A 119,956-nucleotide genomic window follows, 5' to 3' on the forward strand; every position below is an offset into this window, starting at 1 on the left:
GCAAGTGGAACTAGAGCGATAGAAAGCAGTATTTCCGCTTGTTCAGGTTGAAAAGCTGAAAATCTTCAGCTTTAATAGCATACAAAAAATCAATGAAAATTGTTAAATATTCAAAACTAAAGTGGTGTAACTGACATCAAAATGCAGGAAGGTAAGGGTAGTATTATTATCACAACTTCACACAGGAAAGACCAATTATGGCTCGATGTAGTGTTGTAAACTCTGTGCCTATCAGCTAAACCATGTTTTTTATTTTTCCAGACATAATGCCAGATGTTTCCCAGATATTTGTGTAAGGTCTTCTAAATACCAGTTTTCAGACAGATGTTTAGGTAACTTTTGAATGATGATGTGTTATGATTTACATTACAACATTCAATGGGTCTCATTTGTCTTTCAAATTCACTGTAAATGGGACAGCTGAGAAAAACTTTACAGTCGTAGCTGAGTGTAGTTTGATGAACTGTAAATAAATGTAGAATAATTTGGAGCACTAGGCAGGTCTCCCCAACATCTGGGTACTTTGACACTGGTAAATTTCCAGATTTTATCGGTTAACAGATGTCAGTGAATCGCTGTCGGTAACCGTAGTCCTACTCCAGTCACTGTATATTGCAGTCTTGGTTTCTGCCCAACAAGAAGGCAAACTCTGTATTCCACATTAGAATCACCCAATTTTAACCTATGGCAGTAGCAGTTTTGCCTCACTTAAAATACCTTAACTGTAGGCAAACGTGCTTGACCTGAAGCTGAACGTTCCCCCTCATGCCCTTTTATTTTTCTGCCTGTGAAGAGCCGTTGGCAGCAGGTGTGTTCCTACTCCCCGGGGCAAGTGTCGGGGCTTTTTGTGTCTTTGGGTCCCAGCTTCGGGCTGAATTTCTCCTCAGATTGTCACGCAGCATCACCCTGGCCACGACGTTCCCTACAGCACCAGGAGAAAAGCACAGCTGCAAACCGAGGGGCTTCCGCTTCCCCGCCATTAACGACTCGCGTTTAATTGCCGATGAGGACGGCATCGAGCGTATCGCCCCTCAGCAGCCCGCCAAGCGCCTGAGGAGCCGAGCCCTCGGATCCTCCCTCGCTGAGGGGACGGCGAGGCGAGGCGCGGGCCGGCCGGCCGTGAGGCGCGGGGCCGGCGGCTCCCTCCCGGCGCCGCTCCGGCTTCATTCCCCCGCTGCGGAGCCGGGACCTTCCCGCCGGGCGCGGGGCGGCCGTTAACGGTCGCCCGCCCGGTTCGAACGCGGCGCCCCGCCCGCCGCCCATTATACTTTCGACCGGAGCGGCCGTTGAGGGCCCGGCCCCCCGCTTCCCACCCCACGCATGCGCGGCTCGGCGGCGCTGTGGCGAGCGGCGGGGCGCGGGCCCGGCGGTTCGGAGGCGGCCGCGGCCTTGCCGTGCGCCAGCCAGCCGGTTCCTCCGGCCGGAGAGCGGGGCAGCGAGAGGGCTCCGGCCGGGCGGGGAGCGGTGCGGGGCCGGGGCGCCCAGGTAGGCTGCGGGGGTGGGAGGGAGGGAGCGCGGGGCGGCCCCCGGCCCGCGCTCCGTGAGGCGCCGGGGCGCGCGCGGCCTCCTGAGGCGAAGCCGCCTGGCCCGCGGCCGCCCCTGACGGGAGGCATCCCCGTCCTCTGCCCGGCCGCCTCTTCTCTCGCCTCCAGGCGAGCTCCTGGCGTTAGCGCGGCTCCCCGTGTCCGGTTATTACTAATACAGGCGGGGTTCCCGGCGGTGCTGGGGCTGTGGGGGCGGCGGAGGGCCGGCAGCGGGCGGGAGCCCTGCGGGGGACAGGGCGGAGGAGAGGTTTGCTGAGCGGCGAGCGCTCGGAGCAGAAGTTGTGTCGGAATTAAAGAGGTGAGGGATGGAGAGTGAGTCCCGGAGTGCGAGCGGGGAAAGGAAAGTGCGGGGAAGTTGCTGGGTTTGAGCGTGGTGACTTGTTGTGGTAGCAGACAGGGAGCGGGTGGAGGGATGTACGGGGGGGGACTGGCAGGTCAGCCCTATGGGGCAGCTGGACAGACTGCTCAGCTGTTCGTCTCCTTTCAGGTTATTGAAAAAGCGTGAAAATCTGGGATGGTGGTGTAGGAACAGGGACTAGGGGCAGAACAGCCCTGGTTGAGAGCTGCTGTGGCTTGAGCGTGGGATGTTCATGGCGTGGGGTAGAGCAGTGCAGCTGAAACGGGCCGGGATAGAAAAGCTTGGGGTTTAGCTGTACTTGCTGGTGCTTGGCTTCTTGTTACAGCCAGCAGACGTGGCAGCGGTGTAGCAGGTTCCGTTCCTTGTGATGCATCAACAGGGACCGGAGCTGCACCTCAGCGTTCTGTTCTTCTTAAAAAAAGTTCCATCACCCTTTACCATGAAGGTGCCTTTTAAATAGAAAACACTGCCTGTAATGTCATTTAATCTCTTTTTTTTTTGCACAACATAAACTTGAGCTTCTATGCTAGTGCTACAGGAGGACTTCATGGACCACCATAGGACAGGGGGACAGCATTTCTGGCGCGGATTTAGTGAAGTGCAGCATGCTAGCGAAAGCCAAGTGTTTCAGTGCCCTTCAGGAGAGAGCAGATGTGGTTTTATTTCCTGGCAGAGGTGCGAAGGAGGAGCAGGGAGCCTGGCAGCACTGCCCCTTTTAACTCTTGGTGTAGGCTGTCGCAACCACCACAAATGCCAAACTCACCTTTTAAAATCCTCCAGAGTAGAATGGCGTGTAGCAGCTTGTTACAGCTGCCTTTTGCTATAAAGCTGTTAGTTATTTATCTGCCTACCCACTGATGTACGCCGTATTCCAGATGTGATTGTTTCTAAATGACACCTTGCATCATTAGCTGCGTGAGCAGTGTCCTGATCACTAGGTGAGGAATGTGGTGTTAACGAGGAATACACTCCATCCGTTGCTTTGATCTGCCTAACTGAAAGCTTTGTCGGATAAACTGTGGTACAGGTGTGCTGTATTACGTGTTTTCACCTCATCTACAGTATCACTAATTAGAAGAGAAGAAAATCACAGTCACTTAGTAGGCCTTCTGTTGCTGGAAGATTTCTGAAGCTCACCCTAATACTGACACAATTACACTACGGAATTTTTAAAACACTTTCTGGTTTGTAATTTGCTTATACCAAGTCACTCTTAGGATAGGTATGTGTATACACACACCCCCTTATTTGCTCCTGCAGTTGTTTGGAACTCTTTCCAGTGGTGCCCAGCGACAGGACAAGGGGCAATGGGCACAAACTGAAGCAGAGGAAGTTCCAGCTGAAGACGAGGAAGAACTTCTTCCCTCTGAGGGTGATGGAGCCCTGGCCCAGGCTGCCCAGGGAGGCTGTGGAGTCTCCTTCTCTGAAGATACTCAAGATCTGGCTGTATGCGGTGCTGTGCAGCCTGCTCTGGGTGACCCCCAGAGGGCCCTTCCAACCCTGAACATACTGTGATTCTGTGATTTATCTTCTCTGTGCAGGAAAGCATTTACCAGCTTCCTGCTACTTTTTTGTCCTGGAAAACTTTGCTTACCTGTTGGGTCTCCTGTATCTTTTTTCATTGGCATTCCCAGTCTCTGTGTTCTGATAGCCATATGCTGCTTTATTTCCACTGTTGTTCGTGTGTAGGCTATTTCCTCCGCTGCAGGATGAAACTGAATTTTGGGATTTCTCCTTTTTGCTTCCCTGGGACGCAGCTCCAGCCCGTGCCTGGAGCTGAAAGCCAAAGCTCCTGCCCTAGCACCGCCGGCCTGCTTTGCCAGAGCTGCTCGCTAGCAGGCAACTGCTGTCACTCTGAATTTCTCAGTTGCCTGGGAGACAGCGGGGCATGTTTCTGTGGAAGAGGGAATTTCAGTCCCTCTGGCTAGCGGCTGTGAGGGTTATGAAACGGCCCAGAAGCGAGCGCAGGCCTGCGGGCTGGCTGGCTGCTCACCGCTGGAACCTGTGCCAGCCTGGGGCAAGGCCCCTCGCTCTGCTGGGGGGGGGGGGGGTGTTTACTCCTGCAGCGTTGGAGGTGATTCATAATAGAGCTAAGAAAAATTTCGTAAAGTTGCTCCCTTGTTTTTATGGTAGCAAGCAACTACTTTGCAGTTAAAACAGTTTTTTTAAGATTAATTTTATCTTGCCCTTTATGTAGCTCAAATAAGCTAGACGTGTCCTTTATGAAGAAAATTTCCCTCTTGTATCAGTTCCTTTGAAGAGAACTACAGCCCTAGATTTAGGAAAAAATTGTGATTTTAAACATGGAGATTTTTTTTTTAAACTATATTTATTCCATATGTGTAAGAGAAAATAATGAATGAGAGTACCTACTAAGGATTCTTTCTTTTCTAACCATGAGTAAAAACTTCACTGACTTTTTTCTTTTGTTTAAGTGGAAGTGACATTCCCAAGATTCATAATAACTTTATATATATAGAAATAAAACCTTTAAATATATTTGCTGTGGGAATTAATTACCAAAAAATATTTTGCCTAGATGGTGGAGTAGATTTCTTGTTCAATTTCCCTTCATTATTGATGCATTTCTTTAGGTTCAGTGTCTGGAAGGTCACTTAAAAATGTGAAATTAGGAACACGTAGACCTAAGGAACCTAGTGTTGCCCCAGGGGCTGATTGGAAAAGCAGGAAAATAAAGGTCTGTGGCTCCCCAGTAAAAAGAGAAATGCCTCGTGGTCGTTCGGAAGAGCAGTGCAGAAGTAGATGTAGTGTCAAAGTGTTGTGAATGTCTTTTGCTAAATGTCTGTAGTCCTTGATATTAATTCTCTTTACAAGAATACACTAGTTAGTTATAAATGCTAACACTATCATTCTTCTGTTAAAGGGCAGTTCTTAAGAATTACATCTCTTTCTAGCAGATTTCCTTCTGAATGTTGTCAGGTCTCTTTTAAAAAGCAGAGTTCAAAGAAGTGAACCAACATTTTGTATTAATTAGCTGAAAAAATGATCTGAAGTGTGTTGGATAGATTTTTTTTTTTAATTTTTTTTTTTTTTTAAAGCTGAATTAATAAAAATTCGTTTTCAGTATAAAGTTGACTTAACATACAAATACCTGCTTGAATTGAACTGGATATTTTGGTGATAGTAGCCATTAGATTGTTTATTATTATTATTTTTCAATCTGGTTTTACAAGACAAGTGAGTCTGATCAGACTTGCAGAGTTGAACACTTTCACTTTTGGCTGTACCAGTCTGTCTTAATAAAGTGAGATAAGCCACGCTTATTTCTGTACACCCAGAATAGGTTTCTCTCTTCAGAGCTGCTTTAACTCTCAGAGAACCGGGGTCTGGTTATTTAGCTTCTGACTTCCATCAGTTTAGCTCTGTGCCTTTTGCAGGAACTGTACTGCTTAATTTATTTAAGCTGTTTATTTGTTGGTGACGAATTTAATCCGTAGTGGTTTTCACGATTCCAAATGCAATTTAAGGTTTTATTTTCAAAGGAGAGTGTAATTAACAATTCAGTTCCTTTTAAGTAGATTCACTTAAAAAGCAGTCAAACTTTGTTAATCTCAGTCTCAATGAGAAATGCTGATAGTTCAATGCAAAAATATGTTACTGCATTAAAAAGCCTAGGAGGGCACAGCTGAAGCAAATTGCCTCCTTAACTAATTAGCTGTGAAAGGGTTTATCTTCCCGCCCCAATCAGATAAACGTTCAGTAGCACTTGGGGCAGCTGCGTTAGCCCAGCTGCAGGTTATTGGTTTTGGATTTAGAGTTGGACCCTACATTGAGAGTCTTTGATAGTAAATGCTTGGACAATTTCTTTTTGCAGTGTAGCAAAGTCTAGAGAGTTGACTAGAACTGATGAAGGGACAGGAGAATGTGACACAAAGATAAGGGAAGTTCCTACTAATTTCCCCATTTTTTTAACAGAACGAAAAATAGAATTATGATTTATTATGAAAACTGGCATTAGAGTTGTTGTTATTTGTGACTTTACAGTGTGATTTCACTAAGCTGCTAAATCAAAACAAGGGAACATTCCAGAGGATGCAAAACGAAAGTTAATTTTTTAGTTTTGTGCTTAAAGTAACTCAAGAATACCACCAGGAGCCCAATTACCGTTAGTGGTATTGTATTTAAGGGCCACTGAGTTAGGCTCTCGTTTGTGCCAGAACCAGGAGATAGCTTTTAGTAAATTTGACTGCTTAATACTCTAAAGATTATTTATATTACAAAAGTAACATTTGAGAAAAGGCGGGGGGGGGAGTTTCTGTACTTGTTCTGTTTTTATGTTGAAAAGGTTACTCATAGTGGGAGAAAATTTTCGTAACTCTTAGATTATTTAGAAACTTTAGTTCTAACTTTTATCACTCTTTTCTGCTATTTCCCACCTCTAAAAAATATCTAGTAGCAGATTGCTACATTTTAAGGCAGAAGTTGGATAGGGGTGAACACTGACTAGTCACTTAGATCGTAAGTGCAGATCAAAATTTGCTGTAATCTTTGAACTCACTTTTGTTCTTTTGTCTTTTTTTTTCTGCTTGGCAATAACCTGCCAGTATAGGTTGGGTTACTGGTTGTTAAATGTCGTGTTGAGGCGCTTAGGTTAGTAACATGATTTTAAAGGAGTTGATTGCAAGAAGAGATTAAACCGTTTTTCCTTTTTGTTTTTCTCTGGCAGGAGATGCATCACTTTGAGGAAGAGCTAACGTGCTCCATTTGCTATAGCATATTCGAAGACCCCCGCGTCCTGCCCTGTTCCCATACGTTCTGTAGGAATTGTCTGGAAGGTGTTATTCAGCTCTCAAACAACTTTTCCATCTGGAGACCCCTGAGAGTTCCTCTGAAGTGTCCGAACTGTAGGAGCATTGTTGAGATCCCTGCCGCTGGGACCGAAGCGTTGCCTGTCAACTTTGCCTTGAAAGCGATTATTGAAAAATACCAACAGGAGGATCATTCTGATGTTGCAACCTGCAGCGAACATTACAGGCAACCGCTGAATGTTTACTGTCTTTTGGACAGAAAATTGGTGTGCGGCCATTGCCTGACGATAGGAAAACACAATGGTCATCCAATAGACGACCTTCAAAGTGCCTACAGAAAAGAAAAGGAGACTTCGGGAAAGCTTCTCGACCAGCTGACTGATAAACACTGGACTGATGTGTGTTTGCTTATTGAAAAGCTGAAAGAGCAGAAGTCCCGGTGTGAAAGCATTGTTCAGGACGATAAAAAAGTGGTAGTACAGTATTTTAAGAAACTTGGCGATACCTTGGAGCACAAAAAACAAGCTCTGCTGACGGCGCTGGATGAAATCAACACGCACATTGTGGAAGAATACGAGCCTCTCATCGAGAAGCTGAAAAAAATAAGGGAAGAGCAGCTGGAATTAATGTCACTGAATACAGCTATTCAGAAAGAAGAGTCCCCGCTTATTTTTCTTGAGAAGGTGGATGATATGCATCAACGGATAAAAACTTTGAAACAGAAGCAGCTGCCGGATGTGAAACCTGTGGAGATTCATCCGAGGATTGGGCACCTGATGAAAGAGGTGTGGTCGAAAACCGAAATCGGTCAGATCAACAAGATCCTCACCCCCAAAATAAAACTGATTCCAAAGAGGAAGGTATGCAGCCAAGGCAGCGGAAAGGAAGGAAGAGAATCTGAAGAACTCCTCCAGGCTGTGAATCCTTTAGCAGTCCTGCTTCTTTTTGTAATAATGGTGGTAACTGTGTTCTCATTTCACAAACCAGTGTTATCAGTTGTAATCGAAGCTACTCCCGCGTGTATCTCGGAATTCGTGCTCCTTGTTTGTCAAGATTTCTGCACCCGTTTGCAGAATATAGTGGATGTGCTGCGCCATACATTTAATTTACTGATGGAGCTTTTGGGGAGGATTGTTTCTCTCTGACTGTTTCATTGATTAGATTAAAAGTTAGTGTAGGAATCCATAGCATTTTTTTTTATTATTTCTGCCTAAAAGCTGGATTTTTAAAGCTCTGCGCTTTTCCTTTCTGTTTCCATATCCTTCCTTTTTCTGTATTGTGTAGACTTCCTCTTGGCTAACTCTTAGTTAACTGAGAAGATGTGCAACAGAAAAGGCTTCCTCTTCTGCTCACAGTGTGGTGGGTTGGTGGGTGTGCGTGGAAACTGGAAGCCAGTCACAGTGTCTGCCTGAGAAAGCTGTGACCAGCTTACAGATTGTGGTCTGCAGTCCTCCTTCAACGTCTGCTGTCTTTTGGGGAGGTTTTTTTTTTTGTAACATAATTTAAATTTTTTAATAAAAGCACTACAACATTAAAGACTAAAACACCACCTCCGGCTGCAAGCTGGCTAGCCCTGGACAGGTCAGTTGGTCACTGGCTCCCATGTAGGTAAAACTCCTAGTTTGTGCTTTACTGACTAAATGCATTTTAACTGGTACACTTGTGCTCTTCAGAGCATATATTCACGGCCCTGGGTTTCATTCTGTTAGTTCCTGGTTACTAGTGGATGCTGTGATTTCATTTTTCTTTTTTTTTAACCTGTGTGTAATAGCTTTGGGTCTTTCACAGGGTGCTCTCCACTTCACGGAGCAGTATCTGCAGGAATTCTGGTGAAACACTGCATACAGTTTTTTAGTGCCAGCTGTGCACAAATCGGTTGTTTATTTAGTCTGGCAGGGAGCTCTCCCTGCTTCATAAAATGAGCCCTGACTTTTTGCTAGATCATTTAATATGTAGTGACAATAGATGTGTACTGTAGTAAGTAGCAAAACTCCCACTGAAGTCAGTGGTGTCAGGATTTCAGATGTTGTCAAGAGCCCTTAAAACAACTTGACAATGAATGTAAATTTATACTCAGCTTTTCAGCACAAATTGTGACAGAGATCTTTACCTTGACGTAGGGAAACAGGATAGCGTTTTATTCTGCAATCACATGATCACAAACACTTCGCTACTTCTGGTGCGATGCTCCAGTCACAATCCCCAGTGAAAGCCATTTTTGGCCTTCAGCTATTGACAGTCCGATTACAGCAAGTCCTGGGGCAGCCGTGGAGAGCTGCAGTTACAACAGCAGAACACAGATGAGCTTATGATTCGCTAAAAAAACAAAGCGGAGTGTCTAATGCTGTGTCTGTATTTGACTTGATAAAAATAATAGCATATTCTAGCATAGCAGCATTCCTTGGCTGTTGTATATTTTTATAGAATATAAGTTGTTTAAACAGTGATGGAGTTCGGAGGCTAGCCTTCAGCTACTGGGTTTTTTAAACCCTGGTGCAAACGAGAACTTGTCCATTGCTACCAGCAGGCACTGGTGGGGTCCTGCGAAGTACCGTCTGCTGCTGGGCTGCAGCGAGAGCTGAGTGCGAGGGCAGTCCCAGAGGCCGTGCTCATACCTTCTGGAAGCCGAAATAAAGATCCCGGTAACACTGTCGATATCCTGATGTTGCTGTGTGGCTGAAGCACCGAGCCCAGCCGCACTGCTGCTGTGCTGCTCGGTGGGTTCGCGGGCTCGGGTTGGGCTGAGGCAGGAGCAGCAGCGCCTGGGCCTTAGGAGCGGTTTCTAGGGGTTGCACTGGATGTTTGCTGTCATCTTCCAGGGTTACCAAGGGAAATCCCATGAATACCACTGGTCAGGTTTTGGCGTGGGGTTTAGGTGTATCCTGGGATGGGACAACTGCTGTCGCATTGATTTCCCAGTAAAATTGGGAATTTGTTTTTGTCTTAAGCCCTGCTGGAAGGCTGTCGCTTGGCACTAAGTCTCGCAAAGCCTGAGACGAAATGTCTGGCCGCTACCACGTGAGGCTTCTTGTTTGATTTAACTTCCTTTTATTTTCCTGACTTTCAAAAACTTACAGAGTTTATAAAGCAATTTTATTTTTCAAGACTACAAGAATTTATAAAATACCTTTACTGCCGATTGTAACATTTAGTACTTGTACTTCTAATGCACTATATATTTTAATAAATTTGCATACAAATAAAATCTATTCTTACAGTAGGATTGGCTAACACCTTGATTTCCTTATTGCACAGAACCTTCCCTGTGATCCTAACCCATGCTGACACACGGGGCTGAGCTGGTGCGAGGAGACAGAGCAGCTGGGCTCCCCGCAGCAGGAATGCAGCAGTGCAGCGGTGCTGTCGAGCTGCTGCGTTTTCTCCCAAGTGCCCCGTTTTTTTGCAGCGTGAACTTGAGGAAGGCTCTCCGAGATGGCACGTCCCGAGGTGGGTCGACGCGGATCTCGCAGCGCTTCACGTTGCCCTCCACAGGCCGGTTTTACCGATTTCTGCGTCCGAGAGCGAGTGGGTGAATACTGGTGCCTGGCTGAGCTGGTGCGGTCACTGCCGGAGCCGCTCCCCGTTGTCCTCTTACCCCAGCGCTGTGGGGTGCTGCAGCCGAGGAGCTCCTTCAGCCCCGCCTGCTCCGTCAGCTGGGCGCTGTACGAGTCCCCTGCGCCGAGTTTCGTGTAACAGAGGGGGACACTTTTTCAAGAAATTAAAATCTTTTAACTTCATTTTAACGGAAGCCTGAGAGGGAGTTTGAACTCGTCAGGGTTTTGCACCCTGCCAAAACTAGGGTGGGTTTTTTTCTCATCTTTTGAACTCTCCCCTTCTGAAACCCTGATCTGGAAGTACAATTCTTACTGCTTTTTTTTAAAAAGGGAATTCTGGTTGAAAAAGATTGTGTTGGGACCCAGTGGGCGAAGAGACTGAAGTTTCCAGGCTACACCTCAGATTCCCAACATTTTTTATTGCCAGGTATCCAAGCAGCGCCCTGGGAAGGGCACAGGGTGCTGCGATGCCGAGGCGGCCTGACCGCGTAATTGGGATACGGCTCTTGCAGATGAACGTTGTGCTTTGGTCCCCCCCTTGCCTTCCCCGGCCCGTTCCCCAGTTGTGAGAGTTGGAAGTTGTGCTCACCCGTGGCCTGCTCGGGTTGGGCCGGTGCTGCTCTTCAGCAGGGCTGCCGCTGTCCCGCGGCCCCTCTCTGCCATGCGTTTATCCCAAAGCTGCGCTGCCAGGCTTTCCAGCTTCCCCTTGAGACGGGCAAACCACACCTGCGCAGCACTGCTGCCTAGAGCCGTGTTTTGCGTCCTGGGACCAGGCTTGTGCCTGCTGCTGAGCTGCCCAGACGTAGCACCGAGAGTGCTTCCCGGCAGTCACCGAGGCAGGGCACGGACACATCATTCCACGTACATTAATTTTCCCTTGTCACTATTGGATATAATGTTTAACATTACATTGAAAGCACTTTATAGCAAATTATTACAGCACCCCGCTTCAGTTTGCCAGGCCTGCTCCACGCTGAGGGTTGGGCCCTTCCGGAGAGGGCGAGGCGCTGGCTGGATTTGGGTCCCTCGCGCAGTTATCAGCTGGCTGTGTCACTGGCCACCTCGGGACTACCGCAGCGAGAGCAGGATGAGCGCACTCGGGCTTTGTAGAGCGTGCCAAGGGATGGCAACGTAAACACGGCCAGGCAGCAGGGAGCAGAGCGAGCTGGCAGGCCGGGGCTGCTCTTCACCAGCTGTTCTACCCCGGCCGCCGCCGTACAGAACAACGGCAGCGCGGTGAGTGAGGGTTTCTTCTTTTCCCCTTCGGGCAGCGTAACCACCGCCGGGCAGAGGCAGGTGTGGCTCAGGGAGCGGTACTAGCACGTGTGCCAGGTCCTGGCCTGCCTGCCTGCCGGAGTAAAGCAGTTGCAGTCCTTAAAATACAAAAAGAGCCAGGACTGAAACCCCAACCTGTGCCTGGAAGTGTTGACAGGCTGTGACAGCCAGGAGAGCGACAGGCGCAGGGTGCTGATGGACACAGCCCGGCCTCCTCCCTGGGAGCAGCTCAGCCTTTCGGGACACCAGGGTAGCGGCGAGCAGAGGGCAGTTATGGGGTAGCCTCCTCCCTGCGCCAGGGCAGAGCAAAGTAACCGAAGAGCGGCTTTCTAAAGGAAATTCCGTCACTACAAACCTCCGATTACCAGACCGGGCAGCATTATGTATGACAGCCTTATAATGCAGATTATTTTGTATACTGACTTTACTTACTGGAACTCCTATAATAAAATGTTACAGGCCACGCTGGTGATGTTTAAAAGCAATTTGCTCTCTTTAATACCCAGAGCAAAACCCAGGCATTCAAAGCCGAATGCAGAACCCCAGCACTGCCATAAAGCCGACCCGTACAGTATTACAATTAGATACATAATCTGAGAAATAGCTTTTTCTTCACTCTGTTCACATAATTAAGATCTATATAGACTGCGTAATTTAAAAATTAGTATTTATTGAGGCAGCTGTTTTTAACAAGCGCAAACAAATACCAAAAAAAATCTCAAATACAAAAGTCTATTAGATAAACTGCAGCAGCGAGAATGGAATTTTATCCCATCCTATTTCTGAGCTATACTGCACCCAGGAGCGCCGAGTTCCGCCAGTCCTTTAGCTGCAATAACTTTGGGGTTGGTGGCTACGCTTTTCGTGGTGTTGTGAGTCTTATAAATTCCAATTAGTCTGTCCGCGATCTCGAACATGTTGTTTCGCAGGGAGATGATGATGAATTGTGCATTTTTGGTTTGCTCCTGAAACAGAAGGTAGGTGTGTTAGCCCACAGTATTTCAAAAAGCTCTGTCCTTGTATGACCTCTGTTTTGAGGTTTTAGGAACGAAGGAATGCATCACTATGAGCAGTGCTGCCATTCCCGAATCCGCAGGTGAGGAGGGCTCAGCGCTCCTGCCGTCCAGCGCCCAGCACGCGCCCAGCTGGGCTGTCAGCACCGAGCACTGCAAGCTCCTGACGCAGCAGCTTCCCCCTTTTCTCTTTTACGTGACCTGGCCACGTGAGTTTGATTAAATATGAACATACGTGACTGCCTTCCAGAGTCGCAGCTCGCCACAGTTTTAACGTGAACTCCACAAGACTGACGCGAGGTGGCTGTTACTGAGGTACCTGAATTGTGATAGCGGGGGTTGCTTTAAGAATGAAACCAAACTTATTTCCACACATGGAGACCGGGGGGAAAGCAAGCCCTAACGAGGAAAGCCTTGATGATCACTAGTTTGCAACCCTGAGGCAGAATGACAATAAATAACAGAGTATCTAACTTTGGTGCTGCTTTAAAAAAAAAAAAACAAAAAACACCGACCTCCAAGCTTTATCCTTGAGAAGCCGCAGTATCCGTGTAAGCTCACCGGTGCCGTGAGCCCTGGGGGTTCTCCAGAGCCCTGAGCAGGAGGAGCAAAGCCCATGTACAACTCTGGCTCCGCTCCTGCTGCGGCGAGCTGGGACCCCACAGCTTGCTGGGCCAGGCCCCGAGAAGGGAGGAAGGCACAGGGGGAGAGGGGCAGCTTAACTGGGCAAAAAGGAAAGTAGAACTTCTGCGGGGAGAGGGCACGGCCTGGCAGCACCAAGGTGGGGCGGCTGCCGCCGCGCGGGAGAAATCCAGTAAGGGCTGACAGCTCGCTGCACAGGATTGCAAGGCTGGGTAAAATCCAGCCTGTGGCACGGGGAAGGCCTTCATCCCTGCTCAGAGATCCCGTAATATCCCAAAAGGGTGTGCTGACGTGGATGGCGATGTAGGCAGGCCACGGGGCAGTTTGTGGTGTGTCCCCCTTCAAAGGGTTTCCCTAATTGCAAGTGGCTGATCAGAATCTTTGGCACTTCCAGGGTGTCCCAACACTGGTGGTTATACTCTGGGCAGTGCTGGAAATTCCAAGTTTAAATTAGCAACCAGAACTGTAGCCATGTAGATGTTCGCTTGACTTAAATATGGCAACGACAGAAGCTTTAAAGGCACAAAACTAAAAACCCACGAATAAAGACACAGATCAAAGCAGCCTCCAGGAAACACCTCGTGTCAATGAACTGGGAGGACAAAACCAAGGAACCCCGGCTGCACCCAAGAACGAAATGATGAGCTTGGATACGTGAAGGCAGTACTAAGAGCTGAGGAAGTTCCTGTATCTCAGCTGACTATAGCTGATTATTTGGGGGAAAATACCTATATTTTGAAGAGGAAGCAGCAGCAGCAAGGACACGTGGAAATGTGGCACCTCTGGTGAACTCTAGCACTCTTTAGACAGCTTTTGAAACAATACAGTCAGGGTTTGGAGAGAAAACACTTGTAAATCCTCTATTAGTTGCTTCATTTCAGGAAAGCATCAAAACCTTAGCAGCTTAGAAAAAAATACGCAGAAAGCAACATTCTAAGCACCTTTCTGGAAATCTGCTTAGTATGTAGTTTCCACTTAATTATCTGAAAATAATCTGTCATTCCAGATATTTAAGTCTGGCCATAATCGTGTTACCACTTTGTCTTTTCTGGCAGAGGAGAAAGTATCTTAGAAAAATTATAGTATAGCAGTTACCATTAAATACTTACATATATGTAGAACGCTACAATGGACACATTTTTGAAGTCGAGCGCTGCATCAATCTCATCCATAAAATAAAGCGGTGTTGGCTTGTAATGATGAAGCGCAAAAACTAGAGCCAGCGAACTAAGAGTCTTCTCTCCTCCTGATAAATTAAATATCTTCTTCCAACTTTTCTTCGGAGGCCGAACACTGAAAGAAATTAGGGTTTCTAACTTATTTCTGTTCATGATGAACATAAATATGCCATGGTGAAAAGCAGGTCACGAGACAGCAGGGAGTTCTTGGAAGACGCAGACACAGAGATGCTCGACGGCAGCCCCGGGTGAGCCGCTCGATACCCTCAGTCCTCCACAGCCGAGGGAGCAAGCTGGGCTGCTGCTGTTCACCGGGGAGTAACTCCCGGGGTGCAGGCACAGCTACGCAGCCAGCTGCTGTTCGCCTGACCTCCAGCTGCTGTCACACCGTCTGTTCTCTGTGGGAACCACAACACTTAGGAACTGCGATTTAATTATCTGTCCAAAGCGCTATTCTACTCTTAAGTAATGAATATACTCTTAGGACCATTTATGACAGAACAATCTCCAGTTATCAATGTGACTGACACGATTCCCCAGGCAGAATGAAATGATTTGGGAATTAAGAAATCCTGAGACGTTGCTTCACCGACGTCGAAGCTTTCAAACTGCTGTTGGTTACTTATTTCTCCAGGAGAGACGAATCTCTGTTGTCTGATGCTAAGAAGTTGTGGCTTCTGTCGGTATCTTGCCAAGACTCACCAAGAGGGAGGCCTTGGCTAGTTGATAATCACTGAAAATTTACTTTAAAAGCAGGTTGAAAAAAAGGAGTGCAACAATTAAAGAATTACAGCAATAACACCAAATACGTTGACAAACCTAAACATGATTCCCTCGGAGAAGGGATCCAGACTGTCCACAAGTTCTAATTCAGCATCCCCTCCCAAAGTCAGCATCTGGTAGTTTTCCTTCAGTTTATTTGTTATTACGTTAAATCCTGCCATAAATTCATTTAGCCTTTGTTTCCTCAGGTCTTCAAAAGCTTGCCTGAAGTTGTCTCTCTCATTGGTAATGTCATCCAGTTCAGCCACACGCTTCAAGTAGAGCTCTTCCTGTAGAAAAATCCCAAAATACAGTTAAACAAGATGTCTCCTTTAGATTTTAAACCATTTTTAAACCATTTTTTCCTACTTAAAAAATAAATTGTTGACTGGTACAATATTACTGAAGCAAGTATTGTGAGGAGAAGACAATCCTAGTATTGTTGTGGATCTGTCTAGAGCGTCAAGACTTGTTGACTGCAAATGAACAGACTTTGGCAGGAGGAAGCAGTCTTCAGCTGCCACCTACGGCATGGAATCCAAGGGCGTACCTAAGCTCCCGATACGGCAGCTTTCACACTCGGCTAGATACGAGCGAACAAATATTCGGGACGCTAGCAACAAACAGCACAGCCTGCCGAGAAGAGAGGGGAAATTCAAGGGTTCCATTTCAGTTTCCAGCAGAAGGGAACTGAGGAAGAACAGGACCACCTTTCCCCGGGATGCCTACGGGCGAGATAACTCCTGGCACCCAGACAGGGTGCGTTTTTGCAGGCTTTTCAGGTGCAGGATCCGCTTGAGCAGTCACCCGAAGAAAGACGCACGACTGAAGGTTACCTGCCACGTGAATTCTGCTCAGACCCAGGCACTGGAAAACCACAAAGCTGTATAGATGATGCTCACCTGGGATGAGGGGTGTGCCGTACCACCGCAGTAACAGGCAGCACAACATCAGAAGATGAACCCTACTACTACACGGCAGTAATTACGCTTACCTTCTTCCTGTATTCTGCAATAGCACCCAGGTTGGGTTTCATTTCATGGCACTGGGCTTCCAGGAGAGCGATCCGATTAGTGATAACATCTGGGTCCTTGATAGCCTCAAGCTCTTCTTGACTCAGTACTGGAAGTTTTTCAAGTGGCTTATCTTCTATGGGGTGCAGTGACAGTTTTGATATCTAAAATTCAAAACCAGTTACTACAAATCTTTAAAGATCACATTAGTTATCGCAGGAACTTGTTTCTAAGATAAACGTCTGTATTAGTACACACTGACGCTTCCAGTCTCAAAACATTGAAAGAATCTTCACCTAACTCCCTTTAAAAATCAGATGCACAAAAAAGACACCAAATATCCTTTTACCCTATAATTCTCTTTCTGAAAGTTACACACATCATTCCTGCAAAGAAGATTTCTCTGGAACAGGAGCGGTAGATGGTAACGAGGAAATCGCCTCTACTGATGCCACAGAACTTTAACAACTCCATACTTGATACTTGGTGTGTTCAAGACTGAAAAGTTCCTGACAGCAGCTTGGCTTGCTGGGTGGCTGCCCCCGTTATCCTCCAGTTAACGAGGGTATAAAGGGCACCGTGCACTGCAAGATCACCTGCTGGTCTAGATGCCTGTGTCTAGTAAAGACTTAAATATGAAGTAGAAAGGACATACAATAAAAAGACGAACTGCAGGCACCTAACGGGCCTTTCCCCTGAGCACACACCTGATTTCCGCTGTTGCCATAACCCAGGAAAAACAAAGTAAGGCCAAGCCTCAGCCAGGACTCTGCACTCAGCCAACCTACGGGCCAAAACCAAGTCAGGATTCTGTGCAGAATTGCTTCCAGAAGAACTAAAAGCCCTTCCTGGAAGCTGAGCAGAGACGCTTTTGCAATGAACACACCGAATTTCAGACAACGCTTCGAACCGGCTTGCCCAACAGAACATGAGCAGTTAGAATGGACGCGACGGCAAGAAGCAAGGTCTGCGTAAAGCCGTCTGCGCGTCCGCCTGCGAGAGGGCTGCCAGTGGTCCTGCTCCTGGATACGGCTCCACGTCCAAGGAGGGAGGCGTTGGGGCACCTACAGTTAGCCACTCCGTGCTCCCACCAGCTCCAAGCTATTCGATGAGCTGGTTCAAGCAGCGATTTCTGAGGAGCAAAGTTTCTTCCTGGCCCCACAGAATTCCTGTTGGCCCAGTTATCTATAACTGGGGAAAGGCAGTTTGACGTACACCAAATGGACTACAAGTTTGGGGTGAAATGCTTTTTTTTGCCATTTTATAGAGAACAGCTCAGTGGGCACAGCACTGAATAAATACAGTTACACATAACTTGTGTCTTAGTTCTCAACGTCTCACTCCCCTTTGCTTCTCTCACCTGTGAGGGTGCCTACCCTTTTAGAACATTTTTTAGTACGTGTAGAGAGGATACCCATGCACAAAAAGTCTCCTCGTTGCCATTTATCATCTACTTATTTTTCCCTTGTTGCTCTTAATTACTTGTAGATAGCGTTAGGTCAGTTATAGTTATCCAGCCATTCTCTCAAATAAAAAAACCTGGAAAAGTTCAAAATGAAACCTTTTAACTCGTAACTCATCCATAACCTTGTATGCAAACCAGAAGGTAAAAGACTGAAAGGCCCTATTTTCTTAGAGCTGTTTTTTTTATAGCATAAACACCAATAAACTGTGAGCTGAATTTTCTCCCAAATTATCTGTTTTCTAATTAGATGTTAACATATTCATCTTTTGAGATCTTATAGTTCAAGTTTTAGGAACTAAACAATTTCCCTACCTCTTTTTGCCAGTATTTGATCTTTGACTGATGTGCAGAAATATGACTATCAATTTGTTCAATTTTCAGCTTAATATTAAGAGCTTCCTTTTGAAGTGCATGTTCATTTTCTTGAATAGTTTTAATCTCCTGGAGTAAACCGCGATGCTCCTCCTGAACTGCCGGCAACACTTCCTAAACGGAAATGACCAAAAAAAGTGCATTAATCAGTTGCCTACAAAAATGTTACCACCTTCTCAGGTTAGAGATTTCTTTTCCCTATATTATTCCCAGAGCTTAGTCTCCACAATTCGAAGTGCTCATGTAAGCAAATCCATATTCTTGTCTTTAGATTAACCAGGTCCCTGAATTCTTGAATGACCGAAAAATATGCTGTAGTTTACATTTTCATTCCAGAACTGGATTAAACGAGTCCTACACTCGGATGTTGTTAGCTAAAAGGCAGTTTTAGAAAAAGACAGTCCCAAAGAAACAGCTTTATTTGGAAGAATTTCAGTCGTCCAGGTTGTTTTCACTCTTTCTCGTACATAAATCTAGACGCGAAACTGAAGTCCCACATAACTGGAAAAAAAAAAAATCTAATTTGAGGCAAGTTTTAAACCCAATAATTTCTTTGGGGAAACTTGGTTTAAGTTTTTTCTGAGCTTCAGAAAATTGGGTCAAAATATACTTCCAGGTAAGTAAAAAAAAAAAAGAAAAAAAAAAAAAAAAAAAGGACACCATTCCCATTCCCTGACCATGGTGGAATGTCACTCTGCGGCTGCACAACAAAATTTGCATCAGAACAGAAGAGAACGATGAAACTATGACAGAATAAGGATATAACATCCTGATTCTACCTGCAGGCCAGACTGCTTACTAGAACCGTTTTAGCCTGTCTTTTTCCCCCCCTCAGCATCTGTATTTAAAGGTCAACTTTGATTAACGAATCAACAAAATTATTAATTTCATATGAATGCACCCAATATATTGCGGGATACAGAAAAGAACATTTTTTGCCATTTTATTCCCATGCGGATTTTTGGAGGATGAGTTGTAGAGTAATTGAGGAAAAAAAAGACACTTTATACCAGCATTATCAAGTCTGAGGTTTAAATGGCAAGGTAGCCGGTTGGGGCGTTTCTATTTGTTTGGTTTGTTTTTAAATAAACGAAGGCACTAGCAGCCAATGCGACCCCTTGCTAGGCCTGCCTGGAATGTCAAAGGCGAACAGACATCGGCCATTACGACAGCTCTGACACACTACTATTACCCAAAATGTATTTCTTCACCCTATATATATACTGAATGAACGTGACACTTACTTCGGCTTGCCTGCAGTCATTTACAACCTCGGCAGCTTTGTCTTCTAGCATAGTCAGCTCTTCCTTTAAGTCTTTAATTTCTTTCTCGTTCTCTTTAATTTCCTTCTCCGTGCGAAGAAGAGAGTCTTCAGATTTTTTCAGGTTTCTGAGTGGGTACAGAGACATTTGGATACCCCGTGTGAGTGCAAATATGATGTAAGATAATCCAGAAACACAATCTTACGTTAAAGATTGTTCAATAGCTATTGACAACCAAACAGGGAGCGCTGATTTATGCACTAACTCTCACACTCCTGAGATACCCAAGTAAAAAAAAGTTAAGTCTTCCATAAACATACAGCAGACAGACCTCATTAAATGACTTAAATTGTTCTTTCAGAGACAGTTTTGACATTTGTTCTGAGTATTCTTTAGGCATTCTTAAGCTAACATAAAAAAATATACATCACATTTATTTCCTAATGTGCCTCATACAGAATTAGTCCCTTCAGATCTGAACTGCTCTGCTGCATGGCTATCAATCGCTATTTTGATTCTTTATGCTGAAATATTGCATTTTAGTGATAGGCAAGTATCAGCAGAAAAGTACCAATTTAACGTGACTTTTAAACTGCCTATTAGAGACTATGAAATTTTACTTCCCTTTCCTCCTTGGCACAAGCAGCATTTAGTATTAGACATGCAGCTGAAAACTATGATTTTTGAGATCAAGGGATTTTTAGCTACGGAGCCCACTTAAAACAAGCAGATGTCCTGCAGGCAGTGATGCCAACAGGTACGGCTGTCTGAAGGCTGGCATGGCTCTCCTCGGTCACGCTTCACTACGCTTTCTAGGCCTCTGCTCCTCTGCCTGTAAAGCACGCTAATTAACAGCGATTATGGTTCTTAATTAAGAACCAGTCTCAGTGTGAGGTTAAATCAGTTTAGAGAGCAAGGTTACGACCTCCCTCCAGCTTCCCTCTAGCCATAAGGAGGTGAACCCCCTCTCCTCCAGCGCGACAACCTCCCCGGCACAGGTCGGGCACGGGCCGCGGCGACGTGCAGTCACTGCCTCACCTCCGCCGCGGAGCGCGCGGGCGGCCACTGTACCTGTCCGCCGTCTTGACCGCCACCTGGGCTTTGGTAACCGCCGAAGCGCATTCGTCTATTTCTTTGCTGATCTGATCGAGTTTGTCTTGCTGTGCTTTCAGCTTGTGATTGTTGATGTCGAGGATGAGGTTATGCAGTCGCTTCACTTCCTTTTCTATTTTACCGGCCACCTCAGCAACGCAGTCGTAATCTGTCGACACACAGAGCCGAGTTAAGGTCACCATGCTGTCCCTAGGAACACCGGGCTGCTGCAATACATCAAGATTTACCTGGTAAAACGCTCTGCTCTATTACTGTATTGACAAGGGTACGTATTTCTTTACATTGTGAAAAAATGTTGGGTTTGTTTTTACTGTGGCAAGAAGAAAAAAATACCACCCACATCTTTGTGACACTGTTATACTACTGAAGATTTTTTGGTGTAAACCACCAAAAATTTTAATTGGATTACTTAATATATATAGAGTACTTAAATACATGAGATGGTACGCAAGAAGCTATTCCAAGCTCATTCTTTGCATTTATTTCATGGGAAAATGCTCAAAAGTTAAACTGTAAGAAGTGGCAACTAACTGTTGCTCAGTGGTTGGTATTACTGCGTAGTTACTACACATGCTGAATAGTAAGATAGCCTACTCTGCCTTCAAGGGAGATTCAAGGTTTCCTTGCTTCCTAATAAGCTGAACAGCTTTCAGAATTCAAACAGCCTAGCACCTTCACTTTTGAAGGGCAAAACAAACAAAATCCCACACTAAGGTTGCTACAGACTGACAGTTTCCTTTTGGGGACGGAAGGGGTGAAGCACAGACTGGCAAGGTGGAAGGCAGTCACCTCCCGGGAGGAGAACACACGTTTGTGTCTCTCCATTATTTGGCAGAAATGTTAGAGAATATATTTATACCATTAAACCTCAGAGTGATGGAGAAAGCAAGGCATCCATACTCTTTTGATGCTACACTGTTCAAAAGAGACACAGAGGGAATCCACAGGAGTTAGGCGTTCTCTTTCCTAAAATGCTACAAAAGCAGAATTGTGGGGGAAGGGAATTATGTTTCACCACGCTCATATTATTCCCTGAGCAAGAAACACAAAGAAGCAGCCAAGGTTTGCTTTGCTAAGCTACCAATTTCTTCAGAGAAACTGTTAAACACTCAGGTGCTCAGAGGAAACATCCTTCACCAAAAGAACTGGGGTACAGCGTGCCCCCAGCAGAATACAGCGTCCTCCTCGCTTTGCAGACTCATGTAACAGTTCAGTTAGAGCACGGCAAAAGCCTTTACTTGGCTCTAGTATCATCACCCTCCACATTAAAAATTCTTATCCCTAATTAAACTACGTTTCCCTATGAATCTGTATGTAATGCAGCCACAGAAATCTAACCAAATAAAAAAAAAAACACACTAAAATTGATATTTACTTTAGATTGACTGAAACATGAACTCGAGCCATTCCAAACAGGGGTTTTACTCTCTCATCTCTAGCAGGACCTTTTATCCCCCCGAGGAGAAAAGAGCTTCCAAGCCAAGACACAGTACCACACTGGTAACCTGGGAGAACAAAGCCGTAGCCATCCTTTCCTGTACTAGTAAAAGAACATGACTATAATATTAATCTGTAATGCCCTCTCCACAAAACGTACCTTTTTTGTAACTATTAAGGATTTTTTCCAGTTCCTTCTGTTTGTTTTTGTCCGGAGCCGCAGCAATCACGTTTGCTTCAAGTTCCTTAATTTGGGTTTTTAGATGAATTTCTTGTTCAGACAAACTCTACAGAAAACACAACTGTGTTAGAATCCTGTACTCCCAAAAGCTCCGTGGCACTAACAAGGACTAGGTGAGGCTGAGAAGTCATCCCCTCGCATGTTCACGGAGAAGCCAGACACTGCCTCAACAATGACTTGGTCACCTGGATACTTGCTGTATACTTTTCTAAAGTATTTCGCATTTCCTGAATATCTTGGTGCAGTTTTCTTATGGCTTCTTCAAGTTCCATTTTCTCTTCTTCACACTGTACTGCTCTTTTAGAGTCCTGCTGCAGCTGAGATTCCATTTTATTGACCTACACAAAAAGGAGATAGCGTCGTTTGCCTACTGTCACCACTACGAAACAAAGCAAGATCTCATCCACGTGCCCGACGCTCCATGATCTCTTAACACACAAGAAGTAAGTGGAGTAAAAACTTGAAAGTTTGCTGTAGTTTTATTGTCTGACGGGTGCAGGTGTGAATGTACTTGTTCTCCCTGGGGTTGTCCACTGTGCTAGACAAGCACAGAGCCAAAACTCTTGAAAATGGAGAACTTAAGTTGCAGCTACTGATCTTTATCGCGTGCCACAGTATCTCTCATGGGCCAGACAGCACACAGGACATAAGCCTTTCTCTTGGAGAGAACAAACAATGAATAAATCTGAAGTGTGAAGACAGGCAATAACAAAGTCCCTTAATGAGCAAGATCTAAATATGAGCTGCCTTCTGTATTTCTTGACCCTTTACAAGTCTAGGGCAGTAACGCTTTGTCCAGGAGGTTAGCTCGTTAGTTCTCTACAAGCACAGCATTAGCTGAACAGGCTTGACCAAAAAGAGTTGTGCGTGTCAAGCTCTGCAGGATTTGCAGAATTTTATCTTTTCTTGGCCAATGCAATCCTTTTTTCCCAGCCAAGTGCAGGTGAAAATACAGAAGACAAATGAGAGAATATATACACAAATATATTTTCACCTCTCAGTGATAAAAACCAGAAAGTGCAGAGACATCAGCAACGACAGCAAAGGTGGTGACATGGTTATCTCCTCCAGCACAGAAATCAGATAGAGAGAACCCTCAAGTTGAGTTTGATTTTGGAGTTCTCCAATTTGAAAGTATTTTCACCTAAAAAATACTAACTACTGGTTTTGGGTCCTCAGTGGTAAGCAAATAGTCAACTCTTGCGTTGGCTTATAGCTCTCATGCCTGAAGAGCAGAAGTTTGTTCCCCTGCAGGGAGAGGACTGATGTCAGCAGCCGTGGTTTACTGGGCCGTGGCACAGAGGAGCTGGTCTGCTTGAAGAGCTATTAACGCTCCGATGTTTGATCTCCGTTAAGCTGATAGCAGATATTGGGCAAAAGACACAGGCTAAATAACACACACGGCGTAAGAAAATACAGACTAAAACCAAAAAGACTTCAGAAGAAACAGCAAGCTGTATCTGGATATTCCAAAACATTCTCGAAATACAAATTTAAAGGAAAGCTCTGCCGCTCCCTGACAGATCTTGCAAGGACATGAAATGAAGAAGCGAATCTGTCTGTTCTTGCTGCCGAGGTCTGTGCGTGTTGCTCTGCAGCTCAGCGGTTCCTTACGATCAGTATCTCCTGTGTTCTCATCCCTACCTTCAATTTCCAAGCTATCAAAGGCAGTACTGTGAGACTAAAAATTAAATAATAGGTATAGGATAGCTGGGCTGTGAACAAATGCACTGAAGAGCAATATAATCTATGCTAACCTCATGAGCTTTACCTTCATAAAGCATTGTTAATCTTTCATCAGGGGTTGTTTGTTAACTACTCGTGCTGATTTAAAAGGACACAGCACATGCTCGTATGAACTGCCAGAACATAAAGGAAGAAACTCTGCTTTCAATCAAAATTACATACTAACCTCTTCTTCCGAAACATCCGTTACGGCTGAGGAACCCATTCTGCCCTTCATTACTTTACCCCCACCACCAGTCATTGTTCCTAAAGTAAAAGGGACAAAAAGAAGTTAGCGAGCTAGTTGTGCTTAGATACTATCTGTGAAGGGCCTAAAATAGAACTGTAAGTTTGCACTTCAGTACCTGACTGCTCAATGACTTGTCCTTGCAGTGTTACCACCCTCCACCTTTTATCCTTCTGGAATGCTACTCTGGTAGCTTCTTCCAAGTTGTGGGCTACTAGGGTATCACGTAAGGCGAAGTAAAAAGCCAGGCGAACCTTCTCGTCATTGACGTTCACCAGATCAAACAACCGAGGAGTATTCTCAGGAGTCGGGATTTTTTGGGTTTTTTTCTCCCATACAGCCATCTACATCAAAAAAGTAAACAAATGAATGAGAGACTCCTGAGGATAACTGATGAGGTCATTTCACTTTCCTAAGGCATGGTAAGGCTTTAAACCAAATGCAATTGCACTGCAATTAAGAGAAAAGCTTCCTTCCCTGGGGTTCTCCACTTACTTCAGTATAATTAAAAACTCATTGATAACTCACTGTTCTCTTTCATATTTTTCATAGTTCACAGTTGCTAGATTACTTGGATTATTAAGTTTGCTAATTTGTTTAAAAAAAATCTAAATATAAAAATATAAGAGACACACCAAACTTGTACACATACAGGTATCTGCAAAGCCTTGTCATTCTCTGTAAGTAAACGTTATCATTTGCTAGTAGAACATTCTAAGGTACCAACAGCCTATTTAAATGTTTCATATTTTAGCTTTACCTGTATTAATGCATATACAGTGTAATATACTAATATATAATACATATTTGTACCCACGCATATGAATACATTATGCACATACAGTATTAACTCTGTGCACATTAGGGTACATTGACAATTTGCTCGGCCGAAGTGCTCGTACTTACTTTGTCCAGGGCGATAAATGTGGCAACTCCTATTCCTCCTGCCTTCAAGAAATTCACACACTGCTGTGCGGTATCAATCGTGTCAACGACAATGTTGTCCAGGGCACCGCAAGAGGATGAAATAGCAACGTCGTACTTTTCACTGATCGCTCCCAGGTCTCCCTAATAATTGAGGGGAGGAGGCAGAAGTAAGCTGATTAGCTTGGCATCAACATTTTCTCTTGGTATTAAGAAATAAATGACAAAACTTTACAAAGTGAAATGAGATAAAAACAAATTATAAAGCAATTTTCTGGGAAAGACCTTAAACCTTCATTATTTTACAAGTTGTAACACCACACCTGTCTTCTCCCGCACGCTACTATTCATGCGTTTCTAATGTACTTGTTTCCATCGGAGAAATTCATAAGCTTACAGCTTCAAAAGCCGTGCTTCTGGTAGAGCAACGTGGTAGCATCAATTTATTCTCTGTAGACAAACATTACATTTCATATGCCAGCATTTTAGCTAGGCAGTCTGGCCTAACGAGGTTAATTTAATGTGTTCTGCATATGGTTCCACCCTCGGTCAGCTGGGCAGGACCTAGCAAGTCATGGACTTCTGTGTGCCGTCCTTACTGATCTGAGAAATGGGTACAGGGGTATTCGCCATCTTTGAAACGTTCTTGGGTATCTGCAGGTAAGACCAGCGTGCACAGCCACCTGCGAGTTACCCAGGAACAGAGTAACCTCACGTCCTCTCCCTGGGGCAAGCGGTGACAGAGCATGAGACAACCTCTCGACAGTGGTCCGCTGCTTTTGAACTGTATCCTTTCCTAACGGATCAATGCACACACTTTTGAAAAGTGGATACACTAAAACTGAGTTTTCTGAAGCAGAGATACTTCTTGGACAAGCAGGTGGGAGAAAAAAAGAGAAAACTGCAGAATACAAAAATGGCACTTTTACTTTACATGTTTTCAGAACATTAAACGATCACTGCTTGGAAAGAATCGGTAGCACGGAACGTTTTGCTGTGACATAGCTTTCCTTGGTCTTCTGAAACAACAATATTGCTCTTCTTGATTTGACGTGTATGCAAGTATAACGAGAGCAAACAGCAGAGAGATCACCAGATTTCGTAAGTTTTGAAGAAAAAAAACCCCAAACGTGTACACTTTCACATGAAGTTACATACAAGATGCAAGATGGTTTTTTAAGTTTCACGGCAGCTCTACCAAGCATGCGGTTGCCAACCGATTCTGCCTTCTGCCGCACCAGAAGGTAAAACCACTGCTCCACTCCCCTTCTCCAGCATTTACGTTCCTCACGTTCAAAGGAGCCAGAATCCCTCCCTACAGCCGTAGCCTGACACAGGAGCACAGCACAGACAGGTTACGCGACACTGGTCGTGTGCTTGGCTCCAGAATATTCCTGCAGAGACTGCAGCTCACTGCTGTAGCTTAAAGATCAGCCCACCAAAAATATAAAGCTTTCGCAAAGCCTTTGCCTCTCCTTAGTGCTGCATAAAGGAATCTCAACCACCTTCTTTTTTTTAATTTACAGCAAGTTCACAGGATGAGCAACTCGGCTGTTCAAATGAACAGCACCAGAGAAGTGCGGGATTCTACCCTGTACTCAGTTACAGAAACACCACTCTGTTGCTATGAAGTTGAAGACTAAGAGTACAACAGCCTTTCCAAATTTACCAGTCTTCCGTATAGTCCAGGAATATTTCCAGATTTCTTCTGCTGAAGCAGAGCCTCAAGCACTCTTCCTCGATTGCGACTTAGCGCTAAAGCACTTTTGGCTTCTTCTACTTTTCGACGCAGATTTCGAACAAGATTCTTAGCACCCATTTCTTCTCTTGCCAGCTTCTCCAGCTCCTTCTCTTTCTAATGGTTAAAAGAAAGACATTATCTTAGCCTCACGGAAACTACCATATTTGGGGAGTTTTAGATTCACGACTGTGTAGGCAAAGAAACCAGCCACTGAAAAGCAGACCAGCAAACATTTACCAGAAGAAAGGCCGTAGTTGGATACACTTTGGCTGGTATTTAGCACACTTTGATGCAAATGTGACAGCTTATGAGATAGTGGGATTTCTGTTCTTTGGGGAATGAGAGAGGAGCAAGAAGTGAAATTCGAAGTAACACAGAAACATTAACCATTCATTTATTTTAACATGACTCATTATGATATTTAAACCGATTCCCTTGCAGGGATATATAGGATTTAATTGTCAGTGCTTAATGTTAACATTTGCTTAACCCAAAATAATTTGAAATTAAATGCTTACTTCACCGGTTAACTAAGCATTAGAATACAGTTTTTAAATGTTGTTTTTTTGGAGTCAGTATTTCATTTATTTTCACCACTATTATTTGTAAAGCAAAGAGTGGAACTTTGGTTTGTGCGTTGTGTTGTAACTCGAAGAAATTATATACAAAAGTCAAGTCTCACCTCTTTTAATTCCTCCTCAGCTTGGGGTAATTTCCTATTTATATCTTTGATAGCAGCTTTCCTCTCCTTAAGGCGTTCTGAAGTAGCCAGCAGAGCCTCCTTCGCCTCGTTTAGCTGAGACACCGCAGTATTATGACGGCTGAGATAGATATCAAGTTCCACCTGGGCTACATCCATCTTCGAACGTGCTTCATTCACTGTTTTACTCAACTCCATCAGCTCCTTCTCCTTGCCCTGCAAAGACGGACAGCATTACAACTAAAGCCAGGCAGCTGTGAGGTTCATTACATCAGTCACGCTGCATGAAAGAGAGAGAGGAGACAGGCATGCTCTTCTACTAGGCTCCTGTCAGCCGAAAACAGTTATGTTACCTAGAAGAACAAATATTTCTTAATTTATTAATATATGGAAACAAAATGAGGCATTTTTCATAATTATAAAGAACATCAGGGAATTCTCAGAGAGCATTTTCATACAAGCTTTGTATCATTTTCTCAACTTAAAGTTTCTATCATTAGCTCAACGTAGCGCTAAATTACAGATCAAATGGAGAAACTGTGTTTTCAAGTACAGACAATAATCCCCCCAAATTTACAGGATAAATTTCCAGCCTCCAGGTGCCTAGTGACTGGACAGCTAATATCAACAACAATTACCACCTGCTATAGCAGTTGTCTACTCATTCAAAGAGACACTAGAGCTGTGTGAAAGGCCTGGAACATAGCACTTCAAAATTTGCTTACTTATTTAAGCAACACATTGGCTTAAATATTTTGATGGGAGAAAATTCAAGTGTGTTCAAATAATGGAAGTGCAGAATTATTTAATATACATATATGAATTGTATACTTGATGACACATGATCACTACAAAAAGCAAATAACAAGAACAATTTCGCTCTGATTACAAATTAAAAATTAATCTCCCAGTTAGGTTCCATTACACTAACACATGAAACAGTGTATTTGTCATATAAAATCACATTTTACAACTGTTTTATGATCGCATCATTCGTAAGGGTAAAAGCTATACGTCAGTTAATACAGTAAGCGCACTAAGTCAAAACAGTTCAAACCTCTTTTTCTTCTAGAAGGCCTTGTGTTTCTTCCTTAAGGGTATCCATAATCTGCTTGAGTTTTTCTTCTTCCTTCTCTTTCTTCTTTTCAAGAAGCTCTTTCTTAGACGTTGCTTCGCTGATAGCTTTTTTGCTATTGAAAGGTATATTCTTCAGCTCCTCTACCTACACAAGGGAAAGACTTTTAACTTCCTCTCCCACTGAAACAAAACAATTTTGCCTTATCTTTCAACCCTGCCTTTGAAGTGCGACGGGGAAGTCAAAGGAAGCATCAGCCCTAACGAAGCTCACGAGTTCTCATAGGATAAGATACCTGGTGGCTCTAGCAGGAGGCCAGGATGTTGTTTGCAAGGCTCGTTCAGTTCCAGAGCCCATCAGAGAGAAGCAAGCCATAGCAGTACAAGAACACAGCCTCACACCCAGGAACTCCACTCTTTGAATCATAGTAAGGCTTAATTCTTAAGTACCTACTTTCAGCAGGTAAGTCTGGACCCAGAGAGTGATTTAAGATCTGTAACAGCTGGCAACAACCAACTTGCTAAAACAGATCCTTTAAATTAACTAAATTAACTAGGGAAACAGGAAAAGTAATGTCTGGAAAAGGCACACAGTATTCCTGTAATCTCAACAAACATGATAAAAAGAGGCTTTGCAAGCCCTAAGACCTCCCAACAGAGCTGAGAAGCGACAGGACGGCTTTTGGCTTTGCCTCGAGGCAGAAACAGCCTGGTCCTGCTGGCCGCAGTCTCCCGTAGCAAGATGTGCAATGAGCAGCGGTTGAAGGGAGAATAACGCACTACTTCAGTGAGAGATTTGCAGACAAAATCCCTAGCTGATTTAAGTGACAGAAAATATCTGATTAAAAAGAATTTAAACCACATTTTTCCATCTTCTTTGTTGCACAAAGTATAGTGGGTGTCCTTTGCTATTTGATCCCAGCTGCACAAAGCCGTTCTCCTCTAGAGCAGCCAATTACATCTATGAAGTTGCAGTCCACACTACCTTTTCTTTGTCCTTTTGAAGTTGCTTCTCCAGTTTTTTAGCCTTGCTTTTGGCATGTTTTAGATTTTCCCTTACTTTAACATCCTGCAAATCCAACTGAGTAAATTTTTCTTTGTTTTCCTCTATGAACTTTGTAATTTTCTCGAGTTTCCTAAAAGAAAAAAAGAAAGAATAACCTATTTCATGCCCTATAAAAATGTCAGTAGAGCTTAGCTTAATAAGTAAGCATCTAGAATTCAAACCAATACTACTTTTTTAAAAAAAAAAAAAAAAATCCCAACATCCAATACTTACTATATTTACAGTATTTTCCCCATGGAAGTGAAGTTTCATCAGAAAAACGTCAACCAACAAAGCAATATTAAACACCTTTTCAGAAATTGTATCTTTTCTTTGATAGAATTTAGAATTCACATCTCTCACAAATCACTTACTACGATCTCAGAGGATGAGAAGCTTAATACTGCAGTTGAGTTGGAGATCAGCACCCTGACAAATCAATTTTAGGGAAACAAGAGATTCATAAGGAAACCTGAGAAAAAAACCTAACATCTGTGTACCTAAGCATATGGTGGTTGCATATCTAAAAACCTGGAACAATCTCCCAATTATTTTTTGTATAGTCAATATTAAAAAAAGCATGTACTTTAAAATCCATCAAAAATCTGACGCTTTCTTATTGTATTACCCAGATTTCTCCAAGAGAAGCAACAAAACCAACCAAATCAAACAACTGAGATTTTTTTATTTACTTTTGTGCAAAAGATCATGTAATCCATGCCAGGGAATGTTTAGCTATACCATCAGCGACTCTCCTCGTCAGATAATTTAAGGTTTTGGTCGAAGAACTACTGAAAACCCCAGCTGTGCTCCCTTTGTTTGATCATCTTCCCACGCCACTGTTGTGTACTTCTGCTTGCTCAGGTGTTTCCCCCCCCCCCGCGATACGAATCCCACAGCTTTTTCTGAAAAAGCTGCTAACTCTAACATCACGTATGCCGAAGACAGAAAACACGGTGCTCTCAACTTACGAATCTATACCTGAGGTACTTACTTTTCAAGTTCCTTCAAAGCTTTATTCTTGGTTTTCATTTCATCTGCAAGTTTACTACTCTTCTCATTAACACCTTTGGTTTCTTCGTTAATTTTTTCTTTCTGTATTTCTATATCATTTATTCGTTTCTTTAGGTCATAGCTAGAGGAAAAAAAAAAAGTAAGCCCCCAAACTTCACTTTTTTCCATAAAGCTAACATTCGTAATGAATATATATTGCCAGTCTTCAGTGTAACAAAGTCATTATGCAAACTACTAAATCCTAATATCTGTTATTGAGTAACCTTGCCAATTTAATACAAAACAGCAAGGAAACCTAACAGTTTTGATACTTTAGATGAAAAATAGTCTTTAAATGATCTACTTCCTCAATTTAAGTATAAAGGTGTAAGGGACTAATCTGCCAGACTACTTTACTTTGCAAAAAGCTGGCAAATAGATTGTTGGGTTTGGGGTTTTTGTTATTGTTGTTGTCTTTTTTTTAAACATTTTATTGAAAATATTCTTTCACTATTTAAAATGTTTAACTTCATACTTTGCAACAAAAATCACTAGCCACATGCTATTCAACTAATTTTGAAGGCCTGATACTGCTATTAAGAAATGCAAAATAATTCTAATTACAGATATGGAAGCAGAGTTTACTACCACCTTAAAGCCAAATCACAAGTTTTGAGAAGTACTTACATATAGTATTGACAGATATGATTCTTTTCTTTAAACATTTTGTTCTCCAAACAAAGAAACTCAATGGCTTTATTCTTGTCCCCTTCCAAGGCATCCTTTTCTTTCTCCACCATTTTGACTCTGTTTAACTAGAGAAGACAGAGAGTCAGAGCTGACTTTACTGCTAGCACTACAGAACAAACCACGAGGAGAAAAACCCCAGACCCTTTGTAGCACGCGTGTCCTCTGGAGAGATGGTGTTCAACAATTAACTCTGCACGGCAGCTTTGTACTACAAGCTCTCTGAAATAACAGATCACCGCTTCCGCAGCGGAGACTGTCCTTTTAGGGCAATCCAAAAGGTAATTTAAAACTAAAAAGGGATCCTACGGATGCTAGGAACAGCTCAGGCAAATCAAGGAAAGCGCAGGTGAGAAATAAAGAGGAGTCGCATACAGACAGTCTGTATATGTTATTTTCTGTATTTCAACCTTTAGGCTGGCCCCTTTTAAGTTAATTCCTGCAACTACGGGTCTTGTTTTCCTTCCTAGCCTTTAAAAAAAGTCTGCAACATATTAGGATTTACCAAGGACACGTCAAGCAAAAAGAGCTTTGATATCATTTAGTACTTTTAGAACTCAATGCATGAATAAAATGCTATGAAAGCAAGTTCTGCTACAGAGCTCCAGTCACAACTAATTTTCTGTATTTTTAAGCTTCCTGATGCAGCTGTGGGCGCATGACTTCGCCAGCGCTCTGCCTCCCTCCTCTCTCCTTTCCTTCGCACACGAAAGGCTTCCCCGCTGCTTCTCCCGCTTGCTACGTGGCAACAGGAGTAAGGCAGCTAAAAAGCCCTATGTGGACATACTCAGATAATGATCATGTTTCTCTATTCAGTCTGCGGAGCATTTAGTGCGTGTGGGTATCATCAAGGAGCGTTCCGGGTTAAAACCCTGTGCTCCAGCTCAAGCATTCAAACCTTTGGGAATCGAAAGCCACCAGCGCTGAAAGTGTTTGCAGGACAACTGATGCTGACTGCCCGTTTCTGTTACCATCGAGAGAAGCAGAAGCCATAAAGGCAACTCCGAATTTCTCTGTACTTCTGCTCTTCTAGAGGAGTGCCAAATTCTAACCAAGTCTTTATGTTAACCGTTTTTCTAAAAAAAAAACAATAATGAAGCATTGGAAGTTTATATTTTTTATTTACAATTCAAACAAAACTTTCCAAGACTCACCTTTTCTCCTCGCTGTTCATTTAGACTCTCTACTCTGCGACACAGAGTTTGGATAGGCTCTTTTAGTCGCACAGATCCTATTAAGTCTTCTAAGTACTCGAGCATGCCTTCATCGTGTTCAGTCTGGCCTTTCGGTTTCATCATTGCGATTTGCTCAACTTCCCCCTTGGAAAAGAAAAGTTTGATGTTTCCTTTCTTCTTATGTTTTCTGTTTTGGGTTTTTTTCTGGGGGAAAATGTTAGTATTCTGAAAAAATACATCTTTGGAACGCAGGTATGGGACCATATTCTAGCATCATAAAAACAGAACAAAATCATGCAATAATCAAACCCGACTACTCAGAGTAGCAACATATTTGGGAATACAAAGATCAAAACAAATAGAAATTTCCTCCAAGGAGTGCATGATGGTGATGTGTGTAAAAACCAGCGTCTCTTCGGAAGCCAACATTCAGGTCTAAACACTGCTTCTGTTCTCTACAGATTCAAAATGTATTTCCCCGACCTAAAAAGAGAAGAGAATAAAGCATGCCCTCTGGCCATGTAGCACCCAATAGTCTCAAGGCAGCTTAATCGGGATTGAAATCCCTGAAGAGTTCTCTTTAGAAAGCAGAAGGTCCATAGAACTATGTCTGATGGATAAACTGGGCTTGTAATTCCCGTAACTGAGACTTCCTTGTTGCAAAAAGAAAAACGTTATTTAAGTACTAGGCTTCCTTCGTTTAATTTTCCTTTATGTACACCATTAACTCTAAACTATTAAGCTGAATAGTAACAATAATTTGTTGTTTGATTGTGGGGTTTTTTTAATAAGAATTAGGAAAGATTAAACCAAGACAATGACAAGGAATATTTATTTTACTGATGCTATCATTAGCCAACAAAATCCTTACTACCAATGTTTTATGCTTAGGACAGAGTAGCACAAAATCTTTCAAAACACAGATTATAGTTTGTAAATTACACAGGCGGGTATCAGAAAGTGAAGACATGAAATTGAATATACACATACGAAAGCAGTATCTGGAGCAAAAATGGATGTGATAGATGCTGCAAAAATTAAAGAAAGAGGACGCTGACTAAAAACTCTTCACCCTTCAAAAACCCAAATAGTTAGGGACATGATGAGACAACTGATTTGTAAAGCAGATAGCCAATACTGCACAGCACCAGTATTGGCTTTTGTGCCCGATTTTTAAGCGCATGAAGCAACAAGCTGGATTAAAGTCTTAAATTTAATTTTAGAACTGACAAGATTTAAAAACAAAATTTATATTCCGGTATCTGAGCTATGCATGTAAAAAAAGCGTAAGTCTATACCCAGAGTGAAAATATAGTCAAGAATTTAGCCGTTACTGTTGGCCACTTGTTGCACTCGAGCTGAGTGCTAAGGCTCTCCAAAAGCAGGGAGGAGGGAGAACTTCTCAAGAACATAGAGCAGGAGGGCGATTCGCGAGGCTGCTGGAGAGCCAGAGAGCACGGTCACGGCAGGATCTCTAGGCAGGGACTGTACACCGGGCCTGTGCCAGCTGCGAGCTGAGGGCAGGGCACTCCCGAACGCCCGCCCAGGAAGTTCTCAGCATTTTCTGCCCTGGCGGCTTCCTCCCACGTGCTCGGCATGCAGTGACACCGGGGGGTTCTGTGTCTTTCTGTCCATCAGTCAATACCATTTGGCTGAGCAGAAGGGAAATAGCAACGTTTTGCAAATTTTGCAAAATAAGAAATAGCGTTTACTAAGTCTTTCCTGCATGTAATTCCTTTGTTGGAGTAAAACACAGAGGCAGAGGTGGGTTTTTTTATTATTTAAAATTCTAGAAGTTAAATGCAGCTAAGCTTTTATTTTCTGGTGATTACTGTTCCTAAAAAGTGTCAGCGGGTTTGACAAGACAAAAAAAAACAAACCCAAACAAAACAACTCTGATTTTTATTACTTACACATATAAAAAAGCCAAACAACTAGCTTTCTAAGAACGGTAGTTGTATTATATACAATTCCAATCACACATTTGCTCCCTTCCCAGGAACGTATAATTTCTCTACCAAAACCCCCCAGCAAGACACTGCTCATGGGTAGGACACTGTGTCACCTAAATCTCTGTGGACTTATCACGAGTCTCTATTTTGTTTCTTCTTGCATTAAAGCATTTCCTCTGTTTACATCCAAGAAAAAACAATCACAGAAAAGATATTTAATTCAGGTTCTGAGCATCGATTCTAAGAATTTTCTACACCACATGTATATCCCTCAAGTTAGGTGCTGCTATAAAGCACAAAGCTACTCTGGATTTAACCCAAGCAGAGGAGTTATGGACAAGTAAGGAACGCAAGTCAACTTTTTAAACGAGCTGGCTAAGTATAATTAACCATCTCTAAGAACGAAATTAAGCATCTAAGAAAGATAATGTAAGGGCTCTCCATAGCTCACTAATGTAATGGAACATAACTACGATGTGTTTAATGATATACTAAATAACTAATGAAATTGAATCCAATTGTATCTAATTCTATAACCTCATAAATGAAGAAATCAGGGATTTGGTTGTCTACATGGTAAATAAATCCATCACCATGCAACCAGGCACTACTGGTGACTTCAGTTTAGGCAACATTTTGAAAAGCTGAAGCGAACCGAGTACTGTTGAGAAGATAACACAGAGCATCGAACTCATCAGGCTGGTTACTGCCCGTTGGTGTGCAATTCCTCTGCTTCACCGTAGACAAGTGATTCCAGAATTACACATTCCTCATCGTATATGGAGAGATGTAGACGGACTACCTACTTAAATTCTTGGATTATTTTCTTATCAAGGGTAAAAATGAAAACATTTAGAATAGATACATAATACCTGAATGAGTATTAAGTATTATTTAATATTTATATTATTTACCAAGTTAATATATAAATCTGTTTAGCCCACCCCTATAGTTAACATATTAAGAAATGAAAACGTTTCGAGCTATTTTAATGGATAAAGGAGTGACACCTGCTCTTCTTCCAAGTAGTCACGACAATGATTAACAGGGGAAAAACACATTCTACAACTCCGCATTCTGTTCAAACTTGATAGTCAATTTAACTGTTTCCTATCTTTTTAGCTGTGCTCATTACTCGACCTATTTGAAGTATGTAAAAAAATAAAGCCTTGCTCATTTATCTAGTGAAAGATCTTTCAAAATACGGACAGCATTTTTGAAAGTGAAACTAAGAAGGCAGCAGGCAGACATTTGTTGAAAAGAAAACATGCTTGGCCATGCTTAACATAGCTGCCACCCCTAAATTTAAAAAGTCTTAGAACAGAGCACCAGGATATCTTTAATTGTTTGCCTCAGATCTCTTCCTCTAGCTCACAGGCATTAGAGGAGTGGGAGCAATGTGCAGAAAAAACAAAAAAAAATTATTTATTTGAGAAGACCATCAAAATGAATGTCAACACGAAGACACTGGTGACGCTGGCAGACAGCTTAACAATGAAACATCCACAGAAGTTAAGTAATCACTCAATGAAAAAGCCTCAAATATCCACTGAGTATTTTGGGAAGGCTCTACATGGAGTGCAAGGACTCTAAATGAAATTACAAACCCAATTTCAGGTTCTGCGTTGTGCGTCAAGTCTTCTACATCAGACTGAAGTTACTGTGGGGATGCTGGCACATCGCTAGTAACAGAGGGAGTCAGCTCAAACACTGTATAACAAACATATGTCAAAAAAACGATTTCTACAGAACACCTCAGCTTAGTTACCAGAAAACAATTATTGGTACATTTTAATAGAGAACACAATTTTATCTGTGGAGAAATTTCTAAGCAATACAGTTAATGGACAGCTGTGGCAAATAATGAGAAACCTTCCTTAACAGCAGACTACAAAGTTATAAAAAAAAGGCACAAGCCATTCTCATTTGAAAGCCATTTCCTCTAGTGAAAACTATGAGAAATAACCTCAAGGAACTTGGAAGCTGGAGATTCCACCGTCCTTTGCAGAGCCAAACTCTTGAGGTGGTGCATTATTTCAGTGTCATGATGCTTAAGATACTTTCCAAATTTAAATTTCTATTGTGCCTAAGAGCAAAAACTTCAAAGCAAGTAAACTGTAAAAACCTTCAAAAACCAGTCAAAGAATTGCTCATCATAAAATCAACCATTGGAAATCCATGACTCGCCTGAGGAGACTATGAGAGGGTCAGCATAAGCACCGGGTGAAGAAGCAGAGCAAAAGACACTAGCCGTGAGTGCCTGGACTTCTTGTGCCCGACGTGTCCAAGTCCGTGAGGTGCCCGCAAAGCTGATAAACAGACAAAAGCAGCAACACCATCGGCATGATCTGTCACTATTTTCATGTCATGACGCTGCCAAGTCAAGGGTCTATCTATTCTGAGTTCTGGGCATTTCAGTAGAAGTCATAGTTGCGTCTTAGGAGTGTTTCAGAAACACTGTACGTTTAATGCCAGACCTCAGTTATAGACAGAATTCATCAAATTCAGTTTCCTGTATTGCATGTGCACTCTTCTGTATTTGTGTTAGACAAAAATTCTCCCTAGGACTAACACAGCTCCAGCAATGCGGGCAGCTTACTCCAACAGTCATGCTCTATTGCTGTATGCAGCTTCCGAGACCAAATTCGTGAAGGGCAGGAATTCCACTCCCGTGGAGCCCTCAAAAGGCAGGACAACAAAATGCCCAAACTCCATGACCTCATTTATGAGAACTACTACCTTCTCCAAAATTACATTTATTTCTTAAAACAGTTGATCTTCTCAGAACAGAAAGCTTTTAATCTGAGTTTATCCAATGTTTTCTGGCATATAAAGATTTGAATTTTAAACAAGGTTATCAAACTGCTTGATAAAGGAAAGTTCTGACCTACTCATGAAGCTGTCTTTCTGCAGCTCTTACCACTAGTCTTGACACAGGATGCTACTTTTCACTCCTGCAGACAACTCCTGGTTGTTGCCCTCGGCAGACGGCCGCGTGACGTTCCAGCAGCCTTCCTTTACGGCAAGAGCAGGGTCTGCGGACTGAGGCGCTAATTCAAAGCCAAGAAGCCCGAATGGCGTAATGTGCTAACCCCGAGACCGACATTATCCAGCCTCAGACAGTGGCCAGCTGTGGGCACTGGTAGTTCGTGCTGTGCACAACAGCAGTTCAGCCTGTGATAGTGCTGGAACCAGGGAGTTTCAGAATACAGCCTTCACGCTCCATTTTAAAATTCTGGTATGAAATGAGACAGGGCAAGCAAAAAGCCTTTGAAACTGAAAGATTACTGACAGCCACAACTCCCCGTGAAGACAGAAACAATGATTTCTTCTTCGGTTGTGAAAACTTGCCCGAACTATGACCAGTCATTTCTGGAGAACCTACAGAGAAAGCTGTTTGCTTACCAATTACTGCCACCTCTTCTCATCACGGAAAGTTTGAGAAAAACAACCTCTGAAGACAGTGTCTCGCAACACAATGAGTTTTGTCAACTAAACTGTTAATACAACATTTGCAGATCTACTTTGTTAGTGTTCCACAGAACCATTACAGCAGCAAGTAGGTTCGGATGGGTGTGCTCTTCACTGGATAAAGAACTGGCTGGATGGACGAGCGCAGAGAGTGGTGGTGAATGGAGTTCAATCCCATGGGCAGCCGGTCACGAGTGATGTCCACCAAGGCTCAGTTTTGGGTCCGGGCTTGGTTAACATCTTTATCAATGGTCTGGGTGAGGGGATTGAGTGCTCCCTCAGTAAGTCTGCAGATGACACCAAGTTGGGTGGGAGTGTTGGTCTGCTGGAGGGTAGGAAGGCTCTACAGAGGGATCTGGACAGATTGGATCAATGGGCCAAGGCCAACTGTATGAGGTTCAACAAGGCCAAATGCTGGGTCCTGCCCTTGGGTCACACCAACCCCACACAACGCTCCAGGCTTGGGGAGGAGTGGCTGGAAAGCTGCCTGGCAGAAAAGGACCTTGGGGTGTTGGTGGACAGCCGGCTGGACATGAGTCAGCAGTGTGCCCAGGTGGCCAAGAAGGCCAACGGCATCCTGGCTTGGATCAGGAATGGTGCGGCCAGCAGGAGTAGGGAGGTGATCATGCCCCTGTACTCGGCACTGGTGAGGCTGCACCTGGAGTGCTGTGTTCAGTTTGGGCCCCTCACTACAAGAAGGACATTGAGGGGCTGGAGCATGTCCAGAGAAGGGCAGCGAGGCTGGGGAGGGGTCTGGAGAACAAGTCTGCTGAGGAGCGGCTGAGGGAGCTGGGGTTGTTTAGTCTGGAGCAGAGGAGGCTGAGGGGGGAACCTTCTCACTCTCTACAGGTCCCTGAAGGGAGGTTGTAGTGAGGCGGGGGTTGGCCTCTGCTCCCAGGTAACCAGCGACAGGACGAGAGGCAATGGCCTCAAGTTGTGTCAGGGGAGGTTTACGTTTGGTATTAGGGAAAATGTCTTTACTGAAAGAGCGGTCAGAAATTGGAACAAGCTGCCCAGGGAGGTGGTGGAATCACCATCCCTGGAGGTGTTTAAAAAAACATGTAGATGTGGCACTTGGGGATATGGTTCAGCAGGCATGGGGGTGCTGGCTTGACTTCAGACGTTCAGAAGTCTTTTCCAACCTATGATTCCATGTAAAAAAAATTTCCAAGCTTTTGGGTTGTCCTTGATTTCTGGTGTCTTAAACTGCTGAAAACCTTGGGACAGATCAGCATGATCCTATACAATCCAGCAAACTGGACTAACTTTTGAGTGTTAAAACCCACGTATCAACACTTCTAAAGCACATTCAAACATATGTTGGAACAAAGGAATGGTGTAGCTTGAAATCCAGTAGAAGTAAGTGTACTGCACTCGGGGCGGGAAGTACTAGGTAATTGCGGTGTTTTTCAAGGGGAATTTTCTGTTGCGGTTGTTGTGTTCTGGTTTTTGGAGGGGTTTTTGGTAGTGTAGCTCTTCAACACAAGTCAAATTCAAAACTGGAATAATGTAACATCTGAGCTGAAATTTACATTCAGTTTTGCTCATGAGGAATAGCTTTAGAGAAAATACCGCCTAGAAGGTGCAATACTATATATTGGAAAAACCTTCCCTGTTTTTACACATGGCTGAGCAGCTCAGGCATTACCTTTGAGAGCAGTTTCCCCACTTCAGCTGCCAGAAGTGGAACACAAGAAATCTTCCGAACCCTTCATGGAACTTCAGCATGTTTTATTAATTGAACCTAGGCTTAAAAATCACACATTTTCTCGATGCTGATATATTAGACAAATCCTTTATACAAGTTTTCCTTTTGCTTACAGTTTCTCCACCTTTGAGGTGTTGGGCTAGAGGAAAGCCTTCTTACTTCAAGTTGTACAAAGGAAGCTTATTGCAAATAGGGAGCCCCTCTCCTGTAATACCCTGGGTATTTTCCCCTCATAACAAGTTTTAACATTTGGATTTACCCCGTCACACCTAGCTGTCAATCTCTCTAGCTGCAATTCTGCATCAATACGAGACAATAGCTTCATTTCAGAATTCTTCTGCTACCAGCACTTGGAGTAATGAAAAGTAAAATAAGCCTAGCTACTACAATCTGTCCAATTGCCAATTCCTGCCTTGTATCAGAAGTGTTACAGTATTTGGAGAAAAATCTGGCCGCTGGGGTTATGGTCAAAACAGGTAATATTGTTTCAGGATTACATTAAACTATTGCAAAATTTTACATATGACTGGCTATAATATTTGGTCATTTTAAGGCAATCGGCGCTTTTTAAAGTTCAGAACAATATCTTACTAGTTTCACTGTAATGCTGGCATACTTTTGATATCATACTAGCTTTTAAGGCTTTTTAGACACCCACGAAAGGAAGTTTTGTTAATGAGTCCAAAACCTCTCAGTGATGGATGGGTACCAGCAGGCTAAACTGTAATCCAGAGCGCACCACCCGTTACAGCACAATTACAATCACCTAACTTCTCAATACCGTCAATATGCATACCCAATTTGCTTACTAAATGAACTAAGTGAATTACAGTTTGCAACTTCATGGTATTACATAATTCTGTTTCATTTAAGTGATAACACAAATGCAGACAGCGGTCAGAACATCGTTCCATTTAACTCTGTCAAGCATCACAAGATTAACAGTCTCGTGATGTTTGCAACACTATTATTATATATGCATGTCTAAAAAAAGATTTAATGTAAACACATTAAATTTTAGATTAAAAGGGTTTAAGCATGAACGTTTGTTCCCAAAAAAGGGCTATTTGAGTTAAGAAAATCTATACCACTGAACTTCAAAGGAATAGGGCTTTCCTTATATGCAACAGAACTTGTACTTTAAGCACTGAACTGAAGCAAACAGTTGAGCTGTAGCCAGCAGATCCAGAATACTGACAAAACAGTACCTCCAGTTATAACAGCCACCGCTAAACTCAAGGTTTTGTGGAAGATTATAGTAGCCATAAGCAAAACCTGTTATTGTTTGCCCTGAAGAAAAATCAAGCCAAATTATAATCCAATTTAAATTCTTTTAACTTTTTAATATGGAAGGCTAGACAGAACTGACCTGGCATAAGGCAGACTTAATAAAAGAATAGTAAAATTTAGAACTTTTGATCTTATTTTATAGAACACAGCCATACTTCTATTTCCTTCAAAGGGTGATGCATTTCTTCCAGAGCAAGGGGAATGTGGACAATAGATTTTCAAAGTATTTCACCAGCCAGCCACAGGAGTAGAAAAGACAGCGCACACAACTTCTTAGCACCGTCAGCATAAGGAAGAGCAATGGCTTAGGCAGCCAGCAGAATGAAAGCAGTGGCACTAAGGATGTGCTTGAAGGAGAAACCACATTAAAACATTTAGAATGTTTACTATAACAGCTATTTTGCTACAGAGATTTAAAAGATAGAAAATACAAGACTAATTTTGGAAATCCCAATTACTGTTTTTCCTTCCTTGGTCTTCAATTGTTACCCACTTCCGAGCACTGGCATTAGAACTAGCACTATCACTAAGTTTCTACTAACAAGGTTCATGCTCTTTTCTTCCGCAGCTCCAATTCTGCATGTTGAACAGAACTTGTAACTGCTGCAAAAGCCAGCGGGGAGCAAAATCAGAGGAAAAGTAGTAATGAATATCAACACGTCATATTACTTGGTAAGTGCTAGCTTGGAAGTTGTATAATTCTCAGTTTCTGCATCTGACACCAGTTGCCTCAGATTTTTTCCCCCCCCCGGATATTTTGGGTAATCAGTTTCTTGATAATATCAAGGCACCCAAACTGCATTTTTAGCATATATAGGCCACAAGGCAGCAACATGAGATGAGTCTTTCCCTTTCCCTGTATACTACTTGCACTGATTGCAAGATTGCAACCCCTCTCCCATTTTTTGTTTTTCTTACATTGGACTAGCATGACAGCGCTCACAGTTGGCTTCCCCCCCCCCCCCACTTTATCAAAATGACAGCTCACATTTTTTAAGCAGAAGTATAATAAGGAATGACAACAATAAGTGCTAAATTTGCGTATCTTCAGTTTTCCACAAGGGCAATTTCAATTTTACTTTATTTTGACAGTGTGCCCATACTCCCCTCTTCATACAAGGTTTGACTATGAATTCTAATTCTACATAGATAGGCCTTAGAAGCTATGTACATAGGTAACAATATCCCTGTAACCTTATTCTTTATCTTCTCCTCCTTGAAATGTGACTGTAACACAGCTCTTGTAGTAAGCTCCAGGAGGGTTTTTCTTCTAGTTCCATGTTATTGCTGCTATTACTTAATGCTTGGAGTCATATCTCATTTCTACCCTTCAGTTTTACCAGATGGCAAATATATAGGAGTGTTAAGCTAGGTGGGAAATCAAGGAAGTAAAAAAAGTAATAAATGCACATACACAAATCCAGGAGGCCACTACTGTCCATAGATGAAGAAAAACTTAGAATTAGCCTGTTATACAATGTTCACTTGTTCACACGAAACTACTATTCTGCATTCTGGAAATAATTTAAAAGTAGCCTTTGTCAAGCTGTTCGCACATCTGTCTAATTTTAGAAGCTTTCTTCAGGACATTCTTGTATTTAATACAAGAATACAGACTGAGTGCAAATCTAGAGTCACTCTGGCATCTAACTCCGTTATTGTCAAACTCAGCCTACAATGTTTGACTTTGATCAATTAAAATATTATTGGTGCCTTCTAATTGAACTACTCTCAGTTACGCACTGCCCCTAGAAAAGTGCTATTCTCCACTTTCCAGTTTCTCTATTTTACTGAAGAAAGCTTAATAAACATTGGTTACAATGTTATGTTGCAATTTGTAAAACAAAAATCACAGGAATTGCCAGCGTAAGTTTTCTGATAACGTAAGAGAATTCATTCTGAAAGTGCACACAGACATAGTAGCATAGCTTCTGCTGCTCGGTACTCACTTCAGCATAAAGCATAATATTTAGACCGCCAGCAAAATTGATTCTGTGCTCTATGAATCAGTGTGAGGCTTCTATTTTTACACAGTATTTTATTCAAAGAATCCTTTTTACTTAATTACATTATCACCCATGTTTTAATTCTTCCTACCACTTCAGCTGAGCTGTCCTTGACCTTTCTAGATAAAACCTCTCTTCACCATCAATGTTGGCAGCACAGACCTCCATTTTTAATCCCAGTAGAGCTTTTCAGCCTGTGCTCCACTCGGTGCTTTAGCTCAGACGTTGGTGTGCCTCATTAGGAAAGCGGACCTCAACAATTGGGAACCTCTGGCTTATCTCAAAGCAAGTAGAAAATCTGCTCTCCCTCATTTCGTCTCCAGTACACTGAAAGAGTGATTCCTACATTACTTCCACAAAGCAGCAGGTGAAAAACTTGACTGAACTTCCTTTCTGGCAACACAATCTTGCCATAGGATAAGACTTAGTAAGTTACAAAATGCTGTTCCGATCAGTTAAATACATACAAAAGTCACTGTAGTTGTTTATACTTGCTTAAGATTACATAAGAATATTTTAATTAAGTCTACTAAATACATTTAAGGGAAATACTACTGCAATTAGTACAAAATTTGCTTAAAACAGTTTCATTATGTTTGAAAGAAAGTAGCTTCTAAAGTCAATTGAAATCAACTCTCAGAAGCCTGCTCCTATGAGACTCTTTCAGTACAAAATTAATTCAAAGTCTTGTGCAATGTATTGCCATTCCTACAACATTCATTTGCAAAGTTGCTGAATGGGAGTTACCTATGAAACCCCCCTTTGCTTTTAAAAAATATGTATCGACTATACTTCTCTTACCTTGAAAGACTGCAAAAGCCAATTTCAGCAGGCGTTAATGGTTGCTGTCCACGGCCAGTTTGCTCTGCTCTCCAGACATGCCCACCTTGCCATGTCCAAAACTGACATTCCTTCAAATGCGCCCCATTTATTTCATAATTCCTTAGAGGCAAACCAGCCAGGATAAAGAGGCTGAGATTTTTTTCTGGCCTCAAGGTTAACCTGCTCAGAGGAGTCACTATTGAGCAACAGCCAACATACTTACCTTTTGAGTTTTGCCCAGCCCGGTCAGAGCACAGAACCCACACAAGTTTTCTGTAGATATAAACTCCTGTTCCAAGTAAGTCTTTTCAGAAAAGCTAGGTCATTTTATTTGTTGTTCTTTACAGATACACAAGTTACTGAAGCTGAGGCATTAGGTGTGGCAGACAGAAAAATAGCAGCAAGATGTCAGATTTTACCACAGTACTTAGCATACTTTTTTTTTTTAAGTGACAAGATGCATTTTTTCCTGTTGCAGTTTCAGGCTGCGGCAAACTTGTAAAAAATGCACTGAACAGTTGTCTATTCTTAAAGTACTAAAAGCATATAGCAATTTATTAAAAGCATGAACTATGTAGTGTTAGAACTTAAGGATCACAAAAGTGACAAACTCCTCCTGTTAAGTGCTGGCAATACCCCACTGTAACTAAAACCATTTTTAAACAAGATTTTTTTCAACTAGCTAGGTCAGGCACAGAATCTGTAACGCTTCTAGAACTACTCAATTAGTCTTACATATTCTGCTTTTTCCACAGGTGTTTTGTTGTAAAGTTACTCACAGAAGTCATCAGTAGTTTGAGTTTAATATTTTCAGTATGGCATCAGCAGAACTACCTGTACCATGCCCTACCCTACTTTTATAAAATTCAGTCTAGCTTAAGCTTTCCAATTTTATCCTTCAAAGGCACCACAATCTGCCATGTCAGAAAAAGACTGCAAAATGGGGGGTGGTGAAGTGGGGAGAAACAAAAAAAAAAAATAAAGCAGTCCTCTAAAAAGCAAATATTTTCCAGTGAGTAATGCTAAATATGCTAGCAAGATATAATCAAGTATCTCAGGGTTTTGTTACTACATGTAGGATATGTTCTCTTACAACTTCTTTAGCACTAACTAGTGAATATTCTGTCACACACTAAAACCAGCATTTGATAATCCTTAATTAACATTTTTGCCCAAAATCTGTATCACAGGTGAAATATTTTAATTACAGCCTACTGACATAGTTAAAAATCAGAGAGATTTACAACTTACTTTAAATGAGAAATTACTGACTTGGTATCAAGTTAAACTTAGGGTAGCCTATATTACATTAGCTGTAACAAGAGAAAACAGAAAACTAAACAAACTTGTTACTTATCCCTCCAATTTTAAATAATAAAAATATTAGGGGGAAAAAGAGGGGCAACACTTGTGATAGTTCACAGCCCTAGCCTTCTGACATGGTCTCACTTACTATAGTAATATAATAACTATAGTAATATAGTAACTATAATTTTTAGCATTTGTGTTTTGAAGTGCTTCTCTCATGAAAAATATTGCTACATTTCCCAACTGGAAAGCACTCGACTTCGAATTGCCAAATCAGTAGATTTCACTTTAAAGAGGCACAAAACCTTATGTGCAAAGAGAAAGGACCTCGCCTCAGTCAGAAAGACTAAAGAAACACAGAAAATCTCAGTATAGTTTCCTCTGCTGTTCATAACCCACAAAGAGTCTAGTGGAATGAAAGAAAAAAGCGGTGGCAACCATTGCTTTATGTGTTAATATTGGTTATACCTCCCTCTTATTTCCCATTGTACAGATGGAAAGCATGAAACCCAAGCTTTTAGGAAAAAGTATGTTCTCCTCATTGGTAACTTCCTGGGAAACAATTAATGGGAGAAGAAAACAAATCACACTCCGGGTGGAAAAAAAATAAAATAAATTTAAAAGCTTAGCAATACTCCCTCCCAAATGTTCCCTTCCCCTCTTCCCAGTGATGAGAGGGCATGCTCTCCCAACACTAGGCTTTAAGTATCTTTGCACCAGAATTTCTACCTTTATCTTTGACTCTGCATTCTCTCCCTTTCAGAAATTTTGCTAAAACGATACTCAAGAACAACTATCTAGAAAAAAGGAGCGTATTTACTCCAGTTGTTTTTTTGGAAGTACTTCTCACTCCATCTTGAAACAGAAAATACAGGAATAGAGTGTTGGAGGGAATTATTAATTGGCATGGAGACTTCAAAACCGATATATCCTCTTTTTGTGGGTGTAACTGTAAAAAAGGACTGCACGAAAAGGCTTGGAGGAAGTGAAGCAAGCACAGCAACCTATCTATAAATTCTTTTTTTTTTTTTTTTTTTAGAGGGGAACTGGAAGCTCCTTTAACAAAAACAGGCCTAAAATAAACTCTGTTGAAAATTTTCAGATCTTGGGAGGCTCCCATTGTCACTAATTTTCTAGGCCACGCTCCTTCAGGGTAGATTTGGGACCTGTTACTAATAGTTGTGAAATAATTACAGGTAATCGCAGACACAGTTACCCAATTGAATTATCATTTAAATACATCCATCAACTACTGTAACTCAATTTACATTTTAAGCAATTATTTGGCACATAGCAAAATCCTCCATTATTATTTAAAAAAAATTAGTGTGATTCTCTTCAGCCTACCTTTTAAATAGCAAACAGAGGCCAGGAAGCCTTCTAATTTTAAGGTCAAACTTGAATATAAGTGATATTATATCGACCAATTCTCTTATTTTTACAGTATGGGTTGTAAAATGTAGCTTTTAAATCGTAGCTTGAATTGGCTATAAACCTGCCATTCTTTGAGTCCTCTACAGTAGTTAAACAACTGTAAACAAAAAGCACACTTCATGTGTTTTTTCTTGCACTCAATTTTTATGCACAGTTAATTTTTATATACATACTTCTCCAGTAAAACCATGTCTATATATGAGACCTGTAGGCAAGTTAACAGTAGAATCATTAAGATTTAAGTTAATACTGATGCACTAAGTATAAACAAGTCGCTGAATCTCTGCCACGCTTAAGCAGCACAATAATATTGGGGTTTAAGGTTTATTTTACTACACCAATATTTACGTGCTGCTAGGGCGGAACAAGTATGGCAACTCTTCAATTCATCCACATGTCAGGAACACAAATTTGTTAACAGAAAAATTTATATTAGTATCTTCAACTGTTTCTCTGCCTTAAATTTCTAAAGCAGCAAATAATGATTCGCATCTTTATTAGAGCATGCAAACCATGATGTGCTGCTAGAGTACTTTAAGGCCTCAAATACAAGACTTTAAGCCTGGACAGTATTTTTAATAACTATAACTGTAAAGATTAGCTTTACTTAAATTTGTTTTTATTCACACACCAACCTGTAAAATTAAGAACCTGTTATGGTCCAGATCAATTCCATGGCTTCGAAGAAGAATACCAACATCTTTGAATGTCTTTTTCTTTCCATTGATGTAGTAGACAGACGAATTATCTCTATAAGCAGTTCTACATACACAAAAATTGCTGTTAGGAATGACTTCGTAATCATCTCCTTCCTGTTTTGAGGAAAAACAAAGCCAGAAAAACGATTATTATATCACAGGTTTACCTCATATTTCACAATTAAGCACAGAAGTTTTGTCACGTTCAGGTTTTAAGTCCACTGCACTCTGGGGTCTAGCAGGAGTGGGAACTGTCTTAAAACTGCATCTCAAAAAAAAAAAAAAAAAAAAAAAAAAAAAAGAGGAAAAACACCCCAAAAAACTTTCAGAACCAGACAAAAAACAGCCCAAATTATTATTTAAACTGAATGGCCTTCATATCATGCCTTTCCCACCTCTAATACAAGTTATTGCTTTGAAAACACTTAATTTATTCTCTTTACCACTGCTTCAAACCAAAGCAAAAGGCCTCCTTCAACTTTAAAGTGGCTGTGCTATTCCACCCCTTAAATTTTAAATTAGGAAGTCTTGAATGACTTAAATACTGTTTACATTTTAAACTCCTCTTTTATAGTGCTAGGCAAAGGAATTACTTTTAGCTGACTAGTTCTAAAGAGAAACTGTAGAAGATAAAAAAGCAAAACATTAAAGATGTGACAAATACGACATCATCAGCTTCAAAAGCTATCTTGCACTTACCTACGAAGCAGCAACCAAAATAAAAGCTGGCAGTATACTTTAAAAAGTTAGAATTGATGCATGCTTCTTGTAAAGACTTAACCTGGCCTACCCCTTTCCCAGATTAACCCCCAAGACCATAATCAAATTGATATCTAGTATATACAGAAGTTTTTTAGATCATAAAGTTAGCTCCTAAATGTTAATACGAAGTCAAGTGAAAAAAGAGAATAAATTTCATAATTTATGAATCTGATTATTATAAATAAGGCCTAAGTTATGTGTGTCTGTATATCAAGTCAAATAGAAAAAAAACCTGTCTTTTAGAACAGTTCCTTCAAAGGCTTTATAGATATTGCCACTCTATTAACACAATTTTTGAAATTTCAGTGTACACTTCCCACTAGTTTGACTGACCTCAAACTCAGCAGTTGATATTTCAGCTGGAATGTGTACACAAAAATTAAATTAAAATGGAGAAATAAATTCCTTGCACTGTAATTGCAATAAATCAACAGAAATGTCCAGAAGTTTTTAACAATACATGAAGTGGCAGGCAAAATTATTTGATTTTTATTTGCCAACACTTTCTATTTCATTCAAACAAAATATCAGGTTCAAAAATATTTAGTGGTACAATGCGAGGTCCAGAAATTTTGATGAAAAATCTGTTTTAAAATTGCAGGCCTGCTTACTGTATATAAAGTGTAAACAAGAAAGTTTCAGATTCATTGTATATTTTTCTCAATTTAGATAACCTAAAATACTTTAAGTGACTTGAAAAGTTTTACTTCAATAAGTTTTGTTTCTTAATATATATGCTCAAACAATAAGTTTAGGAATATATAACATGTCTAAATGCAGACTTCAGAATTATTAGTGGCCTTATTAATTTCAGAAATAAGCTTTATTTACTTCAGGTAAAACAGATAACTCTAAAACGACTTCTCCTTAAAATGATTATTACATATCTCTAAGTAGTTTTAAAATCGACATGTACCAGATACTAATCTTTGAGAAAATAAAAAAAATAATCCCTACTAATATTTTAAGAACTGCACTACTCGATAGAGGAATTTTTAAAGCTGATTAACTTTGAATTGATGCTTTACATCCCAAAGGTAAACTAATCATGCCATGAAGTTTTCCTCAGCTCAAACTAAAATAACCAAATATTTAAAGTTTTCAAATCCTTAAAGAAAAAAAAAATTCTCCACTGTTCTGAGTATAAGCATACATACCTTGTCAATGATCTTTTGGAAGTGGACTTCCACAGAACAACTCTGGATGTCTGTATGTTCGTCAGAATTATGGATCAGCACAGAGAGTTTTTTGGATCTGATTTTTTGTGCTCGATACCCAAACACGAAAAGCATTGAATCAATGACATTGGATTTTCCACTGCCATTTGGCCCAATAATACATGAAAAACGCTGTATAATAGAAGGAAAAAAGTGATATTCAAAGGGAAATAGATCCTGGCCAGTGTACATCACCCACTTAATTTGTGAACAGTTTAAAACACAATTATTTCTAGTGCCTGAAACTGCAGACTATTTGATAGCTTAGTTTTACTGCCAAAGGTAAAGCAGTACAACTTATTTACGAAAAAAAACCCCACATCTCAACTCAGTTCAGCTTTCTAAATTTTAACTTGTGAACTCAAAGCGATACTGCACTTAGCAAGCACGTTCGCAAGGAAAGTTTCATGATTAGCCACGTAAGTCTCTTGTGGGCACTAAAACACATTCTCATTCTTCAAACACACCCCTACAAGTTCTGCAGTAAACGAAATACAGAGAAAAGTGTGCCCTTTTAAGGTTTACTGATAAATTAAAATTGTACAGTATCAGAAAGTGGCACTTAACTGTTTTCTCTGCTGTCCAATAATGAAAACTTAGAATATCACTATATAGGTAATTCTCAAACTTACACATTTTTCAGTCATTTTGAGGTAAGCTGACATGAAAATACAGGAAGGAATACTAACACACAGCGAAGTCTTACCTTCATTTAAAAAATGCTTATGGTAAAAGAAAGATACCTTATGAAAAGGTCCCAAAGTTTGCTCCCCTGCATAGGATTTGAAGTTGTGGTTTACAATATGAGTTATCATGAGACGAGGAGCACCAGCTTCATTGGTCATTGCAGGAGGTGGGGGAGGAGGGATGCTACCCAAAATCTCTTCTAAACTTCGGTTATCAAGCACCTCATTTGAGACTGCTAAAAACCATCCAAAATAAACAGAAAGGAAAAAAAAAAAAAGACTATAAGCTCTCAATGACAAGAGACATTTTAAAACGCTCAACTGGAAAAAGCAAACTTCATTTCTATGTGAACCAAACCTATACTTCTGCCTGCAATTCTTAAAATGAGCTAAGTGGAATTAAAATTCTTCATTCCACAAAGTGAATTATTAAAAAGAGATGCTTAAGACACCCCATCGATTCACTAGTTGGCTTGTTCTTTCATTATGTAATACTTATTCTAACACACTTTAATAGGCACTCTGCAGCTACAATAGCTACAGCCATCACAATAAGCCTACAAATCTGAAACAGGCAAAGGCTTTCTAATTAATAAGTGCAAAGCCACATTTCAATCGTGCTCACGAGTCACTCCGCAAGATTTGGGGATCACTGCACAATGCTCTGAAAGCTGTAATGACAGCACAACTACTCTGCAAAGGCAGGAAGTTTGTTACGAAAACAAACTGGCCTCCTGGATATCAGCTAGTTGTAAGCAAAGCAGCTTTTCAACAGTTACCAGCAACTTTTTTGTCAACTAGACAGTAGTTTTTGCCACCAATTTCAACATATTCATCTATTTGTCAAATACTTTGCTTTAATAATTGCACATCTGGCTACCTAAAAAGACACACACTGCTGGCTTTCCAGACATTTTCCGCAAAAAACTCAGGAAATTCAAGAAAATACACTGCTTCATGAAAAAGAAAGTCAAATCGTTTGAAGAGTTAAGTAAATAAACTTGACATTTATTCCAGTCCAAGAAATCCTATACCATTGGCTGCATACAAATTTGAAAAATCCTGCTGTTGTACCACAACCTTAAGCACAATGTTACACATCAGGAATACGAAAATAGGCTTTATTAGGCGAAAGTCTACAAATTGCTTTTGCATTTGTACTAAATCACTGGTCCAAACGCTTTAACTCTTTGCAAGCCCTCTTTACTATTTTAAAAGCTGTTCAAACTTGCCAGGAGTCAAGGCTTTCAATACTCCTTTCTAGAAGAGGAAAGAGCAAATCCTGCCTGGAACAGTTGATAAATTCAACTGAACGGCGTTGCTGAACAGGCACTATCACCACATTTCCACTCCGTCAGAACCACAGTGTTCAGACCTACCTTGCAGAGGTGCTTCGCCAAGCTGTCTGTCACCTCCGTTTTCCACCTCCATGTCACTGGTGGACTCCTCTAAGGGCTCTCTGCCTTTCCGACGGGCTGCTGTAGAGGTTTTGGTGCTCTTGCTTGGCATGCTCTCTGTTGGCTGTTTCCCTTCCATTCCAAGCAATCAAACTACCGAAGGGATCTATCTCCTTTGCTGACATAAACGAGAAAACCCCATGATCTAAGCATTGAACTACAATCCCCTAAGGAATATACCTACATGCTTGCCCAGATGTTTGACTCATTTAGAAACTCCAGACTAGAGGTATTTCGAAGACAAAAATCCAAATTTAAAACACAACCTAAAGCTTAGCCTAACAATATATTTTAAGATACATCACCCCCCAAAACAACGGACTGACCCCCATCTGTAGAAACTGCATGAATCTACCTACTGAAAACTCCTTCAGCCGAGTTCAGCGCCGTTACGATGCTCAGAGAAAGCAACCGTGATGCTGGGGGCAAAAGAGTTAAAGACACATTTGCAATAACAAACCGAGTAGCCATATGTGCTCTTCTGGAAGCACTCTTTACACACACCTTTCAGACCCGACACACATTTTACTTTCAGCAGCCTACGCTATGTATTGTATATAGGCAGATAAACAAAAGGACCTGCGTAATTATAGCAAAGACTTGACTCTTCAATAGTTTAAATCAACACACTCTTTTCGAAAAATCGAACACAACCACTACTGCCCGCATGCAACATTTAACAGAGAAAGCAAAACAAAATACCTTCATCTAAAGTTATCGGATCAAGAAGGAAAAATTACAAAAGTCCATCAGCTGGCACTTACGCAGAGGTCCCAAAAAGCACAAACAGAAAGCAACCGATGAGAAGAAAGACAACCGCAGAAGCAAAACTCTCTCCAAAAGAGTCTAAATCGCAGCAAGTGGCGAAGCTCGCTCGCAGAAAAACAGACATGAGAAAGTTTACTTCTCACCAGATAAAAAAAAACTGACGTGGTTAGAAAGTCATCTCGCAATTGGTGCCAATCATTTGACGTTGTCAGACCTACCCCCAGCCCCCACTCTCATGAGAGCCCTTCGTTTGGGACAATGGGGGAGGGGGGGTACGAGAGAAAGAACTCATTTTCAGGCAATTTCAGCCTGTGTCCCTGTTAAGAAGTGTTCCGCAATGGCCGTCTCGGACAATCACAGCCTCTCAAAGTACCAGATTTTTTTTTTTCCCCAAAAAACCAGCTCCACTCCAACAGAATTGTGCAATAGAGACCTATTTACCTTACCAACCCTTCCCCCAACCCCCCCCCCCCCCCCCCCGAGACTTCAACAGAACGAACGAGCGCGACCGCTCGACCTCCGCTTCTAAGTCGCGATAAACCCGCTGCCGCACGCCCGCTCACGAATGCAACGAGCCCGCGGCCGGCCCCTCCCCGAGCCGGCCCGGAGGTGTTTGCCGAGAGCATCCCCCGCCGAGCACCGCTTCTTTCACGGGGACGGCGAGGAAAGGGGGTCGGGGACGGGCAGCAAAGCTTCCTCACTCACAGCCGAGGAAAGCCGACAGCGACAACCCACGTCAGAGAAAAAAAAATTTGGGGGGCTTTCTTTTTTTTTAACCCATCGTTAATCTAAGGAGTCCCGACTGCACCCTCGCCACGGTCTTTCCAAGCCGTTACAGGCGGTTTTTTAACAATTTATCTCTCAGACTTCAAGCAGAAAAGCCGCAAGCAGAGCCAGTCACGGAGGGGTCTCTGCTTCGCTGCCACCGAGACGCGCCCCGGCACCTCCCCGTCCCCGGCGGGACCCAGCCCGCTCCCCGGCGGTCCTGAGGGCACAGCGGGGAGCCCCGGGCTTCCTCCCCCCGGCCCCTCTCCCCCATCCCGCCTCACCTACCGACACCGGCCGGGGACCGACCCGCCGGGACCCCTCGGGCAGGGCAACCCCCACCCGGAGAGAGGAGCTGTCGCCGCCTCTCCCTCCCTCGGGGCGAGGGGGAAAGGGGAAGGAGAGGGCGCGGGGCAGAGCCCGCCGCCCTCCCGCGCTCTCCCCCCTCAGCACCCTTCTGCCCGGCGAAGCGCCCTGAGGACGCCCCCGGGGCAACCCCTCCCCCCCCCCCCCCCGCCGCCGCCACCCCACCTCCACCCGCCCGCGGGCGAACCGCCGCCTCCGCCCGCCGAGCCGCCCCGGACCGGTACCTCCGAGCGCTGGCCGGCGTTCGGTCCCTGCGAGGCTGCGGCGGAGCGGGCGGCTCCGGCTCCTGCCGCGGCTCGGCCGCTTTCTACACTCGAAAATGGCGCCCAAACGGCGAACTCGAACCGAAATTCGTTAGAAAAGCGCGGGGCACGCTGGGAAGGGAGGGGGCCGGCCTCCCGCGGGTTTGAACGCGGGGAAGAAAGCCCCGCTCCCGCGCCATCTTGTTTTCAGTTACTGCGCGGACGGGCTGGGCGGCTGGGGGGGACGGGAAAAAAAGCAAAATAAAAAGCAAAAATCAAGCCCCTCGCTTCGGGGAGCGGCGTTTTCGGGGTGGAGGGGGGGAGAAGCCGGCGGGTGCGGGTGACAGCGGCCGCGCCGAGAGGATTTATTTTAATTTTAGAAGTAGGTCAGTGGGCGGCGCTTGGTTGCTGGGCAACGGGCGGCGAGGCGGCAGGGCCCGAGCGGCGGCTGTTGGTTTAAAAAAAGAAAAAAAATCAACAAAAAAACCCTAAAAAATAAAAATTAAAAAAAAAATGTGGGGATGCGACGGTTTTCAAGCGGTATTAATTAATTAATTAACGGGCGGTGCGGTGACGCCAGCGGGCCGTGTCACCTGGTCGGGGAGGGCCTGTGAGGTGGCGGTGGGACGAGGAGGAGGAGGAGGAAGAAGTCTCGCGGGAAGTCGCCATAGAGACGGAGCCGCTCGGCCGCGGGCAGCAGCCGCCTTGGCCCCGCTGCGGGGACCGGGAGGAAGGCGGGCTCAGCGCGGGAGGCGGCGGCGGAGGCAGCCGGTCCCCGCCGCTCTGCGCTCTCCCTCCCCGCTGCCGCCGCAGGTAAAGGCGGGCCGGGGTCGGGGGCGGCCGCCATCCCCCTCCCCTCGCCGGCGGGGGAGGCTGGCGGGGCTGACTCACCGCCGCGGTGGGCGAGGGGGGTCGGGACCGGTGACCCCCGGCTTGGCGGGGGAGGGAGAGCTCCGGGCGCTGAGGTGAGGGAGTCCCGGCTGCGGGCGGCCCTGAGGGAAGCCGGAGGCTTTGCGGGGAGAAGCGGGAGGTGGCACGGCGGGGGGGGCCTTTGCCGTCCGCGGTGCCAGGGGTTTGTCGAGGGGACGCGGGCGCGGCGGGAGGAGCTGTGGTTCCCTCACGGCGGGGAGCGAAAGCCGCCCCGCGGGCAGCCGGGCTGAGGAGCGGGCTCCGGCCCCGCCATATACGCCCGTTCGTTGCCCCGTCGCTCCCCCCGGGCTCTCCCTCAACCTCCCGCCGCCGTCCCCGATCGCGGAGCGGCTAAAGGAGGGAGGCGGGAGGCTGGGAGAGGGGGGGAGAAGCGAACCGAACCCGCCGTGCTGGAATAAACTCCTCGTTTTTTTTAAACTCGCCATCTTTCATTAAAGCTCCTGGTAGATGCTTTGAGCTGACCCGCTCGTTGCGGAGCTGTGTGTGGTGCGTGTGCTGTGGCGGGTGGGGATGGGTGCACCTGCTGGGCTGCGCGGCGTACGGACGAGCCTCCTGCCTTTCAGGTGCACAGAGAGTTTAAGCTGCTTTCAAAAACTGTAATGAAGTTCTGGTCTTGTCTTTGAAAGGAAAATAACAGAGAGGAACCTGATGGAGTTCAACAAGGGTAAGGGCAGGGTCCCGCAACTGGGGAGGAACAACCCCAGGCACCAGTACAGGCTGGGGCTGACCTGCTGGAGAGCAGCTCTGCAGAGAGGGACCTGGGAGTGCTGGTGGGTGACAAGGTGACCACGGGCCAGCAGTGTGCTCTGGCTGCCCATAAGGCCAATGGGATCCTGGGTGCATTAAGAGGACTGTGGGCAGCAGGTCAAGGGAGGTTCTTCTCCCCCTCTGCTCTGCCCTGGTGAGGCCCCATCTGCAGTGCTGTGTCCAGTGCTGGGCTCCCCAGTTCAAGAAAGATGAGGAGTTACTGGAGAGAGTCCAGCGCAGGGCTACGAGGATGATGAGGGGACTGGAGCATCTCTCCTGTGAGGAAAGGCTGAGGGAGCTGGGCTTGTTCAGCCTGGAGAAGAGAAGGCTGAGAGGGGACCTTAGAAATGCCTCTAAATATCTGCAGGGTAGGTGTCAGGAGGACAGGGCCAGACTCTTTCCAGTGGTGCCCAGCAACAGGACAAGGGGCAACAGGCACAAACTGAAGCAGAGGAAGCTCCAGCTGAACATGAGGAAGTTCTTCCCTCTGAGGGTGACCGAGCCCTGGCCCAGGCTGCCCAGGGAGGCTGTGGAGTCTCCTTCTCTGGAGATATTCCAGCCCCGCCTGGACACGGTGCTGTGCAGCCTGCTCTGGGTGACCCTGCTTTGGCAGGGGGTTGGGCTGGGTGACCCACAGAGGTCCTTCCAACCCCGAACATTCTGTGATTCTGTGATTCTGTGAATTCCATGTAGCAGGAGTAGGGAGGGAGCGCGAGCTGGAAGTTGCCGATAGCGATGTGCCTGCTGAAACGCCAAGTGAGAAATGAACAATTAAAAACTACCCAGCAGCAACGGGAAAGGTGCTTTTAGCGAGGTGTGGTGTGCCCAGGAAACAGAAGCGGGTCAGATCCGTGCATCCAAATGAAGGTGAGGTGTTCCGTTAAGCAGGAGAGGTGCTTATGCTGAAGTGGAGGATAAAACTTTAGTAGTATTTTACTCTGTGCTGTTTCTTTGCTGTATACAAATCTTGTGGTTTATGTCGGGGTATTTAGTTTTAGAATTTGTGGCACAGAGACCAGCCCGGCAAGTGATGAGCAGAAAGTGTTGCAGCGTGTGCTCAGCAGGTACATGCAGGTGCTGAAGAACGGCGTTGCCACCATACAGAAGTCAAGAACATGATTAAAAGGCTACTTTAAAAGTTTAGTACAAACTTAGCCCCCTTTTAAATGCCTTGATGATGAGACTCCCTATGCAGGTTTTGGGTAAGGGTAGGAGAAGGAAATTAGACATTCAAGAATGTATGAGAGATACAAATAATAGTAACTGTTGTGTGTTTACCAATTAATGTAAAGTAGGGTTGAAAATAACTTATTCTTTACACACAGAAAGTTATGTTTTAGGACTATTATTCTTTTAATGCTCCTTAAATTCTGTATAGTAACTGTTTGACATAGCCACTTTTCTGGTGAAAAAATTCCAAGAAGATCAGAAGGCCACGTTGTGCATCATCGTGCTCTGCTCAGAGTGTACCATCTGCTCCCACCCTCTTGCTCTCACTTCTTTCCATGCTGAAGGACAAAGAAGTTGTAACCTGGATCAGCGCCTCTGCCCTGTCCAGGCACAGACACCAAACGGCGTTTGCTGTCACCAGAGGGGAGTGGATGAGAGGGTGGGACCCCGTTGAACTGCTCGTGGAATTACTGTGTTGCAGTAGTGTCATGGACGCAGGGGTGGATGAAGGACTAGGACCTCATATCATTTGTCACGGCAGGATCATTTTCATAATACGGCTTTTTCCTCGAAATTTTCTCACAGTGCTCGTGCCAAGCATTAAGTTCCGTGAAAAGTTTGCCATTCCGGGTTTTCCCTTGCTACCTTCCTGGCTGTTTGTCAGCACAAGAGAACTTCAGTGTGTCAACCTGTAATGTTTCAGCAAAATGTTGCTAGCATCGCTTGTTCGTTAAATTGTCCAGTTGTTTATACTCAGCAATCAGATAAATATGGAGTTGGGTACTGTACAAACAGAGTTCCCTTAAAACTAAGGGCTGTTTTGGTGCTTGTTTTGCCACAGTACCGATGCAATATTACTTATTTCGAAACTTTTTATTTTGCTGTTAGTGTCTTCCTTTTTAATTTTCGCTGCTTATATATGTGTTTGTTTTATTACAGTTGTAACGTACCTACATATCTTTTTTTAATGCTGTATCTGGACAACTGAAATGAGACTGAAGACTTCACTTTTAAAGGAACCAAAACATATCCTTTGTCTCAGAATAAAATGTAGAAAAGCGTGTTATTAGACTTTTTTCCAGAAAGGATTTGTTTATCATAAGTGTCGTAGGATTTCTGTATCATAAGTGTCATAGTAAAATATTTGTAAATTGCAGGTGGCTTTTTTTTTCCCTTTTTCTTCACCATTCAATGCAGCCTTTAACGGCAACATTTTAAGACATGTTGAACATGCTTAGAGTAATGCCTTCCCTTTGGAAGTTATCAATGTTTTGGTAGAAAGTTTTGAGTTTTTCTTTCATTTCTTGTTTATAGTGATAAGTTAAAAGCTTTCCCAGAGAGTAAATAGAAGTAGTGATATATCTACTTGCTTGTTATAAGATGTGCATGGAACAGATGTAAACAGAATTGTAATTCTCCTGCTAATAAATTATGTCAACAACTTATATATGATGTGGTGTTAATACACATCTGAAAAATGGTTGGGTGTTTTGCACTTGCATTGTGCACTAACACCCTTTTAGAGGTGTAACCCAACATTTCAGCTGTGTTTCAATAAATACACATCAGGATAAGAATTACATTTTTACGCAACACAGCTTGCTTTATTTTTTTTGCTGAATTTCTACCAGCTCTTTTCTTGAAGCAAAAGAGCAAAGAAAAAATGAAGAATCGTGTTTTCTTTGTGTAAAACATTCCATGGAATCTTATGAAAATAATCTTCCTGTACTGCTCCTTGCGGTATTTTGTAAGCTTATTTTTAAAAAAATAAAATTTTCAGACTTCCTTAATTTAATTAAACATAAAGAATTAGTTAGCTGCGTGGGATGGACTACAGCTGACGAGCTATATTCCTGCAGTGATGATCACCAAATTATGAAATGGAACCTTTTAACTAGTGAGACTACTCGAGTGGTGAAACTTCCGGATGATATTTATCCCATAGACCTTCACTGGCTTCCTAGAAGTATAGGTGGGAAGAAGCAGTCCCACGCCGAGAGCTTTGTTCTAACAAGTTCTGATGGTAAGTCAATTTAATATATTTATAATTTCATACCACTTTGTGCTTATAGCACTCCAATACATGAGAAATTACTTGCCGTTGAATAGTCTGCAATAAAGCATTTTCAAATACCTGTACACTTGCACTGGAGTAAAATTAATGGGTGTTTCAAATTGAATACATTGTATTACTATAATTTCCTCTGATACAAGATTATCAAACGTGCCTCTGACAGTAGATATATATATATTTTTTTTTATAGAAGGTCAGTTTCTACCATCGTTTTTAATCCGGAAAGAAGTAGCTTGCAGCGCAGATATAGCAAAGCCTACATAGATACTATGTCGCTTACAGTTATGGAAACTGAAGATGACCAAGTTACTGGAATTGCTTAACCATGATGTTTAATATCAACGTAGTCCATTTCATGGACATGTTACAAGAGCATGTCTTGTATCTGGCTTCTACAGAGTCTTGAATATCCCTCTGACGCATCTAGTCTGCTGTTGTCAGAGGTGTAGGACCAGTATATATGTCCACTATACCGGCAGGTGTATATATACCTACGTATATCCAGTCTGCTGCTGTTTGTCCTGTGCAGTAGTCTAGTAATACTAGACTGGATGATCTGATATGGAAGCTGCTGTATTCCAGTGTGTGGGTTCTGTTTTGTGGAATGGAGGTTGGAGCAAGACGATTTGATGATTGCTTGGGGTTTCTTCTCTTCCTCTCCAAAGAGACTAGGCGTTGATTTTTCCCGACTTGCACACAGTCAAATTTTTCTTCCTGCATGAAGGTCGATATACTCGCATCCTCAGTTCAGTGAAGGAATCTTAGGTAATTACTTTCATTAGTATTTTACATTTATTATGAAGCAGCCCATACAGTTCAGGTCAGACTTTGTCTCCTTTCTTCTCAGTACTGTAATGGGAATTATGTTTCATGCCATCAGGAATTTTCTGTGCATGTTTCCCCTTCCTTTTCTTTCCTCATCCCTTTTCTTTAAGGAAAAACATGTGGGCTCTCTTCTTCTGGATCTAATTCTCCATTTGATCAAAATATGAAAAATAATGGTAAAAAATAAATTTTTTTAACACCCCTCCCCTTTGTTTCTGTTACAAAAAAACTACCGTGTGGAAACCCTGTAGTTCTGATGAGTGTTTCTTCCTGAACCTACCAGTTTTAAAAAGGGGTTGATCCTTTATGAGATGTGCTGGATTACATTGACCTTGTTATAAAAATTATGTTGGCTTAAAAGCTCTGCTAAGAAACAAGCCCTTGGTGTAGACTGCGACTGCCTCACCGACAGTCCACTGGCAAGGGCCTGCTGATGGGTCTGGTGTGTTAGTTTGTGAATGATTTCTGATAGTTTCACATGTTACATCCGAGAACTTGGCATACCTGTGACTTGGAAGAGCTCTCTACAGCTTCCTGAGGAGGGGACGTGGAGAGGGAGGAGCTGATCTCTTCTCCCTGGGATCCAGTGACAGAACGCGTGGAAACGGTTCAAAACTACACCAGGGGAGCTTTAGGCTGGACACGAGGAAGCATTTCTTTACCGAGAGGGCGGTCAAATGCTGAAACAGGATTCCTGGAGAGGTGGTCGGCATCTCATGTCTGTTAGTGTTTAAGAGGCGTTTGGGCGATGCGCTTATACCATGCTTTAACTTTATTCAACCCTGAATTGGTCAGGCAGTTGGATCATTGTAGGTCGCTTCCAACTGAAATATTCTACTCTACTCTATGACTTCCTTGCAGAAGCTGGACAGTCCTTAACACGGATGCTAACTTTCTATACCTTTGTATTTTAATCAGTTGATAATGCTGTTTAAGGTTCCAGAGTAAGTAAATGAAACTGTTTTGCTGGTGGTAGTATTTATGTGCCACAAAGAAGCAGGTTGCATCAACATGCTAAACTGAGTTTTCATTCTTTTGTTAGTGGTCAAAGATCTTGGTGGTAAAGCTGTATTTCTACAGGGTAGTGGTGGGATTTTCTCAACGCTGAACTGAAAGCGATACACTGCTCAATCTCTGCCAGCTTTTTCGGGCAGAACAAATCCTGGTCAATTGTTGTAGAGAGTTTCCAGCAGGATAATAATGGCCATCTGCCCATCACCCTGTTGGTAGCTTTCACAGGGACCAAGTGATAGTTTTAATGGGACTGATGGAGAATTTCCAGCTAACTTCTGCCCGTATTTTGGCCAGAACCTTGAATTTGTGGGTCTAGCATGTGTTCTTCGGTGAGAGGAGCTTGGTGTAGGCTTTTGGCTGGCTTGACCGTGAACTAGATTGGGAACAGAAGGTTTATTACTTGACATTAGCAGTCTGGAGCTGGTGTGGTTTCCTGTACTGATAAAGGGAGGTAATATGTATTTGGAGAAGGTAGAAGAAGTTCATTCCTTGCATGAAATGTTGGAGATTTCTCTGACTTTTGACCATAGTTGCACTTAAAAATTAGGAGGGCTGAGAGTTCAGTTCACAGAGTGGAGGCCAAGATTTCTTCAAGGCATTCAGTACTTCCTAAGGAATAAACGCGCTGAACTTAGGGAAGCAAAGGAGGACTTCTTTTGGCTCCCTGCTGCTTCCTAGATGCACAGGGGGAGGGAAAGATGAGAGGTTTGACCAAGTAGGGTCGTAATTTTTGCAATACTTGGTGCTGAGTTTTACTATGAATTTAGGCAGCTGGGTCTTACGAAGTATTGCTGGTAGAGCTATTAAGGTGGAAATGGAAGTTTTTGTGAAAGCTGAAAGGAAGATTAATTTGAATCAATTAGTATTTGCATGCATTATATTATTAGGTTTTGGGGGAATGGGGTTTACCTAAACAAAGATGTTCTTCAGAAAGTCAGCCAATGATTAAGTGAGCTGATTTCTGTGGGATTTGTGTTCTTTTCCTTTCAATGTTAAACATGGGATAGAGGGATTTCAGTAGGTCAACCGGTGCTCTTAATCCCTTATTTTCTTCCGCTTTCTTTTTCTTTCTCAGTTTTCACATTTGTATTTCTAACGTCCTGTTTCTGTAAAGCTCTAAATTGTATGTGTAAATAGTGAGCAACAGAATGACTTGAGTAAGTCAGGTGTCTTGTTAATTTATTCGATTTTCCAGTGTTACGAAAATAGAATGCTAGTATTTCATGTTCTGCTTGAAAAATGCTTTGACAGTCGATTGAAGAAATATACGAGGGCTACTACTACCTTCATGGAAAAGATGACTTAAAACTCTGCTCTGCAATTTTTCTCTCTCATTTTTCTCTGGTTTTATATCACTAAGATATGTAAGGAAGAATAGATCGTATTCATAGATGTGTTTAAAGAGGTTGAAAGTTGATTTTTTTTCAGAAGTGTTCAAAAATTAGCATGATGCAGGAGCTGTACATTCGGAAATACTTTAGTCTATATGTGAACCTGATGCAAATTTGGGTAAGAATATCAGTTCTCAAGTGTAATGCCTAGTAGGTACAAGAGCTTGCCCTTCTGCTTGAAGTGCATTAACTGAAACTGCAACAAAGAGCTACAGTTTAGGAATAAAGATTCATGAATAACACCATGTGTAGGTGGGCCCCAGAATCTTTTCCAGGATGCATTAGGACCTTTGCAAGGCGATCGGTTAAGTACTAGAAGTTGGATTACTGTAAGAGACAGAAGTCAATGGCAGAGATTTAAAGGGAGGGGTTCTTGCAGCTTAGCAGGTGATTTTTGTTGCTGCACAAGATTTTACTTGTGTGTGACCAACAAATTTTAAACCAGTCCCTTAACGTTGATCTTCATTTTCCTCGAGAAGACTTTTGTGTTCATTTGCTTGTAACTTTTACCAAAGTTTTTTTTTGTCTAACCTAAAGGTATCATCCAAGGATTCTAGATAATGTTGAAGTGCTTTGTAAAGATTTCAGCTTCAAGGCACAGTGAGAGGAAGGTCAGGAAAAATGCCATCTCCTCCATATCAATAAAAAAAAAATTAGATTACCACATGAGAAAAAAATTCTCTGAAACATGTAAATGATCACGTAGTTATAGCTCTGATAGAATTCAGATGCACTTTTGGAGATCAGCTTGATTAACTTTCGCTTTCTTTTAACGCAGCTGTTTCTTGCTTGCATGGAGCAGAAACTGTTGTGGCTATCTTTGCCAACTTTATTGCAGTGGGGTGTTTTGTAGTTTTGTTTTTTATTTTTTTTTCCTATTTACAAATGTGTAAGCCCTTCAAATTTTGGGTTCTCCCTACATCCCTCAGGCTTATCATCTTAATGGTGTTGTAGCTGGGATAGGTGTGGATTTGTCTGATGACAATCCACTAACTTCCCTCCTTTCCAAAGATGACACATCCTTTAGTTCTTCAAGCCAGTAATGGCTCGTTAGATAATTTTGCATTGTTCAGTGAGTCGAGTTTGTATTCAGCCCTTGCATTCCTTCTGGACATCTGGGGCCTTTATTGCTATTCCTGCACTTAATTTGAATGCTCCTGTTTTGCTGCCATAGCACAGTGCAAAGCAGAACCGAGCTTTGCTGCATGAATCGCTGTGAAAGCTAAATGCTGTCTGCTTGTTACAGAACAGTAGATACTCTGCACTAGGAAAATAACATAGAATCACAGAATCCCAGCATGGTCGGGGTTGGCAGGGACCTCTGGGGGTCACCCAGCCCAACCCCCTGCCCAAGCAGGGTCACCCAGAGCAGGCTGCACAGCACCGCGTCCAGGCGGGTCTGGAATATCTCCAGAGAAGGAGACTCCACAGCCTCCCTGGGCAGCCTGGGCCAGGGCTCCATCACCCTCAGAGGGAAGAAGTTCTTCCTCAGGTTCAGCTGGAACTTCCTCTGCTTCAGTTTGTGCCCAGTGCCCCTTGTCCTGTCGCTGGGCACCACTGGAAAGAGTCTGGCCCCATCCTCCTGACGCCCACCCTGCAGATATTTAGAGGCATTTCTAAGGTCCCCTCTCAGCCTTCTCTTCTCCAGGCTGAACAAGCCCAGCTCCCTCAGCCTTTCCTCACAGGAGAGATGCTCCAGTCCCCTCATCATCCTCATAGCCCTGCGCTGGACTCTCTCCAGTAACTCCTCATCTTTCTTGAACTGGGGAGCCCAGCACTGGACGCAGTACTGCAGAGGGGGAGGAGAACCTCCCTCGACCTGCTGGCCACAGTCCTCCTAATGCACCCTAGGAGACCATTGGCTTTCTTGGCAACCAGGGCACACTGCTGGCTCATGGTCACCTTGTCACCCACCAGCACTCCCAGGTCCCTCTCCGCAGAGCTGCTCTCCAGCAGGTCCGCCCCAGCCTGTAATGGTGCCTGGGGTTGTTCCTCCGCAGTTGCAGGACCCTGCCCTTGCCCTTGTTGAATTTCATCAGGTTCCTTTGCACCCAACTCTCCAGCCTGTCCAGGTCTCGCTGAATGGCATTGCGGAAGGAAGATAGGGTGTTATTCGTGTTTAAGTGAACAGAGTAAATCCCAATTAGTTTGTAGGTTTATAGAGTGCTACATGTAAACAAAACTTCATGAAGAAACTAACCTAGAAAACTGTTTTTTCCTTTAAGTTCTGTTCCCTGAGAAAAGGGACTAAGGGATGAGCTCTTAGCATTGATCAGTAAACTCATCCTGAGTATGCAATTTCTGGAAAACTGTTCATGAGGTGCATTTGCCAAAAAATCACCGTTTTCTGGGTTTTTTTTAGTGAAATCAAAATACAAACCAGTGCTAACCTAATTTGTGAAAGAATAAATTGAGATAAAAACTTAATGTAGAAAATTTCCAAGTCTTTATCTCCTGGTGTAACTTAGCACTTCCAATAAAGGGAGCTTATCTTGTAAATATTTTGGTTTTGCATATGCAAGTAAATTACTGCATTGTAAAAGCACATGAAGAAGTTTTCTTGCTCGATTGCTATTTTCTAAAAAGCTTACTTTTAAAATTCTGTTTAACTAATACTTGTATAGCATGCCTTACGTGTCAAGCCTGTGATTTTCCTGCAACAGCTAATTCATCTCTGTGATAAGGATTCCTAGAAATCTGCTGAATCCAATGGAAAAGGAGTATAATGCCTTTACAGGGTTGCATGAATTCCTGGTTGAACTCCAGATGTTTGTGAAATTAGAGCAAATGTAATATTAATCCTCTTGGGTTTTCTTCTGAGTTGCATCTCTTGTGGGATACTGTTCTTCTGCTTCTTACTTATGTTGATCTTGTTGCTGCTTCTTTACAAAAATAAAGAATATGTTCAGCTTTAAACTGCTTATTAAACACAAATCATAAGTGAATAGATGGATTTTCTTCAACTTTTTGCGATATCAATAATTTTACATTAGGTCAACATTTAGGAGTCTATGAAAAGTAATGAACAAAACATACATGTTTTATATTTGGTATTTGAATAGGCTGCTAATCTGCCACTTGAAATTCCTCCAAAACTAGAGGGTCACTTTAAGATTGAGGACGGCTTCTGGCTTCAGTACTTAATAAAAATAAGGGAACTGTATTTTACAAATCTGAGACGTAAAGTAAGATGAAGTTGAATCACTTCTATCTACTCCAGGCATAGAGCTAAAATTTTCCCTTTCTTAATTGTGTATGAGGCAGTAAGTTCTAATTCAAAAGCCACTACTACCTCAATGTTAAGCCAGAGAACAGAAGGCAGAGAAATCCATCGAAACGTTGTTTTTGGAGCAACCTCGATGGGTGAACGCAATGAAAAAAACAGCATCTAATGAGTCACATCGTTTGACTGTCATCAGCTGTAAATTCATATGTAGGAAAAGTAAAGAAATTGCAGAAGTAAAGATGATATCCATGAAGACTTGATTTGGCCCTGTTCCACAGAAGTGTTGTGATACAGTTTTTGAATGCATGATCATGTTTTTTCCAGATGAATTCTCTTATAGTGCCTAAGGTAGACCTGCTTTTATATGAAACCATATTCTTTCCTGCTGGGCTACAGTTTGCTGTGTTTCACTGTTGGAAAGATGCCTTGTGAAAGAAGTAAGAGCTTGTGGAGTGGGAAAGGATGCAAAAGATTGGTAAATGGAGTTGAATGTTTCCCTTTATAACAGGAATTTATCCTGTACTCTGTGACATAGCCCATTGCTTTCCTGGTAACGTGACCTAACCGAAGTACGCAGTTGCTTGCCAGCTGTCTTCTCGTTTTAACATATTTTTTTCTCTTGTGTGTGGAGGGGTTTGCTTACAGAAGTATTGGGGTCTTACCTGGGTCAGTGGAAGCTATTGTTTCAATATATAAAACGCCATAGAATTCTTTATATTCTTAAAAAAACTAATTCTCAGTGTTGCAGATTGCAAATCAGGAACTAACATACACAGAGATCTAACTCCAGGCATCAAGCAACTTCCAGTATCCGGTGTTGTTGGTTTTTTTTTATTTTTTGCAAGGCAATTTAGTGAAATACGTTCATAATGGCTATGAACTGCTCAGCCCCTGAACAGTGCATACTGCAGGTGATGGCATGAGAATACTCACAGTCCGGTGATCAGATTAGGTTTAAGTATTCTGCAATGAAAAAGGCCTTGGCTACAGATTGAACAAGTACACTATGCCACGAAAAAGATAGGTGATCAAAAAATAAAACATGGTTTTAACGTATTATTTTGAAACCAGAAAATGTCATTTTGACAATTTTATTGGAGAAAATAGCATTTAACCATTGAATTCCTGTGAATCCAGTTACTGCTTATACACGAAAAATGAGAATCTCAGACCCGAGACGTGTTCTATAAAATGACGCATTAATTATATAAAATATATGTTATAATTCTGAAGTATCATAATACCAGAATACCAGTACTGAAAATGTTAGGAAGCTAAAAATTAACTGAATGAGGAAGAAGTGGTCTTAGTAATAATATTAGTTCTATGAATTAAGAAAAAATAAGGGATTAACTAGCTATTCGGAGTACTCTGGTAGGTATGAATACAAGTGATAAAGAAAAGCAAAAATATATAGTTGTGTATGATATTTAAGACAGTCTGTTCAAATAAATTGATTTATACAAACCTTTCTTTTTCTTCAGTGTTAAAATTTGCTTGGAAATCTTGCATTGGCAGAGATTTGGCCGGATGATTGTGCCTTTTTGTTTATGTACTTTGAAGTAAAACAAAGTCAAAGTGTGATTATATTAATTTGAATGATACTGTGGAGAGCTCTGATGGATGTTTTCATGGTGATTTACTGCCAGATCTACCAGAGTGCCTCTTCTTTGCTTTGAGTCTGGCTTTGTATTTTGTTGGGGGGGGGGGGGGGGGGGGGGTTTGTGCTTTTTGTTTGTCTTTTTTTTTAATTGAAATGCGAAGTAAAGCATGGGAAACCGGAACACAATAAAAATTGTTTCAAGCTTCTGGCAGTGCAGGCCACCTCATTTTTGCCGTCTTGGCTACTGGGATGGTGTTTCGTGCAGTGGTGCCACGCGTTTTTACCGTCTGCACAGTTCATCATTAACTCTGTTTTCACCCGCAAACACATATTGGTCTTGGTAGTGTGATACTTTGTTGAAATAGGTATTTAGTTTCTGGCTCATCAGGTATGGCCTGTTTTACAATTCATATTCCTGAGCAGGGTGTTATTAATGGAAAAATGACCGCATCTGAAGTGGTGGAGCATTTGCACACACTTAGTGTGAGGTATCTGTGCAGTGTTCATCTCCAAGGGTTCTGGTCACTCTGGAAATTGCTTGTAGTGGCTCGCTGTCTGGCAGATTAAATAATATCATTTTAAAAGAATTTTGGTTTGAAAGTAGTTAATTTGAATCACTGAACTGTTCTAAGCCATGCGTTTGTTCTGCCACATGTCTCCAAGTCGTCCTTTGTCTGCTCTTTGGTCCAGTTTAAATTTGATCTTCCTGGATTTAAGCAACATCCCTCATTTGGAAAGAAAGACTTCCTCATGCTTCTGTTGAAATCATTAATAGCTTTGTTTTTGGCCGCTGTGAATTTCCATAACAGCTCCATAATGCAAGCAGTAATACTTCCTCAGGGCAGCATGCTCGCCGATGGTCAGATTGTTCTAGGTTTTCCGTTATCCTTTTGGTGTTGAGTGATTTTTCAGAACTTCAAAAAAACAACAGGAGGACTCTGCTGGGCTGCAGTGTATGTATCTCTGTTAGCTTTCAGGCAATGAAATAACATCAGGCAGTTGTGTCCCCAGAGAAACACAGAAACTTGAGAGGGACACAAGAAAAACGAATCGGCAAAACAAAGATTAGACATACCAAAAAGAAAAAAAACCCAACATCACAGCGAATTTACAAGTAGTTCTTCTGCAAGAGCTCATTTGTTTGGGCTAATCACAGCTGTGAACAACACAGTTGCAGGTTTTGTTCTTTTGTTGGTGGTGGTTTCTTGTCCTGTTTTCTGTGTGCATTTTTAACAGAAGATGACACCATTACAGTCGTAAATGCCGACTGACAAAATGAGAGACACTATTTGTATCTTGACCTTTTTGTTTAGGAAAGTTCCACTTGATTTCAAAGTTAGGAAGAGTAGAGAAAAGCGTAGAAGCACACTGTGGAGCTGTACTCGCAGGAAGGTGGAATTACGAAGGAACAGCACTGGTTACAGGTAAGCGTTCTGAAAGTAACAAAGTGCTTTGAAAATCAAAAGAGCAGAAGAGCTCTTTCAAAATAAAGCCTTTTGGTTTTTTAATATACAAAGTTGACAAGTCATGATGAAATCCAGGGGTACAAAAATGTAGTATTAAAATTTATGAAAAGTAAGTGCTTTTAATAAAATGTGTGACATGTGAGTACTTTATGGGATAAAGAGAATAGAATGTTTTGGAAAAATAATTTAATCCTTGACATATGTTTAGAAGATGTAATCCTAAATTCCATACTTCATGCTGTAGTTACATTGAATTTGAATGAATAAAACTGAGTCTATTAAGTGTTCACACACTGGTCTAGCTTGAAATTCTCATGAGACGAGGGGAAATGGAAACACAAAATCAATAGTGTAAATGAAGTTAGCTATAAGAAGTTACTTTTTTGTGTCTTCATTGTCCCTGGGGTTATTATCACCTTATTTAATAGAAGTTAGTTTTGCACTATTTGATTAATGCTGTTTTAGAAGAATGGTGTCTATTTTAATTAACAGAAAAGCTTGCAAAAACATTTCTCTTTTTTAGGGATCCTATTTATTAGGTTATTTTTAGGGATCCTATTTACTTCAAAGTAAGTGTTTTTAACAGAGTGCTTAGATGTTTTTGTGGATATTCTGTACTTCATAAAGGAGAAAATTTGGGATGGTGGGGTTTTTTCCGTATCTTACAAAAAAGGGTTGCTAAATTGGTACATTTATGTCCCTGCACATGACATTTGGGCTTTTTTAGCCAGCAAAGTTTACTGAGGAGGCCTCATGAACATCTTGAATGTTCCTGCGCTTGTCTGTCTTAATTTTCAGGAGTGGCGCAGATCCAGCTGCAGTGTAACTCTCATCTCTGTTGAGGCTGGGAGAGTGATCTCCCAGTGTCTGCATCTCGACAGGTCTTTTTTTGTCCCAAATCTTTTGGTAATTAGTTGCTTTCGGCATTTTTGTCAAAAACTTCTATTTTGATGTTAAGGGGAAGCTAATTAAGCTTCCTGTGATAGACTTCTCTATGGGATTTCTGTTGGTGTCAGAATTTTCTGCAGCCTCCTGTTGATCTAACACAGCTGATTTCTTTGGAGAAATTCCAACTCAGTCCAGAAGTACTGAAGATAATTTTGGATCTGCTTGTTTCCAGACTGAGTCTGACTCTAAAATGCTGCTTCAAGGAACTCTGTCTGGCATGTTCCTCTGAAATCCCAGAGGGATAAAAATATTGTTCTTTTTAAAGACAGATTTGCCTCAGGAACTTCTCCAAAGAAAAAGTAAAAATTGCCTTTTCAGTCTCTTTTTTTTTTCTTTTTTTTGGAAAGACTGCATGACACTTCTGGGGAGTATGGGAATGCATCACCATATCCAAACAGTGTACTCTGAGAAGATCAGCTACTCTTATACCGCAACTATGCTTTGAGGAAGAGTGAATCACTGATGATACTGTATCAGTTAAAATATTCTTTAAGTAATCAACAGTGTCAAATGTGCACAAATAAGATTTTTTAATTTTTTTTTTTTTACACTTTTTAAACACTTAAAAGCCCCATTGGCTGGATATAAAAGCTGAGATCTGGTAAGTAAATTACATTTGAATGGAAGAACGGCATTAAGCGTCTACGTGCACCTTTTTCCTCATTAACTGAGTCTGGGAGGCCTAACTGCCCAGAGCTGTACATTTTAAATATGATAGCGCACTAGGAAATGTGTGTTCTTAATGCATACATAACTGTGCTGTATAGTGTATAAGAACTTGATCTTTAATAAGTAAACTGAGTTTCTTGGTAACATGCAGTTATGTTATAAAATTTAAGCCTTCCAACCAGAGCTTTCAGTTATCTTCAGTTTCACCATTTATCAACTGTGAAGCCTCCAGTTTAATACATAAAATTTTGCTTCTTCGCTCTTCAGACTCCTCAGAGACTCATTTAATCAGCCTCTGGGCCGTTGAACTGTAAATAGATGAAAAGTACTAGCAATGCTGAATAGAAAATACAGAACTTGGGATACTTAAATCGTGATATACGCTCTCTTCCCAGGAGCAGCTTCAGATAAGAAGACTGTAGGGATTTTCAGGAGAGGAAGAAGCTTGTTGATAATAGCAGAACAACAGCCTTAAATATTTTTTCCTTGATATACTGTCTATTTGCATGTTAGGAAGACTACATAAACAATATTTACCTGTAAGAAGACCTGGACTTACTTTATCTGTAGTGTTTCCTAGGTAGATACAAGTGCCATATTTGTTAGATTTATTATTGAATTTAAGTTGATGATTTCTTTGAAAACTTTACAGTTGGTGAAGATGGCCTAGTGAAAATCTGGTCAAAAAGTGGAATGCTGAGATCCACTTTAGCTCAGCAAGGTAAGTTAATTTCCTTAAAGTTCCATTAGAACTTTTTGGTTTGGGGTATTAGGAAGTGTATTTAAATAACAGACCCTAAATCTGGCAGTAATGGTTTGTTGAAGGATCTTAAGGCCTAGATAAACTTACCTAAATTAGACATAAATCATAGTTGAATACAGAGGGAACTGGATTTTTAAGAAGATGGTTGTTTTTAAAAAAAAATAATTCAAATTTAAAGTATTATTTTAACATTTTTAGACAGTAGTTTCAGTTCCACCCTAAGGATTCTGGAGAGGCTAAAGAATTAAAAATAAAAAAAATCTAGTTTTTAACAGCCACAGACTCTTATGGTGAAACTGAAAAAAAATCTCTGAAAGCATTGCAAGAATGCTTGAAAGATGCGAAGTGCATGTAGGTTAGTTCCTCCGAACTTTAAAACTCTTAACAGTGCTTGGTTCATCTATCAGTTTAACCCAGTAACTAATTTAGTACATGCAAACACTCCTGCTGAAGGGAAATGATACCTGTGCTGAAGTTCTTTGTTGAAATGGGGCCATGGAGACCTAACCTTGATCTTGGCTTTGTAACTACAGTTTTATGCATGCTGGAGCATGCCAGTTGTTTAAGGCAATTTAAAATCACGTGATTGTCAAGCACAACGGTATAAGCTGCAAATACATATTTCTACAAATGATGCTTGATATTTTTAAAATGTATGAAGTCTGAAAAACAAAATCTAGCTCAGTAGCTTCACTGAAATAGCACAAAAATGTTAGAAATTACTGAGCTAGATTTTGTTTTTCAGACTTCTACATTGAGATCATGTGACCTTTTGACATTTTTAAGAAACCACATGCACCTGGGGTTGGGTTAAATGTCAGACCCTTATCTCTTTCTAAAACAAATTATCTAAATTCTTTCAACCTGTTGAAGGCATTTTAACCACAGGAGTGAATGTAAAATGTATTTCAATTCAGTTAAGGAAGTTCATATTCAGATGTGATGTTTTTTCATGCTTGCAATATGAAAAGATAAGCCAACTGAACTATAATTTTTGAAAAAAAAAGGTTGAAGCACACACACTATTCACTATTTCTCAGTTGATATGTTTCAAGGGTTTTTTGAATCCTGAAGTCTGGTTACTTGAGGTTTGATGAAGCTTAGAAAGTAAGAGATATGTTCTAGTCTGAAATATGCAAGCTGAATTTTCATTGATTTCTTAGAGTTTCTGGTACGGTATAAAAGTACGGTTGAGTCCTCATGAAATGACTGCCTTCTTGCATTTATTACTCAAGATAAGATCCTATGAGGCTCAGAAACTCTTTAAATTTATTGAATCAGATTCCCATGGACTCCTCTGTAAGGTACTGACATACTTGGCACCAAGAGAAGATTCAGCAGAAATTGTTGTGCTGTTTAAGAGAGGTGTGTCGTGTTTGAGCTGATTTTTCACATCCTTTGTCATCTCCCTGAGAAACAAAAGGATTCCTGTTGCTACCATTCTTTCTGCTCATTCCACTCTTTGTATTAGAAATAAATTTTCAGGCCCTTATCTATGGATGATGGTCCACATGCCTATTCTATCTTTGGATTTTTGTTCGCTACAAAAATACAAACATCCATTTTTCCCTTTCTTAGCTTTTTCAGTGCTTATATGGAGTGCTGTGGCCATGTGTCCTTCCATCGTGCCAATGCATGGAACAGAGATAGTCTGACCCCATAGACTCTAGTGCGTTCAGCCTCTAGTTGTAATATTGCTGACATGGCTGCGTTGTTCTTTGAGCCTGGTCTCACTTCTTCATCCTTAGATTATCTGAATAGTCTTCCTTTTGTTCCTTCTTTTCCTTAAACTGAAAGCCCTTTAAAAAAATGCTGTAGTTGCAATCCTTTGGGCTTCCAGCTGACACGGTGCTCTGTTACGATTTGATTTTTTTTTTTCCATGGATCTTTTTGGTATATATTGGTAACCGACGGGATTATGGTTAAAGCAGGATTTCTCTGTGTATTCTGTGATGAGTGCATTGCGGCCTGACCCTGTGCTCAAAGCATCTGTGTTCCTTTGGAGAGAGCCACAGAACTACGAAGAGTAGGATGTATAAAGTATTGAAGGAAGATGGCTCTACCAGCACAAATTTTCACGGTACGTTGTAGTCTCTGACACTCAGATTGTTTGTGGTGAAGTCTGTAGTGTCAGTGGTGCCACCTGCACTGGGTTCTTCGCAGGCCAGCGTCTGGTTAGCAGGTCTGGTGCTGAGTCTACAGTTGCGTAGCCTCTCTTGAAACGTCTGTCTAGAATTGCTGCTGCTCAGGTTCGTAAGCCACTGGTTCTCTAACCCTCCAAGTCCTCTGCGGAGTCAAAGGTATCGGTCAAGCTGAAAATCAAGTAGAGTGCAGGTGTGCCTTCCTTACTGCAATCATAGTTATTTAGCTTATCTCACTAGTGAGGCTGAGAACTTTACTCTTACTCCAAGATCCGGGAATTTTCAGGGCAAGCAAGCAAACCTCATGGATCCACCCTAAGTATTTAATTGCTAGAGCACCTGCCTCAATCCTGGTTATTATTCTGGTGTCTCTAATTCCAGTCAAGACAGGAGTAATTCCTTGCAGGAAAGTCATATTTTAAATTCAGGGGATGATTTTATTTCTTGTACTATGAAAACTTACTTTCTTTAAGAGCATTTGATGAAGTATCTCACCATAACCTTTATGAAAATACACATACATTGTGCAGACCAAGTCAATGCTCTCCATGTGCTTTTTGATTCTCAGTGAAGCCGTGACTTTCCATTATAGAAGAATATGACACTTACTTATCATGTAAACATCATTATTCACAGGCCTGTTGCTTCTGTGCCATGCATTCTACCAGTTTACCTCAGACAGGTTTCTAATTCTTCAGGTGATTTCTGTCACCTTTTTTTGAAATTTAATTTGTCGTCTAGTACTCTTAAGACCATATCTTTCTGGAGTACTTCTCTTTTGGCCCTGCTGACTTTCTGGTGGGCTTCCAGTGACTACTATGCTGAATAAGCACGAGGAGTAATATGAATAACTGGAGTATAGGTTGCCTTTTTGGTTAATGGAAGCAAAATCACAACAGTTGCAATGTAAACAGTTTAATTACAGCATGTTTATTGTGAAGTGGAGCTTACTTTTTAAGGGAGAGCTGTATTCCAAATGCGGCTGTTTCTACTCCTGTGAAAGTAAAAAGTCTCACACAGACTTACTGGTGTCATTACCGAAGCATCTGCTGTGGCTGACAGTGTCGGAGTGGCTGCTGTATCCCTCCTGCGCTCAGCCCTGGCTCTTTCTCCGCTGGATGCGTTGGCCACTGGAATGACTCACCGGGGATTGGCATCTGCTAGTAGAGCACCGAGATGTGAAAAGCCCACCCTGTGTGCCCAGTGCTGATGTTCCTTCTTCAGAGCTTCTCTCGTCCACCTCTTCTGCGTCTCTCACTTCTTTTCTCAGAGAGTAATTTTTTCCTGAGACTGTTTACCACCAATGCAATTGGCTGCAGTTTGTCTGTTCTGCTGAATTTTTCTTTCCACAGCAATGCAATGCGTTGGCAGCCTTTTCCCAACCAAGTTCTTGTTAAGTGCAGAAGGAAATGAGTTAACTTAGCTCCTGCTGTTAAGCCCTGGAAATTGTGGTTAAGTAGTCAGCCATCATAAAAAAGTTAAACATTTGGTTTAAATATAAAAGTCTCCTGATTGTTAAATCAGCATTCTAGCAGGACAAAAATTAGTTTATTTAGAATTTCTGTACAGCTGGTGACAGAATTTATGTCATTTTCAACATAAATTGCTGCCAGTAGGAAAATAGTTAGTGCCAGATTTACTTAATATATGTTGGATGTTTCTATAAGTGTCTCCTGTAATGGTTGAAGAACTAAAAAAAAAAAAATTTAATCATTCTGTATTTCTAAGTCACATCAAATAAATGCCTTCCTAAAAGAAAATATACAAAGAGCAAAAATATTCAGGAGCAACGACACCAGGTCTCAGTTTAAAATTTGAATATTTGGAAGCTCAAATCAAGTTTAGTGTGCTGAATTGATGTGGCCGTAATAAAATCATTTTTCTTCTGCAGAGAGAAAATTCAGAGGCTGAAGTGGCAGGATATTAGGTGATGATAGGACAGTTTATATAGCAGTTCAATGGCTTAAGTAGGTAACTCTCATCAAAATATTCCCGTTAAAAGATACTCCTGAGTCATTTTTTGAAATGGAACTTAATATGCCAAAGTATCTTGGAAAATTTTACCCTGTAAGAGCATTTCTTAAGCCTTTTGAGGTTTTTTATTACCATAAATGATAGATGAAGAAAAAATGGTTTCTTTGCTCAGTTTTAGTTCATTTGATACTTAGTTATCAGCTGAAATATGCATGACTCCTGAAGAAACGCATATCTCTGAGAATTTAGGAGAATTTCTTTCCATTTTCCTCCTCTAAAATTGTGAAATTGTGCAATACCAACATTGAGGGTGTAGCAATTGCTCTTCCTGAGGTTTTTTTATTTCTCAAACAGAACCTTTGGGCTACAATTCCGTGGTGATGGTGTCAGTGTGCCGTTAGTGCCATTGGAGGTCCGTTGGGCTGTTCTGCCTAACCTCCCGCTCTGCTCCCGCAGGAGATGGAGCTCGTTTGGGTCCTGGGCTGTACCTGCGAGCTCCACCTGGGTATCTCCAGGTACCCTTAGGGCATCGCATTGCTGCAGTGCTTGCGTTCAGGCGATTGAATCATGGCTTCACAGGCCACATTGCTGCCGGTGAGAGTAGTAAGTCTGTGAAAGAAAAACAGATGCCTGAAATCAGCCTTCTCTTTCTGATTCCAGAAGATACGGAAGCAAGTTTTACAGAAAAGTAAAGAGAATGGTCTGACAGGGACTTGTTCTGCAATCTCCCTCCTGGCAGTTTTATATGCGCTGTTTCCGTGTGTTGTAATGTTGAGGCTGTGCTGAAACTTGCTGTCCATTGCTGTGATAGAAATAAATGCTTGGACATGCTCTTTACTTAAATTTCTTCATTTTATTTGCAGGGAGTCATGTAGTGTAATGCTTTGATTCTGCTTCTTCAGGGAGACTAATCCTGTCAAGTACTATGGAAAATAGTTGCATAGTTGGCAAGTCTGATTTTATTTTTTTTTTTTTTCCCTGGGATGCTTTTTCCATGTAATTTTTGACTTTCTTCTCTTTTCAAGAAAGGTCGTTTGAAAACTGCAACATAACATATTTTTTAAATGGAAAAGTCAGTTTTAGTCTAGATACATCATTCTGGAGTTTTCAATGTGCAAAAAAATGAGGGGTTGGTCAGCATCATAGTCAGTGCTGTCAGCATTGTGTTTAATGGTGTTGTAGGTGTTCCCGCCAAGCAGTTTGCAGGGTAAAGGTGAAATGCTTTTCTAGGTGTTTGCAGGAAGGGTCTACAAACTAAACAGCAAGAGAGAAGATCTGAAGATTTGACAGCTGGGCATTGAAGGCTGACTTTGTGGACTGAGCAGTTGAGAAGAGTTAACGTTTTAATACTGAACAGAAGATGCCACAGTGCAGAGAGCCCTTAAAAGTAAATTGGCCATGAAGGGCTTTGTTTGCTATAACAGAGAAAATTGTACAAATGGAAAGGGCAACATAAATCCTGGTTAACCATGAGCCAGGGGATCAGTACATCAAGGTGAGAAACACCTTAAAGGTGACAGGTGACCCAAAGGTGAGAAGGACAATCTCATCTTATTTTGCTTAACTATATCTTGTAACAAGTTGCTCAGATTTTTGAACAGGGAAACAAAACCATCTAGGGGTATGTACATGAGGTTCAGTGAAGCTGAAGAAACAACGTTGTCTAGTTACGAAGATGATTTGACTGAATAGGAAATCTTAAAGTAGAAGAAGAAATTTGGTGATTTTAATTCTTCCAGAGGTGGTTTTAGAGAGAGCATGAAATGAAGAAGCAAGTGGTAAATGTAGTCGGGGTCCGCTTGGACAGACCCTGCAATAAAATGGGTAGGTTTTAAAGGTGAAGTGATGCATTGAAAAAAACTTTATCAGTACAGTATGAGAAAAGGAGATACCTGTAGGAGTAGAAAAGTCATACACATTTTCAGTAACCCAGATGTAGTATTGGACAAGCCATTGGTTCATTGTTCATTTTGCGTAGAGTTGATTTGTTCAGAGTTAAATTTGTTGAAAGTGATAGGTGTCTGATGGTTTGCACAAGTGAATTTGCCAGGACTTCACCCCATGTATTTTTATTTCCTTGAGGAAGGTTGGAAGGGTATGCAGCATGAGCTGAAGTCTGGAGAGCTGTCTTTCTGGATTGTGGTGGTCTTACTGCTGCTCCTCTGGCTGTCTAAAACCTGAAGTGAACTGGTAAACCTGGCTAGAAGTGCAGCTGGACAAGTGTGAAGCACAAATGGTTGCCCCTCGTTTGGCTTTCTCCCACGCTTAAATTTTTGATGTATGATTTTAAGTAACCAGTTTGAAGTCGCTATAGCAGTTTCTGCATAATTTGATCGGAGAAGTCAGAAGAAATCTTTCTTTCTTTCTTTCTGTTTACAGGAACACCAGTGTACTCGGTAGCCTGGGGACCTGATTCTGAAAAAGTTCTCTATACTTCAGGGAAGCAGCTGATTATTAAACCTCTTCAGCCAAACGCTAAAGTTTTGCAGGTATTATTAATACAGTCAGGTTGTCTTGCACTTCCCTGTGAAAATTTTTTTCGGTTATCTAGAGTTTTGCCAAACGTAAAGTGTTTTTACACTCATTTCCTTTCCCCCCCGTTTAGTTTTTTTTTGAGAATAAGGAGATTGTTCATTTCTCTAAACGAAAAAATTGTTAACAATTTCTGCTGTGGCTATTCTTCAGACATCTGATTAAACATTTCCCTTTTCGTATATAAAGAAAAAGCAAAAATATACAGAAGACTTTCCCTTTTCACTTGTTACGAAAATGCAGAAAGATACAGAAGTAATCGCTTAGAACGTGCTTTTAGTGCGGGTTGTTATGCTTTCATTGTGCTTTGTTCAGGCTGTATTTAATTTATTTTTCTGCAGAAGAGATGACGTCTGTGGATTTGCATTGTTTGAAACCCTGATCTGCACTGGAGTATATGAATGCTAGTAAATGATGAATGATAAATATTAAACATAGAAGTTGTCAGGCTTGTTGCATCTATGTTTAAATTATTTTTTTTCCTTTTCAGTGGAAAGCCCATGATGGACTTATTTTAAAAACTGACTGGAACTCAGTTAATGATCTTATTCTTTCTGCAGGTGAAGACTGTAAATATAAGGTGGGTACTGATTAACTTTTTAGGGGAAACTAAAGGACCAAAAAAGATATTAGGCATTCTGACATTTTCTAATTTTAATAATCCTTGGAAGCTCAAATTTAAATGAGAAGTCTTTCAGTTTTCAAGAAAAACTTGTTACCCCAAGTTGTATTATTTGTAAATACGTCTCGCTCTGTTTAGTAGCATAAAATTAGAATCTTTTAAAAAAAGAAATGGCAAAATGAAAAAAGTTCAAATACCGTTGGAACAAACTCTGAAAGGAAAATACATAGAAATATAGAAATGATAACTTGAAATACTGTAAGCTATGACAAATACTGAAAAGGGTAATGACATATAAAATTAGAGGAGCTAAAGCTACCCTTTTCTATTACAGGAGCCTTAGGGAATCCCTTAGGAAATTCTTTTATTAGTATATTCTGTATCCAAAGTAGAAAGCACATACTGTGTTTCTTCCCTTAAGAAGGAACTTATTTTTAATGGTATCACATTTTGGTTCTATCGTTCTCTAAGTGTATAGTGGCTGTGATAAAAAAGTACACAAGAAATTTTAAAAATTATCAAAATGTTAAAATCAGTGACTTCACTCTGTGAATTGGCTTGCTGGTATTCTGTTGGCTTCAATCAGTGAGGAAGTCTCTTTGGTCTGGAAATTTGCAGAAGTGCCTCGCATTGTTGGGAAACGAGTGCAAATAGAATAAACCTTGTGGTTATTTTACAGACTTACAGTAATTTACAGGAAACAAAACTCATTAGTTCAAAATATTTTGCACAGAAAAATGTAACACTTGCCATAGCAGCAAAGCAAAATCTATTGGATTAAACAAACCAATACTGATTAGGAACAACCCTTAATGAAAAGTGAACTGCAATATGTGTGGTTTTTCTAGTTACACAAAAAGGCACTCTAATAACTTAGAGAGTACATTTCTGCAATTTCTGTGGTCATGAGGGAAACTGATAGCTCTAGAATAAGTAAAGGTATGCCCAGACTATGTTCATATAGATATATATTTCATTTTTGTTAAAGGTTTGGGACAGTTATGGGCGTCTGCTGTACAGCTCACAGCCCCATGAATATCCTATAACCTCTGTTGCCTGGGCTGTGGATGGAGAATTGTTTGCTGTGGGATCTTTTCATACTTTGCGTCTATGTGATAAAACTGGGGTAAGTAACAACTTTGAGAAATAGCAGAATGTGGAGTTGTACAAATTTATTGATAACACGGTAAATATTCCTGAAGATATACATGTACAGGTGGGTATTTTTATTAGCAAAACCTAGTCACGTCCTCCAGCACCTTTCTACTGGGTGCATCTGACTGAGATACTGCGTTCCTCATCTGCTTAACTGCACTTCTCTAAATACGTTTTGGGTAGGATAACATTTTTTTATAATATTTTGCCTTTCAGGACATTAAACTTTTCTGTGCATTTTTTAGCTTTTTTCCTTAGCAACACAAAGTTTACAAGCATCTCTTATAAGGCAGTCATAAAATGCAGTTTTGAACCATAAAAGCAAGGAGTGTGTAACAATAACTTATCTGAAAAAAGGAGGTAGAAGAACAATGTCCTGTGCTTTTATTATTTGCCTTTTTCCTTTAAAAATAGTAAAATTGGGAGTTGACAAGCACATCTCATATGGAGATCACAAAACGCGGTCGTCAGGCATTTGAAATGAGACAGCTAAAGCAGTAGTAAAAGAGGAGCAAAGAGAACGGTCACGCCTCTACTTCTGATGGCGAGACAGGGCACAGTTTTTCAAGCCAAAGACATGCTTTAATCCTCTCATCTGAGCATCTCTATTACTTCTTAACTGTTGTGAGAGAAGAAAGGCTCCTAAAGGAGACACCCCCACTTTTTTTTTTCACTTGAAGCTTTATTCCCTGTTTGTTGTCAACCTAGGGCTTTTTTCAGCTTGGTCTCCAATTATAAGTAATTTAATGCAGTTTTATCTACCTTCATTGGTATTCGAAGTAAGTTAGCCCAGGGCACAGATTGATCTGATTGTCTCTGTGGGTTTCCTGTGGTTCTGCAGCTTTTTGTTCAGACTCGTGTTGCATCAAACCTTGCTGGTTTGGGATTTTTATTGTCCCATTCTCTCCCTCTTTTCTTGTGTTTGTTGCTCTTCTGCTCAGATTGGGAAAACAGCATTTGCTGTGGTGTTTTTGGGCATCTTCAGTAGAGCATGGTTCTCCTTACTGTGAACATGGACTGTGCGTTTCAAGTATTTTTACATTCATGAAGAAGAGCCTTTAAAAATCATATGAGAAGAGGCATGCAGGACAAGATCTCTGAGTCGTCGTATTTTGCTTTCTATACTGATTCTGGTTGCAGTGATCTTTGCTGACAGAAGTAAGTGTAAACTAGGCATTAAATTTGAAGTAGGGTTCACTTCTATTTTCTGGTTTTTTTCTTCTCACTTGCTTTGAAAAATTCCTAGTGTTAATTAATCTGTATAGGTAAAATTTGATGTTAATTGTCCTGGAGGAAAACAGAAGTACTCACACGCAATTTTCTTTTGGAAAGTATTACAGTCATAAAGACTGTGCAGTCGTGCATCAGCTCTTAGAGGATAGGACACTCGGTTGGTCAGTAAGTGGCTAGGTCACCAGCGGGGACATCATTTCCTCTCCCTGGCATTCTTCTGGTTCGGCTAATGTTAGGCGTTGAGGGTGGGATTGTGTCGTTACCGTTACCAGCTTGGTGCGTGTATCTGCTGCTTCCCTTGGAAGGGTCCGTTAGGATTGCCTCAAAGCTTTTGTTCCTAGGCAAGGTGGATAGGAAGATTTTTCTCCATTTAATATGCCACTTAGCTCCACTTAAAATGTAATTAAAGCAGTAATCTACCCTGACTGTCGGCTTTCCATCTCCCCGTGTAAATATGCTGTTGTAGAAGTGTTTATATACATATACTATATTTCACTTGATGAAGCCAAATAAAGTATATTTGTATAAAGCAATTTATATTAGTATGATTACGGCTGTGTTGGACTACATTATGTAAAGTATATTGATTTGAACAGTCAGACTAGCCATGAGTATTTTCTTCTCAAAACGGGACTTTAAACCAATGCCCTCTTCTTCCACGACCGCTTTTCTATCTCCTTTCCAAGTACTGGGATCACTGAGCTAGATCAGCAAGTAGTGGTAAACTGAAATAAATACGCTCTTGTGTGGGTGAGGCCAACAACTTAAATTGCATTTTGCACTCAATAGAGATTTATGCTTAAATGTGGCAAAGACTGGTGCAGCGGAAAATGAAGAAAAATACTAAATTGTTTTTTCTGCTGTCATATACGCTGTTTCGTAGCATATAGCTTCTGTTTCTTGTCCCCGGGGCCTTACTGTTTTTCTTGCTGGTTATTATGTAACGTAATTTACTGTAAGTATGGTTCCAACTCCTGCTAGCTGAAAACCAGTAATTTCTTAATCAGCATTTAATATTGAACAGGCTTGTGGACTTTTCTAGAAATTTTAATGCGGATAGGTTTATTTTTTCATAAAATTAATGGCTCTTTTACCTGGTTTATTACTCAGCTCTTAAAGAAACAAAGACACGTACAGTAGCTAGTGCCAGGTGCTTTTGTCTGTTTAACAGCTAGCAATGATAATTTATTATCTTCAAAAGTCATGATTTTTCATGAAAGTTTCTCTCCTGACATTAAATGTAAGTAGTTACTAAAGAACTAGCTTCACTAGTATGGAGGGAAAAGGAAGAATGATTCACATACCACCAGAGTGATGGAGTTTGAAGAGAACCAGACCTGGCTTTTACTGGTCAACACAGACATTTTTATTATGTCTGATGTAATGGAGCTGTATTGGCAAATTGCTCCTCAGGGAGCCATCAGGCGATATATATATCATTAACTCTTCTCTAGCATATGTGTTTGGTTTGGGGACATAATTAAATTAAATTCTGTTCGTGTATGTTCTTTTCTCCCATGCTTTTCTTTCTACCTGGATACTTTCTGCTAGCAGTTTCATGTTAAAAAAGAAAACTACCGATAGAATAGTAACTTTCAGAAGTCTCCATTTCTTCATCTAAAAATCACTTTTGCTCTGGTAGCGTGTATCTAAAAGAAATTATTATGGTTATCCTACAGAATACCGAACAAAATGTGTTTAATGTCGAAATTTGTTGTCTGCTTTAGTGTCTGTGTTCATTAATCCTGCAGACAGCAGAAAGATTAATTTTAAAGTTTATGCATTGAAATGAAAAGCTGGATGTATCGATGGATAGACTTTAGCCTTCCTGGTGTTCACAGCTTTTCAGAATCTAATCACTTGGATAGAGGGCAGCGCTTAAAAAGTTCATTTACGTAAGCTATTTCCTGTGGCTGTGCATGCTTCCCTTGACATTACTGATCAGGTCAAAATATTTACACAGTAAGAGATGGTAAGAATGACTGAAATTCACTGATTTCCTCCTTCCACACTCCACTCCCACAGAAGTCCTCTTAGAAGATGGGCCATACCCATCTGCTCCAAAGACAGGTTGCTTTCCCAGTGCCTTGGAGAGTGTAGAAGGATAATTGATAAAAAACTGCAAAGTGAAACACTATGGTCAGATTAATCCTTTTAGAATTGCCAACAAAAGCTAGCAAAGATGCACATTGATTTGGATTTTAATAATGCTGAATGTATTTATGCATTTGTTGGGGGGAGACCTTTTAGATTTTCTTCCATTAACAATTTATTTACCCTTAATGGGGATTAATCAGTTTGATTTGATTTTTTGTTGTTGTTATTTTCCAGATTAATTGTACTCTTCTTTTTGAACATTTTGTCTGGTGATGTTTATCAGCAGTCTGTTTTCATAAATATATTGATGTTTGTTTGACTGCTAAATCTTGCCGCTTCATTTACTTTTCTCTTGATTTCATCACTGGTTAGCAAGCGCTTTGTAATGAAAGCATTTCTCTGCATAAATCTATAGGTTCGTGTTTTTAAGTGATTATGTACATTCTACAAACTCTCTTGTACTACAGAACGAATTTGGGGCCATTTTACTAGACTGGTAGTTTGTGTATTTGGCTGATTCTGTTATACGTGGCTTTTTATATTCATAGAATCATAGAAACATTAAGGTTGGAAAAGACCTCTAAGATCATCAAGTCCAACCGTCAACCCAACACCCCCATGCCTGCTAAATCATGTCCCCAAGTGCCACATCTGTACGTTTTTTGAACATCTAAATGTTTTGAACACCATATGGCTTGCTCCATGGAATGTCTGTTTTTGCTAGAAATTCTATAAAAAACATTTGGAAAAACTAATAAAATTTAGAGAATATTACCTAGTATGTGAAGAAAATAAAGGAAAACATTCTGCAAGTGTAACAACAACTCCTCACCTGCCACCCCATTTGAAATAAGTGTGAGTACGGTGCTATGGCTGGAAAATACTGAGCTCTGTGGTAACGTGGTTCTATTCAGCTTCTTCTCAAAAGGATACAGACTTGAACTTCATGAAAGTTGATTATATTAATTTGATAGTCCAGTGCTGGTCATATGTTAAATAGTTAGCAGTGTTTTTCCTTATTTTTTAAACTATCAACAAATGAGGAAAGAAAGCATCTAAGAATTTTAAAACTACAATGTAGCAAGTATCTACAGAGAAGCTTTGAAAAAAAGTTTACGTGTTTAGCATTAAAGCTAATTAGCATTAAAGTAAATTCTGTGACTATTGTAAAATTAACATAATTTATCCTTTAAATTAACGTGAAGTATTAGACAAATATAAGAGAGCAAGATTTTGGAAGTGAATGTACACAGCACGTGTGTTTTCATGTTAATCTGATAGTGCTGAATTGTCCTAAACTAGAGCAGCATGAAAACCCACTTCTATAGAGTCACAATGAGCTTTGATCCCATTACATTTAGTTTTAGTCTTGTTTCAGAGATACGCATTTGGCAGTGTAACAAAAATACAGAGTTTTTTTCTGCGCTGTCTCTATTTCATCTACCTTTATTAACAGTCATGATCCTGAATTCTTTGTAGCTCAATAAAAGAAAAGATATTGCAGGTGAGTTTCCCATGGAGCTATGTTGTTGGCCAGTTCTTTCCAAGTTGGCATATTTTAATTGATTAAATTGGCTAATGTAACTTCTGGAAGAAAATGAAAACATGTGGATCGCCTATGGAAGTAATAATCTATTTAAAGAACTATATCAATGTTTCATTTTCTAACGTTAAGAATTTATATGGGACAGTTTGTCATCCCGTTTGTGGTTCTTGGGTCTAACAGTTACAAGGTTGGATTTCAGGAGAATTTTAGATATCCTCTGGCGTTGTTCTTCTAATACGCAGCTTAGTACCTCACCTGTAGGTAGTGGCTTAGTTCTCGATAATTCACATTAATTACTAGGGTCAAGTCCAACAAATGTTTAAGGCAGCAACAAGAATCCTTCACGGTTCAGTGCTTCGGTAGTCGTGTCGAGGATGGTTTCTTCTCTTCAGGTGAATCGCCCGGTGTTCACAGGTAGCACTGGATTGCCTTACCTCCAGTTAGGCCTGTTGTCTCTGGTTTGTAGAATCTCCTGTGGATTCCTGCAGGGTAGGAACTGAAAGTTTAATAAATCTTACACTGTAAAATATCATTATATTTTATACTCAGTAAAAGATCAGGGGGGTGTATGTAGACTTACATATATTTCCCACAAGCTAATTCCATGTCTGTGTGCATATTCAGGTGCCTCTGATGCACCTAAGTATGGATTTGCTTTGGATGATTGATTTTTGTAATCTTGTAAGATCCAATTTGTCTTCCATGACATCAAAAAATTGTCATTTTCTGATGAGAAGCTTCTGGGCAATTTGCACTGAAGTGTCAGTTCATCGCTCAGAAGCAGTGAGAGCTGATTGCCAGCTTTTAACGGATGTTCAGACTATAACGTATTTTCAGATGGCAGCTACCTCTGCACTAATGTTAAATGCCCTGTGGGGCATCGGGGAGACTGAGCCTTCACTTCAGAAGAAATAATAAATAGAAGTCCTCAGTTACTAGGACCTGAAACTTTCTTTAAGTGTCCAACTTGGATGGAGGCTGGTTCTAGTGCACTCATCTTGGTTTATATCAGCTGGGGCATGAAAGGACGGAAGCATGTATTTGCTGTTAGTCCTTTCTGCAAGCTGATTCCTGGAATGGATTGTGGGAGAGACTGCACATTTTCTTTTCATAAACAAAGGCAAAATAATAGGCAAAGACTATCATTACAGTCAGTGGGTTAAGTATGCTGTGTAGATTCTGACATCATGGGGCGGTGCAGCAGTGTCAGCTTTAGTTCAGTTTATGTCAGCGTTCCTTGTTCAAAACTCCACTGGCGCTGGTAAACAGAGCCGAAACAGAGACCAGCCCAGAACAACCAAGTGGCCTCTGCACAGCTGACATCAGTATTATGCTTATAATTTAAAATACAAGAAAATACTCTTGCTTCACTATGGTTTTTTTCAAACCATTTATGCTGCAGATAACCATTTTTTATTTACTGCATTCAGTCCAGAAATAATAGCTAACTAGATCCTTCATACTGAGTCTGGGAGCATCAGTATTACAGATGTGAGAGACTGTCCCTGTTCCTGGGACACAGAGTTCTCTGAATCGGCTCATTGAAATAATGACCGACATCTCAAGAGCCTACTCAGTTTCCATTTATGGAAGTTAGACAGTATGCCATTACTATAGTACTTCATCTTTTTTACTTCATTGTGCAATCAGAAAAGGGAAGCTGAAGTTACTGCATTTATGTGTTTATTTAATATAATGAAACTTTTGTAACTACTGGTTTTATTCTTGAGAGAGTTCAATGAATTCAATGAAAAATTAATTATGACATAGGAATAGTATAAGCCAAACGGTAATACCAAAGTATAATATTGCAGCTAATGTTAGAACAACATTCATGCAGTCATTCATATGGTCATATTCATACCTTTTTTTTTTAAACTCAATGTATCTAGGAAATACATAACAACTATTTTGGGTTTTAAACATTGTTCCTATCTTACAAATGGAGAGCTAAATGATTTTTATTATAACATTTTGTGTACATGATAGATGTACCAGACACCTCCAGGGAGTATGAATCATTGGAGTGGTCTGAATTATACTGAAAGCTTTCAGAAATAACTGGAAAATAAAATGTTGTAATTGCTTTGTATATTTTTTACAAAAAAATTAGATTGTAATCTGGAAATATTTTACTGTTTCAACTACTGGAAAAAAGACTTCTTTTTTTAAAAAAAAAAAAGTTGTATTGGAACTGTATCTGCTATGCATAAAAAGTAGCACCAAAGCCACATTCTTCAAGCTCCTTAAACTGGTTCTTAGTTGATGGCTTGATGCCCCTTTGTTATGCCTTCTGACTGATTCTTGATCTAAGGGAAATGACCTTAGAAACAGCCTTGTCTGTGTGGGAGGATCCCAATATTCAGTTTTGAAATAGCACTTCTTCAAGCTGTTCTCGGATAGATCACATCTGGCCAGCTGTGAAAAACATGTCTCAGACGCAGGGCATGTAGAGCGTTCTCTGAGGGTGCTTCTTACAATCATTTGTCCTACAGCCTCAAGAGCTTACTCATTTGCCGTATAAGGATGTCAGACATAAGTAAATATTATGCTCTTAATTACTGCAGAGCGTTTCATGGATAATTCATCCCGCTGAGACTGAAGAGTAGGTTATATTTTCTCAAAAAATTGTAATTACCTTCCCCAACTGCGGATACTCTAGGCAGTGAGTGCCGTGTCTGTGAGCCAGGAGGCATGGAAGCTGAAGCCTTAATGAGTGCTTGAAATTGGAAATTCAGGCAGTGCTGACGCTGTCCTTCGCTCACCCGTGTGCGTGTGGGCGGTGAAAGAGCCTGCACTCAGCAGGTTGTCTTCCATAGTGTCCTGCAAGTCACGAGTGCAGCTGGGAGGTGGAGTTTCATCCCATTGTGTCTCCTCGCTAGTGAATGTTCAAGTCTGACACCTTTATTTTACTGTAATTTTTGTGATTTCATTGCTTTTAAATCATATGAAGACTTTGTGTGAAGGACTTCTTGGGTTTTATATGTACTGGAAAAGAAATTAAATATGAAATGTGTTAGAAACATTAGGTGAGTATTTTCTTCCAACTGTCTCCCCTTTGGTATAACATCATGTGTCCAAAAGTCATGAGAACCCAATGTCTACATTTAACTTCAGTCGCATATTTTTTCTTTCTGATTTGATTCTGAAGATTTCAAATGTATTTGAGTATTCAGGTAGTTCTTCAATTGCTAAATATTTTTTAAAATACTTTGTTACACAGTTCTGAAGAGGCTATAGTTGACATTTGCTTCTAGTTTTAAAACCTGGTTTAATGTCTTGCTAAAAGTCCATAAAAAGGTTATTTCATTTTTTGTCATCCACTGTCAGGGAAACACTTGTTCGGAGATTCAGGTGATTTGTATGAATTGTATTTCTGGGATGCACGAAAATAGAAAACAAGTGTCTCAGTCTAAAAATTCTTCTGGTTTTTGACAAGAATGTCTTAATAAGGATCCAGCTAAACCTTAGAGGAGTCTCGTGCATAAGGCTGGAGGAATTTAAGAATAAAGTTCTTCACTGGAGGAAATTTAAATATTGAAAAGGAACAAAATTACATTTAGTACTAAATGCAGGCTTCCTTCCATCCCAATAATCTTACGCCTCCATTTAAAAACCAACAAACCAAACTGATAACTGTAGTTTAACAGATGTAGATGATGTAGACCAGTAGTAGAAGATGAAGGAAAAGGTTAGCTGCGATACCACAGAAATTCACTCGTTAGGTCCAAAGGAGCCTTTCCACCTTGCAAAGTCCAGGCAGCAGGAAGATGTGCGCTGCCGCTGTCGTGCCCACTATGGGAATTCCTAGCTGCACAGGAAAGCAGCTACCCTACCTATTTTGATAACAAGATTCTGAAATACCATTATTTGACCTGTGCCCCTACGATGTTAAGCTGTGATACTCCTGTGTGAGCACCTCTTTGCTGGTCTAAACCAAATGCAGCGCACAGAGCTGTTGTTTCTGTTTCTTCCCAAAGCTGGACCAGATGTCACTACTTTGATGGCAGTAATGTTCCAATTTTTTGTTGTTATTGCAAGCATAGCAACTGGAAATTTTTAATACATCCTTCTGCTGTACAGTAACAACAGAGACTAAAGAAAACGGTGGGCAGGGTATCAAGCTTCTATTTTGTGTTAGGAGGAGAGCGACGTACAGGCATTGCTATCGGAGCTTGTCGTAATCCACCGGTGTCCCTTACGCTGGAAGCACGGAGAGAAGCGACACAGGGGCTGTGCGGTCCTCTGTGTGCTGGGAGAGGAGCGCCGGGTTCGCCCCGACTGCTGCCTCTGTTCAGGAACTGCTGTCACCGCAGCGTCAACCAAGGGCAGCACGCTTAGACCACAGCACGCCGCACCCCTGTAACCAGTACAGTGTTTCGAAGTACCTTCACTGAATTTTTATGCAGTAATTGTCTAGATTTATGAATAAGTACACTTTAAAGATATTGTGACTAGATAACTTTTACTTCAGGCATTGTGACATTACATTACTGTACTTCAGGCATTGTGACATTCTTCATTTCTGCCGTACCTGACGGTTTTCCTTCTTGAATCGCTGTTTTTCCAGAATCTCACTTAAGACGTCTAAACTTTGGTTTCCTTATTCAAGCTGTAACAAAAAGTCAGTTCATTGACGTTTCTTAAAGAATAACAACCTTGCGAATCTATTGACTGCAATAAATCATTTCCAAAAGGTGTGAAACAAATATTAAGAATTCTTTTCTCTTTTTCTGCAAGTGGTCCTATGCTTTGGAGAAGCCGAACACTGGCAGCATATTTAATATCGCTTGGTCTATTGATGGCACTCAGCTAGCCGGGGCATGTGGAAATGGGCACGTCATTTTTGCCCATGTCGTGGACCAGCGCTGGGAGTGGAAGAACTTTGAAGTAACGTTAATTAAGAGGAGAACCATGAAGGTAATCTTTGCAGTTCAGAGCTGTGCGTTTGGATTACTAGCTTTCTAAGAATTTTTTTGTTTTTAAATACAAAATGGGAATTTTTAAGCCTTGACAAAACATTGTCCTTTCTGTGTATGTATGACTGAAAACGTTTAAGAACATAAAATGGCCAGTTAGCAAATAGTGTAAATAATGATCAGTAGTACAGAAGATCAGATCCATGTAAACCAAACCATGCCACCAGATGGACCAGAAATACGTAACTCAGAAGTACTTTATCCTCCAGAAAAGGGCAAAGCTCCTTCGAAGAGCACGTGAAATTAGCTGTGGGAGGCCACTTATGAGAGAGAGATAATTTCAAGTGTAAGCAATATGTCTGTGCAGAGAACAGTACAATACATTGGCCAAAACCAAAGCATCATATTAAATAGTATTACAGTAGCTGTCAGCAAAGGGAAGCTGCATAACCAAGTGCAGATAATACAGAGGAGCTTGCTTTACCTTGTCTGCATTTGCGAGCGGTTGGAGGCACCGATGCCCTGTGTAGCAGCTAATGCTTTAGTAAGGTTCATTGTATCCCTGTTGTTAAGGAGGCTGTGCTGAATGCTGCTGTCTTAGGGCATGTCCAGATAAGTGTGGTCGCTGGCTATAGCTGTAAAGAGTTGTAATGTGCTTTTCTGCACTGCGTATTGTGTTACAGCCTAGATTCAGATCTTCCGAAGCTACAGCAATTTGTCATATATCATAGAACATAGATCAGGTACCTGCTGGTGCTTCCAGCTGAGTACTGAGCTGCAGGCACTGACCTCGGTGGGAGCTGCCAAGTCTCAGCGCTGCTGGAAATGAAACAGGCCCCTGCATGTGGTTTCTGGAGCTGAAGTTTAGGACCCTGCTTTTGAAAAATCTTGGCCTGAATCCACGTTTAGGTTACTGAATATCTGGGAATTGATACAAAAATATGAATTTTTACCTTCTAATTTGTCCTCTGTGTTCCCAGACACTGACTCACAACGTTCACTCTCTGAACACTGGGATAATATAAGATTTCCATTCTTACAAATTTTCCAAATTACACATTTGGTACTGGACACCAAGCCGGTATTTTCAATATCGAAGTCAAGTTCCTAAATTCCTAATTAGGCCCTTAAATGTTTTTTTGGTCTTGATTCTTAAATGTTGAATATGTAATTGGGAAAAGTTGTAACAACAGAAATGCTGTATTACAATTTGGTCCGGTGGGTGGGATAACATGAGTCAGTGTCTGGGAACACAGAAGGCAAATTAGCAGGTAAAAATGCATATTTCTTCTTTCATTCCCAGACATCGACTCGTAACAGATGGGCTCTGTGAATGATCTCCAGGGTGTTTGAATATGCAAACAACTGAGGAAGTATAGCTAACCTTGATTTAGGACTAATTTTTTTATTTTATTATAGTGATTTTTATTGTATTTCTATGTATTTATGTAGGAAAATATTGCCTACAAAAAAGTTCTAGATGCATTCTTTTTTTCTGAGTACTAGAATAGCTAAGTTAATTATGGTCGTATCACTGTGGTAGACAGAGCAATTAATATGTCTTTGGAAATGGTTTCTAGGCTTTCATATTAATTGAGTTCAGTCCTTGTTTTGCAATTGGTTGTATAATGGAGAAAATCAAAGAGAAGTTACCACCCTCAGAATGATGACATCTTAAAAAAAAAAACCCCAATATCAAACAAAACCAAACACACACACACGCCTGCCCCCCTACCCCCGTCATAAGATATCTCCTTAGATTATAGCTGCCTAAAATCTTTGAGCTCAAAATTCTGTGCTGATTACAGACAAACGGTGGTTTTCTTGAAACATTCTCATATGAGCAATTTTTCACAGAAATGGCAAAGGCACAGCCTGCTCACCAAAGCCATCTCCTAAATTTCTCTTACTTCGGAGTGTGGTAGCGTTAAAATATATGCTAGAGCTATGCAACATCTTTATCCAAACCTTGGATGTTGCTGAATTGTTCTGATGGGGATTGTGATGGGATCGCTGAAGTATGACATTTCAAATGTTTCAGTAATCAGCAACTGAACAATCTTAAAATTGGACCTTTCAGACGGCTTTGATCTCCGATGATTTTCTCAACCCCATGTCTAATATTGCACTTATGTATTCCAAGCATGCATTGATTACTCCTTGCTTTTAAGGAACTCCATCTAGCTCCTCAGTAATTATCCGTTGTTTGTTCAGAGTTTGTAGAACCTTGGAGTTGTAAGTTTTCACTAATGCTGTGAAAGTGCCTGTTGCCACATAGAAACGTTCTTCTGCCAATGGCGTAACAGTATCAGCATTTACTTATAATAAGAACTAATATATTTCACTAGTTAGTGTTCATTTATTGTTGTTTCATTCAACCCAAATTTGCTTTTGATCAGGTGCAGAATGTTATTAATGATGTGGTGGATTTGTTGGAATTCCGTGACAGAGTTATAAAGGCCTCTTTGAACTATGGGCATTTGGTTGTTTCAACTTCTCTTCAGTGTTACGTGTTTTCGTAAGTACTACAAATTCATGAAGCTTTCTCAAGTTTCTCTCACAGTAGTAAGAGAGCAGAAACTTCATCTGAAGTGCAGGAGTTTTTAGGTTTTTTTTACTAATTGAAATATTCTATGGAACTTAGCATCATCAACACAAAGTGTATTGGAGTATATTTGCCCTCCCCCTATCATCCTTTCTTTCAGCTTCTTGCTGGTGCTGTGATTGCCTGTTCATTTTGCTACAAAAATGTAGCATTCTTTCTTTCCACCTAGAGGCAGCGGGAACGGTGGCTGGATACAAGTGTGTTTGTCCCGGTTATGTGCCTCCATCTAGGGACTCCTTTTTTTGGACACTGCTTCTGGTATGCCATTTTTTTGGAATAGAATAGGAATGATTCAATCCTGCTTCATGTTTTAAGAACATGATATTCTGTTTTGTATGCTGAAATTTAAAGTTTACTCCTAAAGGCGCTTATCTGCTCAGTGAGATGACTCAAGCTGAACAATAATGCAGCCTGTAATAGGGCAGACAAGAGGAGGACTCTCCTACCTCCGCACCGCTGTGAAAGAGATGAACCACAATCCAGAAATATTTTTAAAATAGGTTTGCTTCATATAAATATGATTTTGCTGTTTACTCAGACTCCTGGGTCAGCTGCTGCTAGCGTAAAGGGATGCAAAAATGAAGGCAGAAGTGTTATTGGATCATACTCTGTGGTTATCAGTGTTACTTGGCTTCCTAAATGCTGTTTTCCTTTTGAAAACCTCCCTTTTTGTGAATGTTAGCTGATTAAAATGTGTGTGCTTTACTTAGTGAATTCAACTTCATATTTGCAATAGTATGTAAAGATTAGCGGTTTTAACAAATGATTTTTTTTTTTTTTTTCAGTACAAAGAACTGGAATACGCCACTGATCTTTGACCTGAAGGAAGGAACAGTTAGTTTGATTCTACAAGCGGAAAGGTAGCGTACTTCTTGTAATGCTCACTATTAGATGAGAACGTGCATTTCCTAAAACTTCGTTATATACAATAAGCACATATTGGAGTATTGGAAATAAACAAAAAGAATACATTATTGTTTGGTAGCATGTAAAGGCTTAGCTGGTACATTTGCCATAGGTCTGTGGTGGTGGTAATGGATCTTCCCATACATTATGTATGTTTATACTCTTCTTTATGGAAGAAAGTAGATCTTCTGACAGCTGGGTTTTTTTGATGTTTTATATTGCTTCTTTGGAACTGGAATATATTTTATATAAATTATCTTTGACCTCCAGTTTTTATTTAAAACATTGCCAGGTATGCCAAATAAAAAGAAACAGTTTCATTTTTCTTACATATTTGTATTTATATTTGCAAGAAATTACTGCTTTTTCTCAGTTTAAAAGAAAACTTCCACCTGTATTTCCTAAAAATAATTTGTCAAAGAGGTCTTTACATGTGCTTTTGTGTCAAGTCTTTCAAAGGACTAAGAATAGGAAGTCAAAAATCTTGAGTTTTGATTATAGTCCTAATTCTTATGGACAAGTATTGTCAGACAGCTATTTCAGCAATGCGCAGCACAGCGCTCGCTGCATATTTGAGTGTCCCAGGTTAAACATTAAAGTCCTGGTCTACGAAGATACCGCAGCAGAGAGTGGGTAAGCAAGTGGGTAGGATTTTGAAGATCAGTTTCTAGATCTGGAGTTCTGTCCTGCCAAGTGAAGTAAATTTTGAAAATGTGGCGCAGATGCTTTGGCAGTGTAGGTGTTCCACAGAAATGAACCTAAGGGTTTGGTAAAACCCGTCTACGTCGAGAGCTGTCCGTGCAAGCAGGCAGTGGTTCCTCTGGTGCCAATGACTGGTGACATTTGCAATGACTGAGGTCCCAACAACCACCTTTTTGTTTATGGATGCGTTTTGTCACTATGAGCTATGGATGCTGTACTTTCCAGACAGATATTGGTATGTAGAACTATTTGTGTTCTGTATAAAAGTTTGCAGCGTGTTCCTGCAAACGAGTTCTTTTTCACTGAAGCCCTGCGTCGCAGTAGATGGTGATCATTTCATAAAGAGAGTGTCTTCTGTTGGCTTTGCATTATAATCTAGTCTTACTGAAGAGAATGGTACAGGTAATGCTATTTCAAAGCTAGCTGTAAACATTAAAGCTGTTTCTCAGCTGCATACACACAGCGTTGGCTGATGGGGTGACATGGGGGGAGTACTGTCTGCAGCTGTGTGCTTTGTCATCGGGAGTTATGAGATGTAAATCTTATAATATATATAACAGATAAAATCATAGGGATGCTAGATAATAAATATCTCATGGAAAATGATAATGTTCCCATTAAAAATGAAATCTTCCGTGCAGAGCTTTCAGAATATCAGCTTTGAATTTTAAAGCTTAGAAATTACATCGTTTAACTGAAAACAGTTGCAGGGTATTAGACAATTACCTTCAAACTGTTTGAAACTGTCATCATGGTTTGCTGTGTTACTTAGTGATTTACTTTTTTGTTGGGTTTTTCTGTAGGCATTTTCTTCTTGTAGATGGCAGAGGACTTTATTTATATTCATACGAAGGAAGATTAATTTCCTCTCCCAAATTTCCAGGAATGAGAACAGACATTCTGAATGCCCAGACAGTATCTCTGAGTAATGATACTCTAGCGGTAAAAGACAAAGCTGATGAAAAAGGTAAGTTCTCCATTCTAACAGTTTTGTGTTTGCGGATAATTCTTTATGAGGTTTTCAGCATCTTTGCATTTAACTTTACTTAGCACAGCTGTGGTAAAAAAAGAAAGCATAAAGCATAAACAGTTTCTCTATGAGATAAAGATAGTATTTATTATAAAAATGAATTAAAATTATGGGTCTTACTTAACTTTGATTAAAAAATAAAAGAGAATGAGAGATGTCTCTGAACTTCTAGTTGTGTGCAGTGCATCCGAGAAGCGTGGAGTATGGCTACAGTAGTTACTTGGACAGTAGGTTTTCACTCTCTGACATGTGATTTTCTAAAGAAGTGCCTCAGCAACTTTTTCTGCTTGACTGCTGCTTTTAGAAGCTACCAGTACATTAGCTGTGATTAATATTAGTTCTCCGGTGTTCTTTGTTTTGGTTTATTTGGGTTTGTATCTCTACAGCCTGTCAGTTTTATACAGAGCCGATGTGACCGTAGTTATGAGGCTGTGGTGTTCAGTCTCGGTGTTGTGTTCTTGAAGATTTTTATGTTCTTGAATTTTGTGTTTTGGCATCAAAAGCACTGTAATTACAAAACACAACATGGCCAAATGAGTTTCAGGTAAATTTTGTATTAAGGAGTGGTACAGGAATATCTTTTTGTCAGTCAGCTTTTTTCCTTTCTTCTGTCTCTTGATGCAAACGTGTAGTTCGCCTGTGCAACAGTTTAAATTTGAAATGTCTGCCGGAGACAGAACTTCCACTGCTGGAGAACCTGTGGCACTATAACTTTTGACTCCATGACTGTGCCATTTATAGGCCACACAAATAACGAGGAGACAGGGCTGCAGCGCTATCTGTAGCTGTATTTCTGCTGCGATACGGGCGGTGAGGGGATTACCAGTGGGAACGGCTGTGCCCAGAGCTGCTGTGACTGCAGAGTGCAGCAGTGAAAGCTTCCTGCCCGTGGTTCCAGCTGACACGAACTGTATCTGTTATCTGTAACTCTAGCTGTTCTCCTAGACTGAATGATTAGATTTGAAACAGGGTCAGAATTTTAGAATTCTTTGTCTTGCAGCAGTATTTATCTTCTTTTTGTCATACAAAAAAAACCTTTCAGTGTGAAGCGCAGAAGACAAAAGCAGATCCTGGCAGGGAGTTAGCCCTTCAGTACTGACTACGCAGTAGCTTTCTCAGCATATAACCTGCAACTTCGATTACTCGGGGAATGAAAAAAACCCTTGTAATGATCCTTTAAAATACCCGTCCCCAAGCAGAAGAAAAATTACGTGAGGTTTTTCTCACTTCCTTGTTACAAAGCCGTTTTGCTACTCCATACAAGTTACGTGTATTTTTTTTTTCTTGTGCATCCTTATCTTTTGTGCAAGAACAAATACTTCGTTCATTTGAACAATTATCTTTGAGAGTAGTATTATAACTGTAATATGTATTTCATTTCTAAGGAAAATTACTTCAGAAAATAATATCCTCTAGCACCAGGACATTAAAGATACCTAAAATAGCTGTGTAGTAATTAAAATGGATTTTAATAATCAAAAATATATTTCAGTGTAAATTATTCAGAAGAAAGCAGTAGTTTGCCAAAGAAAAATGAATGGATAAGTGAAAAGTTGTATTTTATTTCACATCTTTTCTTTTTTGCTCCGTGTGTGTGTATATGTATTTATATTACACAAGTGTATGTATGTTTGTTAATATGTTACTTAATATGTATAACTCAGAGGCTTTATTTTATTGCCATATCCACACCTTGATGCAGTTAGAATAAAAACAATAGAAGTATTTTAGGTAAATTGAGGTTCTTTAGAAGATTCATCCATAAATATTGACTGCTGTCTATATGGATGCATACTCAAGATTTTGATGGTAAACTCACTCTTTTACCCCGTTGCCCTGCCCATCTTCCTGCACAGGCTGAAGAGCATCTCCATCTCCCAACCATTCCTATTTGTGTCACAGAATCACAGAATCACAGAATAGTAGGGGTTGGAAGGGACCTCTGTGGGTCATCTAGTCCAACCCCCCTGCCGAAGCAGGGTCACCTACAGTAGGCTGCACAGGATCTTGTCCAGGCGGGTCTTGAATATCTCCAGAGAAGGAGACTTTACAACCTCCCTGGGCAGCCTGTTCCAGTGCTCCGTCACCCTCAGAGAGAAGAAGTTCCTCCTCATGTTCAGACGGAACTTCCTGTGCCTCAGTTTGTGCCCATTGCCCCTTGTCCTGTCACTGGGCACCACTGAAAAGAGCTTGGCCCCATCCTCCTGACACCCACCCTTCAGACATTTGTAGGCATTTATAAGGTCCCCTCGCAGCCTTCTCTTCTTCAGGCTGAACAAGCCCAGTTCCCTCAACCTCTCCTCGTAGTGGAGATGCTCCAGTCCCCTCACCATCCTTGTAGCCCTAAAATTCTGTGTCCTGAAAATTCTGTCAGCCGGTCCCGCACGCAGGCTAATCTTCATCCAAACTGTAATTTACAGAGCCCAGGTTCCTGGCCGTGTTTTCAAGATTAGCTCTCCAAATGCTCGTGTTAATAGGAGCTTCCATCAGGGCAGTGAGTAGGGGTGAGGGTTTTCTGTTTTTTTAGATACGAGTCCCCGAGTAGTGGTAAAATGCCATATGATATGCCAGCACGTGGGAAAGCAGATTCTTGGCACAGGAAACCATGGCTTATCTAGGCCTGTTTATTCTTCTCGACTCACCCCGGCAGAAGCAGGGGGGGTTTTTTGCCCTGTTTTGAGGGCAGGTCTGTTTTTCATAATGCACTGCGTTATAGAAATCTCTAAGCTAGCTCAGTTTGTTGCAGGAAGCAGTTTGCACATCGTAGCATGGAGCTCTCTGCAAGCCAGTTTACTAGATACGACTTGCTGTGCTTCAGTGTTCTTACCTGGATATTCTCCCTCTTCCAGTAATGTAGAAAAAAGATTGGTATGTCTGCGCTTGCAGTCCTTCCTTATTAAGGTATTAATATCTTAGCATTGTAGATTAATGCAAAGTTAATCAATTTGACTTGTCAATTAGGTACAGTGGTTTTCTTTAAAACTCTCTTAGTCTCACTTCCTACAGCTAGTATAGTAGCAGTAAAATTGGCTTGTATGGCTAGATCAAAACAAATTTCATGCAGGGACCTGCGCATAAAAGTGAGAAAAATAGCACTTCTCAGGAACAACTAGTTTTCTTTTGTATGCTTAGCCAGCTGCCAAGAGCAACGCTTGTGCAAAACCCTTTCTTTTCCTCCTCTGCAAACTCAACCAATGCTTTCTGAACACCTGCTCTTACAGTTTTGGGTTGGGTTTTTGGTTTTTTTTTTTCGATTCTGCCTGTGTAACCATTGACCTCAAACCAACATCCTGTGTCCCAGTGAAAGAAACGCACAGCAGGATGAACACGTTAACACCGCCATCCTTCGGAGCGAACGCGTAGGTTTGTCTCGCGTTGTGTGCGTGCAGGTGACGCGTTGGCACCGCAGGTGGGATGTGTCACCGAACATCTGAAAGGTTTCTGTCCCATCTCTCTTTTCCATGAGCTGACGTGGAACCGTGTGCTTTAAATTACAGCTGGTGTTCCTTGTAGTGTTACTGTTTTCTCTGGGTTTGAATACCCTGCCTACATCTGGCTGAATCTGGGTGTATATTGACAGACAATATATAAAGTATGTTGAATAGTTTTTGAACACACACGGATGTGTATGCATCATACATACATATGGATATATAGAGAGTGAGACAGAAAGAAAGAAAGAGAAACTTTATTTTTAGGCAAGTTGCAAATTTGGGTCTTCACTGGATATCCCAGAAAAACAGATGATGCAGGTGGGGGTTTTTTGGAGGGTTTTTTTCTTGTCTTTTTTTTTTTGAGGGTGAGACAGGGAGAGAGTGGAACAGATGGACTTTTGGTAAAGATTGCAAGAATTATCTATAAAATTCAAGTGTATCTGGATAGAGCAGATGCTTTTTGAGGAAGCCAGTTATTGATGTATTGTCATTAGCTGTATCACTGTGATGAGCAGAAACCCTAAACTGCCCTGGCAGAAAATATGCCTAGGGACCACCGTATGAGGAATTCAAAGCAGAGCAGATTATTAACAAAAAAGATAGTACTTCTGAAGAATGTTTTACCCAGTAGTTCAAAGGACAGCTTTCTATATACCAGATAGCAATTCCTTTAGGAAAATATTTCAGTCAATGGTATGACTTCCTAAACTTTCAGATCCATCAAAATTACTCCAAAGGTTGAGTAAATCTATCAGATAGCCTTGGAAACATTAATTTATTCAGAATGCAGGGTACAAACTGCCATCAGATAGAACTTGGGGTCATTTCTGTAAATAATCATGTGAGCTGTGATAGGAAGTAAAACATCGGTTTTCTCAACTCTGTATCAGTCCATAATATTATATTTCAGTGGCTATCAATGCTCTGAAAAGAATGATATTTGAGAATTTTCACAGATCATTCTGATTGCAAAGTGAGACGATTTCAAAGCTCAGCAGACTACGATGGTTACATTTTTCCAGCTGTAAGATTTTTTGACTTTTTTGTCCAAAAAAAAGAAGATTTTAACTTTTTTTGACCAGAGAGTGAAAGTCACTGGTAAATCTAGCACACAATAAGAAGCATCCACTTGCAGTAAATTGTACTCTGAAAAAGAATGGAAGTGCGTGAAAAGTCTATGAAGAACTCTTGCTTTTAGCTAATAAACCATGTGGGTTTTTTTTCTTCAGTTATCTATATATTTGAAGCTTTATCTGGAAAGCCACTGGGAGATGGAAAGCCTCTAACCCATAAGGTAAGGTGAAGGATGTAGTGTCTCTTTTTTATCATACTTTGAAATTAAGAATCAGTAATGGCTTTCCCCAATAATGGGTCTAATAACCTATTAAAGGTTTACAATCATAATAGAAAGGAGCTTAACAACTCTAGCTGGCTCTTATAAAAGAACAAAAATCAGATTATTTGTGCAGTGTCGATGTACAAAGGGTTATGCTGTAGGTTGTGTTCAGTTACCGGTGTGTGTTCCTCATGCGCAGAAGAGTTTGAAACTACAGGTAAACAAGTTTTGTTGTGAGTAAAACGGATCAAGTCAGTTTCCTCTGCGTGTACTCCAAAGCAATTTTCCTAGTGCCGACCTGTTGTTAACACTGAAGAAGGGAACAGCAGCGACAAGATGTCTGTCTTCAGTCTGAGCATTTACTGGTTTTACTTCAAAACTGAGTGCCTGAACTGCGTTTTGCTTTTCTTCACTCTTCTGGAACACAACAAAAGGAAAAATAAGGCAGCTTCCTTGCAGAGTGGGATAAACATTCGTGTTTTAGGCAGCTTTTGCTCTGGGATCGCCACTTGTATTTCTGTAGTTTTGTGGTAAATTCCTAAACTGCTGACTCTTCTCTGTTGCAGTTTTGGTTTAATCTGCATGAAATTCAATTTATGTAACGCTTCATTCAGCAGAGAAGACACACATGAAGCGTCTTCACAATCCAGTTTTTCAAGAGTTTGGTGCCTTGTCTTTAGTAAAACATTGATTTGTTTGAATATCCCATGCTTTCCGTGATACAAATCTCCAAAATAAAAATCAGATATTTTCTTTTTTCCTTCTCAGACGGAAATTGTGGAGATTGCTTTGGACCAGAAAGGACTTACAAGTGAAAGAAAAATAGCTTTTATTGATAAGAACAGAGATCTTTACATTACTTCAGTTAAACGGTTTGGAAAAGAACAGAAGATTGTCAAAATCGGTAAGAAAAATTCAAAGTAACTTTTAACTACATGCAAGCAGGCAAATGGACTTTTATCTGTTACAAGAGACATAATTTTGCTTTTTAATTAACAGTGAAATTGGACTTGAAAAAAACATTAGAAATAGTCCTGTGGCTTTCATAAGATAGTGGTAGAAACAATTTTAGTACATTTTATCTAAATTCTGATAATTTTTGTATCAGTTACACATAAAGCACTTGTTAACATTTAAGCAGTTGTTATTGCATTCCGGAGCAAGCAGCTGAGAGGATGGTGAAGAAGGATGTGTTCCTCGGAATTACTCAGTACAGACTCTTTCAGACATTTTTTTTCTTGCAAATGCAAACTCCTAAGTTCATAATATTTTTAATTAATAGTTTAAATGCTGTAGACAGATGCATGATCCAGTAAGTACGAAGGGGCAGTCTGACCATTGTGTTAATTTGGATTTCCAGTCTCAAAACCAAATCCAAAAAGACATTATTCTGAAAAGAACTTTCTTTCAGAAAGAGAGAACCAAAATTGGCGGAACGTTTGTAAGATGTTACCTTACAACCTAGGGGGATAAAACCAGCTCTTATAAAAGAACGACTAATAATTACATTTTTACTACAGTGTGAGAAGTGTAGCTTTATTTTTAAGTTTCTTGTGGAAATGCACATTATTCTGTTATCTTTAAATGAAGGGACAATGGTTCAAACTTTGGCTTGGAATGACACGTCGAACATTCTTTGTGGGATTCAAGATAGCCGTTTTACAGCCTGGTACTACCCCAACACGGTCTATGTAGATAAAGATCTTTTGCCAAAAACTCTGTACGAAAAAGATGCAAGGTAATATATCCTTTTTGATCAAAATATTAGTATTATGTATTTTAACTAGTTTACTCATTCCTTAAGGAATTACATTAACTTTGGCAGTTGAGGTAGAAGCCAGGGTTGCAACTTTTAAACCTGTTTTCATGTTACTACTTCTTAATTAGGAAGTGAGGAAAAGATGTTTTATAAGGTGTATCATAAAGTTTGGAGTTGAAATGACAATGTGCGATTTAAATGTAGAATAGCGTCTTGATGCAAAAGGAAAATTTTAATCCTACCTCATGAAATACTGCCTTAGTTGTCTGTAAAAAATAAACAAAAAAAGATGATCTTTTAAAAGGACCTCTTGGAAATTAAAAGTGTCAAGATACTAGGTCACGGGTAATATTATTTCTAGCTCAGCTTGTTTACCTGTTTACTTCAGCCTGTGTACTTGGTGATACGAAATTCTTCATAAAGAACACCTGAATTCTTTATTTAATTTGAGAGTTATGAGTTGAAATGCTTTTTACTGAAAAATGCATCTGAAAAATTTTGCACAAATACCTGTTTTGCATTTGCCTTACATGCGGTGAATGTGCATAACTATCGTTTTATTTTTAGAGAACATTACTACTACCTGTTGGATATAACTGTTGAATAACTAGGTGCTGAGATTTTTATATGTTCTGAAAATGAAGTATAATAATGTTGTAATTTTGAAGCTAAGATTTCTTTAAATTCTTAATGTTCTTTTTGGTAAGAAAGAAGTGAAAATTAACTTACTTTTCATTCTCTACCCAGTGAATTTAGCAAAAATCCCCAGATTGTACATTTTGTAGGAAATCAAGTAACAATTAGAAGAGCAGATGGTTCACTTATTCACCTTAATATTTCACCTTATCCTGCGATTCTTCATGAATATGTTAGTAGTTCTAAATGGGAAGATGCTGTCAGATTGTGTCGCTTTGTCAAGGTAAATGCTAATTGTCGGGAACGTCCAGATATAATTTCACTGTAATATTTATGTTTTCAAGTATTACTTTAATAATGATGATTGCGTATCAGATGTTACATCTCTATTTCCATTATTCTGCTTTGTTGCCGATTATTAAGTTTTCAGGACTAGGCCTTAATATAACCAATTAAAAACTTAGTATTTTCTCGTATTTTATTTCACTTGGTTTTGTTTGTTTTTTTTCCCTTTGCTTTCCTTTGTATGTATTTAGGCAACAGCAACAGATGAGGTGAGTCTGGCAGTCTTCAAAACAGGCAAACAAAAATCCCCCCAAACCCTGCTTCCTTTCCCCCATTTACTCCTAGAAAAGAGTTTAGCATTTTCATATGATGATCATGACCTTAAATGTGTATTTAAAATATTTTTGCATCTGCGTTCTTAAATCAGTACACATCCAGATAATTTGAGTTGCATAACTATTTTTGTTTTCAGTGTTACCCCTTTAAGAGTAGGCTTTTATTCCAGTATTTGGCAGCGGGAACTGGGATTTCAAATTTCAAATGCAGTATTACGTGAACTTTTTTGAGTAATCTAAATGCATCATCTTCAAAAATAAAACATATGTAGCAGGTGGTAATATGCAAAAGATTATTTATTTCTGATTAATATGAAGGTTTTCTAATTCAAGGATTTTTTTTTTTTTGCCAAACTTGTCATGCATCCTCTTCATTCTTATTCACAGAGTCATCCAAAGAGTTTAACCATATTTAAAAGGAGAAATGTTTAAAATTTTCTGTCCTTTTAAATTGAAATCCCAATATAGGTATCACGTTTTTTCACTGTCTTTTTTTTATGAGCTTTTCCTCATTAGTCCATATCTGTCAACAAATGAGGAAGGCCTTTCTCTCAAGAAAAACTGGAACAGAATCTTTCTTTCCAGTGTGAAGAGCATTCACATCATCTGGTTTTAAGCATCGAAGTTAGGTACCCCGGTCTCAGTCTTTGAAGACTTCTCCTTTCCGCTGATTATAAAAAAAGGTTTTTTGCCTTTGTTGTAAGGTAATCTAACCCCGCCTGAACAAGACGCTGTGGATATCCCTTCTGTTGCACCGTCTGTGGTAGTTGGGCTGGGGGCTGACCTGGAACACCCTTGCAGCAAGGTGGAGAGCCCTCACAGCTGGGCTTGGGTTGAGCACTCTGTTTCTCCTTCAGCATTCCTAAACTCTTCCTGGCACTACGGGGCTGCTCTGTTGATTTTGGCAACCCAAGTAGACAGTTAAAAGTATTTCCCATCAGTAGTAAGAAAATGGACCGTCTTTTCTGAGGAAAGAGAGAACAGCAAGACCCATTGGTGAAGAACTCCTAGAAACATGGCTCTTTGCATAGAGGCTGAGCTTTCAGCATTTTATCGCTTAATTTTGTAAATAATAGGGAAGAGGGAAGAGCACATGACAAAAGATTTGATGAGCATTTCATTCCCTGAATGACTTTAATTCTCGCAAACTGTGGGCTACCAGCAGGAGGGTGACTCTTGTCCTGAACTGTGGTGAAGAGCAGGAACACGTGGGCAAGTGCGGAGATGGGGACAGTGAAACCGTAGCCTTAGGCTAAATTAAAGTATTTCATTGGCTTTAGTGGGGCTTACCAGTTTTGTTTCATACAGAAGCAATTGTAAGACAGGGCATGGGAATATGTTTAGAGCAGATTCAGTGTAGCTGTTTATTCCGACTTAAATCAATAGTAATCCTTCGCTGCTTCTAACAACCTATTCTCATTGCAAAGTGTTTATTTTCAGATTTGTTATTGAACATACTTAACAAAAATATTAAACCCCACTTAATTCCTAGAGTGCATGTGGACTGAGAAGTGCATTCAAAATTGTATTTTTCCTATCTGAACTAGAGTTTTCAGATGTGGTAGCCTAAACTATATTAACTAATAAGTTTTAATAGTATATCTTTATCATAATGTAGTCAGACTTGAAAAGGGAGGATACCAAAATGTCGGCATTTTCCTAAATGTTTTTCTGAGTTAGTGGGGTTTCCTTAAGGTAAATACAAAAGTCAGGAAAATAGAAAACAAAGGTGTAATACTATTATTACCACTGTGTTTTTCTAATTCTTAATTCTAAACATAAAATGTACCGAAAATATGACAAACTTTTGAAGCTCTTACTTACTTTTCAGCAGGTTCGTCATCTGTTCTACAGTCAAGTAATTTTTTTCCTTTCATTTGTAGTACATTTGTGATAAATGTACAGTTATTGTTATTGTCAGCATCACAGTTCCAGTACTGTTATTTGTGAAGCCAGGTTGAGATAAGCCGGGTCAAAATTTGAGTTTTTGTAATGAAGGAATTCGGAGAAATAATGAAGTAGTGACTTTCTATTAAGGGACTTAGACCACGGTGCCATGAGTGGCATACTGAGATATGTTATATTGTTACACATTATTTTCAGTACTTGTATACTTCCATTTTTAGCATGATAGTAAATATTTGAAGTTTTAGGAGTTGTATTTTTTTAAAATTTCAGGATCAAACTATGTGGGCGTGTTTAGCTGCTATGGCGGTTGCCAACAAGGACATGGCTACGGCAGAAATTGCCTATGCATCAGTTGGTGAGGTGAGAAAATGGAGTTCTTTATTTCCAGTTAAATTGTTACAAAACTAATTTTATTGATGAATTTCCATGATTAAATTGTTGTACGTCTCGTTAACAGATTGACAAAGTTCAGTATATCAATTCCATCAAAGATCTGCCATCAAAAGAGTCAAGGATGGCTCATATCCTGCTGTTCAGTGGAAACACCCAAGAAGCTGAAACCCTGCTGCTTCAAGCTGGGCTGATCTATCAAGCTATTCAAGTCAACATTAATCTTTACAACTGGGATAGGTAGGATTTGTTTAAACACAGCACGTTTATAAGCAGTCTTATTGAGGTAACCTGCACGTTATTTAGATCGGTTGTTTTATTGCAGATAATTAGCTGACTAATTTCCTATCTGTAATTTCCCTGAGCCGTAAAAAGATGAAGTAAATCACATCCTGGCAATAACCAACAAAGTAACTTTTTTTCTGCCATATTTAGAAGCTACAAGTATTCTGTGATAGAAGTCCAAAACATGCTTGGAAGCTTTTTAAAATAACATCTTGCTTTTTCATTATTGCTAACACAGAGAAGTCCTTAGTGATACCTTGAACTGTATGTGACCCTCAAAGAATTAAGGCTGTTTTGAAATGTCTTGTTGCTAAAAATAGAGATGTGGCTATTCAGACTCCCAGCACTGTGTAGGTGGGTGAAATATGAATTAGACCTGAGAAAACAAAGTAGGAATTTCTCCTTTAAACAAAATAGAATCTTCTGAGGCCGTTTACTACTAATTTATCTGCTATTGTATTCATACCACTGTGGGCAAAAAGTTGGTTTTCCCCTACATATCTGTGGGTTTTTTATTATGTTGCCCCAAATATATCATCTGAAAACTGTGTATACCAAACGTAAGTATTCCATATGCCATTGAGGAGAAAGCAGATGTGAGAATAACCAATTATACTAATCCAATGACTAATCGTTCCTGCCTACGGAATATTCGTAAATGCTGTGTAGCATACATGAGAAATGTGTGTTATGACACCACTCAGAAGCGGTTCCGGACTACAGTAAAGTTATTAAAAATTATTACTTTTGTCCCTTTATATTGAGAGTGCTAAACTCTAACCATTCTGTTTGATTTCCTTGAAGTAAAGAGACTCCTGTTGTCAAACTCTGATGATACGATGAGGTTGTCAACAGAAATGGTTGTTGGATATTTTTCATTGCATGCATCGTAAAGTAGACAGTCTCCTTCGCTGACTACTTTTAACCTCCTGTGATTGATACTAATGTAAAACTGCTTGGCACTGTAGATTAAGAAACTTTGCCTGCAGCCCAAACGCTTTTCAGCGTATCATTTTGCAAAACCATGGTGATTGTAGTTGTGCCAGAGCATTTGCATAGCCTGACAAGCCCATTTCTGTTTTATTCCAGGGCCCTAGAACTAGCAGTAAAGCACAAGACACATGTTGACACAGTCCTGGCTTATCGACAAAAGTTCCTAGCGGTCTTTGGTAAAAAAGAAACAAACAAAAGATTTCTGCAATATGCGGAAGGTGTAAGTATTCCTCAGAATTATTCCTACGGCTTGAGGTCACCCTGCTCTCTGTAGCCAGTTTGGGAGCGTGGGGGGCGGGATTGCGCTCACGTTTTCCATCTTCGGTTCAAATGTGTAAAATCTAAAGATTTTGCATCTGACTACAAGTTCATAGCTTGGCGTGTGGCTGCTTGGCTGGTGATAGTTGTGCATGTGCTTTATTTGAAGGCACAGATACAGAATGTCTATATATATTTAATATCTGGAAGGATTACACAGATGAAGGCACAGTTGTTTTTGGTAAACAGGGAGCTAGACCTTAGTGTGGTTGAATGTGTACCTCTTAAATGTCGTCAGCATTTTTGATGTGATTTTATGGATAGCAGCCATAACAAAACTCGAACGTATCCAAATAGATTTAAGACTGAACTATGAACCATTCTACCAAATGTGAGAAATAGCTAAATACCCAATTTCTTCAGACCTCTGGAAACCCTCTCCATCAACAGCAGGTCATTTCAATTTATTAGCATTTCTCAGATCTTAAAGACTGAGGACAGATCTTACAGTTGCTAAGCTAGAAGTACCTTAGATTCCACTGGAGTATTTCTGCGTGTTTCCTTTATGAGAGGCACCCACATGTGCACCGTAGGCAGCCCTTACGGCCTTCCTGCTCTTCCCCTCACTATTCCTAAGCATTTTGAGGGTGAAAAGAGATGTGTACTTCGACTGTGTCAGGGCCTTTCATCCAGTGTAGCTCAGGAAATACATCCGAGCTGTTAGCTCCGATCCCTTAATTGGACGGTGCCCATTACACTTCCAATAAAGCTCAATTTCTAATGTAAGTCATTAGCTTTTAGCGCTTCTAGAAAGCATGTTTCATTTCCTAAACAAGAATAAAAATCTGCACAATATCCAGCCCCCCAGTGAACCATTCTGCAGTACTTTGCCTAGGAAATACAGAAAAATAACAGAACAGATTCCAAGCACTCTTACCATGCAAGCAATTTCAGCTGCTGTGCTGGAAGTATGGCTCCTGCGTACTTTCAATCCATTATGGAGCAAAAATCATGTTAATCCCCTGATGCTTCTGAAAGAAACTCTTTAGATAATACTGTCTTGTCTTTAAATCATCAAGAAAGCTGTAGTTTCTGGAAGGATTCCTAAGCAATAACACCTTGTCAGTGACAAAATGTGAGCAGAGTAGCGCAAAAAGAGCCTGTTTCACCTTACACTCAATCCTGAAACTTCGGTCTCAGACTGGAGAAGGTTCCTGGAGTAAAGAAGTCCTTGAGCTGTGTTCCACGTCCATGTCCGTGTTTTAGAGGTCTTGTCTGGTGGATCTGAAACTAGGAGGGAACCTGCTGAATGAAGTGGGTTTTAAGCTGTTGGCTACGGTGGTAACTAAATTCTTAATGCAGCCTGTTAGACTCCTATAGCAAAGTTAGATGGAAATGTTAAGCACGTTGAAGAGAAAAGCAAGATTATGTGCTGCTGTTCCTTGTCACAGAAAAAAAAAAAGGGTCTTGGCTTCCCTCTCACCACCTTCAGGCTTCAGCTTTTTGCCTCTTTTCTGTAGTCCATCTGAGAGCACTGATCTGCAGTCAGATACGGAATCTAAACAATGTGCTTAGTTGTTGTATCTCACATCTTTATATAGAAGGTATTATGAACCTAATATGTATCCTGAGAATCCACATCTTGGCAGTTCCTAGGTGTCACTGGCAAGGGTGGTTGGCTTCCCTGGCAAGTAGCGTGCTGGGCTAGATGGTAGAACTAGCCCTAGCCGTGGTGTGCTTAGCATCTGTATGACAGCTGTTAAAGCCAACACATTCTTTCTTAGAGCTGCATAAAGATTTCAGTCATCAGATCCAAAGCACCTGGTCCCAGTAAGTGCATCCTGAATTGAGGGATTAACCTTTGCACCTGAGAATGTGGGTACTGCAGTTGCATCTTCCCTCGCAGAGAAACTCCCTTGTTATTTCAAGGCTTAGTTAACAGAGTAAGAGCTACTCTGAAAATTCCCTCTGCAGCAGTTGAGATTTTTTTCCCGGTCCCTCTTTGACAGTGTTAATTCTCCAGCAGTGAAACTGAACTTCACAGTTGCATTTTTGCCCAGTTTTTATAGTCGTCAGGTGCACTGTGATCCATTCTTTCTTGTCAAGCATTTTTGGAAAGACAGACAACTATTGTACCCCGCTGTACTGCGGATATTGTACTGTACCTGTTGTCTGAAGTTTCACTGAAACAGAGCACAGTCAGAATATGATGATTCTCTGCAGCTGGAGAAATGCCAAGATAAAGCTAAAACATTTATCGACGTCGAAAACAAATTTCAAGCAGAAGTCTGATTTCTGTTACATCAGCTAACCAGTGTAATATGCTGTCAGTTTACTTGCTGGACTTTGGGTGCAGTCGAAAGACATCCCTGCAACGTATTATTGATAAAGGGCTAGATTCTCAGGAACTGGACACAGATGTCATTAAATTCAAATGAAGATGGAAAGGTCCGTTTGTTAGAACTGAGCTGTGCCTTCGTACGTCCCACTGGTGTAAGTCGTCAGTTACACGTGAAGAACTGTGTAACGACTGACACGGTCACTTTGTAATTGTAACTTGGAATTGTCCTGTTGTTGAATAGCTATCTGCTTGACCTCTCTATACAATGTTACTGACCTCTGCGTACTCGCTTTTCTGTTTTTACAGCTGGAAGTTGATTGGAATAAGATTAAAGCCAAAATAGAGATGGAAATTGCTAAAGAAAGAGAACGAGCAGCAGCCAGTCCTGCAGTGAGAGCTAGTGTCACTGTACAGCAATAACTGTGCTTTTGGTCACCTGAAGAAGTGCTTCTGGAATATTTCGTACTGGCATGTTTTGACAAACACAAAAAACAACCCCGCAGCAAACATTTTGCGGGGAGCAGGAATGAGAATTCGTGTAGGTCTTGTTAATTGTTGAGTGACAGGCAGAATTATTTATTTACTACAGTCTCATTTTGAGCTGGGTTTATGTTCTGATGTCCTTGCTCCAGTGAGTAGCTACACTGTAGTTCATAATACCTGTATGAGAAAAAAGGGAAATCAACTGTCTTTCCGTTAGTGGCTTTTGAATTTTCATTGCCATTAAAATTATTTAACCTTGATTGCCTCTAATTAAGTACCGATTTCTCTGTTTAAGCACCTAGTTAAGTTGTTTGGTTACTTCTGCAACCTCAGGGACCTCTGAAAAGACTTGTCTAAATTGCCCTAAAACAAATTTAGCAAACCGTATGTGTTGAAAATTAAAAAAGGAGCTTTCACCTATGACATACAAAAGAAGATTTCACTCACAGTTACGGTAATACATATTTCTGCCAGTACATACATACTAGCAAGTTCGTTAGTAGAAGATTTCAGATTACTTCAGCAACTCAGTTTTTTTGTCATTGTAGCAAACTATTTAGCAAGCAAGGGTATTTTCTGAGATAATGTAAACTGTTTAAAATACTATGGAATGTGCTTTAAATGTTGTTTGAAGTAACAAACAGCATTGTTGGTTGGTTTTGTAGCATCTAACATGTATTGACAATGATATCGAGAGCTTCCTTGAGCTTAAAATATCATATTTGTTTAAAATAAGAAAGAGCTTTCCACGCATGTTGTTCTGCCCTGAGCACCTCATTTGAAAATGCTGGGTTTACATTTGTGTAACTTCATCAAGATATCGTTTTCTTTGTTTTACATCTGAAAGGGGCTGCGTTTGTTAGATGTTCTTTGCAGAAGCCCTTTGCATTGTAAATAGGTGGGCCGGTTATTCATAACTGACGTTGTATAATATGTATCTTTCAAATGGCACTATCGAAATGTTAAATAGCTGTATATATGGCAAATTTCTTCTCTTTTGTAAACCACTATTTGACACTTTTTACATAGTTCATAAATTTCTTAATAAAAACGAATAAAAGTGGGTGGGGTTTTTTAAATGTACGTCACAGATGATGCATTAGGTGATCTCCACTGATTCACCTGACTGCAGAATAAAGCAGCGATTTTGATGCGGCTCATCTGAAGCTCTGCAGTGCTCTGGTGTCCTGGCATGTGGCAAAGCAAACACCTTCACCTTCTATTGACTTGCAGAGAGCACTTACTAGTTCCAGAACGAACCCAAAAATATCACTAATGGCAAGTCTTTAATGTTAAATTGATGAAGCCTGACTCAGATTTGTGATGCAGCGTAAGCACTTTTTGAAGACCAGTCTGGTGGTGATACAAAGTTCGGGGCCTCAGCTCGATCTTGCTCTTTCATTCCTGGGCCCGTTGGAAGCGCAGCAGAGGCAGCAGATTCACTCGGCTGCTTACCAATGCCTGGTGCAGCAATTAACCATTGCGAAGACCGAGAGCAAACGAGGGAGAGGATGCCACGCTAGCAGAGGTGCTGTCCTAGACCACCCGCCCTTCAGGTTGATGTCGATGTCGTTCACAGAACGCGTACCTCAGCGCTTCTGGCTGGGTCTCTGTGTCTTGGTGTTGATGAGCAGGTGATGGGAAAGGTTGTTAGTTCCTAGCCAAGGCACAATAAACACCTTAAGGTATTCATTGCTGATTAGATCTGTCTTTTTCCATGCACGTCCAGTCCTGAACTACACGCTGTGCTGAACGTGTTTGTGTTCAATAGGAAAACAAAGAATAAAAAACAAAGAAAAATATTTTGGAAAAGCACTGTTAGTTCTTTATTTTCACCAGGCTCCAATATGCAGGTAACCTGGTGCAATTCCCGCCTTGGGTAGGAAATATAAATTTCAAAATATTCCGAGAAGAAGACGTTCTTCTATGTCTTGCCTGGGATTCTTGCAGGGTTTTTACATGGCAGAGCTGCCATTTCAAGAGAAGTGCTGGCTGTTGAGTCCAACATATTTCTGTGCTAGTTTAGGTGTTGTTAAGTTCCGCACTGCATTTGTCTGCCTGTTTTCAGTCGTTTTCGACAGTTCTTTTAAAGACATCTACTAAGTAAAAAGAAATGGGAGGAGGATACAGATGTTTTGGGTGTGTTTAGAACACGCTGCAGCAAACTTGGCGTACATGCCTTGCTGCGCCAGTCCTGCTGTATTCAGACAAGATTTGCGTATTGGCAAGAGCAAAGTAAGATCAAAAGTACTTCTACCCTGCTTGTGTTTGTGTCATGTTACCTCCTTGCCCAAACCCTGATTTAAAACCTTCCAGAGCTGTAAATGAAACAGCTGATCCATTACTGGTTGCCCTGCAGATATTTATAAGCATTTCTAAGGTCACCTCTCAGCCTTCTCCAGGCTGAAAAAGCCCAGCTCCCTCAACCTTTTCTCATAGGAGAGATGCTCCAGTCCCCTCATCATCCTCATAGCCCTGTGCTGGACTGAAGGGTGGGTGTCAGGATGACGGGGCCAGACTCTTTCCAGTGGTGCCCAGCAACAGGACAAGGGGCAATGGGCACAAACTGAAGCAGAGGAAGCTCCAGCTGAACACGAGGAAGAACTTCTTCCCTCTGAGGGTGACGGAGCCCTGGCCCAGGCTGCCCAGGGAGGCTGTGGAGTCTCCTTCTCTGGAGATATTCCAGACCCGCCTGGACGCGGTGCTGTGCAGCCTGCCCTGGGTGACCCTGCTTGGGCAGGGGGTTGGGCTGGGTGACCCACAGAGGGCCCTGCCAACCCCTGCCATGCTGGGATTCTGTGATTCAGTAATAATGCAATATTAAAGGAGAACACTAAAAAATGTGCTAATATTTCCTATTGAGAGGGACATAAAAAAATTATACTGCAGCGTATTTTATTCAAGAAAAAAAGAGACTTCCTGTCAAACACTGCTTTTTAAAAAAGGTCCGAACACCGCTCCCCTCGTTGCGCACAGAACTGCTCCTGCCTCGGCACGGTGGGTGCAGAAGCCAGGCAGCACCTGGCCACAAATCCTGAAAAAACTCCGTATCCGTGGGCTTTGTGCGTGGTCAACTGTGAGTCAGCAGCGGAACTCACCGTATTTCAGTGTTTGGGCTGAAAAAGTCAAGCAAATTCTAGAGGAATCGATCTTTCCCCTCCAATTCTGCCATTCCTTCGGCGCTGGCGCTGCGGCCACTTTGCAGGCGTGGAGGTTTTGGGATGGAGAAACGAAGAGGCGGGCTGGTTTCCTCGGGGTTTTCCCTGCTTGTGAGGAAGACTCCGCGTTATCCCCAGCGCCACAACTCGTCTGCACAGCGGGACCTGCGTTAACGCAAGCCGCGAAGCTCCCAGTGAGAAAGCGTGCAGGATGGGCTCTGGTTTCTCTGGAAACCCCATTCCTCTGGATGAGGTCTTCTTCCAACCGTCTCAGGCCCTCCTCCTCCTCCTCCTCCTTCGGCCATCTCTGTCCCCTGCAGCGTATAAAAAAGGCCTAACCTCAATTCTAGTAAAAATACGACTGCCGCTTCAACTCGATGCGAGGATTTTACGCAGCATCTGGGAACATCTTTCTGCCTTCGCATTTTTAGCTGCGATATAGAAATGGTCAGAAGCCACAGCAAGACATATTTCCAAATTCAGGTGCCCACACCGATACCCACACCTGTATCCGTATCTGACGTCCATCCAAAGCCTCGGATCCGCAGCCCGAGGAATGGCTCTCTCGCACCTGAAATTCTTTGCCGCCCTTGCCTGTAAGCTGGGACCCAGAGAGCGAGGTCACTGGTTTCTCAGAGGGTTTGTGGAGGCCCAAAGGAGACCTGGCAGCGGTCAAGGTGTGGTGTGGCCTGTGCTGGACCAAGCCACGAATTTCCCTTGGAGCAGAACTGATCCTGGGCCGCCACGGTGAAATAAAAAGCACAGTACCGGGAGGCGCGAATATTTTATTAGCAAGCTTTGGAGATGTTCTCCTCCCTCTGCCTCGCTGACAGAGGTGAGGCCACGCACTGCCACGGCACGACGCCGACCCTGCGTTCCCCCCGCACTCGCACCTACCCCGACCACCCGTGGGCGCGGGAGGCGTGAGCATCGCTCCGTCACGCCGACGCCGTGCGGTCACCGCGCGCATTCTCCTGCCGTTTCCGCAGACAGCAAGCCCGCCACTCCCGCCACGCACCAGCCCACCGCGCGCGCCCGGGCGAGGGGAGCCGGGGGGGCTGCGCCGGGCTGCAGCCAGCGCTGTCCCTCACCCCACGAAGAGCACGTCGTCGTGCTGGAGGTGATGTCATCATACAGGAGGCGATGCTGTTGTACCAGAGGTGATGTCGTTGCACTGGAGGTCATGTCACTGTACCGGAGGTGATGTCATTGTACTGGAGGCAATGCCATTGTATTGGAGGTGATGCCATTGTACCGGGGGTGATGTCATTGTATCAGAGGTGATGTCATCGTACCAGAGGCCATGTCGTTGTATTGGAGGCAATGTCATTGTACCGGAGGCGATGCCATTATATTGGAGGTGATGCCATTGTATCAGAGGTGATGTCATCGTACCGGAGGCCATGTCCTTCTATTGGGGGCGATGTCGTTGTATTGGAGGTGATGTCATCGTACCAGAGGCAATGTCGTTGTACCAGAGGCGATGTCGTGTCATTGTGTTGGAGGCAATGTTGTTGTACTGGAGGTGATGTCGTTGTATCAGAGGCGATGTCACTGTATCAGAAGCAATGTTGTTGTACCAGAGGCAATGTCATTGTACTGGAGGTGATGTCGTACTGGAGGCGGTGGTGTTGTACCGGAGGTGATGTCGTGTCATTGTGTTGGAGGCAATGTTGTCGTACTCGAGGCGATGTCGTTGTACTGGAGGTGATGTCATTGCATCGGAGGCAGTGTCATTGTACCCGAGGTGATGTCGTTGTACTGAAGGTGATGTCATTGTATTGGAGGCAATGTCATCGTACCGAAGGCGATGTCATTGTACCAGAGGCGATGTCATACTGGAGGCGATGTCATACTGGAGGCGATGTCGTACTGGAGGCGATGTCGTTGTACCAGAGGCAATGTCATTGTACTGGAGGCGACGTCGTACTGGAGGAGATGTTGTACTGGAGGCAATGTCGTCGTACCGGAGGCAATGTCCCCAAGTCAGCACCTCCTGGATGACTTATTCCTACTCTTAACCAGCCCTGGCCGGGGTCTGGGGTCTGCCAGCGGTCTCTGGCCACCACACACCCCGGGGAGGCGGGCAGGGGCTCCTCAGGCCGCAGCTCGTGTCCCCTCCGGGGACCCCCGGCATCATGCAGGCTCTCCCACCGGGAACCCCTCCGTCCCCCCTATGCCCGCCAGCCCCTCCGGGACCCCCGCACACCCCCTCTGCAGAGCCCGCCGAGCCACCCCGCCACCGCCATCCATGCATCTCCCCTGGGGGTCCACCGTGTCCCTCCCCCGTCCCCCCCCGAGACCTCCAGTCTCCGGCCTCGCATCCCCCGGGGGTCCCCGGCACCCCCCCGCCGCGTTCCGCCGGGGTCCCCCACCGCCCGGGGGGCTCAGCCGCGGACCCCCCCCCCCGTCCCCCTGCCCGTCTCCGGGGGGTCGGCGGGGACACCGCTGCGCTTCCTCGTAGCTGGGCAGGTTCTTCACCTCCTCGTAGAGGGGCAGCGGCGGCAGCTCCAGCCCCGGCCCCGGCTGCGGGGGGGCGGCGGGGCCGAGCGGGAGGCGGCGGCGGGGGGCTGCGGGGGGGCAGGCGCGGCGGCGGAGGAGGCAGCCGGCGGCCAGCAGAGCCAGGAGGACGAGCAGCGCGGCCAGCCTCCGCGCCAGCCACCGCGCCCGCGGAAGCCAAGGAGCGCGTCCCGCACCCGCCGCTCCCCGCCCGCCCCCGGCCCCGCCGCAGCCCCCCCGCCCGCACGGCGCCGGCCCCCGCCCGCCCGTCATCCCCCCCCTCGCCCCGCTCCGTCCCCCCGACGGGTTCGCTCCGCTCCCGGCCGGGTTTTATCGCCGAGGAGGAACGGACGGGGCCGTTCTGGCGGCGGTTCAGGGGCTGATGGGGCGGCGGCGGTGCGGGACGGGCTGCGGGGGGGGGTGTTCCCGCAGCCCGGCCCGGCCTCTCCCGGCGGGGTGTCCCCCGCCAGCCCAGCTGCGAGCTCGGGGTGCCCCGAAGCTTGGCCGCTCAGCCAGAGCGTGGTTTCCCCCCAGCGGGGAGAGGGTCCCTGAGCGGGGGTGGTCTGCGCTAGAGGAGGTGGGGCTGAGCGGTACCCGAGGGTGCGGGGTCAGCCCAGGGGTGCAGGGATCAGCAGTACCCGAGGATGCGGGGATGAACCTGAGGACGTGGGCATGAGCGGTACCCAAGGATGTGGGCTGAGCCCAAGGTCGCGAGGATGAGCGGTACCAGAGGATGTGGGGATGAACCTGAGGACGTGGGGATAAGCAGTACCCGAGGATTTGGGGATAAACATGAGGACATGGGGATGAATGGTACCCAAGGATGTGGGGATGAGCAGTACTTGAGGACATGGGGATGAGCGGTACTGAAGGATGTGGGGATGAACCTGAGGATGTGGGGAAGAGCAGTACCCGAGGATGTGGGAATGAACCTGAGGATGTGGGGATGAATGGTACCCAAGGATGTGTGGATAAACCTGAGGACATGGAGATGAGCAGTACCCGAGGATGTGGGAATGAACATGAGGACATGGGCAGGAGCAGTACCTGAGGATTTGAGGATGAACCTGAAAATGTGGGGATGAGCGGTACCCGAGGAGGATTTGGGGGTGAACCTGAGGACATGGGGAAGAATGGTACCCAAGGATTTGGGGATGAACCTGAGGATGTGGGCGTGAGCAGTACTCAAGGATGTGGGGTGAACCTGAGGACGTGGGCATGAGTGGTACCCAAGGATTTGGGGATAGACCTGAGGATGTGGGGATGAGCGGTACCCGAGAATGAGGGGATGAACCTAAGGACGTGGGGATGAGTGGTACCCAAGGACGTGGGGATTACACCTGAGCACTTGGGGTGAGCAGTACCCAATGATGTGGGGATGAACCTGAGGACGTGGGGATGAACCTGAGGATGTGGGGATGAGCGGCACCCAAGGATGCGGGGTTGAGCAGGATCCGAGGACACAGGGATGAGTGGTACCCGGGGGCATGGTGCTGAGCAGTGCCCAGGGACAGAGGACAAGTGATACCCGAGCCCCGGGCGACCCGTGGGAGGGGAAGTGCAAGGTGCAGAGCCTACCCCTGATTTTGCCGCTTGAACAAGACACCTGCAGTGTCGGAGCAGGCAGCAGCCTGGCTCCCGTGCAAGGCACAGAGGAGAGTGAGCTGTTCATTCTTTCTTTCTGCTGGTTTTTCTTCCTACCATTAAGGTTTCACAGCTTCTTGCCTGTTGGCAAGGCCGGGGGGTCCCTGTGTCACCCAGCAGTGACCATTGCCCGCACTTCTGGCGACCCAATCCACCACTTTATTCAGCCCCTCAGCTGCGTTGTTTGCTGGTTACCCTCAGCTCAGCTGCAAAACTCCTCAGGTGACCGGGAGAGGAGAGGGAGGTCTGATCGAGTCATGGAAAAACTTGCTAATACGAAACATGGCAAAAATGAGTACTTCTCCGAGTACTTTTCTGCTTGGTTTCCTCTGAAGCGGCCATGCCAAATCTGATAACGCGGCAGCTGAGCCACCGGCGTGACCGTCACGTGCAGCGCATGCCTTTCCTTCGTCCTGTTTACTCAACCTGCGATTATTTTGCTGCTGGTATCTGTGATTCTCCTGCTGTCGTCTCTACGGTTGGGTAATTCATGCCTGTCGTATCTGTTACAGATTTTGCGGTGCTCAGGAGCAAAGGTGGGAGGAAAAGGGTCTCAGCGGCCATATGGCATTGGGCAGTTTGCATAAAAATAATCTGAAAGGAAGGAGGGGGTCAATGGTGCCGGGCTTCAAACAATGAGAAACCACGGTTTCTTTTTGTATCTTCAGGGCTTTATTCTGCACACGTTTCCTTGGTTTACAGGCATTTCTCCCTGCAGAAGGGCGCTGGAGCTGGGAGCAGGGGGAAGGTGGGCACAGAGCCGCAGCAGGAGGGCAGCAGCAGCAGGGCACGGCCCCAACCCAGCTGCTCTTGGACCGACTGCGCGGGCAGAGCCGACTCGGTTCTCCACGGGGACCCTGGCACTGAGCCTCGGGGACGCGTCCCGGCCCGTGGCCGGCAGGATCGGCTCCGGCAGCAACTCCCTGCCAGGCCGCGGTTTCTCCAAACTCTTGATATTAACCGATGTGAGCTTTTAAAGACCAATATGATGGTGAGTAAACAGCAGGGCGCCCGGCGAAGCCTACCCATCCATTAATACAGCACTGCATTTTAACAACATTTCTGATAAGCTGTAACTCCGCAATCAGGCGCTATGAAATATTAAAGCTCATTAAAGCTAACGTTTTGGCTGGCCCTCCAGCACATGCTGCGGGCTGGGCTTTGGTGCTCAGCCTGGAGAAGTAGGTGAGGATGGGGCTCTGCGCCCTGTCAGACGAGGAAAACCATGGCTAGAGGGAACAGGGGGCTGCGATAGCACAGAGAAATAAGGATTAAAATCCTGGTATGCAGCTATGCTCCCTCCAGCAGCTCCTGCAGCCCCATGCCCGGCTTGGGAAAAAGCAGAAATACCAACTCTGGAGGTGGATAATTGGTTCCAGCAGGAGTAACTGGTGTCACCAATGTGAGTAACGAAGCCATCGGCAGCTGCGGCTGCCCATTGGGGTGAGGGATAGGTGATTTTTGGAAGCGTGGCTGCTCTGCTGAGAGCCAGCGTGGTGTAGGGGCTGCCTGCCAGCTCCCTGGGATGGCAACTGGTGAGAGATGGGGCAGGGGATGCAGCCACCCTGGGGTCTCCAGTGGCCCCGTCACCGGGCAGGGAGCCGGACTGCTGAGCACCGGGGTGGTGAAAACTGGGATGCAGAAAACTGGAGCTCGGCTCCCTGAGGAGCTGCCCTCGACTCTTCCCCCCCCTGCATGCAGGACCTCAAAACAGGGTGACAAACACCTACCCGGCTGGGTGCACGTTGTTCAGGGAATGCTCAGGCACTTCTGCAGGAGAGTCTGGGATTCAAACCTCATAATTTACCTTGTAATTCTTCTAAGTGAGCCTATAGGCGGTTAATTACATCTGTGTTAAGGCTCATATTCAACAGTTTGAACCTTCATACTGATCCGTAGCACCAAAAGCTTCTGGCAGATCGATGCCATCAGCTACCGAAGGGCGTTGAGTGTCCCTGCGCGCTGGAGCGGTCCCCGTGTGCTCAGAGAGGTTTCTCCTGGTGAGATCAAAACTTCGCTGCCTTTTTTCCCAGGCGCCTGACTCTTCGAATGCTGGGCTTGTGCGTCATCCTGCAAGTGCTTTTGGTGGGGGTAGGAGAGCAGTAGTAAAGCCAAGCAGCGCTTCGATTAGCAGTGACAGGAGCGCTTGTAGGTAGTTCAAGATGCTTTCCACATCATAGAATCATAGGATGGTTTGGGTTGGAAGGGACCTTAAAGCTCATCTGGTTCCAATCCCCCTGCCATGAGCAGGGACATCTTCCACCAGACCAGGCTGCTCAGAGCTCCATCCAACCTGGCCTTGAGCCCTGCCAGGGAGGGGGCAGCCACAGCTTCTCTGGGCAGCCTGGGCCAGGGCCTCACCACCCTCATGGGGAAGAATTTCTTCCTAATCTCTAATCTAAATCTGCCCTCTTTTAGTTCACAGCCGTTCCCCCGTGTCCTATCACTGCACCCCCTTGTGAAAAGCCCCTCTCCATCCTTCCTGTCGGCCCCTCCAGGCACTGGCAGCTGCTCTAAGGTCACCCCGGAGCCTTCTCTTCTCCAGGCTGAACAGCCCCAGCTCCCTCAGCCTGTCCTCAGAGGAGAGGTGCTCCAGCCCTCGGATCATCTCCGTGGCCTCCTCTGGCCCCGCTCCAACATATCCATGTCCTTCTTATGTTGGGGGCTCCAGAGCTGGACGCAGGACTTCAGGTGGGGTCTGACAAGAGCGGAGCCAAGGGGCAGAATCCCCTCCCTCGCCCTGCTGGCCTCGCTGCTCTGGATGCAGCCCAGGGCACGGTTGGCTTTCTGGGCTGCCAGTGCACATTGCCGGCTCATGTTGAGCTTCTCACCCACCAGCACCCCCAAGTCCTTCTCCTCAGGGCTGCTCTCGAGGCACTCTCCACCTAGCCTGTACTCGTGTTTGGGATCGCCCCGACCCACGCGTAGGACATCGCCATGGCCTTTCTCACCAATGAAAAAGAAATGAAATTATGGGTGAGGTGGCCCAGAAATTTGTCAGAATTAGTCTTGAAAATTGTTAACTTGCTGTAGCATGTGTTCTTTTAATCGACCATCCACAAAGGCCTCTATCGCTCAACCGTCTGGAACCGCGGCCTCTTTAGGTCTCAAAAAACCAGGCAAGACCCTGGTTACTGCACTTGGGAGTGAGCCCTACAGACCAGGCGCAGGGACCATGGCTCAGCACCGCTGCAGCCCCTTGCCCCACCACCCACATCATGGTCCTCCCATCCCCATCACCGTGCCCCTGCCGCTGCTGGGACATGGCCATGAGCGCTCGTCCACAACTGGAAGGGTCACAGCCAGGGGAAAAACCCCGCGGGCAATGGGGGAAGAAGTGAAACAGTCTTCTGGGAAGGTGGGGAGCTGAAAAACCAAGACACGTTCTCACAGATATGGGTTTCCCAGCAAAAAAAGGATGGCGTAAGTTTAGTTGTGAGAAGTCCTGCATTAATTTTCTTTTATTATATATATATATATTTAATATGTATATATAATTTACTTGTTTATTTTAATTTTTAAATGCTAAAGCAGAATATGAGTGAAGGAGAAGCATCTCTCCTCACGGAGCCAGCCCAAACACGGGTGAAGATGTGAAGACCTTGCCCATCGGAACCTCTCTCCTTTTTCAGGCTTCCTTCTCCTCCTCGCCTGGGCGCTGGTCCTTACAAGCCTTGGGAAACCCGCTTTGCGGCTGCCCGGTGTCTCCGGCAAATCCTGGGGCCGCCGAGCAGTTTCTGGGAAAGAAGCCTTAGAAGTTGATTTTCTCCAGTTTGGCGGGGAATGCACCATTATCGATGCTGCAAATGACCCCTGCAGAAATACATCGATCCCGTTAGAGCAGCGGATCGTTAAATACTTGACTTCCCAACCTTTCAAACTGTGCCAAAGAGCTGACCTGGCAAAATAATGATTTTATAGCGCAAGTAATTGTCCCTGCGACCATTAGCATTTCTGTAGCTCCGAACTCACGTTCGCGGGAGCCTGCTACCTCAAATGCTCTTTGTGTGCTTCACATCTGCATTTCTTTTTTTCTTAGATGTTTTCCCCCAAATATGGGAAAACTGATTGGGAAAAACCATAATGAATCACAGAATCACAGAATGTTCGGGGTTGGCAGGGACCTCTGTGGGTCACCCAGCCCAATCCCCTGCCCAAGCAGGGTCACCCAGAGCAGGCTGCACAGCACCGCGTCCACGCGGGGTTTGGAATATCTCCAGAGAAGGAGACTCCACAGCCTCCCTGGGCAGCCTGGGCCAGGGCTCCGTCACCTTCAGAGTGAAGTTCTTCTTCCTCATGTTCAGCTGGAACTTCCTCTGCTTCAGTTTGTGCCCATTGTCCCTTGTCCTGTCGCTGGGCACCACTGGAAAGAGTCTGGCCCCGTCCTCCTGACGCCCACCCTGCAGATATTTAGAGGCATTTCTAAGGTCCCTTCTCAGCCTTCTCTTCTCCAGGCTGAACAAGCCCAGCTCCCTCAGCCTTTCCTTGTAGGAGAGATGCTCCAGTCCCCTCCTCATCCTCGTAGCCCTCTGCTGGACTCTCTCCAGTAGCTCCTCATCTTTCTTGAACTGGGGAGCCCAGAAAATAATGAAGCTGAGGTTTC

General features: G+C 42.3%; 3 protein-coding genes across 10 annotated transcripts; 2 read left to right on the top strand and 1 right to left on the bottom strand.

Moving 5' to 3' along the window:
* The first annotated feature begins 1,339 nt into the window (after nucleotides 1–1,339).
* Nucleotides 1,340–9,891, top strand: TRIM59 (tripartite motif containing 59). 2 transcript variants are annotated; one of them, XM_075418383.1, is made up of 2 exons: nucleotides 1,340–1,485; nucleotides 6,590–9,891. In XM_075418383.1, the coding sequence occupies exon 2, from the start codon at nucleotides 6,593–6,595 to the stop codon at nucleotides 7,814–7,816; it is 1,224 nt and encodes a 407-aa protein (XP_075274498.1). In that variant the 5' UTR covers nucleotides 1,340–1,485; nucleotides 6,590–6,592; the 3' UTR covers nucleotides 7,817–9,891. The 2 variants fall into 2 exon arrangements, with proteins under 2 accessions (XP_075274498.1, XP_075274500.1); XM_075418385.1 differs by lacking the exon at nucleotides 1,340–1,485 and adding an exon at nucleotides 3,329–3,348.
* A 2,156-nt stretch (nucleotides 9,892–12,047) lies between these two features.
* Nucleotides 12,048–53,382, bottom strand: SMC4 (structural maintenance of chromosomes 4). 5 transcript variants are annotated; one of them, XM_075418390.1, is made up of 25 exons: nucleotides 52,466–52,500; nucleotides 51,540–51,599; nucleotides 51,103–51,298; nucleotides 49,781–49,956; nucleotides 48,978–49,169; nucleotides 46,996–47,172; nucleotides 32,349–32,513; nucleotides 31,135–31,262; nucleotides 30,449–30,589; nucleotides 29,395–29,545; nucleotides 28,393–28,557; nucleotides 27,318–27,551; nucleotides 26,564–26,749; nucleotides 24,877–25,038; nucleotides 24,089–24,314; nucleotides 23,911–23,990; nucleotides 22,184–22,336; nucleotides 21,918–22,044; nucleotides 20,279–20,468; nucleotides 19,190–19,334; nucleotides 17,886–18,059; nucleotides 16,090–16,272; nucleotides 15,153–15,385; nucleotides 14,265–14,448; nucleotides 12,048–12,465 (listed from the first exon to the last, which is right to left on the bottom strand). In XM_075418390.1, exons 3-25 carry the CDS (start codon nucleotides 51,257–51,259, stop codon nucleotides 12,277–12,279), a joined length of 3,918 nt encoding a protein of 1,305 aa, XP_075274505.1. In that variant the 5' UTR covers nucleotides 51,260–51,298; nucleotides 51,540–51,599; nucleotides 52,466–52,500; the 3' UTR covers nucleotides 12,048–12,276. The 5 variants fall into 5 exon arrangements, with proteins under 5 accessions (XP_075274505.1, XP_075274501.1, XP_075274502.1 ...); XM_075418386.1 differs by having other exon boundaries at nucleotides 49,781–49,959; XM_075418387.1 differs by lacking the exons at nucleotides 51,540–51,599; nucleotides 52,466–52,500 and adding an exon at nucleotides 53,304–53,382 and having other exon boundaries at nucleotides 49,781–49,959.
* A 588-nt stretch (nucleotides 53,383–53,970) lies between these two features.
* Nucleotides 53,971–109,115, top strand: IFT80 (intraflagellar transport 80). 3 transcript variants are annotated; one of them, XM_075418391.1, is made up of 21 exons: nucleotides 53,971–54,134; nucleotides 57,108–57,190; nucleotides 57,966–58,191; nucleotides 67,615–67,725; nucleotides 70,037–70,105; nucleotides 76,642–76,751; nucleotides 77,285–77,374; nucleotides 78,405–78,542; nucleotides 88,188–88,367; nucleotides 90,766–90,884; nucleotides 91,757–91,831; nucleotides 93,383–93,546; nucleotides 98,273–98,337; nucleotides 99,148–99,283; nucleotides 99,970–100,117; nucleotides 100,886–101,057; nucleotides 101,311–101,328; nucleotides 103,573–103,662; nucleotides 103,760–103,932; nucleotides 105,067–105,190; nucleotides 107,876–109,115. In XM_075418391.1, the coding sequence occupies exons 2-21, from the start codon at nucleotides 57,158–57,160 to the stop codon at nucleotides 107,987–107,989; spliced, it is 2,355 nt and encodes a 784-aa protein (XP_075274506.1). In that variant the 5' UTR covers nucleotides 53,971–54,134; nucleotides 57,108–57,157; the 3' UTR covers nucleotides 107,990–109,115. The 3 variants fall into 3 exon arrangements, with proteins under 3 accessions (XP_075274506.1, XP_075274507.1, XP_075274508.1); XM_075418392.1 differs by lacking the exon at nucleotides 101,311–101,328; XM_075418393.1 differs by lacking the exons at nucleotides 53,971–54,134; nucleotides 57,108–57,190; nucleotides 57,966–58,191 and adding an exon at nucleotides 69,285–69,316 and having other exon boundaries at nucleotides 67,661–67,725.
* The last annotated feature ends 10,841 nt before the right edge of the window (nucleotides 109,116–119,956 follow it).

This window comes from Opisthocomus hoazin, chromosome 4, assembly GCF_030867145.1.
Source record: "Opisthocomus hoazin isolate bOpiHoa1 chromosome 4, bOpiHoa1.hap1, whole genome shotgun sequence".
NCBI lineage: Eukaryota > Metazoa > Chordata > Aves > Opisthocomiformes > Opisthocomidae > Opisthocomus > Opisthocomus hoazin.

What these genes read in the sequence shown, in the direction of transcription:
- TRIM59 (XM_075418383.1), top strand. Translation starts at nt 6,593, where the DNA reads ATGCATCACTTTGAGGAAGAGCTAACGTGCTCCATTTGCTATAGCATA.
- SMC4 (XM_075418387.1), bottom strand. Translation starts at nt 51,259, where the DNA reads ATGGAAGGGAAACAGCCAACAGAGAGCATGCCAAGCAAGAGCACCAAA. An exon ending in CCTTAATAGTTACAAAAAAG is followed by an intron (nt 20,469 to 21,917) that starts GTACGTTTTGTG and finishes GTGTGTCGACAG; the next exon opens with ATTACGACTGCGTTGCTGAG. An exon ending in ATGACTGCAGGCAAGCCGAA is followed by an intron (nt 18,060 to 19,189) that starts GTAAGTGTCACG and finishes ATTTCCGTTTAG; the next exon opens with GAAGTGTTGCCGGCAGTTCA.
- IFT80 (XM_075418391.1), top strand. Translation starts at nt 57,158, where the DNA reads ATGAGACTGAAGACTTCACTTTTAAAGGAACCA. An exon ending in CCTATGCATCAGTTGGTGAG is followed by an intron (nt 103,663 to 103,759) that starts GTGAGAAAATGG and finishes TCTCGTTAACAG; the next exon opens with ATTGACAAAGTTCAGTATAT. An exon ending in AATCTTTACAACTGGGATAG is followed by an intron (nt 103,933 to 105,066) that starts GTAGGATTTGTT and finishes GTTTTATTCCAG; the next exon opens with GGCCCTAGAACTAGCAGTAA.